This window comes from Adiantum capillus-veneris, chromosome 1 (genome assembly GCF_014529385.1).
Source record: "Adiantum capillus-veneris isolate H3 chromosome 1, ASM1452938v2, whole genome shotgun sequence".
In the NCBI taxonomy this organism is placed as follows: domain Eukaryota; kingdom Viridiplantae; phylum Streptophyta; class Polypodiopsida; order Polypodiales; family Pteridaceae; genus Adiantum; species Adiantum capillus-veneris.
In genome coordinates, this window is record NC_140931.1 from 164,821,160 (window position 1) to 164,965,338 (window position 144,179).

Consider the following 144,179-nt stretch of genomic DNA (forward strand, 5'->3'; position numbering starts at 1 on the left):
GGAACTTTTGTTCACAATGGGCTCTGCTACAAGCTAGAAAAGTTTTTGTCCAAAAATTTCTCAGGGGTACATAGATCGCGCTCCATGTTCCACCACTTTTGGATCTGAATCTTTGTTGTGATGATAGCTTGTGGTGTTTGTAGCTTGCTCCACAAATCTTTTTGAATTTGAATCAATTTTGCCTAACCAAAATTGACTTCTAGAGTCTGCTGTGGCAATTTTGACAATGAACTATTTTTGGCTCTTTTGACCACTTTTTGCAACTTTTTTGCACTGGGTTCTTTTGGGAAAAGTGTTTATCTATGTCTCAGCTATCTACTGCTCAAATCTTAGCCAAAAAAAATAAAAAAATTACATGAGGTACATGGATCGTGATCCATGTTTGGAAGCCAAACTGACATTGCTTGGTATCATCGGGATCAACATGTTTACTAGATGCTATGGTATCAAAAGTTTTGGATTTGGCTAGTTTTTGTTATTCAAAAGCCGTCTGTCTTGCGGTTTTTGACTAGTTTCTGTATTTGGCTATTTTGACCAACTTTTTTCAAATTTTTGACATGCTCCCTTTTGGCAAAGCTCTTCCACTATTTATCAAGAATGTACTTGTCAAATATTAGCCCAAATGCCAAAAGGTACATGGATTGCGATCCATGTTTGGCATCATTTTTTCATGAATTTTGTTCTGTAGGTTCTCTATCCCTTGTAGAAGCTAAATGTCACCCCTTTTTGAATTTGGATCCCAAAATCTCAAGATTTGCTCAATTTTGTGTCTGCAATGCCTGTTTTGTTGTTTTTGCCCTAACAGTCAATTCTGATGTGATTCTTGAGTTTTTCTTTCAAGAAAAATTGATGAGGGCAATATCCCATTGATGCTCAATGTAACAGGTCACTTTTCTACAAAATTGGTATCTGGGGTACATGGATTGCGATCCATGTTCCTCCAGAGAATCTGGCCAAACTTCTCGGATTGCTTCTAGAGAGTCTACTGATGCCCTTGATCCACAAATTTCTGAATATGGATCACTTTTGAGGTCTCTACCATCAAATTTTTAGAATTTCAGAGTTATGGTCATTTCGGCCAAAATATGGTTTTCACCCTTTTCTTCTTCTACTTACCCTACTCCTAAGTACTCAAATGAAACATGAAACAAAAACAAACAGAACGCTTCAAAATAAAGTCAAAACGAAAAATGGTACAACACTCTAAAAGCATAGAGAAAATCAGAGAATGAAATGCTTTTAGCTATCTCACTCACAACCCTCTTTACTTCTCAAGAATAGATCTAGCAATTCCTCGACTTCTAGACTCTACTAAGCACTAAACCCGTGTCTAGCTGCTTCACTGCTAAAGTGTAAATGGAATGGAAGGACAAATTCTTCAAAAATGAACGCTCTAAATACGCACTAGGTCTCTCACCATCTAAGGATCATATCCCCGGCAGCGGCGCCAATGTTAGGGTGTCGCCATGACGGACATCTGCAGCATAGCTTTTTGGTACTAACATAATGTCAATACTCAGGGAAGTGACTCGGATGAGGCACGAAGACTCTTTGAGATCGTCAATCTCAAGAAGTGAACCTTAACAAGAAAACACACTAGCTCAACAAGAAAACCAACACCCAATGATCAAGGAAATCTGCTTATGTCCTTTCTCACAGCTCTAGGTCATCACATCTTTTCGGCACTCGACTCGAAATGCAATGAAACTTTAGGAGAAGGTCTAGGACACCTAGGGGCACTATCCTAGCAAATCTGGTCGCAATCCAACACGGTACCAAAATCACGATCCATCATGAAAAAGGTCCTGAAAATTGCAACAAAATTATCTAGAAGTGTCGCCCTATGGTCTAAGAACACTCTCTTATGGTCAAAATGACTAAAACCAGTGATTTAAGCACTCAAATTTAAAGATTAGGCTCACACGCGTAGTCGTGAACCCTAACAAGACTGACAATGCTTACACTTGAAAGAAAGAGCAAAGAGAGAGGAACGCAATGCAAGTTTCAAAGCTGAAAACTGATTCCCATTCATTAACTCCGATGATTACAAGTTGGAACAGCTTGTAGCTTGAGCGTACGTTTTTAGAGCTCTCTTCTCTTCTAAAGATAAGCCCCTTTCACATTAAGGTTATTAACCTTTATACCTAGGGCATTCTAAATGGCTAGCAGCCAACTCACATGGATCTTTACAAATATCATTACAGTATTACAACTCAGGGGATTGATCCACTACTCTGGAATCAGGATTTATACAGAGTATTACTACACTAGCTCGGAAAACTAATAGAGTACAGATATGGTGTTCGGCTACGTGTTCGACTAGTTGGGCGCCCGTCCTCAAACACCTAAAAAAGCCAAATGAACAAACTTAGCAGAACTAGGCGAGGAACCTAAATCGGCATACATTGCCACGAACCTCACCGAAGAAGAAGAGCAACTTCTGATAGATACGCTCAGACTGTATAAAGATGTTTTTGCTTGGTCATACAAAGACCTAAAGGGGATAGATCCAGAGATATGTCAAGACACGATACCCCTTAAAAGTGATGCCAGACCACGCAGACAACGTCCTTACACATACAATGAGACTTTTGCCAAGAAAATTAAGGAAGAGATAGAAAAACTGAAGGATGCGGAGTTTATTTACAAGATTGAACACACCGATTGGGTGTCCCCTATGGTGGTAGTACCCAAAAAGAATGGAAAATTGCATGTCTGTGTAAACCTGAAATAAGTAAATGTTTCCACCATCAGGGACAACTATCCAATGGTAATAACGGATCATCTTATTGAGAGGGTAGCGGGAAAAGAGGCCTATAGTTTTCTGGATGGGTTCTCAGGCTACAACCAGTTGACCATCAAAGCATCAGATCAACATAAGACAACTTTTGCAATAGAGTGGGGTATATTTGCATATAGGGTAATGCCTTTTGACCTGACCAATGCACTTGCTACTTTTCAAAGACTAATGAGTCATGCATTCAAAGAATATCTCAAACACTTTCTAGATATATACATGGATGATCTTTGTGTTCATTCTCACCTGAGAAGTGATCACATAATGCATCTAGGGAAAGTCTTCAAAATATACACAACTTATCGTATTTGCTTAAACCCTGAAAAATGCGTCTTCATGGTAAGACAAGGTAAAATTTTGGGCCACATTGTGTCCAAAAATGCAATTTCCACTGATCAAGAAAAGATACAAATAATTGCCGCACTATCGAGACCAACGAAAATGAAAGAAGTGCAGGCATTATGGGACATTGTGGGTACTACAAGCGCTTCATATACATGTATGCGGTAATAGCTTAGCCGTTGTATGCCCTCATTGCTAAGTTTGAATGGACAAAAGAATGCGAGCAGACTTTTCACAAATTGAAGCAGGAACTATTTTTTACTCCAATTCTACAAGCCCCTAGCTGGAGCAAGATCTTTCACGTTCATGTTGACGCACCGGCCTATGCCATAGGATGCATATAAGTACAGCTAGGAGAGAGGAAAATGGATTTTTTCATTTGCTACTCTAGTCGGCAGCTGAACAACGCGGATAAAAATTACGCCACTACTGAAAGAGAAGGTCTATGAATGACATATGCTGTCAAAAAATTTAGACACTACCTTCTTGTAAACAAATTCATTTTCTTTGTAGATCACCAAGCACTATTTCGTATGGTCAACAAACCTTGCAACACTGGAAGGATTGTTCGTTGGTTTATACTCTTGCTTGAGTTTGATTTCATGGTAGTCGTAAAAAAGGGGACTACACACACACACACACACACACACACACACACACACACACACACACACACACACACACACACACACACACACACACACACACACACACACACACACACACACACACACACACACACACACACACACACGAGCTGATCATCTGTCCAGATTGTTTCATGGGGAAGCGCCTGAAGGTATTGACGAAGATCTTCCAAATTTGTACCTGTTTAACATTGAAATGGTCCCAAGGTGGAGTGAAGAGGTCATGCCTCTACTCATGATCAGATCATTACAGGTGGAAAGACAACCATCAATAATCCATCGAACAAGAAATCTCCAGTTGTTAGCAGGAACGATTGTACGAGCAAGATAAGGATGGGATTTTGAGACTATGTATACAGCCTAAAGAATACGAAAACTACCTCAAACAAGCTTACATACAGCATACGGGGTTTCACAATGGGGAAACACAATCCTACCAAAGGCTAAAGAGCCTCGGAGTCTACTAGCAAAACATGGAACACAGCATCCATACTTATGTAAAATCATGTGATATCTGCACAAAACAACCTCTAGTAGAACATGCCACCCTATTTCGAGTGGTACAAGTACCCAAATGGAGTACTCACATAACTGAGTACTTAAGAAACAAGACCTTCCTTGAGGGATGGGGCAAGGCAAGAATGAGAACCACAGAAGAAGAGGCAAAACACTATTTGCTAATCACAAACCAACTGTATAAACGAGGAAAGGAAGAACAACTCCAATTGTGTGCTATGAAAAGAGAAAATTACGTTATTCTAGAACAAGCTCACTCAGGCCAGTCAGGGGGACACTTCTCTGCTGATAAAATGGAAAATCTAGTACTACACTTAGGCATATGGTGGCCAACCTTGTTTAGCAATGCAGAGACCTATGTCAAACGATGTGATGAATGTCAACAAACAAAACCACCCCTCGGAGAGATAAAATTCCATCAAGGCCAATGATGGGAGTACGGGCTTTTGCCAAATGAGGCATCGACTTTATTGGTCCCATCATACCTCTTGGATATAGGTCACATGCACAATACATCATAGTCACAACCGATTATATGATCAAATGGACGGAAGCGAAGGCAACACAGAAAAATGATGCACGGACTACGGCTCAGTTCCTTTTCAAACATACCTTTACAAGATATGGTCTACCCATTGAAATAGTGAGCGATAGGGGAACACACTTTCTAAACAACGTATTGAAATCCTCCTTGACAAATTCATGGCGGTCCATCGCAAATCAGCACCCTACGGACAAGCCGAAAGCACCAAAAAAATCTTGTGCACTGTGCTCACCAAAATAGTCAATGACTCAAGAAATGATTGGGATCAAAAGCTACACACTGCATTATGGGCTTACAGACAGTAGCTTTTAAAACCTCCATCGAGATGACTCCTTTTAACCTCGTGTTCGGGGTTAATACAATTGTGCGAATGGAATTCTTAATCAAAACACTACGAGTGGCAACACAATTAGGATGGACGGGCCATGAGCTATCGGAGAGACTAGACACCCTGGAGCAATTAGATGAGACCGAAATGAGAGCGATAGTTGGGATATATGCTCAAAAAAAAACAAATAAAGGCTTTCCATGATCAACATGTGATTAGCAATGGGTTCCAAAAAGGGGATTACGTCTTAGTGTATAAACACTCCAAAAAACTCAAAAAGCAAGGGATGGGCCTTTTGTAATACATGATATATCACAAAGTGGTGCCATCAAGCTTTCAACATTGCTAGGAGAGGAGATGCCTAATTGGATAAGTGGTTGTAGATTAAAGAAATATCTTCTTCCGCTGACACCAGAAGAACTCCAAACCATACGTGTGGTAGCTTAGAGTAGAAGTCGAGCCCACGACATTCAGAAACAGACACAACAAGAAGCCAAAATCAAAATACTAAAGCGAAAGGAACATGAAGACCTTCAGAGAACGACCCAACAAAGCAATTGTCTCAACTCCCCTCCCATAGCATCCATTAAATGGAGGCTACATGGCTAGGTGACATGGATTTACGCATTATGCCGCAACTTGCCGATGGCACCATCGAGCGTGCATTAGTTGACACCGGAGCAAGAGAAAATGTTGTTAATTACTCCACTTTTTGGAAATTAACAAAGGAACCTCTAGCGCCAAATATAATGGGGTTCAAAGTGGCAAACAAAGGCACAATGGACAGTCTAGGACATGCAAATTTACCAATAACTGTTGATGGAACAATTTATCCTCATCAATTTCATGTGGTCAAGGATAAGGATCTTAACAAAGCAGTTATTTTGGGAGTGACATGGATGTGCACTTATCAAGCCATACCAAACTGGTAGGCTAATACCTTGCAGCTCAGACAAGAGGACCAATCTTCCGCCACACCCTTTGTCCAATCAGACCATGCATGGGAACCTATCCAATCACCACTTGCTCTAATTCAGTGATGTTTGCCAATGAACGTCAGGAACATCTGGGTTGAATAGTCCATCATGCAGACCAATCCGAAGGAATTATGGATAATAAAACGACAAGGCAATGCAAGCCCACCCACGATGGCCAATGTCAAACAAAGAGCACATCTTCTACAATTACTTCTGTTTGGACCGTGCAACTTCACCATAACCACACCATTGAAATCCACTAATCTTATTGTTCAGAACCCATCTCTTGCACAACATTTTTTTTCCACATGCATATCCTCGATTCGCATCGTAGAGCCACAATATACGGCTATGCATAGACACATACTTCGTTCCCATGCACTCTGACACATGTTCGTCTGAGACGACTCACTCTAGGAAGACGAGAAAATGCAGCAGGATCATCATTTTGTATATTATATCATCATTTATATTTTCTTTTCTTTTCTTTTCCTTTAACAACTTTTCAGAGCCTTATCGGCATAATTATGAGCCATATTGACACCATCTAAATACCGGGTTAAGAATATCTATGTATGAGAGATTACACAAATTTTGACAAAATTTTGGTTGACTAATAATAATTATAACTAATTTTTCCTTATTTAAATGCTAAAAATAGCAAATAATCATCAAAATTATTAAGTTGAGCCAAGAAAGTCGGAATTGACTTTTGAAACAAACGCCCAAACTTCAAAGAAAGGGCTTCAGACATGGCAAATATGGAAAGGTTTGGCACACGAGAAATTTTGAGCCAACTTCTAAAGGATCAAAACTACAGATTGAAGGCCATTTGTCGACTGAATATCAAAATAAAGAACGGTTTGAATTGCAGGTGATATGAATAACAAGATATGGTCAATGGAGGTAAGTATGAATGGGGCATTCCGTGTAGATTGGGAACATATAGCCAAATGGGGCAACATAATCTCATTTGTAGAGAGAGAGAGAGAGAGAGAGAGAGAGAGAGAGAGAGAGAGAGAGAGAGAGAGAGAGAGAGAGAGAGAGAGAGAGAGAGAGAGAGAGAGAGCCACAGAAGCATAGGGTTTTGCGCTTTGTTTTTGCCCGCTACGACCACCTTGACAGCTCTTACTACATCGGATTTGATAGGTACGATCATTAACATTTATGTATGCCCCATACTGCATCAACATTGCCAAAAAAACAGATCAGAATAGATCAAAGTCAACAAAATTGCAAACTGTCATGGCCAAGCGGGGACTTCAAAACTCACCCAAAACCAAAAACTTTTCATCAGCAGACCCCTGGCAACTGGCAAAATCAGGCAGAGCAAAAACAGTTGCAAAAGGTGGTGGAACATGGATCGTGATCCATGTTCCTCAAACCCTAAATTCAGAAAAAATTGTACAGAAGCATCCACATAGGCCTAGGAACAACCTCCCCTGGCTGGACTTACAAAATGCTTCCCAACATGGATCGCAATCCATGTACCTTTTTACCAAATTCAGGGTAGGAGTGGTTCATTGCCTGGGGGATGCAAAAATATGAATGGTGCTGCAAAAATAATAACAAAAAATACTCTTACAATCATCAAACCTTCATGGTTTGATGCCTTCAGTCTGCAATGATTTTTTGGCCCTAATCAAAGGCCAAATGGTATGTTCGCAGCAAAAACTCATGGAGTAGGGCTAGAAGAGGAGTGTGGAGCTTCCCAACTGGCTAAAGCAGCAATTGAAAACTTCTTAAGAACTTTATTCCAAAGCCAATAGAGACAGAAAGGAGTCTGAAAGGAGATGAAAGACCATCATCAAGCAAATTTCACTTTAAAGTGTATTTAGGATCAAAACTAAGCAAAAGGTTACCTGCAAAGTTGTGCAACTTGCCTGGATCAATATTTTCCCTCAGATGGATTCAGATTCTGGTGGAATTTGGTATGGAGCTAGGCAAAGTTGTGATTTATAGGCACAAATCATCCAGAATCAAGGCAATAATAGATATCAGTCAAAGGATGTGCCCAAAACTGGTTTCAAAAAACCAATATGGTCAATACGGAAAAAACATGGCCATAAACTGGAAAATTGAAAAAACTAGGGAAAGCATGTCCAAATTTGAAAATACTTCACCAGTGTGCTAGGAATACCTATAGGAACATGTGTGCAAGAGGCTGTATCAAAATCCTTCCCAACATGGATTGCGATCCATGTAGCTTTTGCCCAACCAAAGGAAAATCCATACCATCTGGCTCAGTATGCTAAAAAAAGCCAAGCCATGAAGTTTCAAGCCATTTGGATTCCACATCAAAATGCAAAATTTCTCTTAGTCTGAAGAAGATTTCCAATTAGCCTGAGTAGCAAATCAATGATCCAAATCCCAAAATTCTTGGACCAAGGCACCATCTTGATGAACCCTACTAGATGGTATCATCTGACCTTCAATATGTTGCCCAACATGGATCACGATCCATGTTCCTCAAACCCTAAATTTAAAAAAAATTGCACAATAGTATCCACACATGCCTAGGAACAACCTCCCCGAGTTGAAATTGCGAAAGGCTTCCCAACATGGATCGCGATCCATGTACTTTTTTGTGAGAATTGATCTGTTACCGTATGCCCTTGTGCCTATAGTAATCCCAGATGCACTGGTGAAAATGGTCAAATTTGGGGTAGTTTTGACAAAGTTATGCTCATTTTTCATTTTATGGTCAAAGTTTGCGTTTTCTTCAGCTCTTCAACGGTTTGATCAATTGCTAAACCCTGTTTCAAATCTAAAAATGACCACATAATGCCTCGAAGAAAAGCACAAATGAAAAGCAACACCATATGAGATAACAAATATATCCTCAAATGAGAAGGCCCATATCACAGAATAGGTGCTAAAGCAATAATGGCTATCCTATTAATCGGAAGATTTCAAGCCGTGGACGGAGAGATAGTGAAGACCACCATCTTCCCAAGGGAAATGTGGACACTACACCAAAAGCCAGAAGTGCAAGCAGGGTGAAGGTGCCTTCAATCGGAGACACAACTTTCTAAGATTACCGCCATGGGGAGTGGACTTTAGAAAGAGCTCATGAACACATAAGCTCAATTCAGTACAATGGGGAAGCCACCCTGACTGAAAAAGATGGAGGAAAGTCAAGGTTACGATCACATCAGAAGCAATCAATGAAGCCCTCCATCTGCAACAAGGGATGCACAATCTATTGCAAAAAACAAAAGCAATAGACAACGACAAAGCCTTCCTAAAGCAAAGAGGACACAAGCTAACATATCTAGACTTGATCTACTCAAAAATTGAATTGCCGTTGCGCCTCATATCGCAACACTTCAAAGTACAGAAGCCACCAAGATACATGGAACCGCTATTGCACATGGCAATAATTATGGCAATGGGCTTAGCAGAAAGAAGAGTGGTCAGCTGTGACTTTGGAAATTACCTCCTCAAAAACATCGTTGAAGCAAATTTTAAGGGGAGCCAAAAGAGAAAAACCTACATGAACACTGGACCAGTGCTGACGCGAATAGCCTACCAGGCATTGGGGATGACTTACGATTTACCACCTGTAGAAGTGCATATAGATTTGATCCACAAATCTAAAAGAGCAGTAAAACCGGTGGCCAGACCATCCACAAGTCCGAAACCAGAAGTTAAACAAACAAAGCAAAAAGTTACAAGAACGGACACTGATAGTGAAAAGACAGAGTCGGATGCTCCGAGTAGTGAAGGATCTAGGTCTTAGCAAAGAGATACCCCTTCGGAATACCAGTCTTCAGAAGAGGAGCATGGGAGTGAGTTTTCCCTCAAACATACAAAATTGAAGAAGAGAACAACCCGTGTTGCGGAGGCCATCCCAATTGGAGAGAAATGGAGGAAGCGCAGGTGCTGAGAGAAAGAATCCGTCAGCAGAAGCACGAAGAGAAACAAAGTAAAGGAACAAAAGCACACGATGAAAAGGAAGAAGAAGAAGAAGAAGAAGACGTACCATTACTACGCAGGCAGATAGCAGCTCTAGAACGGATCAAACAACAAAAAAGACAAGAAGTGGAGGAGAATTTGAATATTGCCAATACCATTCGACAACGGAATCAGAGTGAGCTCAAATGAAAGATGGAGCAAAGAGAAAGACAAGAAGCAAAGCGGCCATGCATCAATGATCTCGAATCATCTGACAAATCCACTAAGACCAAGGAAAAAGATGATAACCAACAAGAGGAGGGACAACAGGACACACTCAACCAACAGGGTCACGAGTTTGAATCTCCAAAGGACAAAGAGGTATCTTTAGAGGTTGGGACAACAAAAAGAGAAGAAGCTGTAGACCTCCCAGAACAAGGAGCAGAGAAGGTGTTGTCGAAAGAAAAGACAGATCAAGAAACAAAGATAGCACAGTCGAAGCCTACTACAGTTTCAACTACTATTGAAGTACTGAGCATGAAGGGAAAAACGATTGAAGAGGTTGGGACATCAGAAAAGGGCAAAAAAAGCTAGCAAAAAGCACAATCGCCTCGTGCTCAAGCTATAGTAGATGAAGGAGCCAAAATGATCAAGTCATTCAAAATTGATGCTTATTTAGAGCAGATCAAGCTCCAGTTCCAATGCCAAAGAGCTCTCTACAACTTGCCCGAGCTAGAGCTGGAAGATACCAAAAAGGAAGCATCAAAAGCAGCAACACTTTGCAACTAAAAGACAAAATAGAGGATTTAGAGAAAGTTCAGATACAACTCCATTCAGAATTGTAGAGAGAACATGAAAATGCGGCCTACTACTACAAAGAAATCTAGCAATTCAATGAGGCCAACTCTACTCTGCAAGTTGAGCGGCAACGACTAGAGGAGGAGCTAACTAGTGAAAGAGAGTAGTGCAAAAAGCTGCAAGAGTCTTACGCGGTGGTCAGCAAGACTCTATCCTAGCTGTTAGCCTTGCAAGAGACGCCAAGCTCCTCAAGTTTACCAGCTAGATCAACCTCGCTGAATAAAGATGTCCAAGACCTAAAGGAGGCCCTTGCTAATATGACAACAAAATCATGATTGCAGTGCATAGAGCACTACAAAAAGCCAAAGACGAGGAGATTGAAGAATTAAGATAGTAGTTGATAGAGACAAGGGGAGATTTGGAGGCTCTAAGGGCAACACAAGAAAATCCTGGACAAACAACCCAGTGCAATTTGAGCGAACAGGATAATTTGAGCATTCCACCTTTGAAGCTCACCAAATAGATGTGCCAACTACAAGCACAAGCAAAGCAACAAGGAATTTGAAGATCCAGCCATGACATCCATCTCGGATGCGGCCAAGGAAGAATTTCAGTGTTGGATCTCAAAAGTCAAAGACTCCTTTCACAAAGAATATCTGCAGTATGAATTGAAAGTACTGGAATTGGTTGCCCTGCTCATGATCACTCCAGATGAGGTGGTAAAAAATCTTGGACATGAGATGATCGCCCTGCCACTAATGCGGCAGGAGGCTAGATTATGGAAACAAAGAATGCTACCTGACCTTGAACCAAACAGTAGATGGGACTACAAAGATGTTCTTGTCACAGCATTACAAATTTAGACTATCATTGACAATCAACCCCTCTGGAAAAAGAAGTGGTTTGAGCAGCGATTAACAGACAAAACATACTATAGGAATGCTCCACAGCACCTCAAGATCGACCCAACTTACTGTCCCATCAATAGACGACGATCTTGGGATAGCTTTTACTCTTGGCAAAGCAAAAGACCGGCAATATTGGACTACCCGGTTATAAAAAAGCCAATCAATAACAACCCCCTGTCATAGAAATATATGGTTCAAACGCTAAAAGGGGTCATCAGCATGATGAAGGAAATCCCAGATCTTGCATGCCAAATTCTTGTAAAGATTGCCAAGATGCTAATCACCTGCATAACGGCATTCAATGATATAGAAGCATCCGAGCATCCCTGGCAGATTTTTATCGAAGGCACAAGAGGGAGCTGCTGGAATATGGAGACAAAAATCCTAAGCAAAAATGTCATCAACCCTCCCACTACATGCAGACTTTTGAGGAGGCGTTCATAACCGGGTTCTTTAAGGTGGACTCCTCCATATTCAATCTCATGACCAAAGATCTGTCAGCCAGACATGTAGCATATCAAATCACACTCAACAATAATCCTTTCAGAGAGCTGGCAACAAAAGTGGAGATCGAGGCAAGAGCGTAGAAGTTAAGACACCTCAGTGCAACATTAGAGAAAAGACGGTAGAAGACACTCAGAGACAGATTTCACGAGAACTTGCAATGAATAAGAAGGGGGGAATGTTTGGTAGACACAACGGACTGACACGTAAAAGGCAGATGTACACCAAACCTTATAGTACTTGCTCATTTTTTTGAAACAAGCGATGTAATTCAGCTAATGAGGATTCGTAATTGTAATATATTCTGTCATGTCCTCTTAGCCTCTCTAAGTCTACACCCCTAGTAAGTGGCCAAATGGCCGTGGGAAAGTCCCCTTAGCCTTCAAGTCAAAACCCTTAGTTTTAAACAAAAAAGATATCATTAGCTTGGAGGAGTTTTGAACGTTCACTGTGGGAAGCCTTTTCCTGCTACACTTTGTAATCCACTTTTTGCATGGACTAGTAATCAGAATTCATTTTCGAATGTGTTCCTTGTCTCTTGCTCTACAATTTAAGTGTAACCATTCTCAGTTTTTCTTTGGTTTGCGACGCATTGTTTGTGAGCTAAATGCATTGATTTGAGGTCTTAAATGGTTGTTTTTTTATGTTTTGACCTTGGATAAGTGTTTCTATGCTTAGGGGGGACCTTTCTGTATGGTTTTGTTTCAATCTTCAACACATTTTTTGTGATGGATCGTGATTTATGTACCTTCCCATATGGTTGTAGAACTTAGTAGAATTGTGCCCCTAGGTGTTGTAATACCTCTCCTTAAGTTTCGTTGCATTCTGAATTTGTTTGGATGCCGAAAAAACATGATGACCTAGAGCGGTGACATTGGACGCAGACTGCTTCTCTGACTAGGAAGAGGTTGATTTGGTTTTGTCGTAGTATGAGTAGCCCTCTGAGTTCACTTTGGTGAGATTGACACTCTCATCGAGTCTCTGTGCCCCATCCCGAGTCGCTTCCTTGCATATTGACATTATGTTAGTACAAAAAAGCTATGCTAAAGACGTCCGTCACGGCGATAAGTCAAAATCAATATCAAAGAAAATTTTCAAAGTTTAGGTAAAAAAGGGATTATTATCTCCCTTGTGATTAATGCATGCAAATTTGAGTTTTTTTTTTTGCCAAGAGTGCTTGTACTCCTTTGTAAAATATATCAGTGACATCAAAATTTCAAGAAAGTGCAATTCTAGGCCTGTTAATAATATTCACTTTTTTTGTTTAAGACTAAAATTGAACTTTGAGCTAAGGATTATCTCTTCAAGGTGAAGTATAAACACTCACTGAAGGTTAGAGAAGTCTTGAGTTCATTCGTGTACAAATTTCATCGTGAAAATTGTTTTCTAATGTTCTAAAGTATTTTCATCTTAATTTGACCATTTAAGTAGAGGAAAAATAAAAGATAACAAGTGAAGTTAATTTAAGTGCTTATGGACCAACTCAATTAAAAGCTTAGGACCAAAAGGAGAGAAGTCCATAAAAGAGAAAGGTAATTGTTGTCTAGTTATCTGAGCCATAAGCACAGGTCAAGGAAGGATGAATATGTCCTAAGAAGCCTTATCAAAGGTACCAAACAAAGGAGATGCTTAGAGAAATTATAGGAGTCTAAAAATAGAAAGTAGCTATGCTAAGTTTGAGTAATTAAAATAACTCTTTAGACTCCAAGTATAAAGTTTCTAAAGCCTTATGATAAGTTTCTAACTTGCCACAAATAGTCTAAATTTAGCAAGTCTTGAGAGTAGCTTGGTGGCACCTCCAAAGCACTTTGCTAAGGTTTTGCACAAGAGGTGAAGTTTTAAAGCCTAAGGGTGACTTTTATTTTTATCCAAGTTCATCCTAATTTAGGTTGTAGCCCGGGATGTTGGGTATGCAAGCCCGGTAACGGTGTCTAGCCTATGGAAAACTCCCTTTATGATGCATTCAGGGAGGATCAGTTAAAGTTGAGTTTGCATGGCCAAAGTTATTTATATGTAAGGTTTTTCAAGTTAATGAATATAGCGTGTTCTTTTTCTTTTCAATCTGAGTCGATCTCTCTCTCTCTCTCTCTCTCTCTCTCTTGTTTTCTGCTGCTCATCATCTCGTCATGAACCCCCTCCGCCATAGCTACAACCCCAACACATGGTATCAGAGCTCCCAGGAGAGTCCTTGGCAGGCCTGCATATCAAAAGGGGACTGTTGAACTACTGCAAACGGTGAGCCAGCATGCAGAGAAAATGCAAGCATCTCAAGAGGGAGCCCAAGTCGGCTAAGGCGCTTGTTGACCGCTGGGTCAACAACACAACATAACTCAAGTTTCGTACCAAAGTCTTATCTTTTGCGAGTTATGAAATGCTGCGGATTATGGCTATAAACTTCATTTGTAATGAGTAGTTATTCTAGTTTCAGAAGCCGGGGTGCAATGGCACTTCGAGATTGTAAATACAAAGCCATTTGACCCTTTCAACCCCATTTTTGATTAAACCTAAGGTAGACTTAGTATATAAGGTACCTAGGTCATTTTATAAAAGGACTTTTTCATAATCAAACTTAGCGCTGCCGTCTACTGTGTGTGAGAGAGAAAGAGAGTGAGTGTGAGCTTCATCCTCTCGCTACGCCCGGCTTGCTCAACACATTGGAGATCCAACTGCACCATTGCTGTAGGCTCGAGGAGAGCTACGCGACGCCGCCAAGCATTCCACGCGAGACGAAGCGCACACGCCGACGCATCTACGAGCTATTTGTGGCCGTAAGTGTATCAAACGATGTCTGTTTTTTGCGTGCTAGTAGTCTATAGAATCGTGGCAACATAAGCTACACATAGGTACTCATAAATTTCAGTTTCGAGTACTTTCAAATTTCGGCTCTGTCATCCTACGCGCTTTTCGCAGATGGGTTTAGAGCGAGGGTTTTCAGTGTAGAAGCTTAGGGACAGGTGTATCCTAGTGAGGGGATGGTGTTCCTTAATTTTCGTACGAATCTGACATGATTAGGCGACTTACCTTTAGTATGTGTGTATGTGGCTAGGTGATGTAGTTGAGAGCAGTGAGGTTCTTGATTGTGGTTTAGTTGGCCTTCCTGAGTGTTGTATGTGTAGGATGGTCTCAGTCTGACAAGCTTAAGAGATTTCCTCCGTGTGCCTATCGTGTCATCTGTGTCCTCGATTGACATTATGTTGATCTAGGTAGTGTTTGCATGCACTTCATGGGTGTGTGAGTCGCTCCCCATCCAACATTATGTTGACCGCTGGGTCAACAACACAACATAACTCAAGTTTCGTACCAAAGTCTTATCTTTTGCGAGTTATGAAATGCTGCGGATTATGGCTATAAACGTCATTTGTAATGAGTAGTTATTCTAGTTTCAGAAGCCGGGGTGCAATGGCACTTCCAGATTGTAAATACAAAGCCATTTGACCCTTTCAACCCCATTTTTTATTAAACCTAAGGTAGCCTTAGTATATAAGGTACCTAGGTCATTTTGTAAAAGGACTTTTAATCATAATCAAAACTTAGCGCTGCCGTCTATTGTGTGTGAGAGAGAAAGAGAGTGAGTGTGAGCTTCATCCTCCCGCTATGCCCGGCTCGCTCAACACATTGGAGATCTGACTGCACAATTGCTGTAGGCTCGAGGAGAGCTATGCAACAACGCCAAGCATTCCACGCGAGACGAAGTGCACACGCTGACGCATCTACGACCTATTTGTGGCCGTAAGTGTATCAAACGATGTCTGTTTTCTGCGTGCTAGTAGTCTATAGAATCGTGGCAACATAAGTGTGTGTCTTGCCGAGGGTCTGCGACTAGATAGGTTTAGTTACGATTTGTGGATTAGAGTAGTTGTTGGTGGTCGAGTGATTTGTGAGGTGATAAAAGCGTTTACTAGTCCGTGTGTGGTAGTGAAGCGTTTTTCTACTCATAGATGCAAAACCCCATATGATTTGTAGGAGTAGCTTTAGGTAAGTGATCCGATTCTAATCTAGAGCTATTCAGCATTGAATTATTTGCTAAAGTGCTTGATTGCATTTGAAATCACGAAAAAGTGTGCTTTTGAGGGTAAAAATGCATTAAACAAGCTTTTGTGGATACTTCTTTGAATCTCAAAACACTCAAAAACTAAGGCAAGACATTGTTTCTCATAAGCAAAAAGATTTAGATGACTACTACTTGTACAAGCAAGTGTTTCTACATCTTTGGGCTCTATGGATACAAAATGTTGCTAACCCTGGTGATGGTGGAAAATTTCTAAAGAAGGAGAGGTTCATAGTTGGACTCTTTCCTGATCTTAAGGTAAAGGTGGAGGCGGATGCACCTACCACCTATGATGCACTTGAAATTAGAGCTTCCAAGAAGTATAGGAAACTCAAGTGCCTAAGGGGACAACTTTCAATAGAAGGTCTTAGACCCAAAGTTAAGTCACAAGCATCGACATCTAGGGCGCTTCTTGAGGTAACGACACAAGTGATTGAGAAGTTAAATGAATCTTTAAGCAGCCTGCCAATTCACCTTGCACAAGCTGTAGGTCCAAAGGGACAAGCAGACATCCTACGCGTAGGATGTCTCAAGGGGGTTATGGAGACCAAATTTTGAAATTCTGAGTTGACCAGTGTGTTCAGAGGGTAGGTTTTACCCTAGTAACATATTGACTTGAGTGTTTTTCCCTATTTTTGTTGACCAAAAGCCAAAAGGCAGAGTCAGAGAACGTAAAACTTCAGAAAAGGCTTAAATTGAGTGATTTTTGCATGTTTTTGCAATTGTGAAGCATACTTGCACTTGCTGAGAGCATAAGGAAGCATCAGGGACACTTCAGTCTCAAAAAATCAGCAGTAGACATCCTACGCGTAGGATGTCTACAGGGTGATCTGGGCACTTTTTTGAAAATCTGAGGTTACCAGTGTGTTCAGAAGGTAGGTTTTACCCTATTTTCACCTGGAAAGTGGAAATTTGACCAAATTTTGACAGATCAAAGCCAAAAGACGAGAATTGCCAGACATCCTACCCAAATTGTGCCCAAGGCATAATTTTTGAGACCAAACCATAGGGTGACTCAAAGGCATGTTCTAAATGTTGTATTGAGTGCATGTGATAAATTTCATCTCATTTGGGTCAGTGAAAGGGAAGATTGAGCGGACTTTAGCACTTTTGACTGAAAAAAGACAAGAACAGCTAAAATTTGGGACTTTTGAAATCCAAACCAAAATCTGAGCATACCACTGGGTCGCTGACATCAAGGGGAAGCTTTGGGTCAAGTCTGGGGTCAAACAAGCCAAAAAGACATCCTACGCGTAGGATGTCATATGTGTGATTTTGCACTCTAAACTTAATTTTGAGCATACCACAGTGATCAACACCTTAAGGAAAGTCTGTGGTTCAAATTTGGGGCAATTCTGAGCAGTTAGACATCCTACGCGTAGGATGTCTAAGGCATGATTTAGAGGCCAAATTCAAAATGTGGACATAGCAGGGTGTTGTATAGCCTTAGGCGAGTCTCCTAGTCAAATTTGGTCCAATTTGGAGTTGATTTGACTTGGGAATTCATCAGAACAGACATCAGGCTTCTGGAACAGATTCTTGATCATTTGACCAACCTATAGGTGTCAGAATCAAAAAATAAAAATAGCTGTGAGTTTAGCACATCAAGGGGAAGCTACAGTGCAAGTTTGATCTGAAATAGAGCAAAAAGACATCCTACGTGTAGGATGTCTCCAGCTTGATTTAGGACTCCAAACCAACCTATAAGCACACCACTGTGATCAGCACATCAAGGAGAAGCTGGGGTAAAAATTTCAAGTCATTCTGAGCAAAAAGACATCCTACGCGTAGGATGTCTCAAGGCCATTTTTAAATCCAAATAAAATTCTGAGCATACCATTGTGTTGCTGGACTTAAGGGGAGTCTCTGGACAAAATTTTGTTAAATTCTGAGCATATAGACATCCTACGCGTAGCATGTCTCCAGGTTAGTTTTAGGGTCCAACTATACTTTTGACCATACAGGAGTGTTCACAGTGTTACAGAGATCCTAAATCTTTTTTCAAAATTGAATTTGGACTCATTTTGACCAGTCTAAACTGCATTTCACTATTTTGGCCATAACTTTCACAAACGGTATCGGATCGGAAAAGTTTTTATATCAAAACGTAGCCTGAGAGTGGCTCTATAGATCTTACGACAACCATTTAGTTCTACTTTGAAAAAAAAATCGTTTGAGGCCTCAAAATTCATCCGCAAGTTAGGGGTGTCTAAAAGCGACAATTTGCGAGAATTGTGACGAAACGATTGCGGTTTTGGACATAGTTTCGACTTTTCCCTAACCAAAGCACTTGAACACAGTGGACTAAGTCTACTTGAACCAAGCAAAAGCTCTTAAGCCTAGAAATCATGTCTACCCTAGATTCAAACGCAACTTACACAAGCTTGGAGAGCCTGATGATAGAGGAATATCCTCCCACAATGGATCTTCCAAACTTGCAATTGATAAAGACCCATCTTGTTGAGAGAGTTTGGATGATTGGTCATGAGAGTGAAGGAATATATAGATACATTGACGACAATGAGGTCAATCTTTATGCTCAGATCCATACCTAGAAGAGATAACGGCTTACAAGCTCTTATATGTCTACACATATGGAGTCGACTATCAATGGAGATCTATAGTTGTCGACAAGTATGGACGAGAATGCAGAGTTGTAGAAAGCACAAATCCACAGACTGTAATAGAAAGAGGTGGATATTTGGTCAATGAAGGACCACAAATGCTTGCACCAAACACGAGAATTCCTATAGGAATTCCAAGAAGAGAGCCACCAGGATTCCCTTCAAGAGAGATAACGAGAGAAGGATTGGGAGAGTCTCTGGTTAGACTTGTAGACAATCGATGAGTTAGACCATCCCAAGTCCAAAAATGGGTAAACAAAAAATACTCCGGAGATGAAGACCCGAGAGATCACATAACGGCTTTTAGAAGAGTGATTAGAGCAGAGGAAGTTTCAGATTTTGCGACACAGTTTGCGGAATCTGGATTGACTCTAGAAGATGATGCAGCTACATGGTTCGACTCGGTGGAAAAATGGGATTTTGAAACCCTAGATGAGCTGTTTGAGGAGTTTATTGAAGAATTCTCGCCAAAAGGCATTGCTCACAACACAATCTCGCAAATCCATAGATTCAAACAGAAAGAGGATGAAGCAGTAATCAAAGCATCATTACGGCTCAAGAGATATGTTAAGCTCTGTCCGAGAGCGGAATTACCTACGCAAGCACGACTGTCTCCCAACAAGGCCATCGATTCAAAGGGGCTAGTAGATATTCTATCTACCCCAGTCACCTGTACAATAATGTTAGCCGATTTTCTTAGAATAATACCAAACATGTGGGCTAATGTGGGTAAATATCTAGAGAGATTTGGTGTAAAAACCCCAATGACTCAAATCTAGGAAGGCATCAAAGAGCTTGAAATGCCTCAACTAAATACTAGGCCAGTGCCATTAAACAAGGTAGGCGAGTATTACGAGGGAGAAGATGGAAACACCACCCTTCCTGTGGAATTCAATGGTGTACAAACCATGGCAATCCTTGACAGTGGAGCTGGTGTGGCCATTGCAACCAAAGAGGTTTGGAAAAAATGGGGAAAACCTGCCTTGAGATCCACACGAATGACCCTGCAGCTTGCAGACAGACACAAGGAAAAACCCCTAGGACTGCTAGAAAAAGTAATTGTTACTTCTTGTGGCATTGAATATGAACACACTTTTTCTGTTGTTGACTTTGGCAAGAAGAACAACTATGAAATCATTCTGGGAAGACCATTCATGCGACAATTGAAAATGGTCCAAGATTGGGGTTATGACCATATATACCTGAGACATATGGAAACCATAACAAAGGTAAACTTGAGGGACCATAGCTATAGGGATGTGACGAGAACACCGGTTGAGGAGTTTGATTCCGCCACAGTTGTAGGATTAGAACTTCCAGCTTGGTTAGGTAAGCCTAAATAACTGTGGATGTGTGGAGCTTCACAATGTGGTAGCTTGAAACGTGAGGAATGTATCCTAGAGTGTGTTATAGAGGATATGGACTATATCCCAGAACCATTTCCTGAAGAAGAGTTAGAGACTTTTGGATGGGAACACATCTTGGCTACTCTGGACGTGTGCGCTATGGAGGATGCTCCCACAACAAAGTTTTGTGATGAAAATGGCTATGATGTCGTTCCTTATTTTGCAGTAAGTGTAATCCAGGAAAACGAAGAGAACCAGACATCAACAAGCTCTCGAAATAAGGAGCAAACAACGAAATGTGGAGAATCAAAAGATGAAGAAGACGACGAGTTCTATGACTCTATAGAACACTTCGAGCTTCAAGAAGATCAACGACCCGGGAATCAATGTCATCGCTACACGAATAAAGTGCATCAAAAGTGGATTCCAAAGTCCTCTGTGAAGACATAGCCACCACAAGCATCCTCATACATGGCTCCTAATAAGGAGGCAAAGACTTAGCTAGGAGGAATACGACCAGAGCAATGAGCTAACAATGCTCTAATCAATGGGCTAGAAAAGTCCTCCAATTAGAAACTACCACCCACGAGCAAACAGATAGTAACTTTCCACTACCAGCCAAAAAATTAAGGGAAAGTACAAGAAGTCAACCTTGCTGAGGATAGTAGCGATAGTGATGAATCTTACGACATCCCCTATCATCAACTCAGGCCATTACTATCACCAACCCCTTCAGCAACAACCATGACAGGTCAAAAGAACAGGACAACAAGTCAAAGCCAAAAAGCTCGACAAATCTGGATACCAAAAAGCCAGATCGGCCAAAAACAGATATGGATCAAGAAGACAAAGATCTCTAATGACAAATCCCAAGATTCAACACCAAAACAAGGAAAGCGTGCACGAATGGATAAGAATATCACAAAGTCGCAAGCTTTCACAACTCAGGTTTGGGTTCCAAAGAAGTTGATTCAAGCATAAAAAAGTCAGGAATTCATTTGGATTCCAAAACAACCACAGTATCAACTTTCAAAGCCTGAATCCTGTCCCCAACCAAGCGTACAAGGGATGAAGCAAAGACCACTGTCGACTCACACAACAAAAAGGTGGATCCCAAAGAAGTCTCTTCAAACACAAACGAAGCACGGGCAAGTATGGGTTCCCAAACGAGAGCCAGCAACAAAAGAGCCAATAATTGCCAAGAAATGGGTCCCAAAGAAGAACAACAAAACTGCTATCAGTGCATCACCGCTTGAATTCTTACAATTCTTCCTACGATTACAGTACAGTTAGAAGAGAGCAAGTCGCTTCAATTAAGCAACGATACAGGAGCTTCAAAGACCATTACATTGCTTAGAATAGGAAGCCTCGCCAACAAATGCCAATAAGCAAATTGCTTATACCCACATCTTGCACAACATAAATCTTTTCCATACATTGACTGTGTATGCATAATAGGGCTACATTACAAGGCCTGCATAGGCACAACTTTTAATTGCCCAAGCACAACACATACCCTTTGCGATACCCTGTCGTAAAGGATGACTCCGAATAGGAAGGGGGGAGGCATTCTGAATGCGGACCTAACATTATGACTATTAGAGGGCAATGTTTTGTGAGATGCATTGAAGTTTTGCGTTTTATTGTGATAAATTTTTGACGAAATTTAGAGTATATGCCCTCATAGTAGTGTTACAGAGGAGTATGGGGACGAAATCCATATATGAGCCCCTAGGGACATGTGTATAGTGTACATAGCATTTAGATTTCTATTTGAATGATTTTTCTTTTGTTGAGTTGTTTTACGATTTTTTTTTGTTTATGATTAAGAAAAAGTTAAAAAAATCCATAATCCGCATGAAGAAAAGACTGACGAGAGGCCTGAGCACTACAAAGAGAAGAAGGTACAGGAAAATGATGAAACTTCACGAAGTATGTCTCAGCAGCCACTACAATAGCCGAAGAACTTGTCACAAAGCAGTATCAACATGCAACTGACAAGTCATACAAGTCAGAGTCGAGTAGCTAAGCCACAAAATGAGTGAGGTGTTAGTCCCAAAGCTTCAAGTAAAACACTGCCTTGGGCTAAGAAGGGCATATCAAAACACTGCCCTTGGAGTTAGTAGTCATAAGCTTTGCATATCAAAACGCCTCCTCTTGAAGGCATTCAAGACTAGCGTACATTTTTTCAAGCTTTTCAAAATGCTATCTTCTGCAGAGGTAGTTGGTGTGCAATCTTTAAGCCTTTCAAAATGCTACTACCAAGCATAGAGCTATCGAGGGTGCATTGCCAAATGCCCTTGTGAATGGCAATGTCTACAGCCGGCAAGGTGGTGCTTGGTAGCGGTGGTGGCATGTTTTTTGCATATCAAAATGCCCCTATACACAGTCTAATAATGTTGTCAACATCTACTTTTGTCGGTTTGATTCCTTTCACAAAAAATTATTCCAAGAAGCTAGAATTTGTGCTAGTTTGTTCATTGGTAGAACAAACACTTGGCAGCAATTGCAAAGGGCATTACTTCGTTATCCACACTTTGTATGATTTAGTAAGAAAGTGTCTACATGAGCAGGAGCCATCCAAAATTATTGATGGGTACATTGGAATATTTATACACATAGAGCATGCAACAGGTTCAAGTATATCAAAAACGACGTTTTGCTTCGAGAACCAAGAGGTACATCAACAGATGCTGAACATCCAGATTTGCTTCGAGATTGCAGTACAAGTTTTCACACATTATTTTACCAGTTTAGTGTTGTAGTCTTGTTTTGTCATATACTTTCCAATCAAAGCCTCCTTTTACATTATTTGTTGTCAGTTATTGCAATGCAGTCAAAATTTTTTACAGGTTTATAGACACTGCCACAAATACAAGTGGTAAGACCGCCCTTTGTTGTTTGGTCGGGTTCTGATATGGCTCACAATGATGGTAGTTTGAGGAAAGTACACACACACACCTATGCTATTGTCAAAGGGGGGGGCTTCTACTCATGGTTTCAGGTGAATGAACTCTACCATGGTATGTCGCGAGTCCATTGTTAGTAGTTTGGGCTTGAGGGGGGGTTGTTAGGTATGCAAGACCAGTAACGGTGTCTAGCCTATGGGAAACTCCCTTTATGATGCATGCAGGGAGAATCATTTAAAGTTGAGTTTGCATGGCCAAAGTTATTTATATATAAGGTTTTCCAGTTAATGAATATAGCGTGTTCTTTTTCTTTTCAAGATGAGTCTATCTCTCTCTCTCTCTCTCTCTCTCTCTCTCTCTCTCTCTCTCTCTCTCTCTCTCTCGTTTTCTGTTGCTCATCATCTCGCCATGAACCCCCTCCGGCATCAACCGCCATAGCTGCAACCCCAACACGAGATAACTTCATAAAGCCTCCAAAGGTTTGTGCAAAGGTTTTTAACTGAGCTAGTTTAATTAAAGGATAATTTTATGTTTTTAAATAAGTGAAAAAGAAAAGCTGAGTCTAAGGTTAGATCAACCCTTCTAGTTTTGGTAAGTTGACCCTAGAGATTTTCTTTCAATGTGAGCACACCCTTACTAAGCACAAGTCAAAAGAGAAGGGAGAAAAATTCTTTCAAGAAGGAAAGTGGGGACAAGGTTTTGAATATGCAAAGTAACTGCTGCATTTTTGGGTGTTCACTTCTCATTATACAAGTGGTAAGCATTCCTTTTAAAGTGTATTAGCAACTTTTGCATGAATTAAAAAGCAAGGGGTCTCATAATTTTTTCTCTTCTCTTCACCCTCATTCACACACTCTCAAGTGCTAAGTGTGAACAAGCAATCTCTCTCTCTCTCTCTCTCTCTCTCTCTCTCTCTCTCTCTCTCTCATTCATGGGAGCTATAAAGACAGACCCTATGCTCAAGAGCTTGGCTATAGATGCAAATTTAAGCAAGTGAAAACTACATCTCCTTCTTCTGCATCTCTACTACTCTTTTATGCTAAGATATGCTAAGAGCTTGCCCATTGAGTAAGCGTATACAACTTAAAAATTTTCGTTGGAAAAATATTTCTTTCACCCTCTTCTACCTCTTACCCCACATTTCTTTCTCCCGGCTAGGGTGTTTAGGGCTTGGGAAGGAGGGTTACATATGAAGCACACCATCTTCTTGGTTTGAGAAAATATCCGTAAGAGCATAAATTGTGTTGTAATAAAATCTTTATTCGAGAGAGAGTTATAATACAAAGACCTCCAGCCCTCATAAAGTTGTCAATATTAAGTGTGGTATTCTCTTTGAATTATGTGCATGGGTTTTAATGTTCTAATTTGTAAATGTGTAAAGAAATTAGCTCAGCATAACCTCTAGTCTCTTCCAAAGGACTCTCTTAAGGAAAACTCTCTCCTTTAAAAAGCTAAAATTCCATTGAATCTAAAGTAAGTATTAGATTCTTTGACATTGGTATCAAAGCTGAGGTTTCTCTTTTCTTGCCTAAGAAGAGAGGTCCTTGAGTAATCTATGAAAGGTTGATGTTGTTCATTGCAATAGGGTAAGTGGGGCTGGGAGTTTTACCAAACATCGAGCGAACTTTTTTGAGCAAACAAAATACCGAGCGAGCCATACATCTAATCAAGGAAAAGATTGATTAAAAAAGATGATTTGTCCAGTTGTTTACAAAAGGAAGATGGTGTACATAACACAATTTCAATTTATGCTCATAGTGCCATTGAAGAGATGTTGTGAGATCATGACATGAAACTTAATCATCAAGTTTTCTTTGGGGAGAGTAGAGACTACTTATACTAACTAATGTGCATGATGACATCGAGGAGATTTCTTTGTATAATGACTTATAAGCCATCTCTCTAAAGACAAGAGAGACTCCAACATAGAATCCAAATTTTAATAAAGTATATTATTAAAATATTTTACTTCAATTTTTAGTGAAATACAAACTAACAATAGAAAATTACAACTTGATCTCACTTTTATATTTTGTGGATACACTGTTCTCTAACACTTAATGAAAGAAACATGGACGTGACCTAAAACCTTGCAAGGTATTTTGTGTCAAATCATTGAGTTTTTATTATTACAATATTATGTGAGAGAGATAAATATTGATAATTTTGATTTGTCGTTGTGTTTAAAATGCTCTTAGATCCAAAAAACCCATGGTATTGAGATGTCCCGAAAACCATGAAAGTAAATATCCATATATTTTATTATAAAGAAAAGAGCTTGAAAAAAAGCGTTGGGCTAATCTAAATTTTTATAGTTGTTAGAATGTGACAATTTTGACCACACCATTGCGTCCCAAATGCCCCAAAACCCTAGAAATAACTACCCATATGCCTCATCTTGACACCCGAAGACAGGGTTTCAGGCCCAAAAAGGTCCCGAAACTGCCCCAAAGGATCTGGTGCTGACACGGACCCTTTTGGGAAGTATCTAGATGGAATTTCACAATTTTGGCCACATGGTTGTGTTTGGAATGGCCGAAAACCTCACAGACGACTATCCATGGCCATTGCATATGGATAGTAATTTCTCAAAATTTTTGGCCATTCTCGATGCAATTATGTGGTCAAAATTGTGAAATTCCATTTGGAAACTACTCGAAAGGGTCGTGCATCGGTGCAAGACTCTGTGGGACAATTTCGAGATTTTTTTTGTCTTGAAACCCCGTCTCCGAATGTCAGAATGAGACATATGTGCAGGTCTCAGGTTTTGGGGCGTTCTGAACGCAACGATATGGTCAAAATTGTCAAATTCTAACAACTATAAAAAGTTAGAATTGTTTACAGCCTTTTGAAGCTTTTTACTTCACTTTGAGATTAAAATTCCGTCTCTAAACTCATGATGAGAGGTATGGATATGTTTAGTTTCAATATTTTAAAACACTTAAAATACAATGATATAGTCAAATGATTAAAATTTATATCTATCATATTGTCGTGTATAGAAATATTCATTGAATTACTTTGCTATAAATCATTTTTAAGTCAAACATCTCTTACTTGGGCAAGATATGAGGCACATAGATGCTTCATTTTAAGTAAAAACTTTTTGGTTTCTAGTTGAGATTTATGTTTTCTATACGTGTTCTTTTAATAATTTCATGTAACACCATCAAAACAATGTTGTCTATTGGTGCTTGCAATATCCTATTGTTTATAGAAATCAAGAATATATACCTTCCAAAAGTAATTCATCTTTCATATTTTGTGTGGGAACGTTGTAGAAATCTTGTGGTCAATAGCAATTTTGTGCTTGTTAACATTTTTGTAATAATAACACACGCTCTCATCCCTCTAGATGTTTTAACCATACTTAGTGTGATTGTCTTTATTTATTTTATGCTAGTACAATATCAAAGTTTTGGTCATCTTTGCTCAAAATTCTACTTTGCTCGCTTTTTTTTTTGCTCGGGCAATGGAAATGCTTTGGGACTGGGACATGGAGAACAATGACTTGCCACCCAAGAGAGAAACGAGAAGGCTTAAATGGAGGAGGTATGTGGCAAGGATGCGGCATGGAAGAGGTCACAAAACTTGGAAAAGTTCAAAGAGGGAGGAGAGAACATCAATTTCCTTACCTATGATGGAACCTTTGGAGCAATTGATAAAGTGTTGGCTTTTATCCAACAATTTGACACGTCAATAGTGGGTAAACCTACATGCTCAAGGTAAATCTCCAAAGACATTAGAATCTTTTAGTAAAGCTATTATGAAGCAATTCCTTGCAAGTAATGCCAAAGACAAAGTCCTCAAAAAATGGCGAAGCTTGAAGATGGGGCAGGGCCAGTACAAGTCTATTCAAAACCATGTGGATAATTTTTGGGAGTTACATCTCAAAGCCATTGTCTACAAGGAGATAAACTCTCTAGAAAAAAATACAATTTTGTGCAAGGAGATGAGTGAGTTGTCAACTTGCAAAGACCAATGACTATCTCAGCGATCATACACCACACTATGGTCGCCTTGAGGATTCATTTCCAATAAGGTAGTAAGAAAGGCTCAAAGCCAATGGAAGCTAAGGAAACTACTGAGCTAAAGGGAAAGAACAATGTGATGCAATTATCCCAAGGCTAACAAGATCAACAACAAAAACAACAATAAAGGAAAGGCAAAGGAAAAAGACTACAAAGGTAAAAACAAACTTTTGCATGTAGAGGTTGTGTGTTAGCATAAAGATAACAAGTGTTTCAAGTGTGTTTCTCGAAAATGTCCCAAGAGAAGTGAACGTAATGACTCTCCTAGAGCCACCATGCTGGAAGCTCTAAAAGAGGAAGGCCAATGCAAAAGAGCACCACTCTCTTATGCTTGGGGAAAAGTAAGAGAACATGATGCTTTCATATTGTTTGATCCTGGCTCCACCCACAAATTTATTTCAATTGAGCTAGCTACTAAACTAGAAATTCATGACTTTGATATGGAGGACATGGTAAAATAATATGGATATTTCAAAGGGGTAAGAGGCTTCAATGACTCCATTGATAATGTCATAATAATCAATATCTAATTCTCCTAAATGATTTTCTCATATTAAACTGATCATTTAATGTGGGGAAGACCAGGGGAGAAAAAGCTAGAATATTGGTTAAGCTAGCAGACCGGCCACAGTAGGGATCGAAAGGAGGGAAAATAGGGATCCAAAGGGGGGGACATCTGCAAAAGAGCCATGTGCAACAATGGGCTTAAAAGACCCTAAGGTTCAGCCCATTAAGACTTCCAAAATGCTAAGGTTCCAAAATTCAAAGGTTGTGTCCAAAGGTCAACCCTAGGGAAAATTGGATGCTTTGTGTGTGCCCTAAAAGTCTTTGCACATTCCTACATGGGAGGGGGCGAGCCCTAAAGGTAGGGGATGAGAGAGAAAGCCACACACACACACACAGGCTCCCTTTACACAAAGGGAATGAGGGACACATGTCAGCTCCCTAGGCCAGATGCCCACAAGGTGTGCCCAATTTCTATTGGATGACCCTTGAAGTGGACCAATGAGAATTAAGCTAGAGTAAATCTAGTTTAATTAATTTAAAAACATTTAATAAAAGAAACCAATAAGAATTAAGTCTCCTAGAAGACTATTGGGCAGTCTCCCAAGGGGTCCAATGAGCATTCAAGAGCCCCATGGCTTGCCTGATTCCTATTGGCCAGGAGGCAAAGGGGTCCAATGAGAGTTTAATTTAATTATTTAATTACCTAAAGCTCTCACAAAAGGGGAAAGGGGGTCACATGCCAGAAGGCTATCACTTATGCAGCTTAATTGTAATTGGCTTGACTTGGGGAGGGCCAATGAGGCTGCATGAAGAGCAAATAGCAAGGGGGCTCGCCCAAGAGAGAGAGGGGGCTGATTTTTGCAAGGCATTATCCCACACACACTCACACAAGCTCATGTGTGAAGAAAGAGAAGACTATCTCTTCCCAAGCTTTAATGGAGAACTCATCACCTACTCCAAGCTTGTGAGATAGAAGCCTACATCAACACTCTCTTGGCATGTGGATGCAAATCCAACCAAGAGACAAGCTTCAATGCATGCTCATCTCCTCTACCAAGCTAATTACTAAGCTAAGATATGCTACATATGAGTGATTATGTGAGGAGATGTACATCTTTCTCGTAAGATACTCCTTCTTCCTCTCAATCTACTCTCATACCCTGGTAGCTCTCACCATCTTCGAAGGTGTGTGAGGTCTTGGGTCTGAGAACGGGGATAATTCAAGTTGTGTTTGTTAAGTGTTTTGCTTAGTGCATGAAGTTTCCATCTTCATTGCACTAGCTAGTCTTGAAGGAACACAAAGAATTGTATTGTACAATGTCTCTCTTGATGGGAGGAACCATAATACAAAGCCTTTTGGAGGGGGGACCGGCTCCATGAAAATCCGGTCCTCAACTGTTGTCAATAGCTTAATTGCTCTCTCTTTTGAAAGTATTGTTGATGCTATCTAACTAGGTGTTATGCTTTTTGTTGCTCTCTCCACCCAAGCACTCTTGTAATTCTCATTAGGAATCTATTCTAATGAAATGCCCACTATGTTCATGCTAATTTCCGCTACACATAAGTTATTAGGCCATTAAATGTTACATTGGTATCAGAGCACAAGGTTTCTCTTTTCTTGCTCAAGAAGGGAGGTCCTCAAGCTAGCTACAAATGGTTGGTATTATTAATTGCCTGTGAGTAAGTAGAATAGGGATTTTTCAGCCTTGCAGTGCGCCTGCCTTCGTACAGTTAACGGGGCATCACCGTCGAGAGCTATGGTCTTAATAGTGGAGTCCTACGGGGCTTGCCTATGGCTTAACCACTATTGAGCTATTAGAAGCTTGACAGGAGCCGGTGCTGTTTTGGTGTTGAAGGACCCTCTCTTCTATTCCTTGCAATTAATGGTATTCGAGCTGCGGGTACAGTAGCTTGAGTGCTTTTTCTAAAGGGGTAAAGAGGAGTAGAAACTAGGGCTTGAAGTGCCAAAGTACACCTAAAAAGTTTACACCTAAAAGTTGTTAGAATGGCTGACAATAGTAAAGAGAGTGAAATTAATGTTGATAACTTTGATTTTGCTCATGAGCAAGCTACTAATGATGCTTCAATGCTTGTTAACTATCTTGTTTCTAGGCTTCAACAGGCCATGGGCAATCCATCTCTCCAAAGTGAAGTGCAATGGCAGCTCCGTGCTCACGGGATTCTCCAAGCTCATCACCATGACGAGAGAACACCTAGGAAGCCTCCTTGTGAGACTACCAAAAGAGGTCTCTCTCCGATTCGGGAAGAAAAAGAGAATCCATATGAAGGGCTCAAGAATTTACTTCTTGATGATGCATCTCCTTCCCAAAGGAGAACTCAAGAGCCTCCACCGAAGGAACGAGAAAGAAGCGAGTCTCCCGCCACCTCGGCGGAGATGGCTCCACGAAGACGGCGGGCTAAACGCTCTCCATCACCACCAAAGCGGAGAAGACCATCACACTCTTCTCCATGCCATAATTCAAAGAGGGATGATAAAAAGCAAAAGAAGAAAAAAACAAGAAAGAGGACACCCTCTTCTCCATCTTCTTCATCCTCTTCACCTTCTTCAAATTCTTCACCTTCTGAAGACGACAAAGATCAAGACAAGAAAAAGGCGAGAAAGAGGTCACCCTCTTCTCCACCTTCTTCAAATTCTTCACCTTCTGAAGAAAGTGATGGTACAACCTTTGAACCATCAAAAAGAAGAGGCCATAGGAAATCCTATGCCGCATGGAAGAGGTCGTCCAAGTTGAAGAAATTCAAAGAGGGAGGGAAGAGCATCTCTTTCCTTACCTATGATGGTACCTTTGGTGCTACGGAAAAAGTCTTGGCCTTTATCCAGCAATTCGATGCGGCGTTTGGAGATGAGGGCTTCACGGAGTCCTCTAAGCTACGCCATGTAGCTATGCACTTTCAAAAGTCCGCCAGACAATGGTGGTCTAGCCTACGAGCTAATGGTGAAGCTCCACGAACATGGAAGGCTTTAAGAGCTTCCATTATGAAGCAATTTTTGGCCACCGATGCCAAAGACAAAGTACTCACCAAATGGCGAAGCTTAAAGCTCTCTCCAAATGAATCCATCCACAAATATGTAGACAAGTTTTGGGACTTACAACTCAAAGCCACTGTCTTCAAAAAGTTGGATTTTGGAGAGCAAAAGCAACAATTTTGTGCGGGCTTAACCGAAGAAATGGCAGAGTATATCATCTCCCAAAGACCACGTACCATATCGGTGGTAATACACCACACTATGGTCACCTCTCGAATCAATTTCCAAACGGGGGCAAAAAGAAATAATAAGACCCCGGAAAACAAGGGTTCCAATGAGCCTAAGGGGAAGGACAATGTCCAAAAGTCTCCTAAGGGCAACTCCAACAAAGCTAAAGAGAAGGGAGTTTACAAAGGTAAGAATAAACTCTCTCCTAAAGAGCTTGAGCGTTATCGTAAGGATAACCGATGTTTCAAGTGCGGCGAACAAGGGCATGCGTACCGCGCTTGTCCCCAAAAGAACAACCGCCAAGATCCTCCTAGAGCTTCCTTGATTAAAATCCAAGAGGAGGAGACTCACCAAACTCACCACAAAGGATCTCCTCTATGCCATGCTTGGGGAAAGGTAAGAGAACATGATGCTTTTATTCTCTTTGACCCTGGTTCTACTCACAATTTTATATCTATAGAGTTGGCCACCAAGCTAGGAATACAATCCTACGAGATGGGAGATGTCCTACCCGCAGACAGTGCCTTCAAGGGGCAAGAAGCTTCAGTCACTCCCTTAATTGGGAAATTGAGGCTTCATGTCCAAGGCTATGTGGACAAAGAGGACTTCTTTATCTCTCCTCTCAAGCATGAGGATGTAATCCTAGGGGCACCATGGTTTGACCGCCTGGCTGCCGATGTTAAATTTCGTGAAAGGAGAATCTCCTTTAAGTTCAGGGAAAAAGACATGTATATAGATGCTAAGGAAATGGGTAACACCATCCCCATTGTACATACACCAGCTTTCAACAAGTCAATAAAGAGCTCTATTTCCGTGTACATGATTTTTGTTAAAGACTCTCAAAATGAACCTAATGCTTTAGCAAAAGAAAATAAAAGCAACCAAAAGGAATTAGAGTTATTCAATTTTCTCAAGGGGTTTCAAGATGTTTTTATTGACGACATCCCTTGTGAGCTACCTCCTAAACGAGGTAATGATGACCATGCAATTGAACTTCTTCCAGGAAGTTCACCGCCTAATAAACCTCCTTATAGAGTTTCTCAAGCTCAACAAGAGGAGATTATGCAGCAAGTGCATGAGTTAGTTGAGAAGGGTATGGTTAGGCCAAGCTCATCTCCATTTTGCTCACCTGTGCTATTAGTGCAAAAGAAAGACGGCACATATCGTATGTGTGTCGACTATAGAGCACTAAATAGGATCACTATCAAAAATAGGTTTCCCGTTCCACGGGTAGAAGACCTATTTGATAAGCTACAAGGATCGACCTACTTCAGTAGGGTTGACCTAAAAAGTGGCTATCATCAAATAAGGATAGTTGATCAAGACATTGTAAAGACCGCATTTCGTACTACATTTGGTCTTTACGAATACATTGTCATGCCTTTTGGCTTGACCAATGCACCAGCCACATTCAATCGCTTGATGGAGAAGCTGTTCAAGCCTCATCGAACCTTCACTGGATATTATCATCTACTCTAATTCATTGGAGGAACACAAGCAACATCTCCAGGTAATATTTCAAGTTTTGAGAGAGAATAAACTTTATGTTAATCGAAAGAAAAGTGAATTTTTCTTGCAAGAGATTCAGTATTTAGGTCACATTATCTCTCAAGATGGCATCCAAATGGATCCATCCAAGTTAGAGGTAATAAAAGGATGGCCTAAACCAAGGAATCTTCATGAACTAAGAAGCTTTATAGGTATGTGTGCATACTATAGACGCTTCATAGAAAAGTTCTCACAAATTGCGGGACCATTACATGACCTAACAAAGAAAAGCGTTAGGTATACATGGTCTGCTAAGGAAAACAATGCTTTCGAAAAGCTTATCTCTCAACCTGTGCTTACACTACCGGATCTCTCAAAACCATTTGAGGTCCAATGTGATGCTTGTGGTGATTGCCTTGGAGCTGTTTTGCTCCAAGAAGGGTACGCCATAGGCTATGAGAGTCGAAGGCTCGATCCTGTTGAGCAAGCTCTAGGCATATACGAAAAGGAACTCCTTGCAGTTCTACATGCCTTAGACTCATGGAAGCACTATTTATTGGGGACTCCTTTCATTCTGCGAACGGATCACCAAAGTCTTAAGTACTTCATGACGTAGACCAAGCTCTCTGACAAACAAATGAGGTGGGAAAATTTCCTTTTGCAATTTCATTTTCATATTGCTCACATTGCTGGCAAGCACAATCAAGTAGCCGATGCACTCTCAAGACGGCCGAGAGTGAATGCGGTTTCCATAGCAACTCACAATGATCTATCTTCAATGATAGATGAGTACGCTATTGATTCCGACTTTAGAGATGTGATTTCAGCCCTGGCATTAGGGAAGAAAGAAGAACCATTCACTTTACAAGATGGTTATCTTCTCTATGGCAATAGACTATGCGTCACTAACTCACTATGTGAGAAAGTAATGTATGAATCTCATGCTCCACCTTATGCGGGGCATAGAGGCATTCAGTCTACCTTAAAGGGAATTGAAACATATTTCTATTGGCCTACCATGAAAGTGAACATACAAGAGTATGTTTCCAAATGTGTGGTATGCCAAAAGACAAAATTTGATAGAGGGAAGCAACTTGGATTGCTTCAACCCTTGACAATCCCTAATTCACCATGGGAGAGCATATCCATGGATTTTATCTTTGGATTGCCTAAGTCTATCCATGGGAATATGGGAATATGGACGATAGTAGACAGGTTTAGTAAACAAGCTCATTTTATACCTATCAAAAAGACTATCAAAGCCCATCAAATGGAAACCCTCTTCATTTCACAAATCTTCAAGTACCATGGCTTGCCAATGTCCATAGTGTCGGATAGAGATCCTAGAATGACCAGTAATTTCTGGAAGGGTCTCTTTGAGAATTTAGGGACAAGGCTAAATTTCTCTTCGGCCTATCATCCACAAACGGATGGCCAAAGTGAAATAGGTAACCTAACAATTCTCGATCTACTAAAAGCCTATGTAACGGAAGTAGATCAAAGATCCCAATGGGAGAAGTACTTACCCTTAGTGGAGTATGCTTACAATAACACTGTACATACTTCCACAGGAAAAGCACCTTTCGAGGTAATTGAGGGAAGATAAAAAAGTCCCTTGCTACTTAAGGTACATGGGAAGATCTTCGCTACAGATGAGTATAGCCGAGACCTTCAAGAATATTTCCAAAAGATTAAGGATGCTATCTCTATCTCACAGCAAAGGCAAAAGGCTGCTGCTGACAAGCACAGAAGAGCCCAAGCCTTTAAAGAAAACAATTGGGTCTTGTTAAAGTTTCCCAAGGCTCGATTAAGGCACACAATGGGCAAGAATCCTACGGGTCACCAAAAGTACTATGCTAAACTAGCAAAAAGGTAATATGGTCCCTTTCAGATTCTTAGGCCAATCAATGAGATGGCCTATCAACTCAAGTTGCCCAATCATTGGCTCATACACAATGCTTTTCATGTGAGCCAATTAAAGCCTTACAAAGGAGAGCCACCTCAAGAACCAACTATTGAAGACCCACCGGAGATCGAGGACCAAGAAGAGGTGCTGCAGCCCGAGTCCATTCTCTGACATGAAGACAAGGTACTAAGAGGCGGTAAGACTATCCGACGATATCTAATTAAGTTTAAGAATTATCCTTTTGAAGATGCTAGATGGATGCAAGGCATACAATTAAAGGATAACCTAAACCTTGTCAATGCTTACAATGCTTCCCAAGAGTAAGCAAATGTACAAAATGTTAAAAATGAACAAAATTTTTGTCTTATAAGACTCTCTTTTTCTTTATTTGTGCACAAAAATTAAGTAGTATGCATGCTTAGATCAAGTTTGCAGAGACGACGTCTCCCAAACACCAAGTAGAGCTTGTCACTCTACTATGGAAGATTGATAGGACTAATGTGCAGACATGCTTGCGGCAGCCTCAGGCTCTCAAGCGCCAAATGGACTAGTCATCCATTGTGGAATGATGTCGTAGGGTAACATAGGGATCCTCTACTCGTTAAGAAAAGGACTCATGAACATGCTTTATCTTCTCTACACCATAGTCGAGGACGACTATGATTTCAAGAGAGAGGTAATGGCATAATAATCAATATCTAATTCTCCTAAATGATTTTCTCATATTAAACTGATCATTTAATGTGGGGAATGCCAGGGGAGAAAAAGCTAGAATATTGGTTAAGCTAGCAGACCGGCCACAGTAGGGATCCAAAGGGGGGGCCATCTGCAAAAGAGCCATGTGAAACAATGGGCTTAAAAGACCCTAAGGTTCAGCCCATTAAGACTTCCAAAATGCTAAGGTTCCAAAATTCAAAGGTTGTGTCCAAAGGTCAACCCTAGGGAAAATTGGATGCTTTGTGTATGCCCTAAAAGTCTTTGCACATCCCTACATGGGAGGGGGCGAGCCCTAAAGGTAGGGGATGAGAGAGAAAGCCACACACACACACAGAGGCTCCCTTTACACAAAGGGAATGAGGGACACATGTCAGCTCCCTAGGCCAGATGCCCACAAGGTGTGCCCAATTTCTATTGGATGACCCTTGAAGTGGACCAATGAGAATTAAGCTAGAGTAAATCTAGTTTAATTAATTTAAAAACATTTAATAAAAGAAACCAATAAGAGTTAAGTCTCCTAGAAGACTATTGGGCAGTCTCCCAAGGGGTCCAATGAGCATTCAGGAGCCCCATGGCTTGCCTGATTCCTATTGGCCAGGAGGCAAAGGGGTCCAATGAGAGTGTAGTTTAATTATTTAATTACCTAAAGCTCTCACAAAAGGGGAAAGGGGGACACATGTCAGAAGGCTATCACTTATGCTGCTTAATTGTAATTGGCTTGACTTGGGGAGGGCCAATGAGGCTGCATGAAGAGCAAATAGCAAGGGGGCTCGCCCAAGAGAGAGAGGGGGCTGATTTTTGCAAGGCATTATCCCACACACACTCACACAAGCTCATGTGTGAAGAAAGAGAAGACTATCTCTTCCCAAGCTTAAATGGAGAACTCATCACCTACTCCAAGCTTGTGAGATAGAAGCCTACATCAACACTCTCTTGGCATGTGGATGCAAATCCAACCAAGAGACAAGCTTCAATGCATGCTCATCTCCTCTACCAAGCTAATTACTAAGCTAAGATATGCTACATATGAGTGATTATGTGAGGAGATGTACATCTTTCTCGTAAAATACTCCTTCTTCCTCTCAATCTACTCTCATACCCTGCTAGCTCTCACCATCTTCGAAGGTGTGTGAGGTCTTGGGTTTGAGAACGGGGATAATTCAAGTTGTGTTTGTTAAGTGTTTTGCTTAGTGCATGAAGTTTCCATCTTCATTGCACTAGCTAGTCTTGAAGGAACACAAAGAATTGTATTGTACGATGTCTCTCTTGATGGGAGAAACCATAATACAAAGCCTTTTGGAGGGGGGACCGGCTCCATGAAAATCCGGTCCTCAACTGTTGTCAATAGCTTAATTGCTCTCTCTTTTGAAAGTATTGTCGATGCTATCTAACTAGGTGTTTCTCCACCCAAGCACTCTTGTAATTCTCATTAGGAATCTATTCCAATGAAATGCCCACTATGTTCATGCTAATTTCCGCTACACATAAGCTATTAGGCCATTAAATGTTACAGATAAGCTCCTTGTGCAAAGCTACGGCGACAAAGAAGATTTCTTCATCTCTCCACAAGCATGAAGATGTTATCCTAGGGGTAGCATGGTTTGATCATATGATTGACACTACAAAGTTTCCTAAGAGAAAAGTCCTCTTTTCCTATAGAGGCAAGGATGTTGCACTTGATATGAATAGTGTGGGAAACACTATACCACTTGTACATACTCAAAATTTAGACAAAGTAATGAAAAGCTCTCTTTCTTGCTACATGGTTTTTGTCAAGGAGTCTAAGGAAGATGCATGTGTTCGTAATGAAGTTAAAAATGAAACTAATGAGGAGTTAGAATTTTCTAACTTCCTAAATGAGTTTCAAGATGTGTTTATGAATGACATTCCAAGGGAGCTACTCCCAAAAGGGGACAAGATGATGCATGTGTTCGTAATGAAGTTAAAAATGAAACTAAAGAGCAGTTAGAATTTTCTAACTTCCTAAATGAGTTTCAAGATGTGTTTATGAATGACATTCCAAGGGAGCTACTCCCAAAAGGGGACAAGATGATCATTCCATAGAACTTATACCTAGTAGTTCACCTCCTAATAAGCCTCCTTATTGAGTCTCACCGGCTCAACAAGAGGATATTATGAGACAAGTGAACAAGCTTGTGGAAAAAGGGATGGTCAAATCTAGTTTGTCTCCATTTTTTCACCAATTCTACTAGTACAAAAGAAAGATGGTACTTTTAGAATGTGTGTGGACTATCGGGCTCTTTATCGGATAACCATAAAAAATAGTTTTCTATTCCCATGATAGAAGATCTATTCAATAAGCTACAAGGGTCTACCTACTTTGGTAAAATAGATCTCAAAAGTGGCTATCATCAGATACCCACTTTAGTTGCCTCTTTGGAGAAAAAACCACATAAACCTTGTAATATGGAGAAAGGGCATTTTCTCCAACAAAAGAAGAATCATGAGTGGACATTGAGTGTGAACCCTGAGGCTGATTATCTTGTATTAGATATGGCTGAGTGTTAGCATAGGCTTGCCTAAATTCAATGGTTTATATAAGAGAAGACAGCCCTAAGCCTATTGATCTATCCATATGTAGGTAACCTATCTTTAGAGGCTCACTCATGTATACATATATAGAGCCTAGCTCTATTCACATCTTAAGTTTCTACAAGCTCATATATCAATTAGTTAGAGTTAGCATCACCATTTTTCTAACTATTATTTATCTTATCATGCTAAATTAGCTAAGCTCCTAATAGGAGTGATGAATGTTATTTAAATCTCTTGAATCCTAATTAGACATTCCATACTACGACTATGGTCAAGAGCCTTCTAGGAGTGATGAATCTTATTTAAATCTCTTGAATCTCTTAAATTTTTTTGAGACCACTTTTTGACTGTGTTGGATAGAATTTTCTTTTACTTATGCCTAGCCTCTTTGCAAGGTCAATAAAGTGTCACCATCAATTAGCCCATGTACTTATAGAGAAACATGTGGAGGGCAATCTCCAAGATCAACCCTCACACTAAAGCACTAAAATGAAGCATTGTCAAATCAAAGATGAAGATTTACTTTATTGACCCTTCATCCACATGGACAAAAACTATGGCCATTCATCCACATAGACTCAGCTTCAACATCAACTATGGCCATTCATCCACATGGACTCAGCTTCAATGTTAATTATGGCCATTGAGCTCTCAAGCTCAATGAAGGATATGGGCTTATACTTGCTAAGAAATTCTGTTGCATGCCATATCTATGATGTTCATAACTCATGCGGTGCAATACTTTGTTTGTTTTGTTAAATTTGCCAAAAAGGGGCTCTTCAAAGTTTCTCTCAAAGACTTTATAAAGCAATATCCAAAGATTCATTGGCATGAAAGAGTCAACCAAAGGAGGAGAATCAACACTGAAAAGGAGCTCTAATCACAAGCTTTTCCACTTCATCAGTGGAAAAAATGGTTCTCCCCCGAGGTGTTACGGGAATTACGAACCAAATTTTTGGTTGGTGGATTGTTGGGATATAGATGACCTATAAAATAGAAGCTCAAAGTGAGTAACATTGGTATAACTAACGATACAACAAGTAAATAATAATAAAAAAGGTATATGTCACTCACCTGCTCACAATTGCGTGATAAAACTAAATTGTCATACCTCCCTGTGTGATGCACACTAGAGTCCACTATGTAGAGGCCATTCTCATGTCGTCTAGACACATTTGCAAACCACTTGCACTCGAAGATGAAGCTATGAAAGGTTCTAAAATTAACCCTTAGTATCCTTTCAATAGTTCTGCATTACCTGGCTTCATTACTGTCTGTGTCAAAGTTGCCCATGATGGCACAATCCATGGTGGTTCTACGCTCATCAATGTGGCGCGTACGAAAGTGACGACCCTTTGACCACATAGAGTTAAAGGAAAGGCACTACAAAATAGAAATATATATATTAGTTTATCAAATACATATTAAAGATAATCTCAACAAATAGAAAGACAATATGGTTTAGGTATATGAGTACTCTACCTTTGGTACGCAGCCTCGTGCATACTCCCATTCTTTGTTGGTGATGTCTTCTCCGCACGCTTTTGCCTCGGTCATTCTCTCATGAATCCACTCTGCACTAATGAGATCTAGGAAACATGCAAGGTGTCTAGGCAAGTTTCTGCAAGGGGGTATTCCACGATCTTCTTTGGACACTCAACCTATTCGAAGCTCAACTGCGCTACAAAGAAGAGGTAAACACAAAAGCACATCCTCCCTCTTCCCCTTTTGTTTTCTACTACTACACACACACATACACACACACACACACATAAATAAAAGAAATGAGAGAAAATAGAGATCCATTATAACATACCTCGTTCATTAGGAAACGGTTGTTTTGCACGGCTTGTTTGAAATGGTTGTTTTTCTAAGCACGTTTGAAAATGGTTGCTTTGCTCACACGTTCGAAAATGATTTGATTTGTCATGCACGTTTTGAAAATGATTGTTTGGATAGTGTTAGACGAAATAGAGAGAGAGAGAGAGAGAGAGAGAGAAAGAGATAAATGAATAAAGAGAGATATTTAAAGAGAGGGAGAGAAATAGATAAAGAGAGTGAGAGAGGGAGAGAAATGTTAGATAAAGAGAGGTAAATGTTAATTAGAGAGAGAGAAATAGATAAAGAAGGAGAGAGATGTTAGATAGAGAGAGAGAAAAAGATAAAGAGAGTGAGAGAGAAAGAGGGATAGAGGGAGATAAACAGAGAGAGAATTAATGAGAGAGAGAGAGAGAGGGGGAAAGATGGAGATTTAAAGAGAGGGAGAGAAATGTTAGATATAGAGAGAGAAATAGATAAAGAGAGTGAGAGGAATAGAGAGAGAGAGAGAGAGAGAGAGAGAGAGAGAGGGAAAGAGGTAGGGAAAGAGAGAGAGGGAGATAAAGAAAGAAAGATAGAGAGAAATAGAGATAGGGAAAGAGAGAGAGTAGATAGAGAGGGAGAGAAAGAAAGAGAGAGATAGAGAGGGAGAGAAATAAAGAGAGAGATAGAGGGAGAGTAGATAGAGAGGGAGAGAAAGAAAAAGAGAGAGAGAAAGAGAGGGCGAGAGATAGAGGGAAAGAGAGAGAGGGAGAGAAAGAAAGAGAAATAGAGGGAAAGAGAGAGATAGAGGTAGAGAAAGAGAGGGGGAGAAAGAAAGAGAGATAGAGAAAGAGATGGAGAGAAAGAAAGAGAGAGATAGAGGGAGAGTAGATAGAGAGGGAGAGAAAGAAAGAGAGAGAGAGAGATAAAGAGGGAGATAGAGGGAAAGAGAGAGAGGGAGAGAGAGAGAGAGGAAGAGAGGGAAAGAGGGAGAGAAAGAGAGAGAGAGAGAGAGGGAAAGAGAGAGAGGGAGAGAAAGAAAGAGAGGGAAAGAGGGAGAGAAAGAAAGAGAGAGATAGAGGGAAAGAGGTAGAGAAAGAGAGAGAGAGAGAGAGAGAGAGAGAGAGAGAGAGAGAGAGAGAGAGAGAGAGAGAGAGAGAGATAGAGAAAGAGATGGAGAGAGGGAAAGAGGGAGAGAAAGAGAGAGATAGAGGGAGAGATGCCTAAAGAGAGTAGATAGAGAGGGAGAGAAAGAAAGAGAGAGAGAGAGAAAGAGGGAGATAGAGGGAAAGAGAGAGAGGGAGAGAAAGAAAGAGAGGGAAAGAGGGAGAGAGAAAGAGAGGGAAAGAGGAAGAGAAAGAGGGAGATAGAGGTAGAGAAAGAGATGGAGAGAGGGAGAGAAAGAAAGAGAGATAGAGAAAGAGATGGAGAGAAAGAGAGAGATAGAGGGAAAGAGGGAGGGAAAGAGAGAGAGAAAGAAAGAGAGATAGAGAAAGAGATGGAGAGAGGGAAAGAAGGAGAGATAGAGGGAGAGAGGTAGAGAAAGAAAGAGAGAGAGAAAGCGAAGGGCAGCCCATTCCCAAGCTTGGAGGGTGTAGGTAGAAGACAATGGGTTCCACTTGTAAAACATACTGATCTATGTTTTGCAATAACGGGATGAAGCTGGTCGTGGTCCCTGGGGTCGCTCTTGTGGACGTACACGAAGCCCAAAAAAGTGGTGCCCAAGTCCAAAGCCACCATGACCTTAGTCGAGACCTCCATCCCTCAGCAGAAGATGTCGTCCATGTTTGGCTTATCTCTGAGAGTGCTTGCTTTACATGGAGGGGCAGACATGACTCTGGGATGGGGAGAGAGAGATAGAGTGAGAGAAATAGAATTACTTATTGCATTACATTAGAATTGTAATGTTACAATCAATTGATCACTTAAATGTTGAATTTAGGTGCAGCCAACACAAAACGATGGCTACATTTACAACCTTAACACATATATGTGTGTACATATATATCTATTTATGCATGTATGTAGGCACTAAGTACGGGAGCATAACATCTGAAGGTTAGACGCTTCCTCTTGGATATAGTCCTTTTTTAATCGTGGCGTTGCGGTCATTGATCCACTCATTCATGGATTACCGCAATGTACCTTTGGTTTTACCACGGTTGAGACTGCGATGATATCTAAAGAGGTGCAGTTGACCTTTGGTACTACTAGCCTCTACTTAGGTCTACTAGTATGTGTATGTATCTACGTGTTTGTATGCTAATATATATATCCTCTTGGAGAGAATTGTAATGTTAGCATCAATTGATCACTTACACGTTGAATTTAGGTGCAGCCAACACAAAACAATGGCTACATTTACAACCTTAATATATATATGTGTGAACATTCTGTTTATGCATGTATGTATGCGAAGGCTGAAAAAGTGGTGCCCAAGTCCAGAGCCACCATGACCTTAGCCGAGACCTCCATGCCTCGGAAGAAGATGTCATCCATGTTTGGCTTCTCATCTCTGAGAGTGCTTGCTTTACATGGAGGCGCAGACATGACTCTGGGATGGGGAGAGAGAGATAGAGTGAGAGAAATAGAATTACTTATTGCATTACATTAGAATTGTAATGTTACGATCAATTGATCACTTAGATGTTGAATTTAGGTGCACCCAACACAAAACGATGGCTACATTTACAACCTTAACATATATATGTGTGTACATATATATCTTTTTATGCATGTATGTAGGGACTAACTACGGGAGCATAGCATCCGAAGGTTAGACGCTTCCTCTTGGGTATAGTCCTTTTTTAATCGTGGCGTTGTAGTCATTGATTCACTCATGCATGGATTACCTCAACATACCTTTGGTTTTACCACGATTGAGACTGCGATGATATCTAAAGAAGTGCAGTTGACCTTTGGCACTAATAGCCTCTACTTAGGTCTACTAGTATGTATATGCATCTACGTGTTTTACCACGATTGAGACTGCGATGATATCTAAAGAGGTGCAATTGACCTTTGGCACTAATAGCCTCTACTTAGGTCTACTAGTATGTATATGCATCTACATGTTTGTGTGGTAATATACTTGTGTACATATATTTAGATTAGTGAGTAGGGTGGAAAGCTTAATCTTATATTGCTCTTTGCAATTGACCTTTGGCACTAATAGCCTCTACTTAGGTCTACTAGTATGTATATGCATCTACATGTTTGTGTGGTAATATACTTGTGTACATATATTTAGATTAGTGAGTAGGGTGGAAAGCTTAATCTTATATTGCTCTTTGTAATGTAGATGTCTGACGACAGACCGACTGGTGAGGAGACCCCAATTGGCTCTTCTTTTGGTTGGTTCACATCTCAGGTGGGCTCCCACCTGGGGTGGACATCGCCTCTAGTGGACCCAAGTCTTGAGTCGGTGAGAACAAGCAAAGAAATAAATAATGTTTCTACGTAGTTAGCCATAAACCATGCGTGTCATAGGTTTTTTTTTTGGTTATTTGTAGGCATGACCATCCTACACCTACCCTTCTGAGATTCTTGCACCGGTCGTAGATCCTGACTACAGTGGGATATCTCTTTACGAGAGCAGTACCTCCGTTCGACGGAGGATTTTTCTGGCCGCTACACTCCACAGCAGCTTACGACCTACGACATTTCTCCGTAGACTACACCATGGGGGAGTCAGGGAGGGTATCAGCCGCGTCGGGGGATATAAGGTTACACTTGGTTACAACTAAAATAATCATTGTCACAATTAATTAATATAATTGAGCATATTCTCAAATCTAAAGAGAGGAAGAGGGGGGAGAGAGAGATGAATGGATTGCACGACGAAAAAACTTTATAACTGCAAAATGTTTATGAATCATCTTCCAAAAGATCTCTACATGAAGCATCATCCAATTCTAAGTCCATGGCTCCTAAATCAATAAAGAGAGAAACATATATAATTGTTGTTTGTGGATGTATTGCCTTCATCATCCTCCATCTCATCATCTTCATCATCATGACAATCATCCTCGCTACTAAGACTTGCTGCCGTTGTACTTGATTCATCGACCTCCCTCTCCTCTATTTCCACCTTATCCAAAGTCGGAGGTGGAAGAGGGTTGAAGATATTCTACACTTCATTAGTGGAAAAAATGGTTCTCCCCCGAGGTGTTACGAGAATTACAAACCAAAGTTTTGGTTGGTGGATTGCTGGGATATAGATGACTTATAAATTAGAAGCTCAAAGTGAGTAACATTGGTGTAACTAACACTACAAGAAAATAAGAATAAGAAAGGTACATGTCACTCACCTGCTCACAATTGTGCGGTAAAACTAAATTGTCAATTTTCCCTGTGTGACGCACACTAGAGTCCACCATGTAGAGGCCATTCTCATGTCGTCTAGACACATTTGCAAACCACTTGCACTCGAAGATGAAGGTATGAAAGGTTCTAAAATTAACCTTTATTATCCTTTCAATAGTTTCGCAGTACCTGGCTTCATCACCGTCTGTGTCAAAGTTGCCCATGATGGCGCAATCCATGGTGGTTCTACGCTCGTCAATGTGGCGCGTATGAAAGTGATGAGCCTTTGACCATCTAGAGTTAAAGGAAAGGCACTACAAAATAGAAAAATATATTAATTTATCAAATACATATTAAAGATAATTTCAAGAAATAGCATTACAATATGGTTTAGGTATATGAGTACTCTACTTTTGGTACGGAGCCTCGTTCATACTCCCATTCTTTGCTGGTGATGTCTTCTCCGCGCGCTTTTGCCGCAATCATTCTCTCATAAATCCACTATGTACTAATGACATCTAGGAAAACATGCAAGGTGTCTAGGAACTGGCGGTGCCCTCCTTCCTCCATGTGCTTGTTTCCATGCTTCCCTCTTTTGCAAATGCTTTGCCTTTGCCACTGTCCACAAGTCCACCCACTTGGTCATAATCTTTGCATTGAGAATGCAAAAGTTATCGACCACTTGAGATAGATTCATATCCATGTTAAGTAGTTTCCCCTTTCCACTTGGCAAGTGTGAAGTCATCTTTGCATCTTCCTCATTTGACCACATGTGAGGCATTGAAGGATCAACTTGTGCCAAATACTGTGATATGTAAATAAATGCCTCTTGAATGATCCACCCTTCAGTCATACATGCCTCTGGTTGAGACCGTAGCCGCACAAAATCTTTGAGAGTCTTTAAAAGCCTCTCTAAGAAGAACACCCATCGTGCGTACGCTAATCCACATATAGCGATCTCCTCCACCATGTGAACCAAGAGGTGAATTTGACTAAGAAGGACCGATCAAGGAAATGCATCTTCAATGGCGCACACAATTTTTGTTGCAAGTGTTTGAGCAGTAGGGATAGCATCTATTTTGATTTCCTTGGAGCTCATAAATCTGCAAGAAAACACACAAGGATACACTAAGTGCTGGTTGAAATTATTGTGTACATAAAAAAGGTGTAGTTGAGTGGAGTCTTGTGGTGTACCTTACTAGCTCTCTTAGTATGAAAATAGCATCCCTGACTTTCTTGTCCCGACATATACACATACTCACCGGAAAAATGAACTACAATGAAAATCAGTGAAAGGGAAAGTGAGTGATAGTCATACACACAAACTATAGATAGAATAGGGAGTATGAAGATTACCTGAAGCATCTTGTGCCAATCAAGGGACTTCAACCCATACAATTGAACGCTTCCACCCTTCTTCGCTTTTGTGAAAGCTCCCTTTATCAACCTCATGTATCCTGTTGTGTGCGATTAGAGGCAATGATAACCTTCACCGTGTTTAATTCTTCTTTAGGAAGCATAATCTTTCCATTTGGAGCATGCCATGGAGTAGCAGAGGCGGGGAGACATTTTAAAAGCCTCAAATCCTCCCTCACACCCAGAAAGTCCTTGCCAATAATTTGGTCCAATAGTGTTTGAGCTACATTCTTGAATATGTGCATGGGATCCAAGAGGTGTTGTATTTTTAAGTCCTTCCATTATGGAAGCCTTAAAAATATGGAATACCTTGACATACCTTTTGGTGGAGGACACGAAGCCGGATTTTTTGTTGTGGTGTTCTTCCCAAATGGTCTCCCAATCTGCCATCGTGAGCTTTAGAGGAGTCTTCCCATTTGTTGGAGCCTTGTGCTTGTTATGCCCTTGAGGTAAGAAACGATGGTTGTTTGGATAGATTACCTTGTGCAAGGAACTGGGCCTCTCCGTCACCAACGATGGCCCGCAAGTAGGACATGCATTGTGCCCTGATGTGGACAACCCTGCATACATATCATATGGTTAGAGAGATGAGTGAACTACAGGGAGAGAGGGAAAGAGAGATAGACTAAAGAGGGTTACCATAAATCTCTCCAAGCCCAGGATAGTCGTGCATAGTCCACATACGGATTCCCCTCACAATGGTCTCTCTCCCCCCCTTTGCAAGTGAGACATCAACAACAGGAATGCCTCTCCATAACTCCTCCAAATCCTCGATGAGGGGCTCGAGGTAAATGTCAATATTTGAGACTTTGTACTTCCCTGGCACAAGCTAGGAAAGAAGTATAATCCCTTCTTGGTTGTCTCCCATGGTGGAATATTGTAGTTGACGATCACCACAGGCCAAGTGCTCCATGAAGTAGACTTAGTGCTGAAGGGGTTGACACCATCACTTACTAACCCAAGCCTCAAGTGTCGAGGCTCTAACCCAAACTCTGGCCATTGAGTTTTGATGTGCCTCCATATAGGTGAATCGGTAGGGACACGCATCATTCCATCATTTGAGCGATGGTACGTGTGCCACGCTAAAAGCTCCACGATAGACCTGCTTTTAAACATGTGTTGGATGCGAGGAATTGATGAAAAATGTCTCAATAGCTTGCGGGGCAGGTGTGCCCCGCTCACTTCTATCTTGTATCATGCCTCCGCGCACATGGGACATGAGGTATCATGTGCTTCCTCATGGTATAGCATGTAATTGTTGACGCATGCATGGATGCGCTCATACTCCATTCCAAGTGTAGTAACATACGATCTAGCTTGTTGATGATCTGGAGGCATGTGATGATCTTTTGGAAACATTTTGCCCATCAAATTACAACAAACACGCGTATTAGTATAATTCCTAGAAGACGACACCATAAAGTGAGAGGGAGAGAGTATATAAAATCCACATTCCATAGTTACAGAAGTAGTGCATCGAAACTTGCATTACTCCAATTGAATTTTGCTTGCAAGTTGAGGACTTCCAACGATGCTCGGAGCACCGAGTACCATGCACCGTCGTAAAGAGATGTTCAAGCACTAGTCATCAATCTATCCTCTGTTTCGGTAGCCCGTTTAGTGCAAGACTGACAATCCTTCTTGCACACGTTGCGCTCATGAGCTGGTAACTCATCACACATGTCAAACATGTGCTCATCCTTTGCCTCAAAGTGCGACGAAGATTCCATAGGAGCTACCGACGTAGAGCCAACGGGAGGATCACCATGCGGTGCACCCAAATTGCCCAGTCGCTCTTGCCTCTGCCATTCGGCCTTGCGTGCTGGTGTACCACCACCGAACACAGACCAATGGGGCACCTCCTCAAGCGACGGATGAGTCGCGCTATCATCTCTCTGAGCGCTTTTTCGAGGATGCCAAAGCCCTTCGTTCTCCACATGCTCCAAAGCAATGCCCCTCAAGCGAGGGGTTGCCCTTTTGCACTTGGCGCAAGGACAAGGTAGTTTTTCCTTGAGCCAACGATCGCGCTCAGGGCCTCCAGGGGGACCACGATCATCCCAGTCAATGTCGTGCACACAAAAAATGTTGTATATTTAGTCATGTGTCCTAAAAAATAAATAATTAGAAAAGCACTTAATTCCATTAGAAAAATTACATATAGTTAAAGTAAAAGGGAGTAAATGACAACGAGTGCTAGAATTATTCTTAACTAAAAGAGAATTTAAAAAATGCAATTAATAAACATTTAAAAGTACTACAAAATAAAGTATCCATAAAAAATTAAAAATCTTCATCAAAAAACTCAAAAGGATAAAAAATGAAATAACGTATAGCTAAGGGTAGAGGGGGTGGTTTGTACCCCCCCCCCCCCCCCCCCTTAGCTAAGGGTAGAGGGGGTGGTCTCATATATCCGTTTGAAATGGCCGGCTGTGGTAATATAGGCGATAATAGTCGTGGTAATGGACGCGGTAATATCCGCGATAATAACTGGCACCTAAAATAGGCAAGAAGGAAGAGTATGCCACGTTTTTGCTGCATACGCTGCGTTCTTGCTCTCCCCCATCTCTCCCAAGCTTCCCCCCCTCCCCTCCCCCACCCCCCCTCTCCCTTCCCTCTCTCCCTCTCTCTCTTGCTCTCTCTCCTTCTCCAAGCTTCCCCCCCTCCCCCCCCCCCCCCCCCCCCCCCCCCCCCCCTCTCGCTTTCCCCTCTCCCTTCCCTCTCTCTCCTTCTCCAAGCTTCCCAAGTTTTGTCGAAGAGGTTTTTGTCCAAGTTTCGATGAAGGGGGTATTCCGCCATTGTCTTTGAAAGCTCAACCTAGTCGAAGCTCAATCGCGCTACAAAGAAAGAGGTAAACACAAAAGCACATCCCCCTCTTTCCCTTTTGTTTTCTACTACACACACACATGCACGCGCGCACACACACACACACACATAAATCCTAAAAAAATAGAGAATCCATAATATACCTCTTTCATTAGGAAATGGTTGCTTTGCACGGCTTGTTTGAAATGGTTGCTTTGCTAGGCACGTTTGAAAATGATTGATTTGTTAAGCACGTTTGGAAATGATTGTCTGGATAGAATGTTAGAGAGAGAGAGAGAGAGAGAAATTTAAAGAGAGCTAAGATAAATGGAGAAAGGATAAATAGAGAGAGAGGAGGAGGGAAATAGATAGATAGAGAGAGAGAGAGAGAGAGAGAGAGAGAGAGAGAGAGAGAGAGAGATAAAGAGAGTGAGAGAGAAAGAGGGATATAGGTAGACAAATAGAGAGAGATAATTAATGAGAGGGAGATAAATGGAGAGAGAGAGAGAGATAAAGAGAGAATGAGAGAAAGAGGGAGAGAATTAATGAGAGGGAGATAAATGGAGAGAGAGAGATAGATAAAGAGAGAGAGAGGGAAAGAGAGGGTTAGGGATAGAGAGAGAGAGAGAGAGAGAGAAAGAGAAAGAGAGAGAAAGAGGGAGAGATAGAGAGAGAGAGATAAATGGAGAGAGATAGATAGATAAAGAGAGAATGAGAGAAAGAGGAAAAGAGAGGGATAGGGATAGAGAGAAAGAGAAAGAGAGAGAGTAAGAGGGAGAGATAGAGAGAGGGAGACAAAGAGAGGGATAGGGATAGAAATAGAGATAGATAGATAGATATTTTTATTATCATCCTCGGAGGTCAAATATGACGTATAGGACCAAATGAATATGTCACGTGGTGTGAGTGGAGGTCATAAGTGACTCTCGATGCTCAAAAATGGCTGAAATGAGCGTCGCAATAGAGAGTCCACATCGTGGTTGGGAGAGGAAGGTATGTAGGGAGAGCTCATGGCTGAATATATGGGGAAAAGAGGACCTAATGTGGTCAAAAGCTGAGCGCTCAAGTAGTGTGTGGTACTCACTCTCTCGCACTTGACGAGGGTATAAGGTGCAAAGTCGATGACACTCCTCACCAGTGCCCCAACGTCATGTCTCGCAGCGTAGAGAATGGGAGCTAAGACGAATGGAGGCAATGGTGCGGATCGCACTGAACGGGATGGGCTCAAGGATGTAGGGATGGGTTCGGTTACCTCGTTTGGAGAAGAAGAGAGATTTGTAGTTTGGGGCAATGTGTGTGGTGTAATGGTTGAAGCGAGAACCTCCGGATTTCTCCCAAGCCATGATACATTGGCGTTGTAAGAAGGCCTCATACATGCTCACGTACTTAGTGCCTACATACATGCATAAACAAATATATATATACACACATATATATGTTATGGTTGTAAATGTAGTCATCGTTTTGTGTTGGATGCACCTATATTCAATGTCTAAGTGATCAATTGATCGTAACATTACAATTCTAATGTAATGCAATAAGTAATTCCATTTCTCTCACTGAGTCTCTCTCTCTCTCTCTCTCTCTCTCTCTCTCTCTCTCTCTCTCTCTCTCTCTCTCCCCTTCTCATTCGTACAGTTGAACTACGAAGCGGAAGCTCCATCCCAGAGTCATGCATGCGCCTCCATATAAAGCAAGCACTTCGTTCAACAAAGCGTCCTCGCCTTGAAGGTAATCTTGGTGCTAGTTGCTGAGGTATTCCTTTCGAGCCTAATTTCCATCTCCTTAACTTATTTCTCTCTCTCCTCTTTCCCCTCTTTCTCTCTCTCCCTATCTCTCTCTCTTTCCCTCTTTTCCTATCTCTCTCTCTATTTACTCTCTCTCTCTCTCTCTCTCTCTCTCTCTCTCTCTCTCTCTCTCTCTCTCTCTTTCCCTATCTCTCTCTATTCCTCTCTCTCTGTCCCCCCTTCTCGACCATGCAGTTGAACTATGAAGCGGAAGCTCCATCTCAGAGTCATGCCTGCGCCTCCATGTAAAGCAAGTATTCCCTCTCTTTCTACTCCCTCTCTCTTTCTCTCTCTCTTTCTCTCTCCCTCCCTATCTCCCCTCTTTCTCTCTCTCCCTATCTCCCCCTCTTTCCCTATCTCTCTCTATTCCTCTCTTTCCCTCTCTCTATTTACTCTCTCTCTCTCTTTCTCTATGTCTCTCTCTATCTACCCTCTCTCTTTCCCTATATATTTATCTCTCTCCCCTTCTTTCCTTATCTCTCCCTGATCTCTCTTTCCCTCCCTCTCTCTCTCTCCCTCTCTCTCTCTCTCTCTCTCTCTCTCTCTCTTTCTCTCCCTCTTTCCCTCTCTCCCTCTTTCTCTCTATCCCTCATCCTCTCTATTTCTCTCTCTCTCTCTCTCTCTCTCTCTCTCTCTCTCTCTTTCCTATCTCTCCCTCTTCCTCTCTCTCTCTCTCTCTCTCTCTCTCTCTTTCCCATTCTCTCTCTCTCTCTCTCTCTCTCTCTCTCTCTCTCTCTCTCTCTCTCTCTCTCTCTCTCTCTCTCTATATATATATATATATATATATATATATATATATATATATATATATATATATATTTCTATCCCTATCCCTCTATTTCTATCCCTATTCCTCTTTCTCTCTCTCTCTCTCTCTATCTCTCCCTCTTTCTCTCTCTCTCTCTCTCTCTATGTATATGTATCTACGTGTTTGTGTCATAATATACTTGTGTACGTATTTATAGTAGGGTTGAAAGTTTAATTTTATATTGCTCTTTGTAATGTAGATGTCAGACGAGAGCCAACTGGCTCTTCTTTTGGTTGGTTCACATCCCAAGTGGGCTCCCACCCGAGGTGGACATCGCCTCCAGTGGGCCCGAGTCCTGAGTCAGCGAGAACAAGCAAAGAAATAAAGAATGTTTCTACGTAGGAAACCCTAAACCATGAGTATCATAGGTTTTTTTTTTGTTATTTGTAGGCATGGCCATCCTACACCTACCCTTCTCAGGTTCCTCCACCGGTAGTAGATCCTGACTTACAACGGGCTATCTCTTTAAGAGAGCAGTACCTCCGTTCAGCGGAGGATTTGTTTGGCTGCTACACTCCGCATCAGCTTTCGATCTACGGCATTTTTCCGCAAACTACACCATGGGGGAGTCAGGGAGGGACTCTTTACCTACAGAGCCCCGCACGGCCAGCACCTCCCTCTACTCTCCCTTCCTATCGTCCTACTCCTATTCCATCACACGGTCCTACTCCCCTTGCATCGCAGGGTCCAACTCCCATGGCATCACAGGGTCCTACGCCACTTCATTCAACTCCTACTTCGTCGGAACATCGTCGATGGACTTTCTTTGGCAGCACGCGTCGACGCTCGTCTTAGGGCAGCGAGCGCCGTGAGAGATGAAAAGGCGGCGGCGGATCTTGTTGTTTCGCGTGTTTTGGTAGTGGTGCACTACAAGAGGTACTTCACATTAGCGACGCTTGCAGTGCGACGCTTAAAAGTGAAAATTCACGGCGTCGCTATGGGCGTTGCTAGTTTATTTGTAACATAGTGATGCTCACAACGACGACCATGGCGATGCCGACAGGGGTAAAAAATAAACCAAGAGCGCTCGAAAACTCTCAGATCTGAGTTTTGGATGCTCAAGCAAGCAAAGAGGTAACCCGCGCTCTCCCTCTCTCTCTCTTTCTTCTCCACACACACACACACACACACACACACACACACACACAAGGAGAGCCAGGTATGCTCCTTCCATCTCCTCTCTCTCATGTTCCCTTCCCCTCTTTCTCTCTCTCTCCCTCTCTCTCTCTCTCTCTCACACACACACACACACACATTGTGTTTTTGAGAGAGAGAGAGAGAGAGAGAGAGAGAGAGAGAGAGAGAGAGAGAGAGAGAGAGAGAGAGCACATACATAAACAAAACACACACACACGCACATGCATAAACAAAGAATGCATACACACACACATTGAGAGAGGAAATGAGAGAGAGAGAGAGAGAGAGAGAGAGAGAGAGAGAGAGAAAAGAGAGAAGAGAGAGGGAGTAGAAAGAGGGAAATGGCATAACCAATCTACCACACTTGGGTGATAGAAAGGTTATACCATTTTCCTCTTTTTATTGGCGCACACACACACCCACACACCCACACACACACCCACACACACACACACCCCCCCGAGAAGAAGAGAGTTTTAACGTCGTAGGAAGCTATCCCAAGAGACCTTAAAGATCTAGCCCATGAGGAGTTGAACTCAAGACTTGCTATTCAAGAGGGAAATGGCATAACCAATCTACCACACTTGGGTGATAGACAGGTTATACCATTTTTCTCTTTTTATTGGCACACACACACACACCCACACACACACACCCGAGAAGAAGAGAGTTTTAACGTCGTAGGAAACTATCCCAAGAGACCTTAAAGATCTAGCCGACGAGGAGTTGAACTCAAGACCTGTTGAACAAAGAGAAAGAGAGAGAATAAAAAACCAAAGAGAGAGAGAGAGAGAGAGGGGGAGAAGACGAAAGAGAGAGGTAAGGGGAGAAAACAAAGAGAGAAAGAGATTATGTTAAAATTTAAATTAGATTAGGTTAGATTACATTTAGATTTATGTTTATGTTGAGTTTAAAATTATGTGAAATTTAGATTTACTTTAGATTAGATTTAGATTTATTTAGGTTGGATTATATTAGATTTACATTTATTTTGAGTTGGATTTACGTTAGATTAGATTTAAGTTTATTTACATTAGATTTAAATTTACGTTAGATTAGATTAGATTTAGGTTTATTTTGAGTTTAAGATTAAATTAGATCTAAATTTATCTTCAACGGACTAGCTTTTTTTAGATTTAGCTTAGATTTTAGTGCATATCAATGAAGGTGCACTTTGCATGTCAATGAAGGTGTGGTCATGATGTTAAGAATTGTATGAAAAACACTTGCTCATATGCAAAACACTGAAAAAGACTCCATTTTCCTACATGAGAAAATTTCCTGCGCTCATAGCCTCGACAGTCCATGCGGACGAGCAATTCCACTTGCATGTTCGATTGCTGCTGCCATACAATAAGCCTTCATGATCAACTAATGGAAGAGAAAATCGAGCCTACACAGAAATTAGTGATGCAAGATGACGATTCCAAGGGTCACACACACACACACACACACACACACACACACACACACACACACACACACAACACACACACACACACCACACACATACTACACAGCCCGTCAAATCTAGAGTAAGAATTAAGTGCTTTGAGCAGGCATCAACTACATTGCAAGAATGGCGTACTTGCATGCTGCAGACAAAGATCTACTGTGAAAAGATGTTAAGATACTGTGAAATGCTACAGCTAGAGAAGAGGCAAAGGGGTTTTGTCCATTACATGCACTATCATGTAGACATGGGTGTGTAGATTTCTTGTACCCACAAATATAGGCATTGACCAATAAAGACGAGATTATAACCCGGTAGTTCTGATCTCCGTGCACCTCTAGACCGAGGTGTGTGGGGATTGGACATGACTAGAGAATGTGAGGTAGTTTACAGTGTGAACAGAGAGAGAGAGAGAGAGAGAGAGAGAGAGAGAGAGAGAGAGAGAGAGAGAGAGAGAGAGAGAGAGAGAGAGAGAGAGAGAGAGAGATAAAAGACGGCGGATGCCAATAGAAGATTAAATTTATGTCCAGGTTATAAGGTTTTCACCCTCATTATGAGTAGTGACGAGGATGTGGGGCCGTCCAACCGAAACACCTATCTCTCAATGAGGATCTTATATCCTTGTAATCAATGCAAGCATGCTGTGCGACGGACAAGTCGCGTTTCTTTGCAACACGTTCGTGAATTTGGCAAGTTTGATCCATCTATTATAGATCGATTTGTTGCCAATTATAGCTTTTCGGACTCTGATGCTGGCCAACAGGTAGCAATCTTGCAACCCAATAGACGTGTTCGCAGGCGCTTTGGTCAAGCAGCATATGTGAGGCCACAAGATGTAGCCTCTGAAAACTCGGGGGATGATCATGCAAACCACATTCCCAACAAGGCAATGTTTGAGCCCGAGATTGATGAAATGATCGAGACGATCATGGATTCAGAAAGGCTTATCTCCGATGATATGAAAAGTGAAGCCGATACGCCATTGTATGATGGAGCACGCGTGTCTAGATTGAAGGTGCTCTTGGTTCTTCTCGAGATTCAGACAAAGTTTGGATGGAGTGACACTAGCGTCACAACGCTTTTCAAGTCATCTATTACAATGTGTTTACTTTAATAAAAAACTCTAGATGTATAATGATCTGATAGATTTTCACACAATTGTACCGCATTGTTTTCGCTGTGTAGATTGCTCAAAGAGCACATACTACCAGCTGATAATGTGATGCCAGATTCCAGAGAGGAAGAAAGAAAGATCTTGCAAAACTTGGGGATGGATTACAATTCGATCCACGCTTGTCCTAATGACTACATTCTTTTCAGAGGGGAATACATAGACATGGAGAAGTGTCCGAAATGTGATTCCGAGACATATCTTTTTGAAAACCATGCATATTTTTTCAATAACGACAATGGTGTTGTAACTATTACATTTGCAAAGTTTAACAATCAAGTGATTTTGCTATAATGTACACACAACCTCTTGTAGTGGCAGCTATGTATGCGGTAGTGGTTTCTCAGCAATAAGCGCGGTAATAGTCGCGGAAATATAGCGCAGCCATTACTGCGTCAGTTGTTGCGTACCGCACATATTATTGGTACACGCTAATTCAAAAATAAAGATGTTCATTTGGGCCACCCAAAAAATGAGCACCTTTATTTTTGACTTGCATAAAACAATGAAACATCAATTGTTTTTTGGAAGAGTATAAAAAATACCAAAGAATTGAAATTGAATTTACTTTACCTTGACAATTTAAAATGTAGAAGATCAACTATTTAAAAAAGTTATAATAAAAAGTAAATAGTTGTATAAACATTGTGCCACATTCGGACTTTACAAAAGTTTTGGACAAAACATTTTTCTCTCTAATCCTCCTCTATCTCGTCGTCGTCCAGAGGCATGTATGTTGAATCACTTTGACTCTACATAAACCCAAACCAAATTAAACACTTATTAACAGCTTAAAACAATTGATATAAAATTAATTATTTAAACTTAGCACTTGTAGTGGTCCAACCGTCATGTCGAATTGCTCGCGAGAGATATGGCTGTTTTTGAACAACCATCGCCAAGTATCAAATTATGTATGTCGCTGTTGATACTTGACCATCTCTCACTTGATACTTGACCATCTCTCTGGTTGGTAGAGAGAGAGTGATATTTTTCTAAGTTAGCAATAACAATACCAAATCATCAACTATAATCTTTATAATCACCGATCGACGTAATAATTCAATTAATTTTACATATTTATCCTTCCAAGCTCCCTTGCCTCCTGAGCCATAGTGCGTGGGAGTTTGTCTTGCGCGAGCCTCGCGTTGTTGTCTGTATGATGAGCCCATCGTCGCAGTTTGATCGCTCTACCCACTCCCACTCCACGTCTGCCATGTTGCCGCCGCGGTAACTCCTGTCTGGATCTCTAACCTGGTGGACTTCTACGTGCCGCACAATGGACTGCTTGTTTTTAGAAATGTCTTTATGTAGCCCTCCAACCATTGTTGTGAAAAACATTGATCGGGGACGTTTGAAAATCTAGCTAACAGATGGTCCTCAATGTATCGTGCATGATCCAGCAGTTGATCTCTAAACTTTATAAGTTGATCTCTAAACTTTATAAAACAGTTCTTATACGTTGAATGTATAAGAATTTATAGATGGCGTCGAAATGCCATGCCCTGTGCTGTGCTGAAATCCACCTCCTTGCCATATTTAACCCTATAGTAGTGTCCATGCGTGTCTGGCATGGGTGCATCAGTATCCTCGTCCTCTACGTCAGGGACGGCACGCTCTGAAAGTGGGGACTCCGTTCTCCCGCCACTACAAGAGGTTGTGTGCACTTGTGACGCTGTTAGCGACAGAAATACATTGGGTTTTTATACTCTTCGGTGTTGCTAAGATCGTCGCTAACAACGTTGATACGGAAATGTCGCTATGAGCGACGCCTATAGCAACGAGCATAGCGACGTTTACAAGCCACCTATAGAGACCTTTATAGCGATGCTATAGAGCCTTATATAGCGACGTGCATAGTGACAACCGAGAGAAAAAAAATTGGTGACAGGGAATTGAATGCCCTGCCACCCATCAACCATATTGAATGTTTCAATAATTGAGTAAACCTAAATGAATTCAAGATAAGCCCAGATTCACCTTTGAAAGAAAGTGCAAGCTTAGATATAGACCCAAAGTAGTAACCCACAAGACAATATAACCATTAACTCCATCATCCATAGTATTGTTTGCAGAATAAAGATACAAAACTGACAAAAGTAAATGGATGAAAGTAAATCAATGACAATTGTACACATCATAGGCAAGATCACTTGATTGTTAAACTTTGCAAATGTAATAGTTACAACACCATTGTCATTATTGAAAAAATATACATGGTTTTCCAATAGCTACAAAAAGACGTATAAACGTCATCTCATGATACATATTCTATGACAAAAGGAAACTAATGCTATCTAGCTACGGCTAGACTGACGTCATCTAATCAGACGTCTCATCACATCCAAGTGGCGTATCTATCGGATTCTATTAAAAAAACAATAAGACAGGTTTCTGTAAGTATAAACATTTAATTTATAAAACAATACAACAAATAGAAAAGAGTAAATCCTAATACTAACCATGCCGCCGTGAGAACTCAGAATGTCCATCCAGACGTTTTATGCCCTTCCTGTCTGCGTACTCGTGCTCGTACAGTGTGGGGTCACGTCCTATCACCCTAAACTATCAAACCTAAAGAGTAATGCGAAAACACTTACAAAATCGGCCTCAAATGATGCCCACTCGCCGCTCCCCAAGTGGTGCGAGCTCCCTGCCTCTACTCGCGCTTTGGATGCCTCCTTTTGTTGCTTCCACTTGTCGGGATTCTCGCGGGCTGCTTTCTTCGCATTCTTCCAATCTTCTTTGGCCAGCCAAGCTAGTCCGTTCCACCCATGCTTAATTTCTTTTTTCACTTTGGAACGCTTGTGCTTGCAGTATTCACGCATTCGAACCTTCATCAGGTCTTCATTGAAGCGGTCATCCCGTGTTGAAACGGGAAACTCGTCATATAGCATGCTGATGACTCTCTCTTTTAAATCACTTGGTACTTCACTCCAGGTGTTTAGTATGTAGTGTCTAAACACCTGAGAGCAAAGACTGCGCATGCACGAGATCACTTTCTTGCCTTCATCATCCAAGATGATGCCACCGCCGAAGTCGACGGAGTAAGGCAAGCCCTCTTGCTGGTGACGCGTGAACCTGGGTGTCCTGGAAGGGGTCTCTAGCGGCGTGTCGATGGGGGTATGGACGCCAGGTGTCTCCACTGGAGTCTGGGCCCCGAAGCGAGGAGTGTCGAGATTGGAGTGACTCCTGGAGAAGTAGCTAGTGGTGTGTGGCTACTAGGAACGTCTGTCAGCCGCGCAAAACGTGGTGTAGATGGCGATGCCGTGGCTAGTGTGGGGGCGGGCAAAGAATGGGAGGGTAAAGAGCCTCGTCGAATACGAGACGTGTCAAGGCATCGGTGGCGGAATCTCCACAACAACCGTTGTTGCCACCACTAGAGCGTTGGTGCCTAGATGAGTGTGAAGATCGTCTTGTCGACACCAAAGCTTCAGAGCATGCTGAATGCTCCGAAATAGAGGGAGATGCTAAAGGAGCAGGAATGCGTGATGGTGCTCCAGAGAGATGACGCTCCACGTACCACTGTCTCTGCTGGGGTGACAAAGAAGAAAGAAACTCATCATCATCCATACCTACATTAAACACACGCACATTCAATCTTAATATTGAATGAATGGAGAAGAAAACATGGACAAGTAGAGAGAGAGAGAGAAAGAGAGAGAGAGAGGACTCATAAAGGGGGAGGGATTCTTGTGTAGAGAGATTTTGTTGAATTTCTGTGAATCTTTTAAAGCACTGTGCTCCGAGTGCCATGGATATTGAAGCTACATCGCGAAGGCCTGCTCATAGAAGTTGCTTGCTCCATCACTAAATCTAATTTATCGGGTGAAAGAGGCGTTGAGAAGCAGTAGTAGTGCTTCTTAGTGTCTCTTTCACCTGATCAACTAGATCTAGCGGTGGGACGAGGAGCATCTATATTGAGCAGACCTTCACGATTGCAGCTTCGGTCTCCATCGCACCCGGAGCGTAGTGCTTGTCGTCCCTGCTTGCGAGAACATACCTAGAGCATATGTACCTAGAGTGAACGCAAACACCATTAAATACAATGACGCAATGACGCATATAGACAAAAATGGACAAAAAGCCACGTGAATACAATATACATTATAAAACGGAGAAAAATTGTTCAAATACAATATTTATGGCTTTAAGAGGTCTCTCTCTCATCCTCACAAAGCTCGGCATAGTTTCCTATATCTATATGGAGATCTCCGTTTAAACTGATATCCTCCGTTTCATTTTGTAGATCCTCTGCATGCACCCCATAGAGAGTAGTAGCTTGATGCTCGTCTGGCACCACCTCAGCGACTTCTGACTAAGCATCTTCTCCGATCTCCTCCATTGATGCCGACGTGATTGGCACATGGTAGCCTTCAGACATCCGTGCACTATGAGGGGCTACCTCTATGACATACCACCAGTTTGATGCAGACTTTGTAGGATGAAATATCACCTGCCAGCCACATAACTTACATGAGAGCTTCCAAGCACATAACTTCTAAAATTCGATGTTAACTATTTACATACTTACTTGTTCACAATGCTCGGGTAGTACGAAAGTGTCTCTTAGGTTAGTCCATTTCTTAGTTGAATCCACCTCAAGAAAACCAGACTCTCATCTATGCACAGTAGTGCCGCGACCCTCCATGATTATCTTGAACCATTGCACATCGAACAAGTCGACAAAAAATCCTCTATAATCGATCCTCAAAATCTCTTGTAGCGTGCCGAAGTAAGTGAGTTCCGCCACCACAGGATCTGCATTAGAGGACCGTCGTCGACTATACTGATCAAATTTTTCCATGATTCCACAATCTTGAGTAAAATGCTTTTTGTCGATCCATTCCACCCTAAAATGTCGACCTTTACAACATGCTACTATATGTGACTTATACTACAACCAACAAAGATTATGAGTGACCGTTCAAACATCTAGAAAGTCACTAGTCGTACATTGCAAACTTACCTTGGTCGCGCAACCCCGAGAGTACTCCCACTCCTTCTCAGTCACTTCTTCACCGCACTGTTGTGCGCTTTTCAATTGGTTGTGCAACCATGTTAAGCTCGTGAATGTTGGTAGGCTCTCCAGACCTGTCGAATAGTACATCGGTGGTCGTCTTCCCCATCTCCACTCGATTTGTGCCCTTTGTCGCTCTTGCTTTGCATCCTCATATTGTGAAATCCACTTTTGCATCATTGGATTGTGAAGTATGCAAAATCGGTTGATTTTAGCCTCTAGATCTTCCATCATCTTCTTCTTAACACCGAGATTGCACATGACAATCCCAGATATGCGCTCATTATCTATAGTTTGCCATAGCGTGTCTCGGGCCTGTGTGTCGACTCATATCCAGCACTTCTATGCCAATCCACAATTGTTGTAGCTCTTCCAATAGTGGACGAAGATACATATCCATATTCTTCACTTTATACCGCCAGGCACAATCAAGCTGAGCCATAGGTGCCCCTTCTTCGTAGTCAACCACGGGGGAAGGTTGTAGTTGACAATGACAACGGGCCATACATTGTAAGATGTTGATCTTTGACCAAATGGATTTACGCCATCCATAGCCAGGCCTAGGCGCAAATTTAGAGCTTCCCTGGAAAAATCTGACCATGTTTCATCTATATGTTTCCAGGTTGCACAATCTGCAGGAATCCGTAGCACACCATTCGGAGATTTATTCTCCTCATGCCATGATGCTAGGGCGGCCATGGACTTACATTCAAAGAAATGCTTGATGCGACGAAGCAGAGAAAAATGTCGCAAAACCTTTTGTGAAATTTTTGTTCCGTGGAGATGTACTCGATATCTCTCGGAATCACATTTCGGACACTTCTCCATGTTTGTGTATTCCCCTCTGAAAAGAATGCAGTCGTTAGGACAAGCGTGGATCGAATTGTAATCCATCCCTAAGTTTTGCAAAATATTTCTTGCTTTCTCTCTGGAATCTGGCATCTCATTATGAGCTGGCAGTATGTGCTCTTTGAGCAATCTACACAACGAAAAAAATACGATACAATTGTGTTAAAATCTATCAGATCATTATACATCTAGAGTTTTTTATTAAAGTAAACTAATTGTAATAGATCACCTGAAAAGTGTTGTGACGCTAGTGTCACTCCATCCAAACTTTGTATGCATGTTGAGAAGAACCAGGAGCGCCTTCAATCTAGACACACGTGCTCCATCATACAATGGCGTATCAGCTTCACTTTTCATATCATCATAGATAAGCCTTTCTGAATCCATGTCTGTCTCGATCATTTCCTCGATCTCTGGCTCAAACATTGCCTCGTTGGGAATGTGGTCTGCATGATCATCCCCGGAGCTATCAGAGGCTACATTTTGTGGCCTCACATATGCTGCTTGACCAAAGCGCCTGCGAACATGTCTATTGGGTTGCAAGATTGCTGCATGTTGGCCAGCGTCAGAGTCCGAAAGGTTATAATTGGCAACAACTCAATCTATAATAGATGGATCGAACTTGCCGAATTCGCGAACATGCTGCAAAGAAACACGTCTTGTCCGTTGCACAAGATGCTTGCATTGATTACAAGGACATAAGATCCTCGTTGAGAGATAGGTGTTTCGGTTGGACAACCCCACATCCTCGTCACTATCATAATGAGGGTGAAAACCTTATAACCTGGACATAAATTTAATCTTCTACTGGCATCCTCTGTCTTTTCTCTCTCTCTCTCTCTCTCTCTCTCTCTCTCTCTCTCTCTCTCTCTCTCTCTCTTTGTTCACACTGTAAACTACCTCACATTCTCTAGTCATGTCCAATCGCCACACACCTCGGTCTAGAGGTGCACGGAGATCAGAACCACCGGGTTATAATCTTGTCTTTATTGGTCAATGCCTATATTTGTGGGTACAAGAAATCTACACACCCACATCTACATGATAGTGCATGTAATGGACAAAACCCCTTTGCCTCTTCTCTAGCTGTAGCATTTCACAGCATCTTAACATCTTTTCACAGTAGATCTTTTCACCGTTTGTCTAACTCTAATTTTTTTACCTTAATCTCGAAGGTAGACTCTAATATAAAAACTCAATCCAAAATCTAATCTTAAATCTAACCTAATTGAACATGTGCTGATCCGCTCCATTGAAGGGTAAAAGACATACCAATGGGGCTACTATCTGTGTAGATGTGAATGGACCTCACATATACAAACACTTCAATGCAAGAGTTTAATAATCTCACCTCTCCACCCCGTCGATCCATGACCCACTCGTCTCTTTCAAGCCAATCAGTTCTGGCATCTGTGCATCTGACCTCCGATGCTTCATGTAGTCGCGCATGTGTCTCCTCATCCAAGCATCGTCAAATGTATTCCCCAGAGAGGGAAAATGCCGATGCAGCGTAGCAATAAGATAATCCTTGGAGGCTTTATTCTGATCCCTCCAAGAGACCATGACAGACTACAGTGTGTCAGAAAACGTGTCATAAAAACTAATATCTAACCAACCCAAATGATTTTCTCATATTAAACTGATCACTTAATGTGGGAGAATAAACGGGAACAAGGGTTAAGATATAGACATGTGCTTTTAGATCTATCTCAACACGGGGCCATTGGTAAAAGGCCCCAAATGAGAGATGTTCTATCAAAGAGCAAGGCTAACCAATGGAGCATAAGACCTTAGGGTTAGCTTCATTGAAGACCTCCAATAATATGTGTAAAAGTCCTTTGACCTTAGGTAAGAGCTTGAGACGCGGGAACCCGACCTAGCTCGAGGTGCTTGTCCTGCTTGTCATGCTTGATGACTAAGGTGCTTGAGGTGCTTGATGATTGATGTGCTTGAGATGCTTGATGTGCTTGAGATGCTTGATGTGATTAATGTTTGAGATGCTTGAGGTGCTTGACATGATTGAGATGTTAGGGTTGCACTTGAGGTGAGAACCCAGCCCAAGCTTAAAGTGCTTAAGGGCCAAGCTTGTGGTGGGAACTGGGCCTATGCATGAAGGGTTGAGGTGTCAAAAATTCAAAGATTCAATCCCTACAAGGAGGGGGCGAGCCCTACATGAGGGGGGATGAGAGAGAACACTCACACACTCACACAAGGCATGCATGGTACAAAGAAAGCAAAAGGAACACTTGTCAAGTTCCTCCTCATGTTGTCCTCATTGTGTGCCTGAAGTCTATTGGTTGGCCACCCAAGGGGTCCAATGATAATTTAGGAGATTTAATTAATTGATTTTTCATTTATCTAGCCCTCTCTCTCAAAGGGGAAAGGGGGGACACTTTTCTCAAGGCTACCCTTGCTGCTTGTAATGCCTCCTGCTTATGATTGGCTAGGCCTGGAGGGGTCCAATGAGCTTCAAGCATGAGCTACAAGGGGGGGTCGACCCAAGAAATCTAGGGGGGTATAATCACCCACACACACTCACAAACACTCTCATTGTGTGCTATGCAAGGTGCAAGAGGTCCATCTCCTTCTCCAAGCTCCTTGAGAAGTTGAGAGCCTACACCAACACTCTTGGCTATGGAATGCAAATCCAACCAAGAGCTATGATTCAATGCTTAAGCTTTCCATCTTCATTACTATGCTATTATGTATGCTAAGAAAGAAGAGTGATGATAAGTGAGGAATTATTTCTTTCTCCTATGGAATACTTCTTCTTCCTCTTCCCTACCCTCATTCCCTGCTAGCTCTCTCCACCTTCGAAGGTGTTTGAGGTCTTGGGACTGAGGCTTGGGATAGTTAATGCTTTCTACAAAGTGCATGTTATGCTTATTGCAAGAAGGCTAATGGTTTATTGCAAGTAGATTAGTTACTTAATACAAGTAGATTAATTGTATTGCAAGGTAGATTAATTGTTGCTTTAGGCACAAGTTGATGCATAAAAGTATACATCCTCATGCACTCAAATGATTTAGGGAACACAAAGAATAATGATGTTCACGAGTTCTTGATTGTTTTCAAGCTAAGATTGATTGTTGATATTATGCAAAAGCTTGGTGTATGAAGCTTCCAGATCCATACTGCCAAAGAGGTCTCAAGGAACACAAAGATTGTATTGTATCAAGTCTCTCTTAATGAGAAGTTCTATAATACAAATGCCTTTTGGAGGGGAGACTGACTCCACATAAATCCGGTCCTCAACTGTTGTCATATTCTCTAAAATCTCTCTCTCTCTCTCTCTCTCTCTCTCTCTCTCTCTCTCTCTCTTGCAAAGGTATTGCTCATGCCTAGTTAATTAAGTGTTATGATTAAGTTGCTACTACCAATTTAGTTCACCATCTATGCTCTCAAAGTTTCTCACTCTAATTCTCTTAATTCCGCTATTGTCTAAGTTCATAGGCCATTTCCATTACAAAAGCTATCTACACAACTGTCGTATGCGGCCCATCACCTGCTTCCCCTCATGGGTCATAATGATCTCATCGGACATACGATTGATGAGGTACGCGTATCCCTTTGGCATGTCCCTCCCGTTAACTATAGCAACCATGTCCGGTGAATGGTCATTGTCCAGGCCTCTAGGTGACCCGATGCAGTGTTCGGGTCACTCCTCAGCATCTCCGACGTAGTGGCTGGGACACCACTCTCAAACGCGTAGGTAGTATGATCCTTCGATGTAGTCTGAGCAGTCTCACAAGCAGGGACACTCCTCGATGTGCCCTAGAGACTCTGCAACACATGAGCTCTAAGAACGACGTGCTCCTCGCCACAACAACCACCACCGTTACACTGTTGTGGAATTGTTGGTCCGCATGGTCCATCAAACATAAATCTAGATCTAATTTAATCTTAAACTCAAAATAAACCTAAATTTAATCTAATCTAACATAAATCTAAATCTAACGCGCGTAAATAAACCTAAACTAATCTAACGTAAATCTAACTCAAAATAAACTTAAATCTAATCTAATCTAACCTAAATAAACCTAAATCTAATATAATGTAAATCTAAATCTAACTTAATTTTAAACGATAAAAAGAGAAAAATGGTATAACCTTTCTATCACCCAAGTGTGGTAGATTGGTTATGCCATTTCTCTCTTGAATAACATGTCTTTAGTTCAACTCCTCGTCGACTAGATCTTTAAGGTCTCTTGGGATAGTTTCCTACGACGTTAAAACTTTCTTCTTCTCGGGTTTGTGTGTGTGGGTGCATGTGTGTGCCAATAAAAATAAGAAAATGGTATAACCTTTCTATCACCCAAGTGTGGTAGATTGGTTATGCCATTTCCCTCTTGAATAACAGTTCTTGAGTTCAACTCCTCGTCGGCTAGATCTTTAAGGTCTCTTAGGATAGTTTCCTACGGCGTTAAATTAAACTCTCTTCTTCTCGTGTGTGTGTGTGTGTGTGTGTGTGTACGCCAATAAAATGAGAAAAATGGTATAACCTTTCTATCACCCAAGTGTGGTAGATTGGTTATGCCATTTCCCTCTTGAATAACAGGTCTTGAGTTCAACTCCTCGTCGACTAGATCTTTAAGGTCTCTTGGGATAGTTTCCTACAACGTTAAAAATCTCTTCTTCTTCTTCTTCTTCTCTCTCTCTCTCTCTCTCTCTCTCTCTTCCTCTCTCAATGTGGTGTGTATGCATTCTTTGTTTATGCATGTGTGTGTGTGTGTGTGTGTGAGAGAGAGAGAGAGAGAGAGAGAGAGAGAGAGAGAGAGAGGGGGGGGAAGGGAACATTAGAGAGAGGAGAGGGAAGGAGCATACCTGGCTCTCCTTCCTCTCCTCGTGTGTGTGTGTGTGTGTGTGTGGAGAAGAAAGAGAGAGAGAGGGAGAGCGCGGGTTACCTTTTCTTGCTTGAGCGTCGAAAACTCAGATCTAAGATCTGAGTTTTCGGACGCTCTCGGTTATTTTTTTACCACTGTCGTCGGTATCACTATATGCGTCGCTAGTTTACTTGTAACTTAGCGACACCCATAGCAACGCCTATAGCGACGCCATGGGTTTTCACTTTTGAGCGTCGCACTGCGAGCGTCGTGAATATGAAGTACCTCTTGTAGTGTGCGGTTATTGCTGCCCCCATAAATTTTTCTATCTTTTTTTCTTTCTTTTTCCGCGGCAATGTTAGCGGTTATAGACAACTCCTCTTATAGTGTAATGGAGTGGAGACCATTTTCGATCCTCTTCCACCTCCGACTTTGGATGAGGTGGAGACAAAGGAGAGGGAAGTCGATGAATCAAGTCCGGTGCTGGCAAGTTTTAGCGAGGATGATTGTCATGATGATGAAGATGATGACATGGATGATGATGAACTCGAAGATGATGAAGCCAATACATCCACAAATGACAATTCCGTTTCTCTCTTTATTGATTTAGGAGCCATGGGCTTAGAATTGAATGATGCGTCATGTATGGATCTTTTGAAAGATGATTCATAAACATTTTGTAGTTATGAAGTTTTTTGGTCGTGTAATCCATTCATCTCTCTCTCCCCCCTCTTCCTCTCTTTAGATTTGTGAACATGCTGAATTATGTTAATCAAGTGACAGTGATTATTTTAACTGTAACCAAGTGTAATCTTATTATCCCCCCTCCTCTCTCTCTCTCTCTCTCTCTATCTTTCAGCTTTCTCTTTTCTTTTTCGAATTTGAAAATTTCATACAATATTCTTTAATTTCTATTGAGAGGAGGGAAACACCAAAATTTAAAAAGGGGGGGGGGGGGGGGGGGGTTTAAGCCAGAACTTGAAAGTTTAGGTGCTAATTTTTTTCCAGAAATAAACGCGATAATAACAGTGGTAACAACTACGGTAAAAAACACGATAATAAACGCGAAAACAGTCGCGGTAATAATTTAAACACAAAAAAATCCCCCGCCCTCCTCTCTCTTCTTTCTCTAGCTGAGTTTGCACCTTCTCTCTACAAAACACGGTTTGGAGATTTTTATAGTGTCCTTTATTGTGCTCCTTGCTCAACATCTCTTCACAACAAGAGAACTCTTCGTCGCCATTGTGTAAAACCTTTTAGAATATGCAACAAATACATGGATGTAGTCGTGTACGATCCGTGTTTTCCTTGCGGTACAATATTTCGGACATAGCGGTCACATGCCTTGTGCAACCTACTTTATCCAATAGCCGTTGTTTCATGTTTTAATATCATTTTTTGAAAATGTAAAATCATACGTTTCAAAAAAATTTGCAAGCAAAACAAAGGGAAAAACCCAAATTTGAATGATTTAAGTGCCAAATCTACGGTCCGTAATAATGACGGTAATATTCGCGGGAATAACCGTAGAAAATTACACGGTAATGTCCATGGTAAAATTTAAACTATAAAAAAAACTCCCCCACCTCCCTTCCTCTTCTTTGGCCAATCTATTTTGGACTCTCTCTACAAATCGCAGTAAAAAGCCGCGGTAAACGTTTTCAAATTTTCATGGTGTACCGAGTTCGAGATCCCAGAGGGTTGCAACTTAGCAAGGACCTCAACAAGTCAGAGCCATAGTGACACCAGATGCTTGCCCAATCTGTGACGCTTCAATGTAACTTTAAGAGGGGGTGGGTCCTACTAGGACCATCTTTTTAGCACGACACGTTAAAGATAAAAATTAAGTAGACATATTTAGTTAAAAATTAAGTAGACATATTTAGTGATAAATTAAGTAGACATATTTAGTGATAGCCTGATCGATACCTTACCTAGAGGGCCAAATGTTACCTTTGTTGCTTAGAAAAATATTTTTTGACCTTGCTCTTTAAGATTAAATTAATGAAAACTTAATTTATATCAAAATTTAAGGTATGTACTAGGATTTGTAATTGGAATGCACAATTTACTTGGATTCAAGGTTATTCAATTGAATTACAACCTGGAAATTTTCACTACAAAGCAAAATATGTGAGCATTGGGTACCTTCACTACCTATATATAGTGACCTAATCATCCTTTTATCAAGCCAACTAATTACAAGTCAGATCTTAATTAAAAGTATCCTTTTATTAAGCCGACTAATTACAAGTCAGATCTTAATTAAAAGTATTTGTTAAGAAAGCACAGGACAGAAGTTGATAGAACTAAAATATCTTTCATAAGAGCAAGAAGTTTGCTATATTCAAAGGATCACTGAGCGGCTCAAATTATAACACTAATTAAACTGCAATTTCCCTTTTGGGTAATGAAGCTCACAGTACTTCATTAACATATAAAGCTAAATAGAGATATGAGGAACCCAAAATTAACCCATGCATGTTATAGATATAATGAACAGCTCGAAATCATGACAGAAATGAAGTTTATTCCGATTCTCAAAGTTAGCACACAATTATATATAAGCATGTACAACAGAATCATCCAAGAGACTCATTCTATGCAGTACCCTCCGCAATTGGGCACCTCATGCACATGAGCTATATATACTTGGGAGGTTTGGATCGAGCGGCAATATAATTGGAGCTGCATTATAAGGATAATATAACACATACTATGATGCTCTAGAGAGCAAGCATGCAAGCATGTGTAGCTAAGCATGTGTAGCTCCTCACCAGCACCACCGCCGTCCCCGATAGTGTATAACATCGTCCCGCAATCATCCGACATGACAACTGCAAGTTTGTTAATGTTATGATGCCCTGACCCAGCCTCTATTGGTGCATAAATGGCCTTACTTATATAGTGGATGTAAATTATGTGCATCTTGCTCCCTCCTTTGATGTAACCTCTTGTTATGAATGTTCCAAACATCGATCAGCTAGAGGAGGCTCTAAGCTCTAGCACGGTGATCAGTTCCCGGCCTACCACATTGGTGGTGCTGTCCATAAATTAGTTATGTGGTGGGGTTGCATAAGATGCTACTCTAGTTAGTGATGGTAACACCTCGCCTCCATCGGCGGGTGACGTCTTCCTTCTGCCTCTTTCCCCTTTGCTGTTATGAGCAAACTTCATGCTTGCATGGTGCATCCCCATGCTCTCCTCTTGAGAGGACCACTCTCTTCCATAGTACGACTCCTCTGTCACATCCGCCTTGCTCGAAGGCCCACAAAGCATTCCTCCCCATTGCGGAAAATACACCGTGAATACGACAAGTGTGCAGCACATACTCATGATACCCATGCTGGTCAGACCGGTATCCATGGTTATGCTTGGGTTGGTGAAGAATAGTAGCTGAAGCAACATCGCCCCCACATTTCCGCCTGCTCCGGATATCCCGGAAACAATCCCCAAAGACCTGTCAAAAGAGATCGCAGCGCATTCAATATATTCCATTCCACCACATTATAAGTTTACACACACATCTACAACAAGAGATGGGAACATGTGAATAACCTGCGAGAAATGAAAGGGATAACACTAGTTGTAGCACCACCGGCACCTTCACAAAAGATGGCAAATATGAGCAGGACGACGACCGCAGGCCCAAGACCATTGGCTCTGGGCAAGATGATACAAAATACTCCACACAGCGTTTGCAAGATCCAAAGAACCCACAAGCGACCTCGCATGCCAAATCGATGGGCCACAAAATCTGAGAGAGCACCTCCAAAAGGCCTTGTGATGAAGTTGGCTAACCCAAAGAGGGAGGCTACCACCCCAGCCACAAATAAGGTTAGTTGGAACTTGTCATAGAAGTACTCAGCGATAACATTGTCAATCGTTAGCTCGACTCCGAAGCAGAAACCATATATCATTCCTAACACCCATGTCCTGTAATTCTTTGCCCCATTTATGATAACCTGACACATAAAAGGTTGTAATAAATGAGCTCACTTTAAGCATGGATATGAGAGGAAGAGACAGAAAAGAGCATGAAATCTATAGACATTCTTATGATTGTCAGCATGTCATTAACATTCAGAATACCTTGACATAGCTATCCTTCATACGGTCACCCGTCTTCCGGAGCTGCCGATAGTTTCCAAGAGGTGTGTCGCGAGTGCTGGTAAGCATGATGATTCCCATGAGCACTTGAATAGTACCTGGGATGAAAAAAGATAATCGCCAGGCAGTGAAGCGCGATGCACCGAATAAGCTTCGGTTGCTGAGAACATCAAAAAGCACAGGCATGATAATTTGTGCGGCACCGCCTCCCAAGTTTCCGCACCCGCTGGTGATCCCCGTTGCAAGGCCGACAATTGGGGAGCTGAACATTGAGCTCATCCAGAATTGGCATGTCACAAAGGTTGCGAGCGAGAATCCTATGAAAAACCTGCATATTGTGCAAGGATCCAAGACTTGGGTTAATGCATGATACAAGTGCAAAAACGTAAGAATTCCATATAATTATATCTAGTCCAAGAGCGTTATAGCCAGTGCAACATAATATTAAGAAGAAATCACCTGCACAGAATGAAGCCTGTTGCGGTTGACACGGTTGCCATGTAGAACACAGCTGGTGCTGTGAGCAATATCACACATGCGCCAGCATACCTTGGTCCCACAATATCACAAGCAAACCCCATGACTAGGCGTGATGCAATCGAACCACAAACGGATGCGATTCCCGCCTGGCCAATTTCTTCCTTGCGGAGATTGAGATTATCCCGAATCACCGGCAACAGAGGTGCTGCCGCAAAGCTGGACAAGAAACAAATGAAGAAGGAGAACCAGGAGATGTGGAAGCTCCGCATATGTGGCTGTGCAAAGGAGAAAAGGGCGATTCTCTTGGCTTTGAACTCTGAATCCACAGGGAGAGGGAATTTAATGGGCGGATCTGGGGTGATAATTGCGTCTGGTGCTGCAATGGAGGCACTCTGCTTCTGGGCAGGATGGTTTGTAGAAGCTGCAGCATCATGATCGAGAGTGAGCTCTTCGAAACCGTTGACACTGTTAGATTCTTCGACATCCGAGGTGTCGGAGCCAATGCCAATGCCATGGCTGAGATTGTCAACAATATTGACGTTGTGGGAGTACTTGTTCATTTTGTTGTCAGGCTAGCGCCCGAGTCAGCTCTCTCTCTCTCTCTCTCTCTGAACTTGCTCAGCAAGATCTAACTTCTCTCACCAGAGCTCTCTAGCCACAGTTCTAAACCTAAACCCGCATGAGCCTGCACAGAGAATGAGAATCACAGATCTCTCTCTCTCTCTCTCTCTCTCTCTCTCTCTCGCTCGCTCTGTGTGTGTGTGTGTGTAGAGAACGCACGTACACGAAGGCTCTCTCCTCTTTCTACAAATACCCTTCTCTCTGAGTATGCAAAGAGAAGGAGCAGCTTATAAGCCCTACGCAGAGGAAGAGGCTGGAGAGGGAAGGAAATGGCAGGAGAGAGAGACCGAATAGAGATTTTGCATGGCACTGGCCGCAGTTCACGAACTTATAGGCGCTGGAATGTAATAAAAAATTCGAATTTAACAAGAAATTTTCGACAAGGAAATAGGAAACTTGGGTTTCCAGCTTTCCAAACAGAAGTCAAGCCTTCGACGTCAGCACAAGAGTTTAAAAGAAAGTACTTCCACGTACAAAGACAGTGGTACTGACTGCCACTCTTCACAAGATTGACCACATGCGTCTTGCTTGGTTGGTTGGGCTTCCCATAGAAATTAGCGGTCCCCTCACCACCACTCGTGACTTTAAAGGTTAGATCATTTGGTAGCCACACTAATTTGGACGGTGTTAACCTTTACTCATTTCATAAACTAGTACGGCTGGCTGGCAGCCGGCCTCTCTCTCTCCCCCTCTTCTCAGGAGCTCTTTATCGCGTGCAAAGGGGCTTGTTTTTGTTTTGGACTTTAGCCTTCAGGTCGCAGATTGCGACACGTGTAAAGGGCTCCCCCTTCCGCCATATTATGTTAGTAGATACCAAATTTGACAAAAGGTGAACATGCTCCTGAAGACTAGGCGCTTCAATTTGGGAAAGGATCATTAAAGTCATACAAGAGAGCAGAGTGACGATCCACATGATCGGAGGCTAAACAAGCCTAAGAGGACTGGTCTAGAACAATACATGTCATGATGACATCTTGTAATAAGTAAAGCCTAGGAGTAATTGTGGTTTCTCTGTCAAGCAGAAAACTTGTAATCCTTCGACCCTCAAGGCTCGGTCTGAGTTCAAGATTGGTGTATATTTCTGATGTTCTTTTTTTTTTTTGAGAAAAAGATCCTTCTATTAGTTAATGAAAACTGCCCATAGGGCTACATCCACCTCTGCAAGAGAGGGCTACAACAAGCATGGTGGGGAGACTCTCCCAATGAAAAAACAGCATATGTACAATGGGGCTAAATCAAGAGATGGGAGGAGGGAAAAGCCACACAGGTGGACAGTAGTGCCATGTGAGCACCCCCTAGACCATGGAGTAGAACGGCCCAGGGTGCCAGAGTCGAAGGAAAGCCTCGCGGCGCTCCCGCATGCGGTCAGAGCTGCCCTGTAGTCCCTCAAGCTGTCCTCTGAGAGTATGGATCAGCTCTAGCCAAAAGTCACGAACAGTCTCTGTTGGTGGTACAAGGCGAGCCTCAAAGACGCGGAAACAACGGGCCCGCCAGATGAACCAGAGAGCTAGGCCGCTGATGAGCTCCCAACACTCCGCTCTCTCATTGCTCCACTCCTGTGGAGTAAGGTCTGTAGCAGGCTGGAGTGTAGGTCGACCCCCCTGTATCACCATCATCCTGCTGGTGGAAGATAGCTCAAACTGAAGTGCCGGGCCCGTGAGGGTGGACCAAGCCGCTGCCCCCCAAGTGTACTGTCGAGCCGTGGAGAGGGCAGACATCAGCCGAAGAACTCGTAGCCACACCTGCTGGGCCGAGGGACAGTCCCAAAGACAGTGACGCTGACTCTCCACCAACTGGTCACAGGCTGTACATGCAGCCGAGAGACCACTATGTACAAGCCAGCTCCCTACTGCTGTGGCTTTGTGTGCAACCAACCACTGGAACAAGGTGACGCGCCTCGGCTGTCTGGAGTCCCACAGCCTCTGCCAAAAAGCTGCCAAGAACTCAACTGTGAGACCCTCCTCCTGCCAATGACGTGCTGCAGCGGGGTGGGCCTCACTCTGTGCTGCAAGTATATGACGTCCAAGCCGAACAGTGTACTGAAAGAAAGGGACTCCTGGGCGGTCTACAGAAGAGAATGGGTCCCTCCATAGCCACTCACCAGGATCCCACTGTACTTGTGCCAGTGGACAGCACTCCCAAGCCCATAGCCTCTAGTGTCCTGTCTCAAGAGCTGCTGGGTCAGGGTCTATGACGCAAGTCCTCCCACAGATGCCCACAACTCGGATCCTCTGGAAACAACACTCTGCTACCTGCGGGGCCTCTACTGCAACTCTCTGTAGTCGTCCCCCACCCTGAAGCTCGAAGAACAGGGCTGGGACAGTCTCTGAGCAAGCCCTGACTGAAATGAGAACCTCCAGTCGTGTGAAGGCTCCCATCCACCGGGGTGCTACTGGCTCGAGAGGCGTGAGCCAGTCAGCTGGAACTGACTCTGAGATGTCCTGACACATGCTCTGAACCCCTCTCATGCCCTGTAGCTGGACAACCTGCACCTCCTCTGACAAACCTGTGAACTCTAGCCAGTCACCTAGAGAGCGCGTTGGACCTGCTGCCATGGGACCCCAAGAAACATGAGGCCTACTCCCAACCAAGTGGCCTCGCTGAGTGCTAACCATGGGGTTCCAGACGAGGGGCTGCCGTAGGCGGTCCTCCGTGCACGTTGGCTGTCTCTGCTCTAGGCCACGCCGTAATAGCTCCCAAGAACGAAGCAGACTCACAACGAATCGGTCCTCCAGTCTCCTGCTCAAACCAACTCGACGCAACTCTGTAAAGATCCATTTGGTCGAAGGTTGCCAAGGGACTCCTGACTGAGGCACCCTGGCACGAAGCCTCTACAACAAGAACTCCTTCCAGGGCTCCTCGCCTGGAAGAAGTCCTCTGACGACGAACTTCCCAAGAAGGGCTCTGCTCTGCTGTGCTGGATCAATGATCCCAAGCCCTCCCTGAGAACAAGGAAGTGTGATGACCGACCAAGCCACCTTGGCTCGGGCAATCTGAGTGTCGTGACCTGACCAAAGGAAGTTCCTGATCAGCCTCTGTACCTGGCTGATGCAAGAACTCGAGAAGATCCAGCAAGAAGTGATGTACCACATAGTCGCCAACAACACCTGGTTGGCAACTACTACTCTACCAGCCAGCGAAAGTTGGGCTAAGCTCCAATGTAGCAGCTTTCTCCTGATGGACAGGAGAAGAGGAGCAATCTGCTACTCGGGGGACAAATCCAAACCAACCTGACAACCCAAGTACCGAACTGCAGTCCCTGGAGGAATCCACCTGAAACCCTCTCCTGGCATCCAATTTGGCACAGGAGCACTACCAACCGAGAAAGCCATTGTCTTTCTCTAGTTGATCAGTGCGCCCGATGCACAGCAGAAGGTCTCCAAAGCCTGCCCACATCTGTGTAAATTGGCCTCCTGGCCCTCTAAGTACAAGGCTGAGTCGTCGACAAACTCAGCGTCCAGAAGCTCATCTCCCCGTAGAGGGAGTGCTAAGCCCCTCAAACCAACCTGCTGTGACACCAAAAATCTGCTCATCGCCTCCGCATAGAACAGAAAGAGAAAGGGGGCAAGAGGACAACCCTGTCTGACCGATCGTGTGAGCATGAAGCGCTCACCTCTACCTCCTGCCAAAAGCACCTGACTGTGAGCGTGTCTGTACAAAGCTGACACCCCTCTGATCCAAGCCTCTGAGAAGCCCATCCTGCGTAGCGTGCCCTCTAGAAAGTCCCAGTCGACTCTGTCGTATGCCTTCTCAAAATCGAGAAGAAGAATCACAAGGTCCTCCCCACGGAGCCGTGCAAGGGCCGAAGCCTCCCAAAAAGTGAAGATGTTGTCAAGGATACTGCGTTCCTTGACAAAACCTGTCTGAGTCCCATGTATAAGGCTCTCCAAAAGTGGCTGAATCCTCAAACTCAGAGCCTTGGCAAGAATTTTGTAGGCTGAGTTGAGAATGGTGATGAGGCGCCACTGTCGAATCTCATCCAAGGAGCCACCCTCCTTTGGAATGAGGTAAATCAGGCCCTCACTCATGCTATCCGGCATCACTCTTGTGTGCAGAATGTACTGAAAGGCACTACAAATATCTGGGCCAAGCAGGTCCCAGTACTCCAAGAAGAAGCTGGGAGTCAGCCCATCCTCACCTGGACAGCTACCACGAGGGAAGGCCCTAAGAGCCGTGTGCAGCTCCTCAAGCTGAAGAGGTAACTCAAGCCTCTGCCGCATCTCCTTAGTCACAAGACAGGGCATCTGTGCCCAAACCTGCTCCCTGCATGCATCCTGTCTCTCTGACTCGGGCTCAACCGAAAGTAGCTCACGGTAAAAGTCACTAGCTACTGCACGCATATCCTCAGGCTCACAAACAACTGACCCATCGGGTCTCCTCAACTGATTGACCTTGGCATGCGAGTGCCAAGGTCCCACTGTCTCAAAAAAACCACCTGTCACCCTGTCACCCACCTGAGTCCACTGAGATGCCTGTCGATGAAAGGAAAACTCATGGCACCTCTCCTCTATGCAAGCAAGCTCCTTTCGAGCCTGCTGTAAGTGCTCCTCCAACCATGGACTGTCTGGATGCTGCTCTTGCATCCTCTGTAGTGAAGCAATGCCTCGTCTGAGACGCTGCTCCTCCTCTCTCGCTGCAGCCCGTCGAGCCAGAGACTCTTGGAGAAAGAAGTGGCTAAGCTGAGCTAGGCCTAAGGCCACTCTGTCTGCAGGTGGAGCCTGGCTGTCCATGCCCTCTGTCCATAGAGCCTCGACCCTCTCTCTGAGTGCTGAGTCCAACAAGACCCGCTCTGGGATGCAAAGCATCGTGCTCCCACTCCTCTACCTATCTGCCACTGTGAGAATCACTGGTGCATGGTCTGAGAAGGATGTCCCTGCCAGGATGCCCACTGATCCCCCCAAGTCACTGAAGTGGTCACTAGTGTAGAAGAGATCTATGCGCGATAGATTCACTCCTCCCACTCTGCGGTCCGATCTAGAGAAGGCAAGACTCTCTGGAGGCCTCACAAAGCCAGAATGCTGCCATGTATCCGAGACCCTCAGCGTCATACAAAACCTCTCCCAAGCTGCTAACTCGACTCCATGCACAGTAGCATGGCTGCCTCCGATCGTGTCAGAAGGTTCCTCCAACATGTTGAAGTCCCCTCCTACACACCACTGGTCAACCTATGGCAAAGACTCAACAATCTGTGACCAAAACTCTGCACGAGCACTCGCCACATTGGGCGCATAGATGTTCAGGAAACCCACAAGGCTACCCTGAACCTGCATAGTAATCCACTGAACCCTGCCTGGTACAATAATCCCTCTGCCCACAATGGCCTGCTGTAGTGAGTCCGCAATAGTCATACATACCCCACCCTGGATGCCTCCAGGTCCAAAAGCAGTTGACCAAAAGGTATCATAGCGTCCACGCAAAATCTGACCACATCGCCGAATGCGGCTCTCAGACAAATGGTGCTCCTGAAGCATAAGGAGATCAATCTCTCCTCCCACAAGGCAACGCTGAAGCTCTTGACGCAATCGGCCCCGCTATCGCTGAAACTGGGGCCCACCTAGTCCCTGCACGTTCCACGAGACGATCCTCATGGGGAGCGAGAGAGAACAGATGCTGCCGCAGCAGCAAGATGAGCTATCTTCGAAGCACGCTTGGATGGGGAGTAATCCGCATCTGAGCGTCCTCTAGATAGGCGAGACTGCAGTGAGTGCCTGGTCCAAGCCCAAGCAGAGCGAGCCGTGCGTAAAGCAACCTCCTCTGTCCAGGAGTCCTCATGAATGAATACATAGCAAGGCAAACACTGCGTATCAGCAAAAAAGTACACCACAATGTGTCTACATCCTGCTGAGTCTGGGGGTGTCACCGCAAACTTGGCCAGTGGCCACAACGTCTGCAGCAAATCTGTAACGCCAAGTTCTCCCATGTGGTGAGAGAACTCGAGAACCTGTGTATGCAACCATCCCACCACTGAGTCGAGGGACCACTCTGTCTCAGTCCTGCCACAGAGGGGGAAGGAGAAACCAACAACTGAGTCCAAGGCCTGTGTCCCCCTAGCGGCGAGGAACAAAGCGTGGACTCTGAAGCAGGCTGCCTCGTGGTCTGCTACGGAGTCGCCAAGAAAACGAGTAAACCCATAATCGAAGAAATCCCAGTAGCGTCGGAGGTCAATGCTCGTCAAACCACGCGGGATAGCTGCAAGAGAAGATGTCTGAATCTGCAGAGGGGGCCGCATGAAGGGCTGACCCTCTCTCGCTAGGCGACTCGTGGCAAAGGCGCTGCCAAGAGATCTCCTAGCCGCCGGCGAGGGTCCAGTCTCCTGAGCCGACTGAGGTACTGAAGCAGGAGGAGGGGGAGAAGGGGCTGGGGGGGGGCGGGGGAGAGGACAAGCGGGGTGGGGCGGCAGAGACATGGGGGGGGCGAGGTGGGGGGTGAGCGGTAACAGAGGGCGGGGGAGGGCATGAGGAGGAGGAGGGGAGATCGGAAGGCGGGGCGGCTGGCGAGGGTGAAGCGGAGGTGGAGGCTGGCGAAGGAGGCTCCTCCTGCTCAAGAGGCCCAAAGCGGTTCCCCGTGGGAACCCACTGCTGCTGAGTAGGCACCTGGGGGCCACTCTGAGTGCCAGGCTGTCGCTGTGGCCCCTAGCGTCGACGGCCACGGGCCTGCTGCCACCCCTCCTCCGCTGGAGCCCCACGCTCGGAGGGTGGCGCTTAATCTGTGCTCTGTGTCGCTGTCTGTGGCTGCGGCCCAGCCTTGGCAGGTTGGGGCTGAGGCTGGGGTGCGGGTCGTGGTCTCCTTCGTGGATAGGCCTTCGCTAGGTGGCCCATCTGTCTGCAAATGAAGCACTGGTTCAGGAGACCCGAGTACTCCACACTCTGTCAAAACCAACCCCCACTCACCCGAGGCAGAAGGATGACCTTCGGGAGCGTGTGGGTATCTCTGACCAAAACTCGAACTGAAGGGATGCCAGCCGCCTTGGCAGCTACTGATGCTGCCATACAAGGTGTCTCCAGGACTGTCCCGATGGCGGAGCCAATCCTGGAGAGAAGTGGAAGGTACTCCCTCCGTAAACCCGGAAAGCAGACTGAGATGGGGATGTCTGCCTCCTCTACTAGCACATCCGAAGTCGGGTCAAAACCATGTCGCCACTGTCGAAAGTGGGCGCGTGATGCTCGGATGGCCAGTGGACTCATAGCAATGACCTTGGAGGCCATCTCGGAAGTCTCGAACTCAATCTGGTAGTACCCCCGTCCGAGAATCTGGACATCCAAGATCTTGCCCACCTCTGCGAGAAGGTGGGCCTGGAGAAGGTCTCGCAGCTCTCCTCTGCTAGGTCGAGTGCCGAGAACCTTGCAGATGACCGAAGTCGCCTGCAAGCGCTCTACCTCTGCGGCAAGGCTCGCTTGCTCTGTCGGCGAAAGAGCAAGTCGAATGGTGGGCTCAGCGGGGTCGGGCGAGGGGGCTTCAGGCGAGTCCCTCTGTGGCGAAGCTGGAGCCTCCATCTGTGTCTACTGCTGTGGCGTAAGAAGAGGACGACGGGAGGATGCTGCAGAAGGGCGCGCAAACACTGCTCCAAGGAGTTGGAACAGATGCCGAGAGTGCCGAAACTGCAGGGAGCAACCGAGGCGGGGGGCCCAAACTGATGGGTGAACGGGCCGAGACGGGGGGGAGGGGGGGGGGATAAAACGGGTTTGGGCTAAGGGATGAGGGCGTGAGGCGGCAGCATGGGATGAGGCTGAGGGCGGGTGGTGGCAGCAGGGGGCTGAGGGCGGGCAGAAAGGTTGGAACAGGGCAGCGCGAGGGGGGGGGGGGGGGCAGCGGGGGCAGAGGCAGGCGGGAGGGACAGCACGCGGGGGCAGCGGGGGCTGAGGGCAGCACGAGGAGGACAGCGGGCAGCACGTGAGGGAGGGAGGGAGGGGAGGGGGGGGGAGGAGGCGATGGCGATGGCGATGGCACAGCGGGAGAGTACAACAGCAGCGAGCTTTTTTCTATTTCTGATGTTCTTAATACTATCCACTCACAATTGTGAGTTTTGCAAACAAAAAAAAAAAGAGTCAATCTTGAAGTTAAAATTCCAGTAGAAGTATTTCATTCTTCTTAAATTCTCATTCGTTAGTCATGAAGAGAAGCTCCCAATTCAAGCTCCCAATTGTGTGTGTGGGGGGGGGGGGGGGGGGGGGGGGGGGGGGGGGGGGGGAAGGATTAAGAGTAGGCTATCTTTTTTTTTTCCAAAACTCACAATTTGTGAGTGAATTGTATTAAGCACATCATAAAAATTAGAGAACAACCTCAAGCCTTGAGGTGCTGAAGATGTCTACCGCTTGTCATTGAGGCTAATCATAACCGGCTTTACAAAGTAGGTGAACTATAGTTCTAGGCTTTTACTATTCGCAGGTTGCTAACTTGGCCCTAGACGAGTCTCTTGAGTCTTGCTTGCTTTCGAGCGTATAGATCATCACTCTGCTTTCTTGTATAATATCTAAGAAGCTTGCTACATCAAGGTCTCCCTCAAAGACATGGCGGTTCCTTGCCTGCTATATATGGTGAAAGAAGAAGTACCTAACAGTTTGAGGGTAAATAAGAAGAGCAGGACTTCCCATCTTCTTGCCACCAAAGAACAAATCAGTCTTGAAGAACCCGATATGCCATGTCCTTTGGACCCACTTTCAGATTTTCCATGCTAGGCTTCTAATTGCCTGGCATTCCATGAAAAGGTGGGCCAGATCTTCACTAGCTATCCTGCACCCCAAGCAAGAATCGACCCCAACTCCTCTTTCCTCGATCTTTACCCCTATCGTCGTCGGTAGAGCACCAACATCACCTTCCACAAAAATATCTTCATGAACTGCGGCCACTTTGGCTTCCAAATGTTCTCCATGACTTCCTCCCACCGTTCTTCCAGCCATTGTCTATTTCATATTTGTTGAGGGGGCTAGACCAATCATTCGTGTGCATTAATGCATGATAGATGCCTTTAGAATGGGGTTTCCAGAAAAGACTACTTCCGAGCCACCTCCAGGCGTTCCACTCAAAACCAAATTCATAGATTGTCATTACAACCTTGTCCAGCTATTTTATCACTTTGTTGACTAGCAATATCTTATAGCCATTTAGTTGATACTGGGTTGCCAGCAAGTCAATGGTTTTCTAGCTCTTACTGTTATCGTCTCTGTAACATTTAATGACCTAAAAACTTGTGTGTAATTATCATGAACATAGTCGGCATTTCATTAGAGTTGATTCCTAATGAGAATTACAAGAGTGCTTGGGTGGAGAGAGCAACAAAAAGCATAACACCTACTTAGATAGCATGAACAATACTTTCAAAAGAGAGAGAGATTGTGTGAGCGTGGGTGTGTGATTATGCCTTGCAAAAATCAGCCCCCTCTCTCTCTTGGGCGAGCCCCCTTGCTATTTGCTCTTGCTGTCCTCCCATTGGTCCTCCCTAGAGCTAGCCAATGACAATTAAGCAGTATAAGTGATAGCCTTCTGACATGTGTCCCCCTTTCCTCTTTTTTGAGAGCTTAAGGTAATTTAATCATTCAACTAAAGTCTCATTGGACCCCTTTGCCTCCTGGCCAATAGGAATCAGGCAAGCCATTGGGATGTTGAATGCTCATTGGACCCCTTGGGAGACTGTCCAATAGTCATCCAGGAGACTTAATTTTCATTGGTTCTTTTTATTAAGTGTTTTTTTTAATTAATTAAACTAAATTTACTCTAGCCTAATTCTCATCGGTCCACCTCCAAGGCCATCCAATAGGAATTGGGCACACCTTGTGGGCATCTGGGCTAGGGAGCTGACATGTGTCCCTCATTCCCTTTGTGTAAAGGGAGCTTGTGTGTGTGTGTGTGTGTGTGTGTGTGTGACTTTCTCTCTCATTCCCTACTCCCAAGGCTCGCCCCTCCTATGTAGGGATTTGTAAAGACTTTTTGGGTCACACACCAAGCATCCAATTCCCCTATGGTTGACCTTTGGACACAACCTTTGAATTTTGGAACCTTAGGATTTTGGAAGTCTTAATGGGCTGAACCTTAGGGTCTTTTTAGCCCATTGTTGCACATGGCTCTTTTGCAGATGCCCCCCCCCCCCCCCCCCCTTTGGATCCCTATTTTCCCTCCTTTGGATCCCTACTGTGGCCGGTCTGCTAGCTTAACCAATATTCTAGCTTTTTCTCCCCTGGCACTTCCCCATATTAAATGATCAGTTTAACATGAGGAAATCATTTAGGAGAATTAGATATTGATTATTATGACAGTCTCATAAGTGAACAAGCCGATTCAGACTCTTATTATTCACTTTCCTGGCAGTTTCTATCCAATAGGGGCTTTGTGGTGGTCTTAAAACTTTAGCGAGCCAGGGGGACCGGTGCAAGATGGAGTTCTTGAAGTACTTGGTTTCTTGCCCCCATTCCAATACCCAAACTGCTCTTTTGTACTTCCTCACCAATTCCCTAAGATGCCACCTAGACTTAGGCTAGACCATGCAGGGGCTAAAAGTTTGTCGTGAATCTCTACCCCTTTCCATTTCCCACCTTTCGAACTAAGTTTAAATGCATCTAACATATCCTTGGTCATGATAGACCAATCTTGGTCCTGTTTAGCCAAAGAAATCATGAATGTTGTGCATAGGGCCTTAGCATGGGCAACTAGGTTAAGAATTACGAGACCTCCTTCGTGCACTCGACGTTGAGCGACCGACTCCCATTTGGCACAGGGCCTTAGCATGGGCAACTAGGTTAAGAATTATGAGACCTCCTTGGTCCACTCATCGAGCGACCGACTCCCATTTGGCCATGGTCTAGAGGTTTTCGTGTTGTTTTTTCATAAAAATATTTTTGCTGGTTTTAAGAATTCTTTCCAGTGACACTTAGCTATCTTAAGAAGACTAGGGCTGATGAAGGCAATGTAAGGGAGCATAATGCATTTTTCACTCTAATCTAGCTCCTGGAGACTAGGCCTTGACATGCTTCAATTTGGGAAAGGATCATTAAATTCATACAAGAGAGCAGAGTGACGTTCCACATGATCGGAGGCAAACAAGCCTCAGAGGACTGGTCTAGAACAATACGTGTCATGATGACGTCTTGTAATAAGTAAAGCCTAGGAGTAATTGTGGTTTCTCTGTCAACAAGCAAAAAACTTGTAATCCTTTGACCCTCAAGGCTCGGTCTGAGCTCAAGGTTGGTGTATATTTCTGATGTTCTTAATACTATCCACTCACAATTGTGAGTTTTGCAAAAAAAAAAAGTCAATCTTGAAGTTAAAATTCCAGTAAAAGTATTTCATTCTTCTTGAATTCTCATCTGTTAGTCATGAAGAGAAGCTCTCAATTCTTGGGGGAAAAAAACGGAAGTATTAAGAGTAGGCTATCTTTTTTTTTCCCCAAAACTCACAATTTGTGAGTTAAATGTATCAAGCACATCATAAAAATTAGAGAACAGCCTCAAGCCTTGAGGTGCTAAGATGTCTACCGCCCGCCATTGAGGCTAATCATAATCGGCTTTACAAAGTAGGTGAACTATAGTTCTAGGCTTTTACTTCTCGTCGCAGGTTGCCAACCTGGCCCTAGACAAGTCTCTTGAGTCTTGCTTGCTTCCGAGCGTATAGATCATCACTCTACTTTCTTGTATAATATCTAAGAAGCTTGCCAGATCAAGGTCTCCCTCAAAGACACGGCGGTTCCTCGCCTGCTATAAATGGTGAAAGAAGAAGTACTAACAGTTTGAGTGCAAATTAGAAGAGCACGACTCCCCATCTTCTTGCCACCAAAGAACAAATCAGTCTTGAAGAAACCGATAGGCCATGTCCTTTGGACCCACTTGCAGATTTTCCATACTAGGCTTCTGATCGCCTGGCATTCCATGAAAAGGTGGGCCAGATTATCTTCACTAGCTATCGTGCACCCCAAGAAGCAATCGAACCCAACTCCTCTTTCCTGGATCTTTACGCCCATCGCCATCGATAGAGCACCCACATCACCTTCCACAAAAATATCTTCATAAACTGCGGCCACTTTGGCTTTCGGATGTTCTCCATGACTTCCTCCGGCCACTGTTCTTCTAGCCATTGTCTCTTCCATATTTGTTGAGGGGTCTAGACCAATTATTATTGTGCATTAATGCATGATAGATGCCTTTAGAATGGGGGAGCCACCTCCAGGCGTTCCACTCAAAACCAAATTCATAGATTATTACAACCTTGTCCACCTATTTTATCACTTTGTTGACTAGCAATATCTTATAGCCATTTAGTTGATACTGGGTTGCCAGCAAGTCAATGGTGTTCTAGCTCTTACTGTTATCGTCTCATAAGTGAACAGGCCGATTCAGACTCTTATTATTAACTTTCCTGGCAGTTTCTATCCAATAGGGGCTTTGTGGTGGTCCTAAAACTTTAGCGAGCCAGGGGGTCCGGTGCAAGATGGAGTTCTTGAAGTACTTGGTTTATTGCCCCCATTCCAATACCCAAACTGCTCTTTTGCACTTCCTCACCAATTCCCCTAAGATGCCACCTAGACTTAGGCTAGACCATGTAGGGGCTAAAAGTTTGTCGTGAATCTCTACCCCTTTCCATTTCCCACCTTTCGAACCAAGTTTAGATGCATCTAACATATCCTTGGTCATGATAGCCCAATCTTGGTCCAGTGACACTTAGCTATCTTAAGAAGACTAGGGCTGATGAAGGCAATGTAAGGGAGCATAATGCATTTTTCACTTTAATCTGGCTCGGGAATGGGAGAAAAGCATACTCCCACCTTCTCATTTTTGTTCTTACTTTTTCAAGGACCCAATGAATCTTTGTTTGCGAGTTACATCCACCCCTAAGGGGGCTCCCAGGTGCCTGAAGATATTCCCTTTTGAGACAATCTCCCTTGTCTAGTCAGAAGGGTCGACGGAGTCGTTTTTCGAGAGGAGATTAGCCTTAAGTTCTCTATGTTACACTTGCAACCTGAGGCCACGGAAAACATTTGCACAATGTCCAGAGATTTCCTGACAACCTGGGGGCACGTGTTTAGAAGAGGAGCGAGTTATATGCGAGCAGTTTTTCCAGGAGCTGGTCATTACCCGGTAAAGTCAAGCCTTGTATCTCCCCTCACGCCACACTTACTTCGAGCGTCGTGATGAGAGGATGTGATCCGATGGCATAAAGCAAGGGGACCAAGGGGCATCACTGCTTAATAGACCTTTTGACCTCGAAGGAGCTCACAAAGAGTATTACTATCTTTAAGGGCTTTGTCTCCTTGATACTCTTAAATCAAAATAATCCATGTATGACTGATGATTTGGAGCTTTAGGTTAATATTAATAATATTACTAATACTATGTAGGACTCTGCTCTAAGGTGGTGGTCACGTGAGGCTTACTTATCAGTTTTGAACTAATAACTAAACCTCATTCTTGGTCACATGCAAAAAAGAGCATTAAATGAATAACTATGCCTACATGTTGTAACGATGTCAATTTTGGCATAGTTGTGAAGTTCAAGGCATAGTTGGGAGGTGAATGAATAACTAAGCCTTTCGTGACCAAACAAGAGACTTAGTTATTCACTTAATGCTCTGTCTAGGCATAGTTGGCATTGTTATCAGTAACTGATAACTAAGCCTCACATGATCATAGCCTAATATGGTGTATTATTGAATCTTGATGGATTGTTGAGAATCAAAAATAGTTTGTTTATATATAGTAGATTGTAGTGTAAAGAAATACAAAAGTTAACTAGGATTACTAACTTGGTCATTGAGTAGGCATTTGATTCAAGTGTGCAGAGAGAACATTGTTTTGTCGAGCTACACAAAAAAAACCATATGAATAGTTAAATTTTTTTTTTCATGTGATGAGAAAATGGCATAAATTACAGACCATATATAGTGCACATCATACAAAAGTGTCATACAAAAGTATGATGAAGAATCAACATTGTGTCTCCTTAGAGATAATAAGGAACGAAAGTCGTGTCCTGTCTCTGTAGCCTAGTTGTAAAATCCAAGCAAACACATGTACATGTTGATGAAAATGGTACAACTTGTTCACCCAAAGTTTTGTACGTCAACTTGTAGATAGTCCCATTGTTGATTTTCTCTCGTACTAATGGAATGACCTTTTTTCTCTCATGTATTAATAGCTTTGACCCTTGTCCAAATGTGGTTGCGTTAAGGATGCATTCTTCTTTCACTCAAGGACATAATGTCATATATAGAGAATCATTTGAAGTTCCTCATCATCGACATTCAAATCTTTTGCTTATGGCATGGGATCTTCCCAAGGAAAACTTGGAATGGAATCAAGAATGGTCCTTTGCACTTGCTCTCACAACTATCTCGTCTCTTTAATTGGCTATAGTAGATTGTGTCATTGTAGTTCTCTGAAGTGAACCATCTGGATTTGTTAAAATTTTTGCAAGTGACATCAATGGAGTACCTTATTTTCCATCTTAAGAATGCTTGTTCATCCTTATTAAGCTCAACTTCAAGATCTTCTTCAGTGCCTTTATCTTTATACAAGAGTTTAGATTCATTAACATCATCATTGGGGTAATTGTCCTATAATTAGCTCAGGGGAGTTACTATGTAAAAATTGTTTATATTGAGTGCGTTCAAGGACTTTTTTTAAAACTCTTTTATCTGTGAATCTTAGAAAAATAAATTACACCCTTTTCCTATTCAATCTATAAATTTTTTCCATAACTCCGTTTTATGGTATCCTTCTATGTGTGAAAATGTGAGAAAAATAATAATTTAATAACCCCTTTTGTTACACTCACGTGATAGTTACATAATCATCAACAACACACAACCCCCCCCCCCCCCCCCCCCCCCCCCCCCCCCCCCCTCCAAGATAATTAGCTACTTATCTTTCCATGTCTCAAGTGAACTCATGCTATGTAGTGGTCCTCTCAAAGAGCCATTTTTATCCTCCTCAATGATGAATATAATCGAAGAAATCCCTTTGTGACATGTTGAAGGTCGATCCATTAGAGATATAAGATTCCTCATCCAAAAAGCTTTTTTTTCGTTACTAGAAGATATTGCCTAGTTTTTTTTATCCACATTGCTCATGGAAAGGCTAACTATATTCCCTATCATGGAAACAACCTTAACTCATAGCTCTTGATCTCTCTTCATAACACTCATACGTTTGGAAATTTGCAACACCTACACACTCCCTTTCTTCGGGTTGAATGTTGGATTCCCAAGAAGTACATTTTTTGAAACATCGGTGATACCGGTTCTTGTTTATAGTGTTGAAGTGTGGAACAAAAGCATCTTACAAAGTTTCTCCAAGTCAAGACACAAACACCATATACGGTTCTACTTCTTGAGTCGGGATCTCTTCCACTTGAGGTTATGGGTATGGAAAAGGGTTGTATAGTACATGATAAAGATGTGTCAAAACCCCTCACATTGACTTGCTTACAATAGCATGGGAAGCAAGAAAAAAAGTTCAAAAGACACATAAAATCAAGATCTTGAACACTAGATGGATGCAAGACATAATGAAGTGGTTTGGAAGATGGGATTCATTACACTTGCTACATGATGCATCAATAGACTCCCAAGTGAATGAAGATTTTTTACAACTCCAATGTATTAAGGCTTGGGAAAAATCCGATGGGTCACACTTCATACATTACACCACCCATATTGTCCCCAAAGACAAAACCATGTTCTTTGCTCAAAGAGGAAACCATACTCACCCTTATATGCTTGAGCCTATCCACTTGTCAACGATATGCACTATCGCATCCATTCGGCTTATCTCCCACTCCCTTCAGTAAACAGACTAGATGTTGGGGCAATGGAGGAGTCACATCGACTTTGCACATTATGCTCATTGCAAGTTTGAGACTCTGAGTACCACACACTACTAGAGTGTTGAGTTTTTTGTCACATTTGAACTTGCTTCCCTCACATTTGCAGCCATGGCTTAGGCGTACACACTTTCACCTCCCAACCATAGTGTGGGCACTCCATATTGCGACTCTCATCACCACAATTCTGGAGCATTGAGAATCACTTATTAGCTGCATGCATGCTGCACCACATGTATCTTTGAATCCAAAGGTCACATTTGACCTCCGAGGATGATAATAAAATCTCTCTCTCTCTCTCTCTCTCTCTCTCTCTCTCTCTCTCTCTTTCACACACACACACACACAGACACACACACACACACACACACACACACACACACACACACTTACATGTAGCTCTCATGATAAGAGATTATGAGACCCTGCTCGTAGCTTTCATAGGGGAGGACCATTAGAGTATTCAATGCATGCACTCCTGCACACACATACACACACATATGATCACATCTTTCATGATGAGGAGGTGAAGACACCATGGTCTAACTTTTGTGGGGTGCATAACTAGAAGATTGTCTCCAATAGAGATTTTAATGTGGCATTGAAGATGCACAAAGTGCCACTTACGCATAGCTTTGAATTACATATTTACTTGGTGAGCCAAAGGCTCTCTCTGCGCTATTTGAACAAGGAAGCCACCACGTGGCAAAAAAAAAACTTTGTGAAACCTGAAATAAAAAACACTATCGTGAGCTATTGAAAACTGAATAAAATCACGCTGCGCAAACACAAGAGAGAGACAAAAGCAGATTGATCTTCTTTAGAAACAGGTTCAAAGAAGTTCAATGCTTTTTCTACAGGTAGCAGTTCGGAGCAGATTGGAGCTTTTTCTACAGGTTTGTCTTTGGCCGAGAGAGAGAGAGAGAGGGGGGGGGGGGGGGGGGGGAACAGACTATCGAGAGAGCTTGTACACTTCTACAGCTATGAAGTAAAGACGTCGCTCATCGTCATTCTCTTCTCTTCCATTGACAAAGAGATTGTGGGCAAGGTATTGATGGTATGGGTGTGCACACTGATGAGAACAAAGCAAGGAATAGGGCCTTCTCGTCACTCACAGGTACTTTATTCTCAAGTTCTGGCATGCAATCTTGTGCTAATCCCTTTTTTTTTTTGCAGAACAAGAAAAGAAGAGTCAAGTTCTACTTTCCAAGCATGACAATCAACCTAGCAAAAAACGATGGATATCGGATACACTATCTACTCCATCACATGCTGCCAAAACTGACGCAAGTACATAGGTGTCACAAATAACTACAAAAGAAGAAAGGCAAAACAGACTCGACAACCACCTTCAAAAATGCGATCCGACGTTCTTCACTACCAACCATTCGATGAAAGCTTTTCGTCTGCAAGAATTTACATGTAGCACGTATACTAGAAAAAACATTCATCAGTAGACATAGTAGTACAACTTCGCTTGGATATAATGTTCTACAAGCTCATCCCCCTCACTACAAGAAATACATGTTCTTGAAACAAAAAGGAAAGAGTTAAGTTCTCCTTGCCACTGTCGTACATGTCTACTTGAAAGCTGTTGTTCTCTTTGCTAACACAACATTCTCTTTCTTTCTTTACTCAATTATTGTGCCTATAATCCATTTGCAAAATTCACAATCAAGTAGATTGGTTCATTGTTAAAATAGTCATATCAATCTCTATTATTTCATTGCTAAAATAACTTTGTATCCTCCATAATAAAAAACATAATAACACTTTTGAATTATGTCTGCTTCTCTTCGAAACTCAACTAACCCTCTCAAAAATCATCCCTGTAATCTCTATTAATTGAAGCACTTAACTTTTCCTCCTCTCAAAAACATGATACCATTTTCCAGATGTATATCCCTTTCATGTAGTTCCGCTGTTGCCAAATTACTCATGCTCCTGTTTCCTTTAGTGCGTGATGTTGAATGTCAATTTGCATATGTCTTGCTATATTCTATAGATGTTATATAGCGAGGCCCACCAAGCAAGACTAGTTTCACAGTTGTTGTGGCTTGTGGATATTAGAATGGTACATAGGTGCATTTGTAGGTTTTATGCACTCCTTTGCTTGTAGTTTTGGTTTTCTTCTAAGGAAACAAGGGGACAGGAACCATGTGCTCGTCACATAACTTGCTTGGCCTCTCTCTCTCTCTCTCACACTCACTCACTCACACACACACACACACACACACACACACACACACATTATTCATGTCAAAATGCAAGCACGATTCTCTTTCCCTCAAACAAGAAAAGAGTTAAATCATCAAAATTAGGGTTTATTCAAAATTGTTGTTAGAGAGAAGGTAAAGAAAGCCTTGTGAGTGTTACAAAACAACAAAGAAAGCTCCACTCCTTACAAAATTGGAATGGGATTTCTCTTTTTGGTAACAGTACCCACAAATCCCCTGGGTTCAGATACAATAAGCGTCTGTGAGCAACTACTAGGGTCGCTTGGCCGCCGCACTTGAACCCATGATCCGGGTCATAGAGGACGAGTACTGAACCAACATAGCTAGATCCTTTGAAAAAGGCTTTCTTAAAAAAGGTCCTCACTAATCTGTATGACATTGAATCTAGTAGCAATTTTTCACTACTTCCAATGGAACGAATGGGAGATGCAAGTTTCGCAAATGCATTTATCATTGAGCTAATTAGAACCTAAAGGGTCGTTATATCAACTTTTAATTAACTATAAAACCCCAAGGAGGGTGCCACAAAGCCTCCTACTATTGCCACCCATGGTGGACTTTCCCATAAGGGAGGAACATACAGATTACAAGGAGAACATACACACACCAAACCACATGCATGTTTTATGAAGGACTACTGCCACATACCAAGAAATGCAAGCTGCATAAGGGGGGATCCAAGCAACTCCATCACCTCGCAATAGAGCTTCGCCATCTGCCACGAAAGGATGACCAAAGCACTAGGCCCTTGCGGCGGGCCACATCATGCTCATACCCCGATTACGAAGAAAGCTAGCTCTAGAAATCCGGGCTTAAGAGGAGCTCATCCCATTAGAGAGAGATCATTGTGGCACCACGGGGACAACCTCTGTCTCACAGAATCACCGTGCCGAAAGCCACCACCAAATATGGCACCCTTCACCCTCCCTAAGCGGAGACAAGAGGGGCATCTTTTCTCGAGCAAGGAAAAAACAAGAGGGTCACCAACATGAGAGGAGAGATGATGAAGTAGCAAACCAAGACCTGCCCAGATGCACACGCTAGAGCAACCAAGGTCTGCCACCATCGATAGTTCAACCTCCAAACCAGATCCACCCACGCTCCATCTTGCCACAACACCCCCTTCAAACTTCCCTACTCCACGACCTCGCAAGTTGCAAGACGATAGGGGGATTCGCTCCACCAAGAACCCTATGCTTCTCCTTTTTGTTTTTTGCAAAACTCCTTACTAACTTATAATGAGATGTGCAACAATCTATAGCTATCTACGTTTGGGGATCTCCCCCCCCCCCCCTCTTCCCTTTTGTTCCGAAACAAACTCACAATAGTAGGGGTATATGTTATAAACCAAAAAAGACTACGTTTAGTGATTCTTATTGGTCTGTTTGAATCTGAAAGAAAGAAAAATAAACATGTGCGGTCATTTTCTCTAAGGGAATCAAATAAAGTATTTGATTTGTTACTACTCACCACGTAAAGCTACGGGAGCCAATAATATGCTATCGTTTTCATTATTTGCATACTTACTTGATGAGGTACGCATTTGAAAATTTAAAGAGTTTCACATCAACTATATTTTGACTCAAAATCATTGAGCGGAGAAAATTTGAATTTCCTCGAATTTCCGTTCCCTCCAATTGGCAATTGGCAATAAAGGTACGGGGGCCACCCATCAAGTTAGAGGAATCTTTTCTAATAGTAGTGTTGTAATAGTGCTAATGAGGCTGAATCTTTCTTTTTTTTTGGTGCAAAACTCACAGTTTGTGAATGGATTGTATTAAGCACAACATAGAATTTACAAAACAGTCTCAAGCTCAGCCGGGCCTTGAGACTACAAAATGGATGTCTACCGTCATTAATCTCTCTTAGGAAAACAAGTGAAAGGGTCACGACGGCTTTATAAAACAATAAGAAAGTGATAAAATTGTTTAAACTGGTATCAATGTTTGGGAAAGGATTGCATCAGCTTAGTCTTGAGCCGATTGAAAATTGAGATTAGCTAGCTGCAAACCATGGTAAACAAAAGAAAAACGGATGAAATATGTGAGAAAGTCGTCCAAACATTTTACAAATCTCAAAATTTCTATTGGTTTTTTTTTTTTTTTTTTTGGTGAGGAGGAAACTCTATTGGCAGCCGCTTAATAAAAGAGACTTTCTTGAATGTTAACACTAATTGGAATCAAGCTATAAAATGCAAGAAATGTAAAGCCATGTGAAGTTGTGAAATGAACAGAACTAATTAATATATGTGTGTGTGTAGAATTTATTAGAATTATCTATACTAATAGATAATGGGGGAGGGGATTCCGGCTCCCCCCCCTGACACGTGTCAGCATGAGACTCATCCGGCGGCAGAAATTCGGGCAGTGAGAGTAGTCGAGAGCAGTCAGGCGTCAGGGGTCAGGCGAGAGCAGTCGACAGTGGACACAGTGGTGACAGTGCCTGCGAGAGAGCCGGAATGAGAGAGATAGAGGGGTATTCATTGCTGTTGTGCGTCTGTGTCAACTCAGCACGTGTGTGTGTGTGTGTGGGGGAGAGAGAGAGAGAGAGAGAGAGAGAGAGAGAGAGAGAGAGAGAGAGAGAGAGAGAGTGCAAAAGGTGCTGCTCTTGGCCGTTGGCTCCAGCAGGGCAGAGTGCGTCAGCACAGACGCGCGCAGATGTGTGTGCGTGAGAGAGAGAGAGAGAGAGAGAGAGAGAGAGAGAGAGAGAGAGAGAGAGAGAGAGAGAGAGAGAGAGAGAGATAGATAGATAGATAGATAGTTCTATTATCGTCCTGGGAGGTCAAATATGACCTATGGGACCAAATGAACATGTCACGTGGTGTGAGTGGAGTTCATAAGTGACTCTCGATGCTCAAAAATGGCTGAAATGAGCGTCGCAATAGAGAGTCCACATCGTGGTTGGGAGAGGAAGGTATGTAGGGAGAGCTCATGGCTGAATATATGGGGAAAAGAGGACCTAATGTGGTCAAAAGCTGAGCACTCAAGTAGTGTGTGGTACTCACTCTCTCGCACTTGACGAGGGCATAAGGTGCAAAGTCGATGACACTCCTCGCCAGTGCCCCAACGTCCTGTCTCGCAGCGTAGAGAATGGGAGCTAAGACGAATGGAGGCAATGGTGCGGATCGCACTCAACGGGATGGGCTCAAGGATGTAGGAATGGGTTCGGTTACCTCGTTCCGAGAAGAAGAGAGATTTGTAGTTTGGGGCAACGTGTGTGGTGTAATGGCTGAAGCGAGAACCTCCAGATTTCTCCCAAGCCATGATACATTGGCGTTGTAAGAAGGCCTCATTAACTTGGGAGTCGATCGACGCATCCTTGACCAAGTGACATGCATCCCATCTTCCAAACCATTTCTTGATATCAAGCATCCACCCCGAACTTAGTATTTTGCTCTTGCATGTCTTTTGAACCTTTTGACTTGCTTCATATGCGATTCTAGGAAGTCGATGCAAAGGGCTACGTTGTGTCTTACGCATGTACTCCACAACCCTTTCCATGCCCAAGACCTCAATGGGAAGCGATCCGGACTCAAGAAGTAAGAGCATGTAGGGTGTTTGTGTCTTGACTTGGAGAAAGTTGGTGAGAAAACGCTTTTGGACATTCTCAAACTCTTTCCAAGTAGACTTCCCGATGCTTCCACCCCACACCTCCACTCCATAAAGAAGCACCGGTGTCACCAATGTGTCAAAGAAGTACTTTTTGAGAGCCCAACACTTGATCTCTCCTGCATTGCACATGTTCTCAAATGCATAATAAGCCCTCTTTCCGGCTTCCAAGCGACGCATTGCACAATCCTTCCATTTATGATTGGATGGAACCTCAAGGCCAAGGTACTTGAAGTGATCTACCACTTCAAGTTTCTCATTGTTGTATACAATGCATGGATTTTCGTCATTGAGGGTCTTTACAAGCATAACCTTGGTTTTGGATCCATTCACGATCAGCCCGCTATGTAGGCAAAAGCGTTCCAAGACACTCATAAGCTTTTGTGCATCTTCTAAGGTATGTGCCAAGAGCACTACATCATCGGCATAAAGCAAAAGCATGATCACCGCATTTCCAATCTTAACCTCTTCTATGCCTTCTTGCTGCATAAAATCAAGAACCATGTATTCCAATTCATCAATGAGTAGCCCAAAGAGGGTTGGGGAAAGTGGGCATCCTTGTTTGACACCAATAGTGCTTGCAAAAAATTCTGAAATTCCATCTCCCATACGTAATCGACATATCACTTTTTGGTAGATGCGAAAGACTGCATGCATAAATTCTCTCGGCACTTGAAGGCTTTGCATACGTCTCCAAAGATTTCCTCGCGGTACCATGTCAAAAGCTTTCTTGAAATCCACAAAGCAACAATACAACTTTTTTCCTTTCAATCGAGACGCTTCCATAAGAACTCGAAGAGTGACAAGGTGATCAATAGTGCTATGATGCTTTCGAAAACCTGCTTGGCCAAGCGCACGTTTGCCATTCTTTTCAGCCCATTCACTTATCTTCATCTCCATGATACATCCAAATAACTTTGCCATCAAAGAACCAACCATTATAGTGCGATAGTTGTTCACATTGTTTACATCTCCTCCTTTGTGCAAAGGTTTGATCCAATTTGCACTCCAATCATGAGGCATGCCATACTGAAGTGCAAGGTTAAACATATCGCATATCCAATATCGTGTTTTCTTGCTTGTCCATTTAATCATTTCAGCCTTGACACCTTGAAGGTCACTTGCCTTGCGAGTAGCAAGTTTCTCAAGCGCGCGGCATACATCTTCAATGGTAAAGAAGGGAGACATAAATGGAAGGGAGCTACAACCCTCCATCTTATCAACATTGGGTTGCTCATAGAGGTTCTTACAATGCATATACATATCCTCAAGAGTCAAGTCACCAAAGCTCTCAACGCGCTTGCCTTTTAGATTTTGCCAAAACTTGCCACATGCATGTGCTTTCTCTTGTGCTAAAAGAAGTTGTTTTTCGACTTCCCACCTTCTCCTCTTCTTTTGAACAAGTGCTTTGTATGTGTGTGAACATTCCAAGTAAACTTCCTTGTCTTTGATTGCATCCAATCTTAGCAAGTGTTTTCGGGCTTGACTACATTCCATGTCAAACCATTTCTTCTTGGTGCTACCCTTCTTAGACCTTTTGCAAAACATGTGTTTCGCCGAAAAGCATTCCTTCGCACAAGAGAAAATTACTTCTTTGAAAACTTTCCACTTGCATTCTAATGTTGGGCTCCCTTGATGCTCTATCATGCTTAACATTTGGTCCACCATATCAGCATATATAAGTGCTCGTTTGAAGTCTAGACGTAGGTACAAATGATTCACATCATGATTGGAGGCTACATGCTCGGGCCGTTTACCACACTTGAGGTCAATACATAACATCCTATGATCCGATTCCGGATTCCATTCACCAAGTGTAAAGCTTTGTATGCATTCTAGAGTGGCTTCTGAGAACAACATATAGTCAATCACGCTAGCACCATTGTGCTTTCTACATGTAAAGTCATTGGTGCCTTGCCATAGAGATACACCATTTGCAATGAGCATTCCGGTACTATTGCACATATGTAGAAGTGACTTTCCATAGTGATCCACTTCTTTTGCATCATTAGAACTTCGATTATACATGTATGAGTCATCCACTCTTCTTGATACATGCGGCATGTCGACTTGTTGTGTGTCATGTTGTAACATATTTGTGCGAGCATTCATGTCTCCAAAAACAATGACTTCACCTTGATCCTTGTAATAAGCAATTTCTTCCTCTAGTTCAACAAAGGGCTGATCTCTATCCATATTCAAGCGAGCATAAAAGTTGGAGTCATAGTGAGGAATGTAGCAGCCGGCCACAAACATGACTTGACCATTTGGTGGGCTGATTTTCAGCCATAAGTAGCGTTTATACTTATCTTCTTTGACAATGGAAACATCTTTCAAACCCTTTTTGGTCATACATGCTATGCCTCCTTGGCCTCTTCGTTGCTTTGCATTTTTGGCCCACATCAAAGAATGTACATCGTATTTGTCAAATCCAAGAATTCGTTGCGCATCATGCTCCCATGTTTCGACAAGAAGTATCACATCGGAGTCATTGGTAAGCTCATCAATGCCAATTCCCGCATTCCATGGATACCCGTTACAATTCCAAAAGCTTATTCGCAAGCGTGAGTTGGTCTCATAGATCATGTGTCCCTATTTGTTGGGTGGACTTGCATCCTCCTCAAGTGCCTTTTCTTCTTGAGATGATACCTTAACCTTCTTGCTTCTTTCCTCGTATGCTTTGCGACGTACATTTTGTTGCATAAGAGTGCGATCCTCGTATACATTACAACCCGTTCCTTTGAGGTAGATCCAACCATTGTCAAGGATGATCTTTCTCTTTACCTCATCAGCCATGGTACATACAATAGGTCTTTCTCCCGAGCGAGGGACTCCTTGTTTTCCAACTCGATGTGCACCATAAGCCATGATTCCTGACATGCCAAAGTGTGTAGCAAAAAACTCTTCAATAGCAACCGCAAGAGATTGGGGTGTTTCCATGCTTTCCTCCTTGATTCCACGAATGACGATGTTCTTTGAGCGTTTTTGTCGTTCTTGCAATTCTTGAGTGTCCACATTCTCTACATTCTTTGCTTGGACAACGGCTTGCGTGATAGGAGATGTAGAAACCACATTATCCTTACATATATCAGCCCATGATTTGGATGCATTTCTCATCTCACATACATCATGTCGTATTGTATCTATCGTTTCCTCTTTCAATACATGATCACTCTCAACTTTGCTCAAGCGCTCTTTCACTACATTCATGTCCACAAGAGAGCGTTTACATTCTTGAACTTCATTCTCAAGATGCATCAAGCGCGTTGTTTGCATTTCAAGAACCTTCTTGAGGTGCTCATTCTCCACAACGAGAACTCTTAAAGTACCATTTTCCATTGCAAGTGCGCGCAACTCTTCACCTTGCTTGTTGACGGTTTCTTGTAACGAGATCAAGTAAGCCATGATCATTGCTTCCGTTGTTGTAGACGATGTGGTTGGATTAGCATCCAAATTCCTTGGAGATTTTGCATCATTCTCCATGGCGAGTGTGGCTTTTCCACCCTTGCGAGTTTTGTCTGACATTGCCTTCAAGTCGGCAACAAAACCGCAAAGTTTTGACAGTTTTTTCAGTTCTGAGATGCTGTTACAGCAAAGCCTTCCATTACACATAAAAATTCTGTCTTTACATCAATGCGTAGAGGGCTTCGTGCTCTTCGATTGAGGCTATAGAGAGAGAGAGAGAGAGAGAGAGAGAGAGAGAGATAGAGAGAGAGAGAGAGAGTTCACAGCATTATTCCTTCCCTTGAATTTCTGAAGAGGAAATTTTAGAAAATTAGGTCTATTTTTGGGGCGGAATTTCTCCTTTTCCCCTTGCCCTCAACCGGCATTTTTGAAATTGTAAATGGCACGATATTAAGCTGGAACACTGGTTCACAGGCAATCCTCGAAAAAAACTTTTTTTCAAAAACTGGCAAACCTACGAAGGTGAAACAACAAGGTAAATTGACAAAATTTGAAGGGTTTTCTCACCTTCAAATATAAAATCTAGAGGTAAATTTCCAAATTTGTAGGTGGGTTACACTAAACCTAGGTTTTTTTCGAGCACTGTGAATCACAGGTGCCACCTTGCCAAGAACTCGAGGAGCATTGAATTTGATGAGCCTTGCTTGCATGTCTTGGCAATATGGCAGATGCAGAGTCTCTTGAAACGTGTCAATACCTCTTGAGTCCGGCGGCTTTAGGCGGGTGTTATGGGTGTGAGAGAGAGAGAGAGAGAGAGAGAGAGAGAGAGAGAGAGAGAGAGAGAGAGAGAGAGAGAGAGAGAGAGAGAGAGAGAGAGAGAGAGAGAGAGAACCGGTAGAAGGCCGTACTTATGGTGACTGTGTGTGTGGGAGTCATTATAGACTCTTGGTCGTCAGTGCTCCTCGAGTCAAGAGAGACATAGAGAGCGCGGCGCGACGGCCCAAACACCAGAGAGCAGATAATACGACGCCTTTAGGACTCTTGAAGAGAGAGACAGACATGTGTCGGGTCCCCGGATTTCCTCACTTGGCTCAAAAGAGGTGAGATAGCCGCGAGTTGCACACAACGGCAATTGTGCAGATTGTCGTGCTGCCAGGGAAGGGAGAGAGAGAGAGAGAGAGAGAGAGAGAGAGAGAGAGAGAGAGAGAGAGAGAGAGAGAGAGAGAGAGAGAGAGAAGGGGGTGCTTTCAAATAACTCAAGGTCGACCACCCCCCCGCTTCATCACCAGCATCCTCTTCAGCGCCGTCTCCACCTTTCCATCTCACCTGCAGTTTCCTGTGGATCATCTCTCTCTCTCTCTCTCTCTCTCTCTCCTCTCTCTCTCTCTCTCTCTCTCTCTCTCTCTCTCTCTCTCTCTCTCTCTCTACCCTGGCACCCTCCCTAGCTACATGGCCAGAAGACGCCATATTGCAGCCAGGGAAGTTGTGTTTGGAGATGGGTTCAAAGGATGTTGGACGGGCCGTCGAGGTTGGATGTGTGCATCATCATCGATTCCCCTTTCCCACACGACGAAAACAATCTACTGCTGAAGAGGGCAACTTAGGCTTGGAGCCAAGTAAAGTCAGCTTCAAAAGCCAGGAGGAGGAGGAGGAGGAATTGAGGCATCACTCTACAATTCATCATCGACGAAGCAGGAGGGGGGGAAGAGAAGCTTATCTATACTATTTTGCATCGATACGAAGCTTTGCTGATGGTGGGACTCGCAGAGCTGGAAGAAAACCTAGGTTTAGGGTAATCTCACCTTCAAATTTTGGTATTTACCTCCAAATTTTAAATTGAACTCGATAAAACCTATAGCATGTAGAGAAATTTAGTGTAAAAACCTTGAACCCTGGCACTGCCTTGCTAGACATGTATGCCAAATGTCATGCATTTCATACAGCACAAAAAGTGCTTGACGAGCTTAATCTATGGGACGTCATCTCTTGGAATGCACTCATTGTGGGATATGCCCAACTTGGGCAAGGCCATGAAGCTCTGGGTTGTTTTCAACCGATGTGTTCAAAGCGAGGGTTACGATGCAATCACATACACATACATCTTGAAGGCAAGGCCCAAATGTAATCATGTACACTTGCACTTGCTAATATGGGCAAAAGAATTCACGTTAATATTGTTAGTCAGGGGTTATTGAAAAAAAACCATCATGCTTGCCACTACATTGGTTGGGACTTGCTGCGAGAGAGAACAGAGAGGCCGCCGAAGGCGGCCGGCCATACTAGTGCAAGATAAAGCTTCACTTTAGGATTCTAAAACAATAGAATGCAAAAAAAACATACGTGTGTGTGTAAAATCTACTAAAATTATGTAATAATTTTAAGGTGAAACTTCACTTGCATTCTAAAAGAATAGAATGCAAGAAAAGTAAAAACAAGATGTGAAATGAAAGGTAAGTCTCCATCGTGCACTGAAAACTATGAAAGTCCCCCTAACCCAACCTAACAATAAGGGTTTCTTTTAGAAAGCCAAGAATCTGTGCACTCCATGGGGACGATCTAAATCGATTTAAAGCGAACTGTGGCCAACCATGCAAGCACAATAAAGACAGTATATTAAATAACTAATTAAAAAGACGAGTCCTTTTACTAGGTTAAATTTTGAGTGCTATTAAGACTCAAAATGTGGTCTCACAAAGATCGTGAAAGGATAGGAATAGGGGCTCACTTCTTCTTTTGCAGACTGCGAGATGTGCACAAGTGAGGGGCTCCTTGGCGGTTTTGTAGTAGGGCGGCAGTTGGGCACTTTGAGTTGGGCGAGTCAACGTTAAGGGGAAAGGGATGAGTCTTGAGGGGTTGGGTTTTCCTCGGGGTGGGAGTGTCCTACAATCCCATCCTCGGTTTTGGATGGGCGTATTAAAAAGCCTTGATGAGGCCAAATGGGGAGTCCTCCAAGCCTTGCGTGGCCTTTACCCGGCTTTGAGAACTCTAATGGTGAGTCTTTGGCCTTGTCACCAACTTTGTTGCCATCCATGGCCAATCCACCGATCTAAAAAAAGGAAACCTTGCAAGCTGGCCATTGCTCATTCATGTAGTAGAGAAATATTCTTTAATGTTTATGGTTACTATGGATAGTTCAAATGCCGTAACCCCTTTACTATTTTGCAGAAAGAGTTTGCAATATCCTTAGAAACGACCACCGCCTCATGACTTTAGCATCATGGGTTGCGTTTGCAAGCCCATATTTTTATAATTTTACTTCTTGACAATTTGTCAAACTTCCAATGTTTTCCCTCAAGCATCCTACTACTACGTTGCATTTGCAATCTCCATACATTTGGGAAGCCACCGGACATTTTAATCACAACAATCTTGTTGAAAGTTGATATGTTCGATGTGCTCATGTCACGTTTTTGTTTTTTGTGTTTGTATGCACGTGTACTGTGCACGACTAATGCTAGAACTTCATATAAGGGCATGTGCACACACAAAGTACTCGTCGAAATAGAAGTTGACCATTGATAGGAAGTAAGGGCTCCCCCATATGCCCCTTAAAGGGTGGTCCTATTAGAGGGTCCTTAGCCACTTAGCGGGCCCTTCGTTTTGTGTGGCAGCTCCCCATATTCACGTTTCAGCTAATACTAGCCAATAGTATTTTTTGCGGCGATTGTCAAGGAGATCGATAAACCATCAGCGCATCGACACTACCTACGTCTCTCTCTCTTTCTCTCTCTCTCTCTCTCTCTCTCTCTCTCTCTCTCTCTCTCTCTCTCTCTCTCTCTCCTACATAGCCTGCATCTATGCCTAAAGATAAAAGATTCACTCTGTGTCTTCCCCTCTCTTTCTCTCTCTGACACACACACAGTCACTCAGAAAAACAAAGCAAAGTGTGTGCTTCTACAGTTTCGAGCTCAAAGAAACACATCCCCACACAAACATAGTTCTGTGTCCGACACTAGGCTCTCAAGAAGACGAACAACCTGCCATATTGTTGCAAGCTTACACCTCAGGTCTGCACCAAATGGATTTTAATCGAACTGTGGAGCAAGCCATTGGCGCCACCATCATGGCAGCAACCATAGCCCTCATGTATTGGCTCGAGATCATCAGTTATCCTTTCGATGATTTTGATGGTGAAGAAGAAGATGAAGAGATAATTCACATGGTCCTCTCCAATATGTTTCACCTATGTTTGGCTGCGTGTGCTCTTGCCCAATGCCGCTGCAAGAGCTCCGCAGTTCGAGTTTGCTAGCAATGGTGTAAACTGAGAGTGCAACGTTACCTCTATGTCTGTGCGGAATGGATGGCCCCAGTGAATGCTAAATTTGTGTAGTACTTGTCATCAATCACGCAAAAATCATCGGGCACCGCCTACAACCAGTTTCTAAAGACATTTCTATAATGTGGGGGGTGGATGAAGCAGCCCCCATCGAAAAAGTAGCGGTTACCATTCAAATGGTGAAAGGTGTTTCTGCCTCACCCTTTGCTGGTCTATGGATGGTCTCAAAAATTGTTGTATAGGGCCCTTCAAAACAGCCTTTAAGGGGCATATGGGGGAGCCCTCTTAAAGGCATCAAACCATCTTCTTCTTCGTAGAAAATAGCACTTCTTCAGCAACTCTCAAGGACAATGTTCGAAAAAAAATGAACTTGAAGCAAAATGAGCTATAGACCATTCCTGCGTAGTTGATTCTCTACCTCTGCATTTAGCTGTCTCTCTCACCTGCCCTCCATGCCCCTTCTGCAATCTTTGCGCTTGTAATTTCTTCAAGTCCTCCCCCTCAATGATTGCGACCACCACACCATTGCTTCCTACTGTGCACAAAGGGAGAGAGAACGATGCACCAACTCTCCATCCGAACTTGCCTTTCTAGAGAGAGAGAGAGAGAGCGAGCTGGTTTCCATTACCCCACTTTTCTACCTCAAGCCCAACTTCAGTATCGGGGAGATTCTCCCTAAAAGAAATGGGAAAAAAGATTGTAAAGAGTATGCATACTGTCTACTCTACTGGCTCTACTTTCAATTTTCATTACATAAAATCTTCCCGAGATGCTTTAGCATCTCCATGGAGCTCACAACTTAAAACCATTCCAAATAGGTAGGATTTGACCTCATCACTTAGAGAGTCTAAACCTCAACCTTAACCCTAGGCTACAAGCCCACGGTACCCTTTGGGTCCCTTTAACCATTAAAAAAGAACAAATCCCCTCCCCCCCCCCCCCCCCCCCCCCCCCCCCCCCCCCCCCCCCCCCCCCCCCCCCCCCCAAAAACACACCACAAAAACTAATTAATGGGTTTCCCTAAAAAAAAAATTTCGTTTTGAGCACCTACTGCCTTCTTTCTTTTAGTTTTCTAATAAAAAAGGATGCTCCTTACTAATTTTACACCATATTTAGGCAGGGCTTTACCTTTAGCTCTTGCTCTCAACCGGTGAATTTCAAAGCAACACACTTGTAAGCTGAGACCCGTAGAATATGGATTTAGGAAATTGGATAAGAAAATAAAATGGTCCTTATGGCTTCAAAGATCACCAAAGTAGATATTAAGTACTGCCATAAAGGAAACCTAGTTATATATGTATGTGTGTGCGTGCGCGTGCGCACTAATTTTTGATTTCTTTCGTGATCCTTATCAAAGGACCCTCTTCTCTCGAGTGATATCTCTCTTTCACCTTCTTTTAGATTTTTAGCTCGACGGTGCGTGTACAGACTCCAAAGTGGGTGTGTGCATATCTCAACTTCCCAAGGGCAGTTTGAAGGACTGAAGCACAAGCTCTTTTGACACTAGCAACACCTAGATGAAGACATGGTAAAAGCTGCCCAAGGTTTTCACCTTGGTTAATTCGTGGTCACTACTAATCAATGTCGAGTGGGTCCAAGTTCCCATCTATACTATCTATAATAGGGGAAGGGATTTAGGCCCTCCCCTTAGCCACGTGTCAGCACGACCTTCATCCGGTAGCTTTCAAAATTCAAGCCAATGTGCCCTGCGCGAAGTGAAATAGTGGACATGAGAGTAGTCGCACGTGCACACACACACACACACACACACACACACACACAGACAAACAGAGAGAGAGAGGATGCTATTATCGATACAAAGTTGGGATTAGGACTCAGGAGCAAGTTGCAAGAGCTGAATCCAAGGACAAAATTGGGTCAGGATTGACTTGCTAATCAAATGGTTCCTAGAGGTGACATGACCAACAAGGTCGCCATGAATGCTTGGTTGCACAACCGACTTTCGCCTCACCCACTGCTAACTTCATCGACAGCTCCTCCTTGAGCCTCACCTTCAGCACCTGATTGATATGCACACAGAGCGTGGAACCCGATGAAGCAATCATTGTATTTGACGACAATGATGAGGGCGATGATGATGAAGATTACGTTGTTGGTGATGATGCAGATGAGCGTGATGATGATGAAGAGGACGTTGCTGGAGAATATGATGCAGATGACCAAAGTTTCGCAAAGTTGAATAATTTCACCTATTCAATCATACTTTAGCGAATGGCAATCACCCATTGGTCCAACATTTTGCCACAGTATACTTCGATTTATTGAAAATTGAGCAAACGTCATGCTTTTGGCACTGCCTTAATAGACATGTACCTCAAATGTGGTGCACATCATAAGCACAAAAAGTGTGCGAGGAGCTTCCTATCCGGGATGTCGTCTCTTGGAATGCACTGATTGCGAGATATGTCCAACTTGGGCAGGGGCGAGAAGCTCTGGCTTTTTTTCGGCGGATGCAAAGCGAGGGTGTCTATCCATATGCAATCTCATATGCTTGCATCTTGAAACCAAGGATCACGGTCACAAAGCTCGGAGTTGTTTTCAACAGATGTAGAGAGAGGACATCTCTCCAAACACAATCACGTACACGTGGACCTTGACGGCATGTGGTATTACACAAGATGATGATATGGGCAAAAGAATTCATGGTGATATTGAAATGAAACATCATGCTTGGCACTACCTTGGTCAACATGTATCCCAAATTTGGTGCACTTCATAAAGCACAAAAAGTGTGCCAGGAGCTTCCTATCCAGAACTTCATAAAGCACAAAAAGTGTGCAATGACCTTCCTATCTGTCGTCTCTTGGAATGCACTGATTGCAGGATATGTCCAAGGTAGGGCCAAGAAGCCGTGGACAGTTTTCAACGGATGTGAAGTGAGGGTGTCTCTTTGAATGCAATCACGTACGATTGCATCTTGAAGGCATGGATAAGGGTTACAAAACTCCGAGCTGTTTTTAGCAGATGCAAAGAGAGGGCATCTCTCCAAACGTAATCACATACACTTGCACCTTGAAGGCATGTGGCATTACACAAGATGCTGATACGGGCAAAAGAATTCACGGTGATATTGTTAGACTGGGGTTGTTGAAAGAAAATGTCTTGCTTGGAACTGCCTTGGTCGACATGTATCTTAAATGTGGTGCACTTCATAAAGCACAAAAAGTGTGCGAGGAGCTTCTTGTCCGAGATTGTTGAAAGAAAACATCATGCTTGGCATAGCCTTGGTTGACATGTATCCCAAATGTGGTGCACTTCATAAAGCACAAAAAGTGTGCAAGGAGCTTCCTGTGCGGGATCTCGTCTCATGGAATGCACTAATTGCGGGATATGTCCAACTTGGGTAGGGCCGAGAGAAGCTCTGGGTTGTTTTCGACGGATGCAAAGTGAGGGTGTCTCTCCAGATGCAATCACATACACTTGCATCTTGAATCCAAGGATTAGGGTCATGAAGCTCTGAGTTTTTTTCAACAAATGCAGAGAGAGGTCATCTCTCCAAACACGATCACGTACACTTGCACGTTGAAGGCATGTGACATTACACAAGATGCTGATATGGACAAAAGAATTCATGGTGATATTGTAAAACTGGGCTTTTTGAAAGAAAAAGTTGTGCTTGGCACTACATTGGTCAATATGTATCCCAAATGTGGTGCACTTTATGGCATAGAAAGTGCATGGGGACCTTCTTGTCCAGGCGGGGAGGAATTCCAATCCCTCCCCCAGCCACATGTCACAAGTAGCTTGATCCGGCTCTATTCCCTATAGACGAGACATGCGGATAGCGCGTGCACAATGTGTGTGTGTGTGTGTGTGTGTGTGTGTGTGTGTGTGTGTGTGAGAGAGAGAGAGAGAGAGAGAGAGAGAGAGAGAGAGAGAGAGAGAGAGAGAGAGAAACAAAGCGAGAGGCCGCCGAAGGTGGCCGGCCATACTAGTGATTGATAATGTGTAAGTACTTGCTATAGTGGTTGTTGGGAGCATTTATTTCTCTTTATTAAGAGGAGATGGCTAGATGTAGAGATAATCCTTTGATCACAAGAATGTTTCTGATATTGTCTTTGCAATTGTGTGTATTTGTAAATGGTGTTAGGATTTTTCCAATTAGGATTATTCAAATAGTTGGATTTAAATAGGTGGCTCTTGGTAGAACCCCACCTCAAGCTCCACAAATTCTTGAACTTACTTCTATTGTACAAGCTGCTGAGCAGGATGCACAAATTCTTGAACTTACTTCTATTGTACAAGCTGCTGAGCAGGATGCACAAAAAAACTTGTTTGAAAAACTTTTAAAAGGAGATTCCTCTACTTCCCAAAAGGAGATGATGATCCTTTGGCTAATGTAGAAGGGAATGATGTGTTGGAACCAACAAGTAGCTCAAAGGTGAAGGTGGGTTCAAAAAGGAATTTTAGATACCCTTGAAGGTTCTACCATCCATGGCTCTCTTGTGCTTCTAAAGAGGATCAAGTAGAGGTGAAATGCATCATTTGTAAAGCAGGAAAGAAAAGAGAATGGAGTTTCAAGAGACGTGAAGAGCCCAATCAACACTATAAAGTTTAGAGGATACTGAAGAAGCTACACTTTGTGAAGAAGCTACACCAAAATGATGGAAAAAGTGATTGGAACAACTAATACCAAATTATAAAGAAGTGGAAGATTACAATTCTCAAGTTGTAAGTGTTATGCAAGAAATATACTATAAAGCTTGGGAAAAAGCTCGAATGGAATACCTAGCAAACGTTTGGACTCAAATTTGGTCTTTTTGGTGCTAGAGAGAGAATGGTATCCAACCAATGGAGGCCAGGCTATAATAAAGATCGCTTCAATCTATCTCCTTTATAACTCAAATTTTTATGTTTCTTAAAAATGGGGTTCAATTGCGTTAAAAAAAAGGGTTCGAATGCTTAAAACAATGATTTGCAAGAATCTTCCTTTTATCATGATCGAGGTAGGATGGATGTGGAGTGAATCACACTGAATGCAAGTGCAATTTTTTGATCGGAAATTATTCACGGTTCGTCTGCTCATTTCCTCTCGTTTGCGCTCTGCTTATCATTTTCTTCACAATTGATTACATTCTCACACTACTCTCCGCTGCTACATTGTTGTTTGACTCTCATTGTTCTTTGATGTGCCGTTAAGCACATAGAGAAAATAGGAATGGAGAGCAGAGGACCTCATCATCAGTCCGCATCTATCAAGTATGTAGAACTATTCAACAATTTTGATCCGGACCATGGTTGATGGTTATCCATCACTATCACCCATTAGCAGTTAGGTTATTTACAAATAAGGAGGAGAACGTGGATGAGTGATGAATTTTCCAATAGCTACAAAGGATATGTTAAATACTTGCACTTGTCTAAAACTAAGAAAACATTGAAGGAGGTTCTCATTAGGAGAAGTTTGAGGTCATTTTTGGCCCTGATAGAAATGGATGAGGGAGAAAATGCTTTTCATTTTAAAAATACAAAACAATTTTCAAATCCCAAAAATTAGGAATAATATCACCATTTTACCATTTGCATGGGATGTCACTTTTCAAGGCCCCACATGAAGTGCCACTTTTTGTAATCGAATCTGCGTTGCATTTATATGCCCGTGCAAAAAAAAAAAAACGTATAAAATATCATTATACGCTAAAATCTTGAATAATCACCAAATAGCCATTTTATTTCTTTTTGATCATCGTCGCCGGTTTTGATCGAAACCAGCGACTACAAGAGAAGGAGAAATAGTTAGCTGGAGCTTAAGGTATAATTTTAAAGTTGTTACCATTTATTCCAACTTGTTTTTGTGTCTTGTGCCAGTTTCATGTGGTGCATTTGTTTTTCTCTCAGCACAGAGTTGGCTTGCAGGTTATAGGCCTCTTCGTGGTGTGTAGCCATCCGAATCACTCCAGAAGTGAGTAGAAACTAGTCACTTTTCTCGTGTTGTGCAGCCACTTGGCTCACTACAAAGAAGGGTTTTAGGACAGACTTAGATTCTCACTCGTATAGTGCAGTAGTCTATCTCTCACGACATGGATGAGTTACAATTTAGTGGTCGACTCGTGGAGTGCAGTAGGCATGATGCTATACCTCTCACTTCAGAGAGACCTATAGGTTTCTCAATTTTCGATCAGCTCAAATCATCATTTGTATCATGTAGAAACACAAGATTTCTCCTCGTCAAACAGAGAGTGGAGAGATGCATAGTTTATGCCCTCTTCATCTCTGTGTGATGCCTTGTTTACTCTTTTGGTTCGAACTCCAAAGACACGTCGTTGTTCATCACTAGATGACTTGGTGTTGTCTTGGATGTAGATACATACGATATTTGGCCTGCATATGAGATTGTTAAGTTGTCCGCTGATATTTGTGTTGTGAGTTTCACACACTTCATCAAGGATTGGATTAAAGTCATATCAATGTTCTTAGTACTACATAGAAATATGAGAGATACGTTTGTCTACCTAAGAGTGGAGAGATGCATACCTATGCCCTCTTCATCTTAGCATGACACGCCTTGCCCTCGCACTTTCTGATCCGTAGATACGCCAATCATCAGTAGATGACTTGGTGTTGTCTTAGATGTAAATATGCACGATTTTTGACCACAATCTGAGATTTTCAAATTGTCCGCCGTTGATGGTTTTGCTGTGCGTTCCACACACTTCATCATGGATTCAATTGATTACACTATTAATCAGGATTACAACAATATCCAGGACTCGTGTTAAGTGCACCTCACACGAGCTGGGTTGTTCACATTCATGCTCCGATCATTTACGTGTATTATGTAGCACACATAATAGGGTCCAATTCTTGTGATGAGTGTCCCTCACACTCGTGGCTTGTTCACCTCTCTCCATCTCTCTCTTTGTGCATTCTCCTCTCTATTGTACAATATATGTATTGCAATCATAATATATTTTCATTTGCTATGAATTATGTCAATTGTGTATGGATTAGGATCATGACACAATTTTGATAGTTTTCCTCTCCTCTGAAAACGTTTATGTTTTAAAATTATATCTTGCAGATATGGTGGAAATTAAGATGGCAAAACATCAACAAAAATTGGCCTTCAAAGTGATAGTACGTCACTTTCATCACATGTCAAAGACTGAGCTTCATCATTGCCTAAACTCCTCTACTCTAGAACATTATTACCAGTTCAAAGAGGCCTTAACGAAGTCTGTTTTTGAGCAGCTTTAACACGCATTTATGCCCGTTGCTTTTGACACATCTCTAATGATATCAGGTTCATTATTGAACATGGTCAAGCAGTCTATTGGATAGATTGCGAAGATTTTTCAGGATCTAAAAAATCTTGAAATCATTATTTTGACAGGCATAGCTACTTTCATACAACTGTTGCAGTTCAAGAGCAACAGAAAGATGGAAAGAGCAGGAAAGAGCATAAAAGTGGAAGCCAGCTCTTTCGATGCTACTGAAGAGCCAAAAACTACGGTTAGAATAGAGTCTATTGCTAGTGCCATTCTCGCTCTTGATCAGTCTTAGCTCCCCCCTGTATTACATCCTTTGCCAGAAACTGCAATCTCAACATACATGCTATGCATCTGGGAGAAGGGAGATGGGCACACGTGAAGTGTGTAGGTGTCACGCATCCTACGTTTAAAGAGCCATTGTATGTGGAGAAGATATTCAAAGTCCACTTGCATGGACCCACAATGGATCAACATGTCATGGAAGAAGCCACCGTTGTGGACATCACTCATCGCGGCATTATTTATCCACTTGCCATGGTACACCACATAGAGCGTCCAATGCTCATTTCATGTTTTTGGAATGGAGGCCATGTAGAGCAATGGACAAGAGAGTGCACTGCAGATGGTAGTCAACTTGCCATTCGCGATTATGTAACCACTGAAGGAACAATAGAGGAACTCCAAAGTAACATTTTGCAGATAATAAATGCTCTTCTTTAGACCCTAAAGTATCTACATGTGCACGACTATCTCCACAATGACCTTCACTCCTGCAACATGATGATGCTTCACTTTGGACAGAAGGGAGTCTATGCAGGCATTGTGGATTGGGGGATCATGTACAAAGATCAAAACAATGACATGCTTTCCTCCTCTCTGCAACTTGCAAATAGAGACTAGAAAGCAAAGTGAGAGAGATTTTCCATGGGCTACCCCAGAATGCATATCTACTAATCCCCCTCCCTGGAATAAAGCCATGGATATCTACTCCATGTGTCATACTTTTAAACGACTCTTGAAGTGCATGTCAGTGCCACAAGAGCAAAACAAAAGGGATTTCTAAAGCAATGTACTTATCCACCTTGAGAGTGGAAAGAAAAACAATCTCTCAACCCGACCTAACACTTTTCTCTCTATTTAAACGGTGCCCATAGAGTGGGCTATGACATTGTAATGATTTTTGGTCTACGACTAGCTGATGATTAAAGTGATGAAATATTTATTGTTCTCTTTAGTTGCGCTGGTAAATTATATAATTGATTAAGCTATCTTGTCTCTTTCCAACGACATGGAGATAGCTATCATGTCTCTTTCTTGCAGCATGATTAAGTTATCTTGTCTATTTCTTTGAAGATTTGAAAGTGATAACCTGTTAACTTTACAATAAGTCTTTCTAATGATGATATGTTCACTTAATTGATAGATATGGAAGAAGAATGTAACCACGCTGAAGCACACGCCATCTACAAAGAAGAGAGAGAGACTTATGGCCAAGAGAAAGACCTCAAAGCTATTGCGCAAATAAAAAAGGACGAGTCCGGGTTTCAAGGAGAGCCTCTCAGCCTTAAGGAGTGCAGGAAGGTATGTCCAAGACACTTTGTGCACCAAAAATTATTTTGAATCAGTGGCAATGCCAAGGAATCAGCTCCTGTAAAGCTATCGGATTTGCAGCACAAAGGAATCGCACAAGTATTGCTATGAAGATTCATACATCGAGAGAGAGTTATTCTCAACAATAACCAAATGGCACTCTACTTTATACAACAATGCTATGTTTACGACATCCTTGGGAGGCATGTAGATTGGTCAGACCGACCTAAGAATTCTGGCGTTGGGCATGGTCAGATTGCAGAGAAAGTGGCAGGAAGTCACGCCAATAATCCAATGCCTGCACACAAACGTCCCATAGTTCTGCTTCCTGAAGAATCAAAGACGCTCGTTGCATTGAGAATCCAAGGGCAATATCTTTCAAGCCAAGGAAGACACCTGATATATTTTGCACGGCAAAATCCTTGAGCTTGAGATAGAGCTATTAGAGGTTCAAGCCAAGTTGCAACAGTATGCAACACTCTCAAGACCATTGCCAAATCAGGCTGGTCCTTCACAACAAGAACCTCCAGGCCCATCTCCTGTGCCTAAAAGTACTGAGCTCGACATAGATGAACTAATCAATGAGCTGACTCAATCTTTGTCTTGAGCACTTCGCTCACTTTACCCCTCTCTATTTTGGACAAAGGGTATAGTTTTTGTAATCACAACTCGTCATTTATCCCCTCAGCTGTCCATTTTTGTATTCTCAATTAAAAAAATTGTATTGTATCGAATCTAACTGTAGTTATGACTCTTATTGCAAAAGTAACTTGAGAGAGAGAGAGAGAGAGAGAGAGAGAGAGAGAGAGAGAGAGAGAGAGAGAGAGAGAGAGAGAGAGAGAGAGAGAGAGAGAGAGAGAGAGAGAGAGAGAGAGAGAGAGAGAGAAATAGAGAGAGGTGAACATCTTGTAGTGTAAAATGGTGATGTGTCATAATTTCACATACTCATAGTGGGAAAAACTTATAGGCCTTTAGTCATACATCTTCCTCTCCATCAAACACACCAATCATATCATCTATTTCATCCATATCGGAAGCGATCTCCCATTCCATATCATCGTCATCGTCTACTTTTGCAACTATAGCTTCATTGGTTTGAAAAACACCATAGTGATTTTGTGCTGCTCTTGATGTAATGTTCATTGGCTTATGAATAAATCTCAGTTGTAGAAAACATAAACCAAATCAGCAGCACGTTAGGATGAAGCCGGTTTCATTTCTTGGTATGCATAAAGTCAAAAGATGAATAGTTTCTCTCACAGCTTCCACTTGATGCAACAACAAATAGAACTCTAATAGCAAGTGTATTTTCTCCCCACCATACTCCTTCCACCATAGAGACACACTTGTGTGTGCAATGACAGTTCTATTATGCTAATAGAACTGGAACATGCCAGTTCTATTAGCATAATCAACTTGCTGCTGAAAAGCAGTCTTCCTATCCTCTTGTCCTAATAGTTGAGAGCACACTGTTTTGAAGTCACTCATGTCTTTTTTATTGTCCAATTGTTTGGTGCATTTGAAATTTGGGATCCAATACAAATGTAGCACCCTTCAATAGTGTATGCAATTGCACCCATCGCTTGTTGGCAGTTGTGATTATGGAAGCTTTGTCCTTTGCACCAAATCCAGCATGTTCTCTTACTTTGTGTAATGCCTCTGATATATACCAATAGACTCAACCAAATACAAAAGATTCTTTGTCGACTATTCACAAAAGATCTACAAATGGTTTGACCAGGGTGACAATTCTCTCTACAATGTGCCAAAAAACTTGCGAGTTCACAAGTTGTACACATCTTGTAGTTGCCTCTTGGTAGCTAGGATACTTGTTAAGCCAAGCATCCCATCGTCTATTGGATACCATCTCAACAATGCATGCTTCACTTCTTGGAAGGTGGAAAGAACATAGTATGCGGTTGCAAACCTTGTCGTACAAAATATCTGCAAAGTTTTATTGGGTGATTTTAATTGAAAAAGACCATACTAAATTTGATGTTCTCTAATAAATTTCACCACATGATTTGCATCCAGCAGTGTTTATCCAATGTCTTTTAATAGCAAATTAAGAGTATGCCCGCCACATGGCACCCAAGTAATTTTTGGGTACCTAACTTGGATAGCCCTTCCTGTAGCCTTGTAATTGGATGCATTACATTCTATGACAATTGCAATCACATTCTTTGGCCCACCTACCTTTGCTATGGTGCACTTATATATCCTTGCTAGATAATCACTTGTCTTCTCTTTTAAAGCAGTGTCAATGGCTTCTACGAACATGGACCCTCTAGGATTTGCGCATAGCATTGAATGGTATATTGCACGCCACAAAATCTTACATCCATTTCAAGTGTATCTCAAGCAACACATCGTGTTTGGCCATTGGATGATGCTTTACTAAATTTAGTTGAGCTAGGATTTGCTGTTGCTGACGTTGAAGCATGTCCATGAAAAGAAGTTGACTGGGGAGTGTGATCATTTTCTTCTGTAGGCACATGCTTTGTCCTCTCATTGGCAACAGACATTTCAACATCCATTGCATCTTGTCTGGCATTAGCACTTTTCTTTTTAGTTGCAAGAATTTGCTTTGCTATGCGAGCATACTTTGGCAATCTAGCATGAATATCTCTTGGCGGAGCCATACACACAGACGAAACATTACCAGGGACTTTAAACAAATGCTCTTTGATTTTGGTTGCATTACCACTAAACTCGTGACCGGAGGTCTTGCATTTCAATCGAGATGTATTCTTTCCAACACGCAGCTCATGGACGTAACTCCACTCATGTCCTTTCATCATGCTGACAGATAAATTTAAATTGCCAGATCAACAAATCCACTTGTTAATTTTGAGTTCAAAATAAATTCAAAGCAACAAACTACACAAGAAATGCTCTATCGATCAATATAGTGATCAAAATCTATCCACATTATCAATTTGTCTTGCGTTACATTATCAATTAACAATAAACAATAATAGTCTTAGCATTATTTAATAAAATAATGTCAATCAAATTATATTTTGATGCACTAAATAACTTCATCACTTCAAACAAAACATTTCAATCACATCGCACTATATCGATTCATCTAAAGTGCAAGCTTGTGGCTTTCACACATTATGATAATCAATAATCTTAATCACTTATTTGAAACAATACAAACAAAACTCATCATCACATTGCACTATATCAATTTATCTAAAGTGCAAGCTTAATGCTTTCACATATTATGATAATCAATTATATTGATTAAATCTTGCAATTGATTCTCATTGATCATGAGAATTAATTGCAAACCTTGAGGATTTTCATATCTATCTGAAGTGAGAACATGAAGTTCTCACACTTCACGGTAGATCTTTGAAAGCATACCTATTTGCAGTTGATGCACGTGTACAATCACACAATATGATAGACGTAATAATCCAAATAAAGATAATGTAATATCAATGTATTTGGACAAGAGATTCCTAAATTTTGATCCTACTGAGAGCATAGTGTGATGGCTCTACACAACACAAATTTTTTATTATTTATGTTCACTTTGAGGTGAGAAAGTATCTGCATGTCAAAATCGAACCTACCTAGATGAAAATGACCTCTATTCTATTATATTTTGCAGAGAGATAACCTCATGTGAGAGTACACTCTGCACACAATGGCAATCTCTAAATTATAGCACTAATTCACTTTCACATGTCAGTAAACTGAGCACATAGCAAGTGACTTCTAAAAAATAAACACCTTGTATGAGTGAGAGTTTGACCTCTACACAACATACAAAGCTTACATAATTTGATTTTAAAAGAAATAATCAATCAAATTTTAACAAAACATTAAATTTATTATAATCAAAATATTTTAAATTTTGTTTTTTTTAAATTATAAGAAATTTCCTTTTTTAGTCTATTTTTGACATGGAATACCTTTTGTGATGAATACTAATCTTAACAAGGCGTGTTGCCGATATATATACTTTTTTTTAATCAATATATTCTTTGATAAAAAATATTTTGTCCTCAATATTTTTCGATCAAAAGTTTTTTCGATCGAAAAACTAGGAAAAAAATACGTTGACCATTTTTGCTAATGTGGCACCGTATAATACGCCCGTATAATATGAGGTCATGTTAAATAAGCCCGTATATGACGTATTATATATTTCTTGTATATAACATATAATGAAACTTAGAATGGAATTAAGCTAATAACTTTGAGTGTAGCCGAAATAGATTAGCCATAGTAAGCATTTTATTAAGAAGATTCCTAATGAAGATAGAGAGAGTGCTAGATTGGAGATAACAGCAATTTACAAAATCCTTATTAACATGGCATGAGCAATAACTTGAAAAAGAGAGAAAAATAGAGAAATTGACAATAGTTGAGAGCCAAATTTACTTGGATCTGCCCGCCCCCCCCTCCAATAGGCCTTTGTAATATAGGTTCTCTCATGAAGAGAGACTTGGTACAATACAATATTTGTGTTCCTTAAGACCTCTTTGGTGCCATAAAGATGGTCAAAAGATTCATGCACCAAACATGCTTTAAATAACAATTAATCTACTTGCAATAAACGAGAACTTGTCCCCGGTCTCAATCCCAAGATGTCAAAAACCATCAAAGGTGGTGAGAGCTAGCAAAGAGTGAGGAAGATGAAGAGAAGAAGATGTATCTCTGTGAGAAAGAAGTAGTCTCCTCACATATAATCACTCTTAGAGCCTAGCTTAGCATAGTGATAAAGAAGATGGATAGATTGATAAGCATTGCTCCAAGCATAACTCTTGGTTGGATTTGCATTCCATAGTCAAGGAGTGTTGGTGTAGTATTTCCACTTCTCAAGATTTGGAGAAGGAGATGATTTGTGTGCACAACACACAATGGGGGAGTGTGTGTGTGTGACTTGTGAAGTATGTGTGTGTGTGTGTGTGTGTGTGTGTGTGTGTGTGAGAGAGAGAGAGAGAGAGAGAGAGAGAGAGAGAGAGAGAGAGATTCAATTTTGCTACTTCACTCTTGCTACAAGCCCATTGGCTCAAGCCTTGGGCTAGCCAATGAATGGCTCTAGTCATAACAAGCAAGGGGTAGAGCATTTGGACAAGTGTCCTCCTTTCCCCCTTTGAGAGAAAGATCTTAATTATTTAATTGTAGACTTTGGACAAGTGTCCTCATTTCCACATTTTAGAGAAAACACCATTTTAGATGAAATGGGAAAATCCCACAACTTTGGGACTAATTTCAACGCCTATGGATTCCTATTTCCCATTAAATTTGGAAAAATTTCATTTAATTTGGGAATGTGATAAAGAGATAGATTCTCAAGAAAATGGTGGTGTTGAGAAACACCTTTTAAAATTTTTATTTTTATGTGGGTGTTTCAAAACACTTCATAAAAGAGATAGATTCTCAAGAAAATGGTAGTGTTGAGAAACACCTTTTAAAATTTTTATTTTTATGTGGGTGTTTCAAAACACTTCATAAAAGAGATAGATTCCCAAGAAAATGGTGGTGTTGAGAAACACCTTCTAGAATTTTTATTTTTATGTGGGTGTTTAAAAATACTTCATAAAATCATACATTAGCTAGGGAAATAAAACAATGAGCAAGATATGAAATGCTATCCAATTTCTCCTATTAAGCTAGCCTGTGCCTTCTCCATGACATTTGATGGGATCTTGATTGTTTTCGCAATTCTTCCACCCCTTGGAGTCCATGACCATGACCATACAATTGTATCAACACACTCCTAGAGCTTTGGGTCAGCAAGATTGCAGCACCAACGCTTTTTCCAACAATCCTCATACTGTTCTTGGATTGTGGGATTTTGTTTTGATGTTTTGGTGCCCAATAATGAATCAGAACTTTCTTATAGTTAGGAGATGATTTGTCTACATCAACGTTTGACTCTGCCACTCCTAGCCATATCGGATATTCAGGATCTGCGGGTCTCACAAGAACAAGATCCCCTTTTCTTACATCAATTTGAGGCCTAAAGGCCTCTTGTGGCCTTGCACTTTGAGGACCAACATAGTGATCATTCAATTCTTCATATCCTTGAAACTCGTCTCTGTCTTCCTCTATCTATGACTCCCTATAGTCTTTGGCCAAAATGTTGTATATTCACCAATGTGTTTATTGGTTGGTTGTTCAAGCTCATTGATTATGTTTTTCCAATAAGTGATAACAGGCTCCATGTATTCTGTGGAGTCATGATCCTTTCCCTTTAATAGAGAACATCTTTTCCAAAATTCAAGATATGACTTAATCCCTTGAATAACAAGCGGACTATCTCTCACATAGTCTGCTATAGGTACCACATCTGGACAGCCTGTTGGTACTTTTGGTTTTCCCTGGTCATCTTTTTTCCACAACTCAATTCCCGACTCCTTTGGCATCCAATCGGATGATTTGGGATGAATTTTGTACTGCATTACTGGGACTTCACCTTGCATATAGAAACGAAATTGAAGTGGCTTAGAGTGTCCGACTAGAGCATCTTGTCCGTCACACATGTACCCTTGCACAAAGGATTTAAAGTCGGGAACTTGTGTCATAAAAAATGGTGCTGGAGTTGAGCTTTCACATTTTTGAAAATGTTCCATCAGATGTGGAAAAGTGAATGTCATTCCTATTCGCAATCTTTCTGAGAACCTACTAAACATTGCATCTATGTCCTCATGTGTATGACCCACCATTAAGAATCCCAAATGCACGGTTTTGAAAACTCCTTTTGCTACTAACAAGGATAAGTATGCAAACAAATATCGATTTTTATTCTCTCCTGCACAATTATCTAGCTCTAGCAAACGATTCTCAGGCAATTTTTGAAATACAGGAGTGGATATGGTATCCACAACACATTGAGAGGAAGTTGATTGTATGTGTACAATCTCTTCATTACATCCCTAGATGGCCAACGGTGGTGTCATTGTTGATGCATTCCTCTCACGCTCTTGCTTCATTTTGTTTTGGAGGTCTAGAGCTCTCCTTGAGTTCAATGCATTGAATAACGTTACATTGCTGCGTGGCATACCGTCATGGCATAAATCTCCTTGTCCATGGTTTTCTGTTCTTTCCAGATTCTGTAAGCATAATGCAAGGGAACCAATTGTAGCATTGGGATCTGAGGGCCATAGACCATTAAGTGAGAAGTGACCATACATTCCATGACCATGTCCGTGTGTTATCATACTTGTTAATGATACTTCCAATTGATATGCATTCGCATAATCTTTTGAGTTCACACGCAACCTAGGTAATGCATAAATACTTATCCTTTTGCAACTGGGAGAACTTACGCCAGGTGTAGTACACATTCCTACAACTTTGTTGTTGCAACATGTGAATTAGACGTTCATCCTTCAAACGTGCAATCATCTCGTCATCCTTTGTTGACTCTAGTTGAGACTTTATCCGACTACACACAACACATTTGGAGAACTAACTTGTTTTTGACAATGTCACATTAGCAAAATCTGTATTCCAAATCCTATTGAATGTCGTGCTAAACATTGGCTTGAGACTCATACTGTCAAGTGTTTTATTGACATCATGTAAAATGTCTACTTGCTTGTACGTGTTTGGTATTGCAAGCAAAGTTTCCCTAGTACCATCTTCCATGGTTCTACTCTTATGTGGCATTCTCTCTGAGTTTTCATCAACAAAAGAGCGCATCAATGCCCTTCCCATTTCTGTATGGTCTCTTCCTTTTCTCATGACACCATCATTACCATGCACTGAGCGTCTAACCCCATTCTCAAAATGTTCACGGTAATGATAAAATGAAGTTTTTGGAATGCCATGAATTTTGTACCAAGCTCTACTGCAAACCTTACTGCCATTAAAAGAAAACACATAGCATGTCTTTGTAGTTGTTTTGTTCTCACGCTATGCAGTCAACATTGTATCATACACATAGTTTGTTCTATTTTGCAAACTCTGTCCCCAAAATTCATTGCGCATAGCCATGACCTTATCTCGATTGGCATATTGACAACACCTTTTGGAACAACAATCTATGGTTGAAACAAGATGGACAGATGCTAGAGATGCTTGATTGGATCTCTTAGAAGCTTTCGCTGACATTTTTGGCTTCCTATTTACAAAGCAATATTTTCACTTTTTTGAAATAGGCTCTACCAAATAAGCTGATTCAATCCATGTGTCTCGTAACGCATGCATAGCATGTAGATCCTCATAGCATAACAATTCTTTTCCATCCATAGTTGTCACTCTCTTGATAGGCCAACAAACTAGATTAATGTTGCATACACTAGCTTCTGCATAAATAGTAGCCTCATCTGCATAGGATGTTTCGATACCAATACCAATGTTATCTTCACCTAGCTCACCAAAGTTTACAGAGTCAAACGGACACACGTACATGACAACCCCTTCGGCTACTACATGTGTTTTGCTTTCATCCCAAAGTTGAACCCTCTTATCCTTCCAAACCTCTCTGTAGCTCATTCCATTACATTGTGCATCCAATGCTCCTTCTGCTTTGTCAGCCTCATGCATAGAAGCCCCTTTGTACTGCATCTCATTTATATGTTGCAACAACCCACTACTCCATTTCACAATACTATGAAAAGCATCTCACACTGTCAATGCATCCATTGTTGGAAAAGGGATGAGTGCTTTCTTTTCAAAACACAAATCATCTGACACCGATACATTGCCTTCCCCAATAAGCATGCCAGAACAATATGCACTTGGATTTATTTCAAATACACTCCCAATGGCAACCTTTTGTGTCGTTACAAACATGCACACTCTATCACCATGATTGAAATTAGCCATACCTACAAGAAGATTGCAAGAATAATTGTTAAACAAACCGCTGGCAGATTATATTGATTTACGTAGCATAAATCATAACAAGTATGTATGTGGGTGTTTCATGAGAAGCACCCTGTGGCCTGAAGGTCATAGGGTTCCCTCTATGCTACTAAGAATCTCTTTGTGCTCTATGCTCTATTGTCTATGCTCTATGATCTATATTGACTTCCTATGGGACCACAAGGCGCCCTCATTGTTTCCAAAAAACCCTGATTGTTTTGCTATGGCCCCAGGGCCATAGCTCTCTATGCCGGTATAAAGCATATTTTCTCTATATTAGCTCCCTAAGGACTGAAGGCCATAGGGTTGTCCTCGAGATCACCTCACGGAGTTTCATGTCAAGTATATATACATCCTATGGCCTTAGGGCCATAAGATCTCCAAATGAAACATACGACAATGTATGGCCCTTGAGCTTATACATTGCAATCCCATGACCCTAGGGCCATAGGATCGGCATATGAAAAATACGACAATGTATGGCCCTTGAGCTTATACATTGCAACCCCATGACCCTAGGGCTATAGGATTTCCAAATGGAACATAGGGCAACGTATGGACCTTGAGCTTATACATTGACACCCTATGGCCCTAGGGCCACAAGACTTCAAAACATACAAAAATACAACCTATGGCTCTTAGCCCAAGGGTGTGAGCATTGACACCCTATGGCCCTAGGGCCACAAGACTTCAAAACATACAAAAAGACAACCTATGGCCATGATGTCAAAGGTGGCCAAGATATCAATGCAGCCCCATAGCCCTAGGGCCATAGGATCTCTATATGGAACATAGGCAATGTATGGCCCTTGAGCTTATACATTGCCACCCTATGGCCCTAGGGCCACAAGATCTCACAACATACAATAAGAGAACCTAAGGTCCCTAAGCTCAAGGGTGCGGGTTCAAGGGTGGCCAAGATATCAATGCAGCTCCATGGCCCTAGGGCCATAGGATCTCTATATGGGACATGTGGCACCCCATGACCCTAGGGCCATAGGATTTCCAAATGGAACATAGGCAATGTATGGCCCTTGAGCTTATACATTGCCACCCCATTACCCTAGGGCCATAGGATTTTCGAATGGAACATAGGCAATGTATGGCCATTGAGCTTATGCATTGCCACCCCATGGCCCTAGGGCCGTAGAATCTCCATATGGGACATGTGGCACCCTATGGCCCTTGAGCTTACATATTGCCACCCCATGACCCTAGGGCCATAGGATCTCCAACTACAAAGTAGGGCAACGTATGGCTCTTGAGCTTATACATTGTCGTGGACCTAGGGCCATAGGATCTCCAACTGGAACATAGGGCTATGTATTGGAGCTTATCTATTGTCGCCCCTAAACCCTAAGGCCATAGGATTTCCAAATGGAATATAGGGCAACTTATGGCTCTTGAGCTTATACATTGCCACCCTATGGCCCTAGGTCCACAAGCTTTCACATTGCCACAGTAGGGCCACAAGGATCTCACAAGATAGAAGAAGAAAACCCTAGGACATAGGATTTTCAAATGGAACTGAGTGCACACTTTGATCCTTGACCTCCAACATTGCCGTCCTATGGTGTGAGCCCAGGGGTGGCTGAGGTGTCTTCATAATAATTTCGGCCATTCAAGGGATATCCGCAAGTGGCATAAATTAAAAAATAATTAAAAAGTAATTAAAAAATAATTTTTACGCTACGACAAACTTTGTCATAATGGGTTTTCAAATACACTTATTGATATTGGACAAAAAAATAGCGCACAATTTTCGGGATAATTTTTTTAAAATTTAGCTATTTTTAGTGTATTTTTTACTATGGAGATTTTGATTCTGAAGTCAAATTTTGCTTCATGGGTGTCGTTCCACTCGTACTACAAAGATATGGACATTGACAAAGCCTTGCACCAACTTTTTTTTTTCATACTCTTTAAAAAAAAATATAAAAAATAAAGCTCTTTCAATTTCGGAGCCGACGAGCTATGTCTCATTTTCGCACAAAGCTTAGAACTCTAGTAATCTCGACTGCAAACCCGTAAGAACAATCCTTACATTCAAAATTCAAATTTTAAATTTCTAACCTAATCTAACTAACCTTGTCTCTCTCTTTCTCTCTCTACCACAATTTTTTCCGCGCTGTCGCTCTCTTTCTCTCTCTCATTTCTTGCTCGAAACCTACACAGAAACCTGCACAGAGCTTGTCTTTCTCTGTCTCTCTCTCCCTCTCTCCCTACGCATACAGTTCTATGCCATCGTTGCGATGCGCACATATATCTACGCGAAGCGATCGCCACAACCTTCAACAGAAGGACTGCTATCACGACCTCCCAAACACATATCTGTTACCATCATCGTCGCGGCCTCAACACAACTAAGTTACTGCTTGCTACTACTACAACCGGTTTTCATCAAACACAGATTTACTCAGAGGTAACCTGTAGAAACCCTAATCTTTTTGCTTAATTCGGTTTTAACTGTTCTTAATCTAATTACGTTTTAGCTAAGTTGTGAATTACCTCTCTCTAGAACAATAAACAAAAATCATTAATTACATCTCTAAAACTGTAAAACTGTAGACTGTAAAACTATAAAACAGAAAAATCTCTAATTAGAGATCTAAAACTGTAATACATAATACTCTAATTAGAGACCTAAAAATATAAAACAGAAGACACTAATTAGGGACCTAAATTTGTAAAATGAAAAACTCTTATTAGGGACATAAATCTGTAAAACAAAAAACTCCTCATAAGTGACCTAATACTGTAAAATTGTAAAACTCTAACTGCAAAAATCTCTAATTACAACAAAAAATTATAAACCTACAAATGCAAAAGACAATAACTACAGAAAATGCTGAAACTATGAATACCTGTAATTGGGTTGCGGGGAGTTGGGCACACGTTGTAAGAGGACGAGTAGAGCACGCTGTTGTATGAGGATGGATTAGGGTTCAGTTGCAGGAGGATGGGAAAAAAAAGAGACAAGAAGGTGGGAAAGAAAGTGTACACTATATGTGCTTGTAAGATATGGTGTAATATAGTTTCTTTAAATTCATTTGTAGTCACTAAAATAAAACTAGACATTGAATCTTTAGAAGAGCAGACAGGGTGTGGCTACATAGGGTTTCACCTCATACTAAAGAGTAACATATGGCCCTAAGGCACCCTATGACCATAAGGCCATAGGGTGGTCTCACATCGAACTATAGGGTGACCAATGTCCCATCTGGCCATAGGGTGCCAATGTACAATCTCAAGGGTCATAGGGTTCCCTATGTTCCTATTGAAGATCCTATGGTCATAGGATCTCCAAAAAATATATATGGCACCATGGCCATAGGATCACATGGTGCTCTATGTCCGATCTAGAGACCTTGTGGCCCAAGGGCCTTAGGGTGGCAATGTACAATCTCAAGGGCCATAGGGTTCCCTATGTTCCTTTTGGAGATAGGGTGGCACTAGGGCCATAGAATCTCCAAAAGCAACATAAAGAACCTAGGGCCATAGGATCAAAGGGTGACCTATTAGAGACCTTGTGGCCCAAGGGCCATAGTGTGGGAATGTACAATCTCAAGGGCCATAGGGTTCCCTATGTTCCTTTTGGAGATCCTACGGTCCTCGAGCCATAGGATCTCCAAAATGAACATATGGCCCTACAGACATAGGATCACAGGGTTCCCTATGTTCCTTTTGGAGATCCTATGGTCCTCTGGCCATAGGATCTCCAAAAGGAACATAGGGCCCTACGGACATAGGATCACAGGGTGCCCTATGTCCCATCAAGAGACACTGTGGCCCAAGGGCCATAGGATGGCAATGTACAATCTCAAGGGCCATATGGTTCCCTATGTTCCTTCTGAAGATCCTATGGCCCTAGCGCCATAAAATCTCCAAAAGGAACATAAGGAACCTATGGCCATAGGATCAAAAGGTGCCCTATGTTCCATCTTGAGACCTTGTGGCCCAAGGGCCATAGGGTGTATTTGTACAATCTCAAGGGCCATAGGGTTCCATATGTTTTTTTTGGAGATCCTATGGCCCTATATCCATAGGATCACAGGGTGCCCTACATCCCATCTAGAGACCTTGTGGCCCAAGGGCCATATGGTGACAACCTACAATCTGAAGGGCCATAGGATTCCCTATGTTCTTATGACCCTAAGGTCACAAGGTGCCCTACGTTCCATCTGAAGACCCTATGGCCCAAGTTCCATAGGGTGACAATGTACAATCGCAAGGGCCATATGATTCCCTATGTTCCTTTTGGAGATCCTATGGCCCTAGAGCACTAGGTACATGGGGCTGCCATGGTGCCCGTTAATATGCACCATGGTGTACCCTATGTACGTAGGCCACCCTCGGGCCCTTGGATGCCCTCTGTCCCATCCAAATTCCTTGTGGTCCAAGGGCCATAGGGTGACAATCTACAATCTCAAGGGCCATAGGATTCCCTAGGGTCACAAGGTGCCCTACTTTCCATATGAAACAATGAGGGCACCTTGTGGCCTTCGGGCCATAGGATCTCTATGTAGAGCATAGAGCAAAGAGCATAGAGAGCTTCTTACTACCATAGAGGGAACCCTATGGCTTTCAGGACACAGGGTTTCAATATAGAGATAACAGAGGTTCTTACTAGCATAGAGGGGACCCTATGGCCTTCATCCCACAAGGTCTTCTCAATATAGAGAAAATAGTGTTTTTTACTGGCATAGAGAGCACCCTATGGACCTGGGTCCATAGGTTGCCAAAAAACTGTCATGAATGGTTTCTTTAAAACATACAGGGCACCTTGTGTCCTTAGGGTCATAAGATGTGTAGACCATAGAGAGGTTCTTACTAGAATACAGGGGACTCTATGGCCTGAAGGCCACAGGCTCCCAATATGGAGCATAAATCGGTTCTTACTAGCATAGAGAGACCAAATAGTGCTTGGGGCCATAGGATGTCAATTTAGAGCATAGAGCATAGAGAGCTTCTTACTACCATAGAGGGAACCCTATGGCCTTCAGGCCACAGGGTGTCACTATAGAGATAACAGAGATTCTTACTAGCATAGAGGGGACCCTATGGCCTTCAGCCCACAAGGTCTAATAGTGTTTTTCTGGCATAGAGAGCACCCTATGGACCTGGGTCCATAGGTTGCCAAAAAACTGTCATGAATGGTTTCCGTAAGATGTGTAGAGCATAGAGAGGGTCTTACAAGAATACAGGGGACTCTATGGCTTGAAGGCCACAGGCTCCCAATATGGAGCATAGATCGGTTCTTACTAGCATAGAGAGACCAAATAGTTCTTTATACATGGGGCCTTAAGGTGTGAAAACAATGAGGGTTTTTTCAAAACAATGAGGGAACCTCGTGGCCTTGGGGCCATAGGATGTCAATTTAGAGCATAGAGCATAGAGCATAGAGCATAGAGCATAGAGCATAGAGCATAGAGAAATTATTACTACCATAGAGGGAACCCTATGGCCTTCAAGCCACAGGGTCTCAATATAGAGAAAACAGAGGTTCTAGCATAGAGGGGACCCTATGGCCTTCAGCCCACAAGGTCTCATCAATATAGAGCAATAGTGTTTTTTACTGGCATATAGAGCACCCTATGGCCCTGGGTCCATAGGTTGCCAAAAAAACCGTCATGAAGGGTCTCTTTAAAACATACAAGGCACCTTGTGCCCTTAGGGTCATAAGATGTGTAGAGCATAGAGAGGTTCTTACTAGCATACCGAGAACCCTATGGCGTGAACGCCATAGGATCCCAATATAGAGCATAGATCGGTTCTTGCTAGCATAGAGAGACCAAATAGTGCTTTATACTTGGGAGCATAATGTGCCAAAAGACTGAGGGTTTTTACAAAACTATGAGGGCACCTTGTGGCCTTGGGGCCATAGGATGTCAATATAGATCATAGAGCATAGAGAGCTTCTTACTATCATAGAGGGAACCCTATGGCCTTCAGGCCACAGGGTGTCAACGTAGAGAAAACAGAGGTTCTTACTAGCATAGAGGGGACCCTATGGCCTTCAGCCCACAAGGTCTCCTCAATGGCATAGAGAGAATCCTATGGCCCTGGGTCCATAGGTTGCCAAAAAACCCTCATGAAGGGTTTCTTCAAAACATATAGGATGTGTAGAACATAGAGAGTTACTTACTAGCATAGGGGGGACCCTTGAAGGCCATAGGGTGCCAATATAGAGCATAGATCGGTTCTTACTAACATAGAGAGACCAAATAGTGCTTTATACATGGGACCATAGGATGTCAATATAGAGCATAGAGCATAGAGCATAGACCATAGAGCATAGAGAGCTTCTTAGTAGCATACAAGGAACCCTATGGCCTTCAGGCCACAGGGTGTCAACGTAGAGAAAACAGAGGTTCTCACTAGCATAGAGGGGAACCTATGGCCTTCATCCCACAAAGTCTCCGGGATATAGAGCAAATAGTGTTTTTACTAGCATAGAGAGTACCCTATGGCCCTGGGTCCATAGGTTGCCAAAAAACCATCATGAAGGGTTTCTTCAAAACATAGAGGGCACCTTGTGCCCTTGGGGTCATAGTATGTGTAGAGCACAGAGAGGTTCTTACTAACATACAGGGGACTCTATGGCCTGAATATAGAGAATATAGAGAATAGATCAGTTCTTACTAGCACAGAGCGGACCCTATGGTCTTCAGGCCAAAGGGTGCCAATATAGAACAAAGATCAGTTCTTACTAGCATAGAGAGACCAAATAGTGCTTTATACCTGGGGCCATAGGGTACCAAAACAATGAGGGTTGATCAATGGCATAGAGAGCACCCTATGGCCCTGGGTCCATAGGTGGCCAAAAAACCCTCCCGAAGGGTTTCTTCAAAACATAGAGGGCAACTTGTGGCCTTGGGGTCATCGGATGTGTAGAGCATAGAGAGGTTCTTACTAGCATACAGGGGACCCTATGGCCTGAAGGCCATAGGGTGCCAATATAGAGCATAGATTGGTTCTTACTAGCAAAGATTGGACCCTATGGCCTTCAGGCCAAAGGGTGCCAATATAGAGCATGGAGAGGCTCTTACTAGAATATAGGGGACCATATGGATTTCAAGTCACATGGTGCCAATATAGAGCAAATAGTGTTTTTACTAGCATATAGAACATCCTGACCTAGGGGGATTGGTTGTCAAAAATCCATCATAGAAGGGTTCCTATGGCCTTCAGCCCACAAGGTCTTCTCAATATAGAGATAATAGTATTTTTCATTCGCATACAGAGCACCCTTGGGGCCCTTCAGGCCAACCCTATGGCCTTCAGGCCTTAGGGAGCTAATATTGAGCATGGTGCTTTATATCGGCATAGAGAGCTATGGCCCTAGGGCCATAGCAAAACAATGAGGTGTTTTTGGAAACGATGAGGGCACCTTGTGGTCTTGGGGCCATAGGAAGTCAATATAGATCATAGAGCATAGACGATAGAGCATAGAGCACAAGGAGATTCTTAGTAGCATAGAGGGAACCCTATGACCTTCAGGCCACAGGGTGCCATTATAGAGTAAACAGAGGTTCTTACTAGCATAGAGGGGACCCTATGGAATTCATCCCACAAGGTCTCCTCAATATAGAGCAAATAGTGGTTTTTACTTGCATGGAGAGCACCATATGGCCCTGGGGTCATAGGTTACCAGAAAACCCTCATGAAGTGTTTCTTTAAAACATTGTGGCCACCTTGTGGCCTTGGGGCCATAGGATGCCAATGTAGAGCAAATAGTGGTTTTTACTTGCATGGAGAGCACCATATGGCCCTGGGGTCATAGGTTACCAGAAAACCCTCATGAAGTGTTTCTTTAAAACATTGTGGCCATCTTGTGGCCATAGGATGCCAATGTAGAGCATAGAGAGGTTCTTACTAGCATGCAGGGGACCCTATGGCCTTCATGCCATAGATTGCCATATGGTGTTGGTGTAGAGGCTCTAAAGGGGTATTTAGGCCATTCAAGGGATACTTCTTTGAGGGTCCTCTAATGTCATAAGGGAATATGTGATCACACTACCATAGAGTGGCCTAGGTACACTTGTAGAACCATTTTGTTGGCACCCTTTGGACCTAGGACCACATGGTGACTCTATGGCCCTAGGTCCATATGGATGTAATAATATCCATCTTGTCTAAATATATGTCATTCTTTTTACAGAAAATGTCTTAGAAGAGAAAGTCAAAGTCAGTTGATGCAACAGGCTCAACACCAAGTTCTTGGTATCTAGATTTTCACTTACCAAATGGTGGAAGTGATGAGAAAGTCCACTTGTTCTTTCAAGATAAAGAGAAATTGCCCTTCAAGGACTGTGGTATTGTCAAGGAGATAAAGAAAGATTGTTCAGATCTTGAAATGTCTCCATGCCTTGGAGTAAAACTACTCAATGGTGACTCCTACTTGTTGGAGCCTGTGGCCTTTGCTCAAAAATTGGTGAAGGTTGATTATGAAGGAGTGACAATGACAAAAGCAGGGTGGGTGGAGCTTCAAGATGACACTCCAAGTGAGAACTTTATAGACTTATATATTGAGGGCTTTAAGAAAGTCAATCAATATTTAGGTAAATTGAGCAGCACAAAGAAGAATAAGAAGCAAAAGAATGAAGAATTATAGGTCTTAGGGCCATAGGATACTCTATAGTATTGTTTAGATTTTTTAATTGTTTGTGAACATAGATCATAGAGGGTTTTTCTCACTACCATAGAGGATATCCTATGGCTTTGGGCCCACATGGTCTCAATATTGAGCATAGAGGATTTCTTACTAGCATAGAGGGTACTTTGTGGCCCTAGGTCCATAGGGTGCAAACACAGAGTATAGAGGATTTCTTACTAGCACAAAGGGCACCCTATGGTCTAAGGCCATATGGTAACAACATATAGAATAAAGGGTTTCTAACTAGCATACGAGGCACACCTTGTGCGCATGGGGACATAGTGTGCCAACATAGAGCATACAAGGGTTTCTTATTGGCATAAACAACATCTTGTGGCCCTAAGACAACATACAGCCTTAGGGACATAGGGTGGTACATAAATAAAGTCCCATATGGCTTTGAAGGACTGGACCTCTTTATACGTTGGGACCAGCTAACAATCCTAACCCTATGGCCTTGAGGTCATAAAGAGACATATTAAAGTCATAGACATGTCTACAAAGAGCACCATATGGCCTTAAGGCCATAGGTGCAATAGATGGCATCTCATGGTCTTATAGCCATAGGATACTATATAGTATTGTTTTGACTTTTTAAGTGTGAAATATTAATTTGAATGTTGTTTAAATTATCGTGTATTTAAAACTTGATAGCATGCTACAAAACCATGACCAAGTATTTTGTTATACATGGATTAAGGTCACCAAATTATGACAAGAGTGTTTAATAGTATTTGCCTTTACATATTATATTTTTTAATTGCTGTAATCAATCTATATGCTGCTTTAAAATCATATCAATTGGTTTTTTTGACACCTCATTTTTTGAGAAGCTACTTCTAGAAGCATTTGTTGAATTTTGAAAAGCACTGATGTCATACAAATCCTCTTTCCAAAAACTATATTGGAGGTTTATTCTTAAATTTTATAGTAGAGAAATTAAAATAGACTCATACAATCATGATAATTTATCTAAATTAAAGGCAACTAGAGCTTAGAAATCATTAAATAACACAATCCTAGCATACACATTTAGAATTTGGGAAACGGGATTTTCCCAAATGATCTAAAATGGTGTTAGAAAGATCCTACTTATTTAATTGATTCTAAATTCTCATTGGACCTCCCTATCATTCATTCAATAGGATTTAGGCACATTATGAGGGCAATATTGCTAGGGGCTTGACATGTGTCATGTATGCCTCTTGAGTCTTGGGCTTGCCTTGAGTGTCTGTGTGTGAGTTCTCTCTCTCATGTACCTACCTTTAGGGCTCATCTTTGACTTGAATACCTCAAGCACCTTGGTCATCAAGTACGACAAGCACTTCAAGCACCTTAGTCATTAAGAATGACAAACACCTCAAGCACCTTAGTCATTAAGCACGATAAGCACCTCAAGGGGCCTTAGTCATGATGCACGAGAAGCACCTCAAGCACCTTAGCCATTAAGCAAGACAAGCATCTTAGTCAATAGGCACCTCAAGAATCTTAGTCAATAGGCACCTCAAGCACCTTAGTCACCTGAAGCACCTTATTTACCTGAAGAACCTCAAGCTCATTGCCTAAGGTCTAAAGTACATGATGGTTCAAGGTCTAAGTACTTTTAACACTAACCTTTGGAGGCTTTAATGAAGTTAAACCTAAGGTCTTTTAAGCTTCACTAGATGCACATTTCTCTTTGATATAATATCTCCTTTTGGACCCCTATTGAGATGTAACCATCCCTCCTCTTGGTCCCCTACTGAGATAAGTCTAGAAGCACTTATTATACATTTCTCTTTGGTAGACCATCTCCTTTTGGACCCCTATTGAGATGTAAACATCTATCCTTTTGTCCCCTTGGCTGAGATAGATCTAGAATCACTTATCTATATTCTAACTCTTGTCCCCCTTTTATCTTCCCTTATTAAATAACCAGTTTAATATGAGAAAATCATTTGGTAAAGTTAGATATTAGATTTTATGACATTACCTCTTTCTTGAAATCGTTGTGGTCCTCAACTATGAGGTAGAGAAGATAAAGCCTAGTCATTAGTCCATGTTTCTTAGCGGGTAGATGATCCCTTTTTGCCCTACGACATCATTCTAGAATGGATGACTAATCCATTTGGTGCTCGAGAGACTTAGCTACCGCAAGCATGTCTACTCTTTAGTCCATATCATACTTCCAAAGTAGAGTGACAAGTTCTACTTGGTGTTTGGGGAGACGTTGTCTCCACAAACAGGATCCTAAGCATGCATACTTCTTAAATTTTGTACACAATAAAAGGAAGAGAGAGGCTTATAAGACAAAAACATTGTTCATTTAAAATGCATTTTCATATGCTTACTCTAAGGCATCACTGTAAGCATGTAAGCATTGACAAGGTTCATATTATCCTTAAGCTAGGTTCCTTGCATCCATTTAGCATCTTTAAAAGGATAATTCTTAAACTTAATAAGATATCGTCGGATAATCTTACAGTTTTTTAATACTTTCATAGAATGGACTCAGATTGAAGTACCTCTTCTTAATCTTCGATTTTTGAAGAGTCTGCAACTATTGCTTCTTTTGGTGGCGCTCCTTTGTAAGGCTTAAGTAGTCTCCCATGGAAAACATTGTGCATGAGCCAATGGTTGGACAAATTTAATTGATAATCCATCTCATTGATTGGCGTAAGAATTTGAAAATGACAATAGTATCTTTTGGCTAATTTAGCATAATACTTTTGGTGGCCTATAGAATTCTTGCCCGTAGTATTCCTTAGACGAGCCTTCAGAAACTTTAGAAAGACCCATCATTTTCCTTAAAGGCTAAGGCTCTTATGTGTTTATTAGAAGAAACCCTTTTTACCTTTGCTGTGAGAGTGTTTATTAGAAGAAACCCTTTTAACCTTTGTTGTGAGATGGATATAACCTTTTTATTATTTGGAAAAGATTCTTGTGAGTCTCGGCTATATTCATCAGCAACGAAGATCTTCCCATGTACTTTAAGTAGTAAGGGACTTTTGGATCTTCCCTCTTTAGCTTCAAAAGGTGATCTCCCCATAGAAGTATGTACAATGTCATTGTACGCATACTTTATAAGAGGTAGGTACTTCTCTCATTGAGAAAGCTAATCTACTTCCATGACATATGATTTAGCAAATTAAGAATCATTAGATTAGTTATTTCACTTTGGCCATCCGTTTGTGGATGATAGGCCAAAAGATAAATTTAATCTAATTCCTAGACTCAAAGAAACCCTTCCAAAAATTATTGGTCATTCTAGAATCTCTGTTTGGCACTATGGATGTTGGCAAGCCATGATACTTGAAAATTTGAGATGTGAAGAGGGTTGTCATTGATGTGCCTTAATAGTAATTTTGGCAGGCATATAGTGTGTTTTCTTGCTAATCCTGTTGGTTGAAACAATCCAAGTTGCTTCCCTCGATCAAATTTTAACTTTTGGCATACCACATATTTTGAAACATACTCTTGTATGTTAAATTTTCATGGTAGTCCAATATAAATACATTTCTAGTCCTTGAAGAGTAGATTATGGAATCCCTCTTTGCCCCGCATAAGGATAAGCATGGGATTCATACATGACTTTCTTATTGTATTGGGTGAGTAGCACATAGCCTATTGCCGTTTAGAAGATAACCATCCTCCAAGGTGAATGGTTTTTCTTTATTCCCTAATGCAAAGGCTATAATTACATACTTAAAGTCTTAGTCAATAGCATACTCATGTATCATAAAAGATAGATCATTGTGAGTTGCTATTGACAATGAATTCACCCTTAACACATATTTAGGAATTTTGGGAATTATTCAAGTCCCATTTTTTAAAATGAGACTCAAAACTTAAGTATTTTGTGTTGTGTTTGACCTCATAGTTGTTTTTGGGGACCCTTTGTGCCATATAAAAATGAGGCACTAGCACTAAAAAAAGGGGCTCAAACTTAAGTTCAAGCCTCACTTGTTGGAGTTGTGTGGTATATTAAGAAGAGGATTGAAATTAAGTTCAATCCTCACATGCCTTGTCTAAACTAGCAAGTGCACATACTCAGACTTAGTTCAAGGCACTAGCACAAGGATTTGAGACTCAAATATAAGCTCAAGCCTCACTTGTTATTGCTCTGTAGGATACTAAGATAAGGATTGAACTTAGGTTCAAGATTCACATCCCTCACCTAAACTAGCATGTGGGCATGAGGCTCAAACGTAGGTCAAAGAAAATCTATTGTGACTAGAGGTTGGTATCATAAATTTAGCCTTAACACATTGCCATAGCTTCAACACATCGCTATATTGCTTTGTGAATATACAATGACCAAATTGGAGGATGACTTTAACATTGTTGATATGTAAGAACAATGCTTTAATGAATAGCACTTTCATCAAATATTGCACCACTCAAAACAATATATTGTCAACAAATTCAAGATATTTTAAAGATATAGATACCAATGGAGTCAAAAGCATCATCAAAGAGACTACAAAATGGGATAACAACTGAGAAACAAAAATGGACTTGTTTACAAGCCTTGTGCAAAATTTTTTTGTGTTGAGGGGATCTCAAATGAAGATGGTGTTTAGAAACACCAAGATAGAAAATGAAGAATAAATAGATATTAACAAGTACCCTTAATTATGTAGGCAATTCATGAATATTCAAAGGGCTAACCCAATACATATGTATCCCTAGTGATAATCTATTTACATTTTTTGGCTTCCTTGAATCGTCAATTTCAAATAATACGTATTGTATTCTAGCATCACCCTGCATTCCTAGACAAAAAATTGATTCTTGCATGTTTCACATATTGTGACTCCAAAAATTCTTCATTCAAGTGCTAGTGTTTCCCCAATAAATAAATTGAGTTCCTTCAAAGAGAGATATCAAAACTTTGGAAGAGACATGAAATATTTATCTTCAAATAGCACCAAATATCAAACTTGTCAACACAAAGAAAGCATTACATAACTTTACCCTATCGTCATATACCAAACTTGTGACCCACTGGCCGCGATGAAGTAAAAATTAGCAAGCTTGGAGCTATACTTACGAGTCTCTAGGTGAGGAGGATCGCATAAATTTTAGCATGGTGAGGTGGAGACTTTTGATAATGGTTTCTAGCTAGAAAGAGTCTTGCTACAACATCATTAGGATTGAAATTGAGTCTCCAAGTCATGAGGCCCAAACTAATGAGCTAGAGACTTATGAATATTGTTATCAATTAGAAAACTTTTTTCAAGATTCTCTAACTCATGAGGCTTGAACTTAAGTTCAATCCTCAATGAAGTATAAGAGAATTTTGCACATGTTTTCAAGCTAGAAAGAGTCCTACTAGATTTCTGATGAGGCTTGAAAAATGAATCTCCTAATCATGAGATTCAAACTTAAGTTTTAGCCTCATGAGCTAGAGACTTAGATACAATTCTGGATGGGCTCTAGCCTAGAAGAGCCACACTAGGGTGTTCATGATTCTTAGAAATAGACTCCTAAGGCAATGAGACTCAAACATGACTTTGGGCCACATGAGGTAAAGACTCATCATAAAGATTCTTCCAGACAGTTTCTAGGTAGAATGAACTCTACTAGAGTGCTCATGGAGGATTGAAATTGAGTGTACAATGTGGGAATAATAATCCACATCATCACACGATCAACATCCTAGGTACACAACACCATCCAATGAACATCATGTGGCCTTGTAATTGCGCAACATTCATGTACTCAATTATCAATGGCTTCTTTTTTACCTATTGTTTCTTGCCATCTCTCCTACATACCTTTGTCTATAGCTTAACAACTTCTCTTTCTCTCTCTCTCCCTCTCCCTCTCTCAAGCTTCTTCTCTCTATGAGGCTCTTGCCTCCTCTACATGGTATCATGGTAGCAAAGAAGAAGTTCGGACTCTTCTTTGAGAATCCCCACCATGCATCCCCTACGCATACCCTTGGTAGCAGCTACCCCTTGTGAAGAGCCCCATCATGTAGCCTCCTATGCTTCTCCTAATTTGGGAATCAAATATTGTCATGGCTCGTTGGGATGCTTTGCAATGAGCCCGCCATAGCTGATGTGGAGCATCACCTTGCACTTTCAAGCCCCAATTACATTCCTTGGCTCCTCTAGCCCTACCTTAGTTTTCCCATGAGGTGAAGACCCTTCTTGTAGCCTCATCATGTGACCTCAAGCATGGTTTGCAAGATTTGGCTGGGTTCCTACTTGCAGGCATCGGAGAACACCCTCTTGGTTTTTGCCTCCCTCCTATATTCCATGATGAAGCCGAGCTCCTCAAGCCTACCTAGCCCCTCATCGTTCATATTGTTGGTGCCGCTACCATCATTGAGAGCCTTCTTGCCAACCACGCTTCTCCTATGGTTCAATGTACCTAACTAGCGTGGACTTTTGGAAGAGCTTTCCACGTTGCCTCTAATATTATCTCTTTTGTTAAATCCACACAGAACAGGCCCCTCGCAAGCACTATCAACCCAAAAATATACGACTTGATTTTTTGCACCACCAAAACCTTCATTAGCATAAACCAGTTACAAGTTATAGGCCAAGCTCGTGAATGTCCGCAAGCTCTTGGTGAAGCCACGCCTATTCCTGCTTTTGCTATTGATGTGACTGTGATGCCCCATTTACCTACTCATGCCACTACTGCAGCAACGTGCCAACTTGCCCTCCATGTATCCATGCCTCCATTCTTGGAGACAAGCATTCGCCCCTTCTGAATGAAGTTGCTACATATGTTGAGGATGATGGTGATTCTGCCATCATTGTATACTTCCTTCAAAAACCTATGTGCTGGAGTGACCATGCTATGGTTCAACACAACCAGACACCATCCCTTTCTAGTTCTCCCCGCTTAGCATATGCCCTGGTTGTAGGCAACATTGTAGCCCCTCCAGATGCTAGCCATATAAGGCTACAAGCCATGCTAAAAAAACCCTTCATCAACTTTCCATGAGTGCAGCCATGCATGTATCTTCTCATGGCCAAATAGCTAGCAAGGCTACCATCCATTTGACGCATTCAACGCCTCACACTCCTATAGCATCAACCGTGCTCTCATACAAACAAATCCTGCACATTGAAGAAAAATTATTGATCCCCTCTAGCACCTTCTTGTGTGAAGATGTTACAACCAAGGCCACTGCTACAAGCAATGCAGTATCTATTGCCTCTGGAGTCTCCATACCACTACATGGCATTGCTCTGCACCACAACTTAGTACTGCAATTTGAAAATGGCCACAATGGTTTTTGTCTTCAGATCTGGTATTAGCTCGAGTAGACCCAACAATGCTGCAGAAAATGTCAGAAATCCATGGGTTGTAGGTAATCAAACCACCTCTTTTGTTGTTGGTCGCACATGCCACTTTTGTTGAGAAATACCACACAAAACTTGTCCAACATCTAAGAGCCGCTTTGGTGGCAAGCCACCTCACAAGCCTCCTACATCAAGCGGCATTATTGAGCCTTCCAAATATTTGAGCAAATCCAAGCTCTGGCCTCTCCTTGAATCTAGTGTGAATACCTCCTCAGATCTATCTTTCAAGCTGGGTTTACTTGATCCTTACATGACTGTACCCTCCCTCTTGAGCATTGGCTCCATCCTTTATCAGGGGAAACCCTCTCTCACACTGACCCTCAAGTCAATGATACTACCTTGAATCCCTTTCCTCCGACACTTCTCAATGACATTTCTCTTTCATTAGTAGATAGAGTGTTGCAAAGTGCCTTGCAAACACCAAATGTTTGCATATCCTTATGGTCTTCCATTGCTTTTGACCGTGATGGACAAGTGGATAATCACTCAACCTCATGCTTTGAGTAGCTCCCTCTTAGTTACCTCCTTACAATACTGAAGCTACTAACAATACCCTCAATAATCTATAGAAAGTTGTTGGCCTCAACACATTGGTCTTATCCATATCAATCTACCTGTATCAGGTGTCCAACCTCTACAATCATCTTTTTGGCCAAGACACCTTATCCTCGGCATCGATTCATACTCCCAAACTAGATTCATGCTTTCATCTCACTTGTGGAGGCTTATGTGTGGTTTAAAAGCTCATGAGATCACTCACACAGTGGACTTGGAAAATTTATTCAAAGCTCATCCAAAGTAGCAATCAAAGCTCTTGAACTTCTTCATTGTAAAGTCAAACATTAATCTAGGCTGAAGCTATTTGAAGATAAACCAACTTAAAATTTGCATGAGCATGATTGTATTAAAAAAAAAAAAAGTAAATTGTATCTTTTGCAGTACACCTACACATGTCTCTGTATGGACGATGTGTCTTATAGGGGTGCTCATGAATAATAATCCACATCATCCCCTAATCAGCATCCTAGTAGGCACAATGACCCGCATTCCAATGAACATCGTGTGGCCTTGTAACTGCTCAGCATTCCTTTATATAATTGCACCCCTTATTTTCAAATATCAAAAACTTCTTTCTAGTCATTTTTCCTGCATAACCTTGTCTCTGGCTTAGCAACCTGCCTCTTTCTCTATGTCCATCTCTCAGGTTTTTTCTCTCTATAAGGCTCTTGCCTCCTCTACATCCAAGTTATGGGGCTCAAACTTAAGTTCGAGCCCCAGATCTAGAGATTGAATGCTCAACTAGAACGAGTCATACGAGAGTGCTCATGTAGCTAAACTAAGCATCCATGTCATGGGGCTCGAACTTAAGTTCGCGCATCAAGAGCTATAGACTCAATGCTCAACTAGAAAGAGTATTGCAAGTAGCTTTGTCTTAGGAAGCTCTTTAGCTTAATCCCAAGCCACATGAGGTAAATAATAAATTCAAGCCGTGTGAGATACTCTTCCGATAGTTTCTAGGTAGAAAGAGGTCTTCTAGAGTGCTCATGAGGAATGAAAATTGAGTGTCCAAGTCATGAGGCTCGAACTTAAATTCAAGACCCAAAGCTAGAGACCGAATGCTCACAACTATAACAAGTCATACTAGAGTGCTCATGAGGCTTGAAAACTAAGCATCCAGGTCATGAGGATCGAACTTAAGTTCGAGCCTCAGGTGCTATAAATTGAATGCTCAAATAGAAAGAGTATTGCAAGTGTCTTTGTCTCAAGAAGCTCTTGAGCCTAATCTCGAACCGCCTCATGCGCTATAGACTTTTGCAGATGGGTTCTATCTAGAAAGAATTTTGTTAAAATCTCTAGCTTAATAGGTTTGAAAATCAAGTCTCTAGGTCACGAGGCTTGAACTCAAGTTCGAGCCTCAAGAGCTAGAGACTCTATGAGTAGAGACTGTATCTTAGAAGGCTTGAAGCATCCGACAAGTTATTGACACGTGGAGAGAGAGAGAGAGAGAGAGAGAGAGAGAGAGAGAGAGAGAGAGAGAGAGAGAGAGAGAGAGAGAGAGAGAGAGAGAGAGAGATAGATAGATAGATAGATAGATTTTATTATCGTCCTCAGAGGTCAAATATGACCTATGGGACCAAAGTTACATGTGATGTAGTATGTGTATGGCTGATGAGTGACTCTCGATGCTCTAAAATTGTAGTGATGAGAGTCGCAATGGAGAGCCCACACTTTGGATGGGAGAGGAAAGTGTGTAGGTCTAAGTTATGGCTGAAAATGTGAGAGAAGCAAGTTCGGATGTGATCAAAAGCTGAGCACTCTAGTAGTGTGTGGTACTCAGACTCTCGAACTTGCAGTGAGCATAATGTGCACAATCGATTTGACTCTTCTCCATTGCCCCAAGGCCCTATCTCGCATCGAAGGAAATGGGAGCTAAGCCGAATTGCTGCAATAGTGCGTATCACAGACAAGGGAATAGGCTCAAGCATGTAAGTGTGAGTACGGTTTCCTCTCTCAGCGAAGAACATGGTTTTGTAGTTGGGGGCAATATAGGTGGTGTAATGTATGAAGCGTGACCCACCAGATTTCTCCCAAGCCGTAATACATTGGCGTTGTAGAAAAGCTTCATTCACTTGAGAGTCAATTGAAGCATCATGTAGCAAGTGTAATGCATCCCATCTCCCAAACCACTTCTTTATGTCTTGCATCCATCCCGTGCTCAAGATCTTGCTTTTATGCGTCTTTTGAACTTTTTTGCTTGCTTCCCATGCAATTGTAGGAAGTCGATGTGAGGGGTTTTGACGCATCTTTATCATGTACTCCACAACCCTTTCCATGCCCATAACCTCAATTGGAAGAGATCCCGACTCAAGAAGTAGGAGCATACATGGTGCTTGTGTCTTAACTTGGAGAAGTTTGTAAGAAAACGCTTTTGGACATTCTCAAACTCTTTCCAAGTAGACTTTGAGATGCTCCCGCCCCACACTTCAACTCCATAAAGAAGAACCGGTGTCACCAATGCATCAAAAAGATACTTCTTGAGAACCCAACACTTGATGTTTCCCGCATTACACATGTTCTCAAATGCATAATATGCTCTCTTTCCCGCTTCCAAACGACGCATAACACATTCATGACACTTGTGATTGGATGGAACCTCAAGGCCAAGGTACTTAAAGCTCTCAACAACTTCAAGTGTCTCGTTGTTGTACACAATGCATGGCTTCTCCTTATGGTTGGTTTTCACAAGCATAACCTTTGTTTTGGATTCATTTACAATCAGCCCACTATGCAAGCAAAAGTTCTCAAGGACAACCATAAGCTTTTGTGCATCTTCTAAAGTGTGTGCTAGAAGCACTACATCATCCGCATACAACAAAAGCATGATTACCGCATTGCAAATAGTGACCTCTTCAATGCCTTCTTCTTGCATAAAGTCAAGTACCATTTGTTCCAATTGATCGATGCATAGACCAAAGAGAGTTGGTGACAATGGACATCCTTGTTTAACCCCAATAGTGTTTACAAAAATTTCTGAAATTTCTCTTCCCATGCGCAATTGACAAATCACCTTCTCATAGATTCGAGAAACCGCAAGCATAAACTCACTTGGCACTTGGAGTTCTTCCATCCTTCTCCACAAATTGTTACGTAGAATCATATCAAAGGCTTTCTTAAAGTCCACAAAACAACAATACAATCGCTTGCCTTTCAACCGACTTTCCTCCATGAGAACACGAAGAGTGACAAGATGATCAATGGTGCTATGGCATCGACGAAAACCCGCTTGTCCCTTTGCACGCTTGTCATTCTCTTCAGCCCAATCACTCAATTTCATCTCCATTATGCACCCAAACAACTTTGACATAAGAGACCCATTTTATAGTCCGGTAGTTGCTTACATTCTTTACATCCCCTCCTTTATGCAAAGGCTTAACCCAATTAGTACTCCAATCATAAGGCATACCATGTTGAAGTGCAAGGTTGAACATATCACACATCCACTCATGGGTAAAATCTCCCGTCCATTTGATCATCTCCGGCTTGATACCTTGAAGATCTCCCGCTTTGCTAGTGGCTAACTTTTCAAGCCCACCGCATACATCCTCAATAGTAAAAAAAGACGGCATACATGGGAGTGAACCATAAAATGGCATTTTTTCAGTATTTGCTTGCTCATATAATTGCCTACAATGTGTGTACATATACACTAGACTCAAGTTACCAAAATTCTCAACCCGCTTGCCTCTCAAGTTTCTCCAAAATCTTCCACATGCATGTGCCTTTTCTTGGACTTGAAATTCTTGTTGCTTTACTTCCCATCTTCTTCTCTTCTTTTGAATCAATGCCTTGTATGTATGCAAATGACTTTGATAGTTGTCTTTGTCCATAGTTGCATCAAGCTTTATCAAGGACTTTCGAGCATCTTGACATTCTTTATCAAACCACCTTTTGCGTGATCTATCTTTGTTGATACCATGGAGATGCTTTATGGCAAAGCATTCTTCCACACAAGAACAAATAGCTTTCTTGAAAGCTTCCCATTTAGTTTCCAATGGTGCATCACATTGAAGCTTTGTCATCCATAATTTTTGCTCAACCATTTCAATGTACATTGGTGCCCGTTTGAAATCCATACATAGTGATAAATTCTCTTTCCTTTGGCTGAGATTATCATGCTTAGTTGCTTCTCCACATGAAAGGTCAATACATAAGGTGTGATGGTCGGATTTCGGGGTCCATTGACCAAACATAAAACTCTTTATGCGATACATAATGGCTTCAGAGAGTAGCATATAGTCAATCACACTATCCCCATTATGTCTCCTACATGTAAATCCATTGGTTCCACTCCACAAAGATACACCATTGGCAATGAGCATACCCGTGCTATTACACATGTGTAAAAGTAACTTTCCATAGTGATCCGGTTCTTTCTCATCCATAGAAGTACGATCATACAAGTGAACTTCCTCCAACTCCCTTGAAATGTATGGCATATCAAATTGTTGAGTATCATGTTGCAATGTTTTTGTGCGAGCATTCATATCCCCAAATACAATAACATCACCTTCACCTTTGAAATAAGCAATGTCCTCTTCCAAATCAGAAAATGGTTGATCTCTATCCATGCAAGCATAAAAAGGAGAATCATGATGAGGAATGTAGCAACCGGCTACAAAAATGGGTGCTCTTTTTGGTGTCATAATTTTCAGCCATACATAACGTTTGTACTTGTCATCTTTCACAATTGATACAAAATCTTCCAATCCTTTCTTAAGCATACATGCTAACCCTCCTTGTCCTCTTCGTTGCTTGAGATTCTGTGACCACATCAATGAATGTACATTGTAATCCTCCAAGCCGTTAATCCTTTCTGTATCATGCTCCCAAGTTTCAACAAGAATTACAACATCGGCTTTGTTTGTTAGTTCATCAATGCCAACCCCTGCATTCCATGGGTATCCATTACAATTCCAAAAGCATATTTTCAATTGTAACTCGGTCTCATAGGTCACGCATCCCTATTTGCTTGAGAGACCTGCCTCCTCTTTGGGCACATTTTCTTCATGAGAGATCTCCTTGTTTTTATTATTCTTTTTCTCATATGCCTTGCGATGCATATTTTGTTGCTTAATAGTGCGATCTTTACATACAAAAAATTTTGTATCCCTCAAATAGATCCAACTATTATCAAGGATAATCTTTCGCTTGGTCTCATCCGGCATGGTGCATACAATTGGCCGTTCTCCCGAGCGAGGAGCTCCTTGCTTCCCCACTCTATGTGCTCCATAGACCATAACTCCGGACATGCCAAAGTGGGTTTTGAAGAAATCTTCAATAACAATGGCAAGAGAAGGAGGTGTCTCTAACTTCTCTTCGGGAATTCCACGAATAACAATGTTCTTGGAACGTCGCTCCCGTTCTTTCAACTCCTCCACATCCACATTCTCAACATTCTTTGTTTGAACCATAGCTTGCATGAGTGAGGAATTAGAAACCACATTGCTACCACATACATCAGCCCAAGACTTGTTTGTGCATACATTTTTCATGTCGCATACATCCCGGCTCATAGTGTCAAATTTCTCCTCTTTCAATACATGGTCATGCTCTACTTTGCTCATTCGCTCCTTCAAAGCATTCAAGTCCACAAGAGAGCGTTTATATTCCTTGACTTCCTCTTCAAGTTGCATCAAACGTGTTGTTTGCATCTCAAGTGTGCTTTTGAGATTCTCATTCTCAACCACAAGTACCCTTAGTGTGCCATTCTCCATTGCAAGTGCTCGTAAGTCTTCACCTTGTTTGTTTACGGTCTCTTGCAATGATACCAAGTACGACATGATCATGGTTTTCGATGTCGTTGGTTGGGTGGTTGTGTTGTTATCTCCACACTCAGGAGATTTTGGATCATTTTCCACAATGGTTGTGGACCTTGTTGAAGAAGAAGGACCCTTGCGAGTGCCGGAAGACATTGTATGTAAAATAGGAGATGAGAATCAATTTTGTTGAACCTGTTCACTTCGAAAATGCTGCTACAGAAACGCTTTCCATAACTCTGAAAATTTCTGTCTTTACATCAATGCGTAGAGGACTTCGTGCTTTTCGATTGAGGCTATAGATCACCCAAATCGGAGTTCGGATGAAGAAGTTATGATCAAAAGAGTGGACTGCTGTCTACTAGGTCAAAAAACGGCTGCGTTTGCTGAGAGAGAGAGAGAGAGAGAGAGAGAGAGAGAGAGAGAGAGTTAACCTTTTTATGAATAAACTCTACAACAAGATGTTAGCATAAAACCTAGCAACAACTTAGTTCATGATTTTCAACACCTTCATTCAACCATGACTTATGACCAAGAGACACAAAATACCTCGAGTTACTTCCACGCCACAACAAGAGCTGAAGGCAATCTTGATGAAGCAAGAACCAACATCGATTGATAGTGCATGGTCGGAGTAGGTAGCAAATCCTGTAGGGCTCTTGGCAAAGTTTTGATGGCTCTTTGAGCTGGTGTTTGTCAAGGTTCTCAAAACAACTGCAACATAACAAGATACTTTCTTGCAGGCATCAATGATAGCTGCCCAGATTTTTGGCTGCATTAAAGTTTAGGAAAAGAAGAAGAAGAGAAGCTTCATGATAGAGGCAACTATTCATGGATCCTCAAGGTGACGCTCAGTCCATGCCGCAACAGCTGATGAAGGGCGAGCGAAGCACATGAAACAGCTAAAAGAAGTACAATTTGCACTCTTGACAAAGGTGAAAATCCATGGCTCCTCAAGGCGGTGACATTCTATTCATGCCAAATCTCATGGAGGGATCAAGGCATAGCACACAAGGTGGTTCGATATCATGGCGAGCTCACGGCAACAAAATAGTGCGAAGGCATGGAGGACACATCGTCACAGGTTCATGGCAGAGGTTATGGCGAGCTGACATTTTGGTATATTGCCACAGTTCAGGGTGAGATCATGACAGCATATAAGTAGCGAGAGAGCATGGAGAACAGATTATGTCGCAGGTTGAAGCTTAGACTTTCCTTATCAAGCCTCAGTTCATGGAGAGCTCACCGTGGCGCACAGTAGCGATACACCATCACAGGTTTTCTATCGTTATTTTCAAAAATGAAAACTAACGTTCATTTCAACTTTGACGGACGTATCCGTCAACTTTGACGAAATTCGTTAGTGTCAAGCTTGCTCGCAGTTGCCAACTTGCCAGTATGTATTTTAATCGATTGAAATCTTTAAATGCAGGCTAGATTTTGAGCTTGCCTTTAAGAGAAATGGATTTACACAAGGTTTAGTGTAAATTTTGACCTAAAAAGCGGGGAGCACTTCAAGTTTTCCCTTTTTTTCTTTGGTTGGAAATATGTATTTTTCTAGTCCTGGCTCGAACTTTAGCGCAAACCTTGTTGTCTTTGACAATTTGTTGCCCGTGGTTATAAACGAATTATCAAGGCTAGTTTGTCCTACACATTTCTGAAACTAGCACGAAGATGCCAAAATCTTTTCAAGATGCTACAAAGGCAAAGGTGCACGATGACACGAGGAGGAGAAAGCATCGGGCATGTGCAATGAAGGAAGCCTCAGGCAAGGAGGGCCAGAGCCAGCCATGGCAACTACAAGCTCTCCTGTGATGCAGGCTTGGGAGGGATGCAAGCTAAGCGAGTGAGCTTCTCTATTTTAATAAACATTTCTCATGGATTTTTTGACACGTGAGGTTTCATAGTGGATTGGCTTAGCTCAAAAACCTTTGTTTGTAGTCATAAGTCTAAGGTAACCTTGCTAAGCATAATCTAGGGATATCCGAGATGCCACTGACCCTGCATTCTTCAAAATACATCAAGTGGGATCTTAGGAGATTCCAACCATTAAAAGAAGAATTATCAAGGGCTAGTATGTATCACAAGTATGTTTATACAATAATTCATCGTACAATTTCATGAGCTTTTGTGATAGTGGCACCATATATACCTAGCTTGGTGTCGTTGGGGCAAACGATCATAAAAGCAAATTTTTAAATGTTGACGAAGTCCGAGTTTCTTACATCGAAAATGTCTAAAATCTCTTGCAGGTTTCTTCTTATTTTCAATCCTAATTTTTTTGCTTTTATAGTTTTCTATTTTGGATGTTTAAGTTAAAACTCATGTAGCTAGTTGAAATTTTTAAATGTGGGTGGCTCTTGAAGCCTCAGTCTCTAGGTTGAGCCTTACCAAACCAGTGCACAACAAAAGTGCTATGAAAGTTTTTAGATCAAAACACTTATTTTAATCCTTCTCGTTTTTAGTATGAGAGAATTTAAAAGTTCCTACTAAACTTTCAAAAGATGTTTTAGAAAAAATCTCAAGTTACATCCCACATTGTGAACTATGACAACATCATGAGGTTTTTCAAATTTTAATCCCAAAAAAATCTCCTGGTGTAATGCTCTAGACAAAAAACAATGACGAAGAATACACTGAGTTCCAACATGTCTAGTAAATTTGTACACAAAGCATCATTTTGGAATTCAAGGTTGTTTGATCTCATAATCTAGTACAACATTCTAGCATGGAATTTGAGTGGTGGGTGGCTCCTTGAGCATAGAACAAGAATGAACATGACATGATGCTATGATCTTCACAAAAATTACTAGGAGAGGTTTTTAGCACATCAACTTTGATTTAACTAGTTCCATTTTAAGGTGTGAAAGCATAATTTTCCAAGTTCTTTGTATACTTTTGATTCCTAGCACAATGCAACTTCTTTGAGTTAGAAGAATCAGACACCCATCTATTGACACAAATGCAACCTAGAAAAGTTAACACTAATGGTTGTCAATAATCCAACCTAGCACAATTCAACCACCACTCAAGAATGTGGCTCACAAAAATTTGTCCCAAAATTGCACATTTTTTCCAAAATTTCTAAGTATGTCTTCCTTGGCCATCGTCAAAGTGCATTAGCCACTTGATTGTTCTTGCCAGCAATGTGAGCAATATAAAATTATTAAATTGTGAAAGAAAATTTTACACCTTATTTATTTGTCGGAGAGTTTGGTTTGCATCATGAAGTTCTTGAGGCTTTGTGATCCCTTTGTAGGATGAATGAAGTCCCCAAGAGATAATTTTTCCATGTGTCTAGGGTATATAGAACGGCTAGAAGCTCTTTTTCGTATTTTCCCAATACTCGCTTATCAGAGTTGAGTCTTTGACTCTGGCATGCTATTAGCGAGAATGTTTCTATGAAGCATGTGTACCATGCACACATACCTAGAAAGCTTTGTAGCTCTTGTAGATTCCTTGGATTAGGCCATCCTTTTATTACCTCTAAGTTGTTGGATCCATACAGGTTTCATATATATTTGAGATAACGTGACCTAAATATTGAATCTCTTCTAGGAAAAATCCACTTTTCTTTTGATTAATGAAAACTTTATTCTCTCTCACAACTTGAAAGATTACCTGAGGTGTTGCTTGTACTCCTCAAGGTAATTTGAGTGGCCTGAAGTTTTTTTTTCCATCATGAGTTTGAATGTGGATGGAGCATTTGTCAGGCTCTATAGACTGAGACTTTAAGTATGTAATTAATGCCTTTGATAGCAATCCTATTTAGTGCTCTATAGTCCACACACATGTGATATGTGTCGTCTATTTTTTTTGCACTAAAAATAATGGTGAGCAGAATGGAGAGGAGCTAGGCCTCACTATCCCTTTTCCCACCAATTCATGCACCTGCCTCATGATCTCCTCTTGTTGAGCTTGTGAAACTCAATAAGGAGATTTATTAGGCGGTGAGCTTCCTGATAGAAGCTCTATTGCATGGTCATCATCCCTTGGTTTTGGAGGTAGCTCATTAGGGATGTCATCAATGAAAAAATCTTGGAATCCATTTAGGATATTGGACAACTCTAATTCCTCTTGATTTCCTTTATTGCTACTTGTGAAAACATTAGAGTCATTTACAGATTCTCTAAGAAAAATCATATACGCAAAAATAGAGCTTTTTATTGACTTATCGAAAGCAAGAATATTTACCAGGGATATGGTGTTCCCGGACTTATTAGCATCTATGTACATGAATTTTCCCCTATAATTGAAATACATTCTCCTTTCAGGAATTTCATAGTGGCAGCAATGCGAGTGAACCATGGTACCCCAAGGATAACATCCTCATGTTTGAGAGGGGAGATGAAGAAATCCTCTAATTTGTCCACATATCTTTGGACATGAAGCCTCAATTTTCCAATTAAGGGAGTATCTGAGACACCTTGTCCCTTGAAAGTGCCATCGACCTTCAATGCATCTCCCATCTCATGGGCTTGTATGCCTAGCTTAGTGGCCAACGCCAACTCCAACTCCAACTCCGTGGATATGAAGTTGTGAGTTAAACTAGGTTCAAGTAAAATAAACGCATCATGATCTCACATCTTTCCCCAAGCATAGAAAAGGAGAAATCCTTGGCAATGAGCATCTTCTTTTGGAGCTTCAACCATAGAGGCTCTAGGTGGCTCATTGCACACATTTATTTGGGGGGCAAACACGTTAGGCATGTCCTTGACCTCCG

General features: G+C 42.0%; 1 protein-coding gene across 2 annotated transcripts; it reads right to left on the bottom strand.

Moving 5' to 3' along the window:
• Nucleotides 1-67,490: 67,490 nt before the first annotated feature.
• On the bottom strand, nucleotides 67,491-70,491 carry LOC147465942 (high affinity nitrate transporter 2.5-like). Of its 2 annotated transcripts, XM_086522884.1 has the most exons (5): nucleotides 70,353-70,490; nucleotides 69,548-70,253; nucleotides 69,071-69,416; nucleotides 68,537-68,943; nucleotides 67,491-68,438 (listed from the first exon to the last, which is right to left on the bottom strand). In XM_086522884.1, the coding sequence occupies exons 2-5, from the start codon at nucleotides 70,126-70,128 to the stop codon at nucleotides 68,033-68,035; spliced, it is 1,740 nt and encodes a 579-aa protein (XP_086379010.1). In that variant the 5' UTR covers nucleotides 70,129-70,253; nucleotides 70,353-70,490; the 3' UTR covers nucleotides 67,491-68,032. The 2 variants fall into 2 exon arrangements, with proteins under 2 accessions (XP_086379010.1, XP_086379002.1); XM_086522876.1 differs by having other exon boundaries at nucleotides 69,548-70,491.
• Between the last annotated feature and the right edge of the window lie 73,688 nt (nucleotides 70,492-144,179).

Coding starts and splice junctions, on each gene's coding strand:
- LOC147465942 (XM_086522876.1), bottom strand. CDS start 70,128: ATGAACAAGTACTCCCACAACGTCAATATTGTTGACAATCTCAGCCAT. Junction 69,417..69,547: donor ACAGGCTTCATTCTGTGCAG/GTGATTTCTTCT, acceptor CACAATATGCAG/GTTTTTCATAGGATTCTCGC. Junction 68,439..68,536: donor ATCCCTTTCATTTCTCGCAG/GTTATTCACATG, acceptor CTCTTTTGACAG/GTCTTTGGGGATTGTTTCCG.